The 144,179-nt window shown below is 35.1% G+C and overlaps 1 protein-coding gene across 2 annotated transcripts; it reads left to right on the forward strand.

Moving 5' to 3' along the window:
- Positions 1-25,691: 25,691 nt before the first annotated feature.
- LOC149538727 (Regulator of chromosome condensation (RCC1) family protein) lies at positions 25,692-75,212 on the forward strand. Of its 2 annotated transcripts, XM_089800061.1 has the most exons (9): positions 25,795-26,206; positions 41,838-41,882; positions 42,855-43,048; positions 43,236-43,283; positions 71,923-71,995; positions 72,449-72,620; positions 74,091-74,522; positions 74,635-74,826; positions 74,914-75,212. In XM_089800061.1, exons 2-9 carry the CDS (start codon positions 41,876-41,878, stop codon positions 74,996-74,998), a joined length of 1,203 nt encoding a protein of 400 aa, XP_089656187.1. In that variant the 5' UTR covers positions 25,795-26,206; positions 41,838-41,875; the 3' UTR covers positions 74,999-75,212. The 2 variants fall into 2 exon arrangements, with proteins under 2 accessions (XP_089656186.1, XP_089656187.1); XM_089800060.1 differs by lacking the exon at positions 41,838-41,882 and having other exon boundaries at positions 25,692-26,206.
- Positions 75,213-144,179: the final 68,967 nt, after the last annotated feature.

The following is a 144,179-nucleotide window of genomic DNA, read 5'->3' on the forward strand; positions in this document are numbered from 1 at the left end:
TAACCAACTAGATATAAAATTGTTGCTTTGTTCCTCTAAGTCTTTCCTTCTTCACACTAAAATTTTGCTATAATCTTCCCATACACTATTCTCTTCCACATATGGAATGGGTATTCGCCCTCCTTATAAAGAATGCGAAGACTTAGGGTTAGGTATGGATCTACGATCCATATTGAATCTCAAATTCCTGCTCATACCTTGCATTTTTCTCATTGGTTGCATGCCTTCTCCATTTTTCTAATTGGTTGCATGCAGATTGCATAGGGAATGTAAATGATTCATCCTTATCCTTTTTCTCCTTCAAAATTTCTCTAGGTTGGCTCCAAAAATGGTTTACATCTTAGTTTGTGAAAGCACAAACTCTTATGATGATCCTGTGTTACTCGGCACTCATTACATTATTAATGCTCGGCATGAACTAATTCCTAGATTGCTCGGCATCTATTACTTTCCTGGTTTTCTCAGCACCTATTAAACGCTGTATTGCTCAGCATCTGAACATTTCCTGGATCACTCGGCACATGAACATTTTCTGGATCACCCGGCACATACTACGTTCAGATTTGCTCGGCACCTATTGAAATTCTGGCTCGGCATCCATTGTGTACTCGACATATATAGTGAAAATGGTTAAGTGTGTTGACACTCAATTGTCAAGACTATTATTTTGACTTACAATCTTCCCCTTTGACATGAGTGTCAAAAACACTTTAACTAAGCTTTTATGAGCTTAACTTTATTTAGTACACCCTTTATTCACTAGGCATTCGTGCAAAATTTCAAAAATATTGTAAGTAACAATATACCTTATGACTCCCCCTAAGTTGATTATGCCTTGTCCATTCTTGAGACTGAAATTCTGTGCTAATCTACCTGATCCTCTCTGTCCTTTGTCCTATTTCTGCATTCTGAGCCTGTGTGCTATATTTGATCTATACGAAGTTCAAAATTTTGCATCTCCCCCTTTTTGCTTTATTACTTGACATCTCCCTTTTTGGCTATTTACAAACTTTCCACTTTATTCTCAAAATGAAAGAATGTAATAAAAAATAATTCAAAATTTGCTTATACATATCTCCCCCTTTTTTGACATTGATGTCAAAGGGTTCTATGGAGTAATACCAAGCTTAGCCAAAAATGTGCTATTTACCTCCAGGAGTATCTTCAGAGCTGCATCCCAATTTGCTAGTGCAATGTCTAATGACTTATGTTGGATGGCAACCTTTGTTGCTAGATGTACAAGTCCATTCGAGGTAGAAAGATTTGAATCTTTCTTGAGGACTATTTCTGTATACATTTGCTCCTTATGAAGTACCTCCAAGTGAGGGGTTATAGAGGACTGAATTTGCATCAACTTAGCTTTTATATTTGCCTCCTCTGCTGTTAATACAACTAATTCTCTTTGAGTGTGAAGCATTTGAGTAAAATGCTTCTCAGTTTGAGCTGGATTGGTTGGGAGTTGCATAGTAGAAATCTTTAGATTTCTCTCCAAGCTCATTATTTTATGGCTAGTCTCCTATGTGAAGTTGAAAAAATCACACAACTTGTTGTACAGGGAGAATATATTCCCAAGTGCAGTTTTGACTTTATCTAATTTCTTAGCCAGCTCAACTTGTGATAGTGCTATATCACCAGATATTTTCTCATTTACCTTTCCTTGGAACTTCCTTTCTAACCATTCCATTAATTTTGCATTTGTATCTTGGTCTTCATTAGTCACTTGGTCAACTATATCAGATAGTTGCTCTACTATTGGCATTGACTCATTAGGTGTCTACAAGTTGAAGGCATCCATAAAGATGTCCTTGATCTCATTCAGTGCTTGCCTATATTTATATTCATTTCTCAATACCTCGTGTCTCCTCCTTCCATCCAGTGCATTCTGTATTTCATTAATTTTCTCCTCAGTGAGAGTGTTGGATTCATAGTAAGGTATTGTGATTTCCTCATCAAGCTCAAGAATTCCATACTAAAGTTTCCTGGCTACTTTTGTTGAGCTCAAGCTTGGTGTTCTAACTTGCAATGCTAGCATTTTAGAGCTCGGCTTCTAAAGAGTTTGAGTGGGAGTACCTATTTTTGGTAATTCAACCAAAGTTTTTATTGCAAATTGCTCATCATCTCTTGTCTCTTCCTTCTCTTTAGCTTGTTTCTCCTTTTCACTGTCAATGGCTGGGGGTGTGCTTGCTGGCTGTTCTATTTTCTCTTTGTCTTCCCCTGCTACTGCACTTGGCACTTGAAGTGCATCTGCTATTGTTCTTGATGGAGACAGTGGAGGAAGGAATAGGATTCCAGTAGTTTGAGTGGTCAAAGGTGGTTCTTGTGTTTGCACCTTGACTTCCTTTGATTTTACTACTACTTTTTGCAACTCATCAACTCTGACCAGTATCGGGCTTGAACATAATCTAGCTACTTGTGTTGATTGGTCAAGGATCTTTGCTAGATCCTCTAGAGTTAATGGATTGATGTTTTGACCAAAAGTGTCAATAAAATCCTTTATTTTAATAATCTCTATAGGTGTGATGGTGGCATGAGGAGGGCTAGGAGGTCGCAGTTGTGTGACTTGCACACTTTGCTCTTGTTGCTCATCTGTACCCTTTTCTTCATCTTTCTCCTCTTTACTCTCCTCTTCATCTTTCTCTTCCTCCTCTTCATCTTTCTTTTCTTCTTCAACCTTCTTCTCCTCTTCCTTCTTATCTTCCTCCTTCCATGTTTCTTTCATTTTCTTTTTCTTGGCACTTGCTTTGGCCTTGTATTCTTCATCAAACACATCATCAATTTTCTTGTATATTATTTTCCACAATCTTGTGGATTTGTTGACTACATCTTCATTTTTATTTTGCAAAATAAAAAATGCTCTATACTTAGGAGTAAATCTACTATTGTGCCTTTTGACTGCATCAGTTATTTGACCCTTAGTCAAATCAGGCAACAATCTGGCTAAAGTAGATTCCCTTATTTCCTTTTCTATTTGCAAGAAAAAATACCATTTGTCTTCTACTATTTTATACAATTCCTTAGGCATTGAGCCATCTAGCTCTAGAGGTGTGTGCTTGTATTTGGTCATCATAGCATACACAAATTCCTCTATTTTATTTTGCTCTTCCTTTGTGAGCTTATTAAAATCTAAATTCTTCAAATCTTTTAAGTCGTCATTTATAATCTTTGTACACAATTTATCAATTGAAGACTTTGGTGGGTGACTTACCACTTTGAACTGACTGTTATCATCTGTTTCTATCTTTTCTTCATCTGAGTCAGGTTGAGCTACATATTTTCTTCTCTTTCTTGGTTCCTCCTCAGTCTTCTTGGTGGTTTGCTTCTTCTTTTCTGCCTCTTCTTTAGCCTTTTATGTTGTAGCTCTGGTGGTGGCTCTAGTAGTAGGCTTCTTTGGTGTAGGTTTTTCCATTTTCTTTTCTTTGGGTTGAGGAGCAGGTGGAGTTTTAGCCTTCCTCTTGGTGACTTTAGTTCTGATAGGTGCTTCCTCAACTTCTTTTTCCTCAGCACCTTCCTCCTTGTCCTCACCTAGACCTTGTGTCAGCTATAGAGGCTCATCTTCTTCATTTTCATTGTCATCCTCTCCTTCATCTACTTCCTCTTCCGCTATTGTGCCTGCTTCTTCAACTCCAAATTTCTTTTTGATCTTCTTCATCAATTTGTCCTTCTTTTTCACTGTTGTGGCTATCTTGAGATCTATCACCACCCTTGATTTGACTATGTCATAGGTTCCAAAATGTTTTGCAGTCTTGTCAATTTCCTTTGCAAGTAGAGTTGTTACTGCTGTTGAGGCTTGATCAACATCAAGTTCATAACCTAGTGGCCTAAGCCATCTTACTCTAAGTATGACTACTTGTATATACATGTAATCAATGTCCACAAGAAAGAAAATGTCCTTTTCATGCTGCTTAACCACTGAAACAGGTATCCTCATTCTCTATTTCATAGACTTGTTGAAGTCCTCAAAGTAGCTAGTCATTTAGGCATCTGCTCAATGAATCCATTGATTTGCTCAACAATGGTCTTATTTCGATCCCATTTCACCTTGCCTATTGAAGGGAATTCTTTCATGATATAGAAAAACATACAAACCAAAACTGAGCCAATTTTGCATTAAGCTCCCTTAGACTTCCTTATAGCTCCCACATTCTCATTGATCTACTGTAATATGAGATCTGTAAGATAATATGCATGATCTTTCTTCACCAATTTATAGGCAACATCCACTGCTATACATGCTACACTATTTAGTCTGCTTGACTGGTAGAATTTGTGGGATATGACTCTCACAGAAAAATCTAGTAGTGGGTCTGTGATGGTGTCTATTGTCATTCCCCTATTATTCCATTTTGCACCAGTGTTCTCTATAGCTTCCTTTTTGTCACTTCTTAGGGTCTTTGGCCGATCTAGGGTTGGAATACCAGTAACCCTATGGACAATTTTCTTTGTAAACTTTACTGGCCCTATCTCTAACCAAAAGGCTCCATCATGGATTTTGCTCAACACTATGCGTATCCATTATGTTTTGAAAACAATAGGGAAAACTAAGGCTTTGGTTAGACCCTTCTTCTCAACTATAGAGAATTCATCTTTAAGTTTTCCATTTTCACACAGTTTATCAAATGCATTAAAAATCTCTAAATCTCCTATGGCTCCAACTTTACAATTATAACACTTTCGAACATCTTGAACCATGACAACTTTATCAGGAATTATGGATAGGGCACCAGCGAGATCATTCGTAAAAGTGACTTTAGGGATGGGTCTAAACTCTGGCTATTTGACTTCATTACTGACTAGTTGAATTTCATGACTATCCTTTTCCTTAGTGGTTTTTGACCTAGATGCCATCATTTACCAAACTAGGGTTTAAAATTGAATAAGCTTTCAAACTCTGCATAGCTCAGCACTTGAATGAAATACCTGTGTTTCGATGAAATTATGTTGAATCGTTGTTGGAATCTCTGCAAATCATTGTTTGATCATTGTAGAATCGCCTTTTCACTCTACTCAACTTTGCTTAGTGTTTGAATGATTCAAAAATGAACAATTTTCAACTTTATTAGGTTCAAAAACCTAGCATTTATTGCATTTGTGATGATAGTTGTACACTTCAGCTTCCAAAGATTTTATCAACTTGGCTTCCTCTAAAGTTTATTTACTCGACAACAACTGAAATTGTCAATTGCTTGGTAGCCACTAACATCTCTTACTCTGCATCTACTAATCTGTTCAACTCGGCATATACTAGAGTTTCACTTGGCAACCAAAGATAGCTCAGCATCATCTTCTAACTTTCAACTTGGCATCTTTCCTCATGCATATTTCTTCTTTGCAATACTTCTATGTTTCCTTGGGCTGATGTATGATACATCTTTATATGTATTAGCCTCATGTATCTATCTTGTGATTAATTGGATGAGGTGTGATCACTTGACCTTTTGGGTAAAGTGATCTCTCCATTTGATGTGTTGCATTCTCCTTTCTTCTTCCATGTCTTGCTCATTTTTCCTCTTATTTGTTCAACATCAATCTTCTCTTTTCCTTTGTTGACTTCAGTCTTTGGTGCTATTGACTTTGTAGGGCAGTTTCTGCTGATATGACTAGTCTTCAAGCAACTAAAACATGTAGTTTGGTTTAGCCATCTACTGTAACTTCCTTTGAAATGTGTCCTTATGCAATTTTCAGGAATGTGCCCATACTCTTGACAATAGTGACAACTATACCTGGTATTGTAATCCCAATTGTAGTGATGTGGATGATTGATTCCTCTCACACATTAATTAGGTGTCCACATAGGCTTTGATTTGCATTCAAATGCTCTATGTCCATACTTTTTGCAGTTGTAGCAATGACCCTCAAATCTTGGTGTCCTCGTGATCTTGGTTCTACAGTCTTGTGTTGAATGTCCTTGCTTTTTGCATTTGTGACAAAAGTTTGCATTTGTAGGCTTATCATGATGATGACTATTCTTGCTTTTGCACACATTAGAGGTATGTCCCTTTTTACCACAGAAATAACAAGTACGTTTAATATTCTTACCTTTGTTGCTTCTTTCTTCTGCAGCCTTGGATGATTCTCCTTGTTCAGTGCTGATGTAGCCAAGTCCTAAAGTATCATTACTAGCCCTTGGTGATTTTAGCAATTGCTCAAAGTACTTGATGGCCTCATTGGGTTTGTTGTAGGTTTCTGCTATTTCCTTTTCTCTCTTCAATTCATTTTGCAATTATTCATTCTACATCTTCAAGGTGGAGATCTCAATGTCTTTCATGTTTAGCTCATGATGAACATTCATCATCTGGCTCAAGGTGTCCAGCTAAATGTTTGAAATCTTTTTAAATTCAATCATCTTCTCTTCTAGCCTATTGATGAGATTTCTCTTGTCATCTTCTATCATGGCCTTGTCTTCAATAGCTCTTTTCTTTTGTTCAATCACTTCACAAAGCATTATGGCTTGTGATTCTTGTTCAAGCTTGAGCAATCTGATTTCTTCAGCTTGTGCTCTATTTTTCTCCATTAGTTATGCTATTGCTACATCAAATTCCTTGGAATCTCCATTGGAAAACACTTGTGAGGTGTCAATCTCCTTGTAGTGTATGTCATTTTCAGCTATGGCTATCTTCTTCCTTCTTTTCAAGGATTTTCTCAGTTCCTCCCTGGCTTCCTCCACTTTGTGTAGAGCTAGTTGCACATCAATCACCTGATTGTCAATGATCTTCCCAAGTTTGAAGACTTCCATCTTTTGACCTTTTTCTCCAAGCTGTTAGGCTTCTCCTTGTGAGAACCAGCACTTTGATACCAATTGTTAGAATGTTCAAATGGGAAGAGTACTTTTGAGAGGAGGGGGTGAATCAGAAGTAACCAATTTTTATCCTTTCAAACCCTTATTATCACATAACTAAAAGCAATGTACATGCATGTAAACATATAAGCAAACATGAAATGAAAGCATGCATCAACACATAACACAAAGATTTGGTAACCCATAAACCCTCTAGGAATAAGAAGGTAAAACTGGGGTGGGGATGACACTCACAAAAATCACTGCAATAATCAATGTTCAACCACTTATGATGGTCTGCCCTATTAAAGGCTTTACATTGTGTCAATAGTGACTTGTTTAAAGGATTTACAAACACTTACATGAAGTGTCACCTTGTTAAAGGATTTACAATAGGTTGTTAAACCCACCTAATACATAGGATTTTTAGTCACCTTCTCCAAAGGTTCTTCTACCTGACTGTTGAGCTAACCTATCAACATAGGATTTCAACCTCTAATACAATTGTGAGAGAGTATTAGAACATTTGACCTGATTGAATGCAATCTCAAATTGTTGGGTTTAGGTACTAGATCTACTCTTCTTGTTCTGAACCTTGCTTGATCTGATCTCTATATGTGTTCCTTGTCCCTTGTGCTATGTTGACCAACTAGATATGAATTTATTGCTCTATTCCTCTAAGTCTTTCCTTCTTCACACTGAAATTTTGCTATAATCTTCCAATACATTGTTCTCTTCCACATATGGAATGGGTATTCGACCTCCTTATAAAGAATGCAAAGACTTAGGGTTAGGTATGGATCTACGATCCATATTGAATCTCAAATTCTTGCTCATACCTTACATTTTTCTCATTGGTTGCATGCCTTCTCCATTTTTCTAATTGGTTGCATGCAAATTGCATAGGGAATGTAAATGATTCGTCCTTATCCTTTTTCTCCTTCAAAATTTCTCTAGATCGGCTCCAAAAATGGTTTACATATTAGTTTTTGAAAGCACAAACTCTTACGTTCATCTTGTGTTACTCAGCACTCATTACATTACTGATGCTCAGCATGAACTGATTCCTGGATTGCTCAACATCTATTACTTTCTTGGTTTGCTCAGCACTTGTTAAACTCTGTATTGCTCGACATCTAAACATTTTTTGGATCACTCGACACATGAACATTTTCTAGATCACTTGGCACATACTACGTTCAGACTTGCTCGACACCAACTATGGCTTGGCACCTATTGAAATTCTGGCTCGACATACATTGTGTACTCGACATATATAGTGAAAATGGTTAAGTGTGTTGACACTCAATTTTCAAGACTATTCTTTTGACCAACAAATTCTTCATTATAGATGTTGAGTTTTCATGCTATTGAATTGTTGTAGGATTAAATACTCACTTTCATAGCATTATATGTGCTTTTGCTTAATATCTTAGTATCATTTAGATTAAACAATGCATACATGTAGTTTAATTTCTTTAATTACTTCTTAGATTAATGCTTGCATAACATATAGATTAATTTGCATAATCATATAATTGCATTTAAATCCTTCATTCTAGAAAGCTCTAGTTGCCTACATCTCAACTCTGAGAGCGTAAATAGGTAAAATCCTTCTAGTTAGAAGGCAATGCGTTGCATTGTTGGACCTCTTGGATGAACTATCCCATGTTCATTCCAGGATGAATTCATAGTTAAGGACCACGTTGAAGTGTGTGTGAGGTTCAAAAGCCCACAAATTCACACATACATTTCTGGTGCCCACTGTGGGGCCCGAGAAATAATTTTTTGGCTTCATTTGCATTAATTTCTATCATTTTGTATCACTTTGTCTGTACTATTTCATACATTTTTCTAAATTCTCACACGAAATTTTTTATTCTCGCACGACGATTTGAAGGGTCTTGCCCGAATCTATACACTTTCTCACTCGAAAAAGTGCCTTATTGTCTAAATCTTCACGTAGTATATCATTTTCTCGTGCGGGTTGGTGAAAGATCTCGCGTGGTCCTATGCAAGATTTCATGCAAAATTCTGAAACAGTGAGATTCATTTTGTTATTTTCAGCATGTTGTTCATTATTTTTTACTGATGTGTTTTCCTTTGAAGCACTATTGTTCTATTTTCCTAGTTTCCTGCAACTTAACGGTTGTCTACAGGACGTTTGACAAAGACTCCTTTACAAAACCAATCAAACATGAATTGACTATTTGTTGCAGGACGATTGTCGAAGATATGTTTGTTAAAGATCAAATCTTAAAACCCACAAAAAAATCTATTTTATTTCTTACTTTCTAAACATATTCTAATTAGGGCTTATGAACTTAGGGTGCAAGACAGAAGAATAGGGGATTATGCTCTTCACCACTTGAAGGTCATGACCAAGGGTGAATCAAAAACCTAGATGCTTCTGAGAGATGGCATTCCGAGGGAGGCAAGCAACTTAGTGGTTCTCTAGTGCTAATATTTTTCTATGATGAGATGATGATTTCCTTTTAGGGAATCAAAATCTTGAGAAAGGACAAGTCTAGATTGATTAAGCTAAGTCGGTAATTAACACGTGTTGCATGTTTCGGTGAGGTGATAAGGTAGAGGATTATGCTCTTTCCCCTCAAGGGAAATTAGAAACTCAAACCCTTGGATCTAGACCACCAGTCTAAGTCAATCCTTTAGAGGGCCTGTCAAACTGATCCAACCTCCGAGAATGACCCAAGTGAGCACACTCCTTTCACCAAAAATTCCAACTCACTATAATCAAGATGCTTTGTAGATTGAAAGACTCCAAAGCCGGATTAATTTCTTTCCCTTGATTCTTGATATCACTTATCAAGGGGAAGCTCTGTTTGTTGTATTGGCTAACGTCGACCCTAGTCTTGCTAAGCAAGTGTGTGCACTCTCAAATGTTGGTGTGGGCTGCTGGTCTCAACTCTACTTGTGAAGCCACTAGGGATTAATATGAATGGAAGCCAAGTAAAAACCTTTAGTTAGAAGCTACCCGGTTCACCTCCAAAAGGAGGCATAATCTTTGTGCAAGGAGGGGGAAGAATCTCTCCTGTAGAACTCACCATAGGCATGCTACTAGACATTTGAAGGTGGTATATGCACTTGTCCCCTACTACAAGGGCACTCATTTAGCATATACTATTGAGTCCTTTGAATACACCAAAAATATGGGCACCCTCTAGGGGGTGACATGACTGTGTGAGGTGCACGCATGTGCATAAGTTGTGGGACAAAGGTTTTGCCTTCTCTACCATTTTCTCTTTCTAGGGATAAAGCATGTATGTTATTGAGTCCTAAACATGTCCAAACTTGCTTAGACAAACTGAAAGTCAAGACTCCCCTATCCCTCTGAGTTGCTTTGCCCTCATTTGGATTTTGTTGTCAACTTTGCACTTTTTCGTGTGGCTTGGAGCACATCCTCGCACAAAATTCTTATGTTGTCCTGAGTCTTTACATGACCCTGTGTACTTTCTCACATGGCTCTCAAAGGATCTTCGTGCGAGATCTTGAGTCTGAACTGTCAAGTTAGTTTGTTAGAGCTATCTGCACTCTGTACCAAGTTTGTTTCCTGCATCAGTTTACTGCTTCTCTATCTGAAGACAGTCCCAAACATCGGCATTTTTCTTAGCTGAAGATTCATGACCCATACTTTGACTAGTCTCATCTTTTAATTGTCTTGATTCTCATTCTTTAGTGCTTGTCATACTTTGTGTTACGATAGTCATAATCTTTGGTTGTTCTAGCCTTCAAATCAAACTATTTGTGCCTTAGTATACAACACTCTTATCTTGCTTTTTTAAGACTACATTCTAGTGTGGTCCTTGTCTAAGCTTTTGCTTTTCATCATTGTCTATGACTATGGCAACTTGAATTATGTTCTAAAACTTGGCTGTCACTACTTGAAACATAATACATGAAAATGACTAACAACAAATACGCTAAATCCAATATTCCTAGTGAGGAAGAAAAGCTACTTATTGTAAACATGAAGCAACAAATCCAATTAATGAGTGCTCAACTTCAAAGACTAAAGGAGGAAGATGCAACATCATCGAACAAATTCTCCTTGAGAGAAAATTTCCCTTCCTCCTATGACAACCAAAAATCAAATTCTTGTGATCTTGAATCCAAGATATCTGAGAACACTTCACAAACACCCAAGAAATCTAGAAATACCTTTGAAGAAAAACCTTGGGAACCTAAACCAAAGTGTGATTTCACCCCTTTGGGAAGATCTTATGAATCAACTTAGGAAGAACTTCTTCAAAAGAAACTCATTGTGTTACCTAAGGTCACTCTGGTGGGAGTTTCCTTTATGAGTAACTATTGTGCTTATCATAGACATAATTTACATAAAACTTCACATTGTAAGGAGCTAAAAAATGAGATCCAAGATCTCTTTGACAATGACATAATTTGAAAATCTAAGCTCTCATCTACTATAGATTATACTCTCAAGAAGGATCAACCTCATGAAACCATGTCTAGTAATGGTTCAAACGTAACTTCTACTTCCTCCAACATACAACCACCTTCTAAAGTGTCCAATCTTTCCAACACATATTCACCAAACAAAGAACTCGCAACTCCCCTTGTTGACTATGTCTACCCTCAAGGACTGCCTTTGAAAGAAACTCAAGCCAATAGATTATAGACTGCAAGTCTTTTCACTACCTTCATAGATCATACTTCTTCATGCCTTGTTATGCCTATGAGGTCCACTACAAGTAATTTTCCTTCTAAACTTCAAGAGCCTATTATGTAGACTCCAAAAAAAGATTCAAATATAGATTCATATACTCCCTCATCCTCGGAATTGGTTTCATGTCAAGAGGACTACTTAAATGATGAAGAAACAAGTGTTGATCAAGACCAAGATTCCTTCATCCCCTTTCAAATCTTCCAAGATCTCATGCCTCCATCTCAAGAGCCACATAATCCTCCATCTCCCATGTCATGCACCTCTACTAAGCAAGATCAAGATATTCCTTCCACCACCCTTAAGGAGATTATTAAAGACCAAGGGAAGGATACTTTTCCTATGTTTGAAGAGAAAAGTGTTCCCTCATCCTCTTGTTCTACCTTGCTACATTCACTTCAAAACTATTCTCAAGCTTTACATACTCCTGTCAAAGGTATTGCTCCTATAATAGTTACTCATAAATCTATTGATGGCTTTGGTCATATTGCTCACTTTAAAGATGTTGATATCCATACTCATGGTCCATTCACATTTTCTAAGTCTATCCTTGGTCCCTACCCATCTAAGCTAAAACCTTCAAGTCTTCCATCTATATTGGGACCTTATGTTCCTCTATCTCCTACTTCCACTCTTATCTCATTACACATTCCTCCTACCTTACCCCAAGATCAACAAAGATACACATACTTGAACTCTTCGCATTCACCTTTTCATCTAAACCAGTCATATTCGCCTCATTCATCCACAAGTTCCAAGTCCTTTGGAAGCAATTTGGATGATCAACTCAAACACAATTGCATGAATCCATCCTCAGAAGTTTACTATGTCTCCTCTAATCGACATGTGAATGTCAAGAAGGAAAATACGCAAAAGAGACCACAAAGGTCCACTATTCAAAGAGCTCAACCAAAGAAAGTATGGGTTCTTAAATATGTTATTGAAGAAATGTGTTCCAAAGCATCTAATGAAAAATCAAAAGCTATATGGATTCCCAAGTCTCTTCTAAAGGACTTGAATATTGAAAACAAATCAAAATTGACATTTAAGCTTCCAAAGGCTTCCACTCCATCTTCTTCCCAACATCTTCCTAAAAAGGTTTCAAAACCTTATACTCCACCTTCCTCCAAAATTATTCTACCACCTCATACATCTAAACCTCATACTATTTCATCCATATTTCCTCCATCATTCCACTACCCTTCAAGGTGTGTGTCAATGTTGATCTTGCCCACTTTTTCTTCTACCCTTGCACATCCCTTTCAATACCCCATCAACTACACCTTTTATCCTCCACCTTTTATCCTTCCATCACATTTATCTCATCCATAGCCTAAAACCTTATCCTCCATATATCTTTTCTACTATCTCCCCTCCATTAGCTTATCAACATCTTTGAGTGTACCTTGCTATGGCCTTGGCTTATCATTACTTATCTTTCTTATAGGCATGCTATATAACTTGAGAAAGGCTTGAATTCTTTCCAAAAACTCTAAAAATCCAAAAAAAGAAAAAAAGAAAAAAAGTGCCTTGGTGAAAACCTGGAAATAGGCGCCTTGGTAGCAAAAGTAAAGAAAAATAAATCCATCCTATAGTGAAAACCACTTCTCGTGGCACCTTGGAAAAGTACCATGATGAAAATTTGGTAAATAGGCGTCATGCGTAATTCTTCCATCCATGACATCCTATCATGATCTTGCTTATCCTTTAGATGTCCTCATTCCCAAAGTCATTCACTCATAACCTCCATAACAAACTTTGTTATCCTATTCAGTAAACCCTTTGGTCTTGATCAATAAAAGAAAAAGAAAACCCAGTCCTTAGTAATCTCTTGACATGGTCATTTTTCTTGGATTACTTATGTGACACCCTTCATTACACCATGAGCTTATATTGTTATATCTTTTTCCCTAGCTTGGGTAATCTTGTGAAGACTTTCCTTGAGGGTAACATTCACCACTTGATACTCTGTGCCTATCCATCTCCACTTATCCACCAGCTTGCTACTACATCTCATCTTGCACCTTGCTAGGCACTGAAGCAAAATCAAGGAAATCCTTCTTGAGAGCTAGTAATCTCTAAAAAAGTTCTAAAATTTTGGAAATATCCTGAAAAAATCATAAAAATCAGAAAAAGTCCTGAAAAAAATTGTTACCCAGGTGAAAAACTAGTAATAAGCGCCTTGGTAACACCATTTTTTTTTGAAAATTTCCAAAAAAGAAGAAGAAGGAAAAATACAAAAAAATTGAAAAATAAGAAAAATTCCATTGGTGAAAACCTAGAAATAGGCAACATGGTAGCAAAAAAATGAAAGTTTTACTAAGAAGTTGAAAACCTGGTAAACAAGCGCCTCTTGTTCCCAATGCTTCATCTTGCAATGCATCTTCTGGCTATTTGTACAGTTGCCTTACTACTTTAGTTTGCCACTTTTGCTCATGTATCCATGGATTGAGTCTCATTGCAACTTGGGGGCTTTTCCCTTCCATGTTATAAGAATCTCTTGCGCAACAGTCACAAGTGATCCTCACTCTGTCTGCCTATTTTTGCTAGTGTCACTCTTTTTGAGATTCTCCTCATAGAATCTCTTTCACAATAGTCACTAGTTGTTTTAGCTATGTCTACCTATTGTTGCTCGAGTCATGTTTTGAGGTTCCTTTATGAAAGATCTCTCTTGTGTCAGTCACCAATTGTTCTAACTATGTCTGACTATTGTTGCTTACTTTTCTCTTGAGATTCCTCTTATGAAAGATCTCTCTCGCGACATTCACCAGTCATTCTGGCTATGTCTACCTACTATCGCTAGTGTCACTCCTTGTCGAGATTCTCCTCATAGAATCTCTTTTGCAATAGCCACTAGTTGTTTCAACTGTGTCTGCCTATTATTGCTTGGGTCATGTTTCTAGATTCCTTTATGGAAGATCTCTCTTGCATCAGTCACCAGTCATCCTGGCTGTGTCTGTCTATTGTCACTCAGTCCTCTTAGGTTCTTCACCTCAAAGATTTCTCCTTGACCTTAGTCACTAGTCATTCTAACTGCATCTGCCTACTGTTATCACTCTACTGAAGAGATTTCTTTCATCCATGTTTTGGGCATTGACACTTGACCATGACAAACATTGAACTCAAAAAGACATACTTGTTTGGATATGTTGAGCATTTTCTTTGTTTGCTTTGTTTTCGCTTTATCATGTCTCCTCGAGCAACTCAATGATGTCATTTCTAACTAGAGAAGTAATGACTGGGGGTATGATCTTTTATTTGCTTTTTGTTTGTGGTTTAGTTCCAATTAGTTGACATATTCCTATAAGAGAGGTGTCTGCTATAAGAGCCTCCATCTCGTATTGGATGGCCGGGTGTACCTTGACTCTTTTTATACAGATACGTCAATAACATTGGTGTTTCTCCCTAACTGTTGCAATGAACTCTTCATGCTATAGTATATACTGATACTTGTCCTATTAAGTGATTGTATGGGTCACTGTGAGTATACCTAGCACATTTCTATCTCAAGTTACGAACACAAGGGTCGTTGCGGACATAATACTTACTGAATACTTAGCATAAGATGGATCTCTTATGTGTTTGGTGTGTCTGCCATGCAAGAACCATTATGGTCATCCTAACATTTATGTTTTGATGCTTATGTTAACTTGCTACAATAAAAGGGACAAATGTTTTGGTCATTCTTGCTTCTTTTGCCTCGAATGCTTACATTTAATCCCGACAAACCTATAACATATGTCCTATTCATATTCCCATGATTGCACAATCAGTGGGAATTGTAGGACATATAGGGTTTTTCTATATGCTTAGTGATGATAATTGTCGAAGCTTGGTAACCAGACCTAGGGTTGCATCTAGCATAGGGTTGCATTGCATACTTCACTTGCATAAGCACATGGTTCGATTGCAGATCTACTTGCATCTTTTGTGATGAGGAATTGTCGACTTCTTCAAAGCATAATGTTCTTCACGACTGCACAAATGATCGATTAATCACCCTCTCGGCTACTTTGGCTACTCTGAATCCATTTTTCAGGATTGATTTGAAATCTAACAAACTTTAATAGCTCAAAAATGTGTTTTAAATTTTTGGGATTGACGCGATCAAACACTTGTGTAGTCCACATTTTTTTGATATTTTGTGATTCTTGGAATCTTCTCAATTCAAAATTCTTAATGTTTTCAAGATTTATTTTGGAAAAAGTCAATTGTGGTCAATTTTGGTCAACTTGGTCTTCTGGACCCTGAAATCATGCTGAATTGACTCCAATTTTTCTTCTCATCGTTATGATCTCTTCTACATTTTGTTGAATCTCCTATTTCTTCTATATCTCTCAATATACTACTTTACATCATATTTCTAGTGTGTCATCTTTCGATTTCGCTCTCGAGGGGGCAAGATGATTACATCATTGAATTGGAATTCCAAATCAATCTGAATCTTTATTGCTCAGAGGCATCTTGTTCCCATCTTATGTCCTCATCACTTGGGGCATCTCATCACTTGAGGCATCGTATTCCCCTCTTTTCTAGAATCTTTGCCATCTTTCACATCTTATAAAGAGTTATATGGACAGGTACTAGGACAATCTAAACCTCGACTATTGAAGATCAAGCCTCGTTCTAGGGATGATTCTATGACTCATAATTTGATCTTGCTATCTTTTATCAATCTCGAGTATCTAGATGTTCTATCTAGATCCTTAAAGATTAAGCTACATTCTAGAGATAATCTTTTAAATGCTATCAATTTTAGGTATCTAGGTGTTCTATCTGGATCCTTAAAGATTAAGCTTTGTTCTAGTGATATTCTTTTAAATGCTATCAATCTCGAGTATCTAGATGCTCTATTTAGATCATTAAAGGTTAAACTTCGTTATGAAGAAAACCTTTTAAATGCTTATCGATTCAGGTATCTAGGTGTTCTACTTGGATTCGTTAGGATTAAGATCCATTCTGGAGATGGTCCTTAAAAGATCATCAATTGGTCTCCGTAACATCAACTTCAAAAATTCAATTAATAATCCAATGCTTTCTGAAAATCCTAAACTTCAAATTGATAACCCAAGATTGACCATCTCTTGGAGTTCCCTCCCTAATGGTTGGATTAAAGGAAAATTTGATGGTGATGCTAAGGGAAACTCGGGAAGTGCGAGTTGTGGAGGTGTGTTGAGAGATCATATGGGAAATGTTAAAGATGCTATAGCAATCCCTATAGGCAGGACTAATAGTCACATTGCTGAAGCAATGGCTGCCCTTTATACAATAAAAATTGCCGTGGATTTGGGATGTCCGAATTTATGGTTGGAAGGTGACTCTTTAAATGTTGTTAATATCCTAAATAATAAAAGTTCTATCTCATGGTCGATAGAGGCCACAATCAAGGAGATCAAATACCTTATTCAAAAATTTGAAAAAGTTGTCATATCCCATACCTTTCGGGAGGCCAACGGTGTTGCTGATTGGATTGCCAACTATGCTGTCCTAACGGGGCAAATGGTGAGGTGGACCGATGAATTAACTAACCATGTTGATCTCAAAGCAATTATTCATTATGAAGCCATCCATGCGCAAGTGGGAAATATTTGTAAAGATTAGAAAGTTAATGATTTCGTGGAGTGATCATACTATTGTCAAATTTTATTCCTTAAGGAAGTACACTCAAATGAATGCGATGTGGCTTTTGCACGTATCTCCGAAAAAAGGAGTCTCTTTTGATGGGACAAAAAATAGTTTTCATTTTAACCCTTTCATTCTCTGCGTCTGGTTACTCTGGTTTGAGTGTGTTCTCTATTCTCTGCAGATGGGGGGCGAACCGCGCAAGCAGGAACCAAAAAATGTGATGCCTGGAAGGCCCGTGAGGATGTATGGAAAATTTTGCAGAAAGGAAATGTGACTTGTTATCTGGAGCGACTCAAAGGTTTTAAGCCACACATCACTACAGCTTTCTTTAAGAATTGGTCCAACGACAAAGTCACTCTCCATGGTGTTATTATGAAACTTACGGAGGATTTTATTGCATAGATCACGGGGCTCTCCACGACGGGCATAAAATTCACCAAGCAAACCAGTATTTCAAATGCAGCCTACAAAAAGTTTCCAAAAACAGAAGATGAGGAGAAGCAATTGGAAAAGAGTGGTGATTTCTTCGACGTGCATTAGATAAAGGAGATCTAGAGGGATGTTATTTGCTGTATCCGTGAGTATTTCATACTTGATGGAAGAAGTAAAAGAGTTCATAAATGCCACTTTGTTTTTTTAAATCACTTTAGACACAAAGATATAATATCTTTCCCCTTCTATTTGCGATTTTCTTTACTTCATAGTTTAGAAGCCCATAAGAAGGAGTCCAGACCCATTTTACATGAAGGGGTGATTCTTCTTATTGAGGGGTATTGTAAAAATAAACACATTTCCTCTACTCCCTCTAAGGACAAGAAGAAGGACTCCATTAAGAGCAAGAAGGGTGACTCTGTTAAAGGTAAAGATAAAGCCCTGAATTTGAAACCCTCGGCTTCTCAAAAACATGAGGATGAGGAGTCTGAGACCGAGAATTCAGAAAGTCGTGAGAATATTAACCCTGAGGATGAGGATGATACTGATGTCAAAGATTTAAGCTCTAATTTGGACGGGTACTCGAAGACTGAAGGTAATAATGAAAAAGGGAAAGAGGAAGCCAATAATGAAGATAATTCTGAACAGAGTAAATCTGTTAATGAGGGTAACCAGGCTATATCTAGTGGGGGTGATAAAGTGGAAGATAACATTGTCAGGAACCCTGTTGAGAAGAGTAAGGAGGACCATATGGCTAAGACTGCTTCTCCTGTCAAGGGGATAGATGAAGAAAGAAGGAAGGACTCTGCTCACTTTAAGGACTCTGTCGGGGCTCGAAAGGAGGATCAAATGGAAATGGAGGATAAAAATTACAATGTTTGCTCACCCCCACACGAGACTGCTGAAGATGATAGCGATTCAACACAGAGGGATACCATGCTCACCTTCCTGCATTCTGCAAAGGTTAAAGCCGACACCATGCTCAAAGTTGATTCCTGGATCTATAATGAAATGATGGGTTTAAAGAAAAAGGTGGAAATTCTGCAACAAAACCAGGACACTATCTATGCCAAACTTAGCCAATTGGAAGGGCAGATGGGAGACATCCCTAACATACTTAACAACTATGAGCAGAACTTCAGAATGTTAATCAAGGAGACTGGCACTAAGATGGAGCAGGTCACCTTGAGTATATGTGCGGTCGTTGCAAGCCTGGGCAAAAGGGCTAATGAAGAAATCACTTCAGCTGAGGGTCCGAGCAAAAGAACAAGGTAGAGCTCGAGGAAGAGTGCAATGAAAGTTGTTGTTGCTTCGACTGCTGATACCATTCAAGAGACTATAGTAATTGTTAAGGAAGCTACTAAAATGATCTTAGAGCTGCAATAGTGGCTCTGGGTCAGGTTCTCTAGTTTTGCTCCTGTCTGGTGCTGGTTTCTGGTTGGGGTCTCTAGTCTTGGTTTTTGGTTTTTCTCGTTTAGACTGTTAGTGGTTCTAGGTCCCTGTAAAACCTGGTTTAGTTTGTTTTTGGACTTTTCTAGTGGTTTCAGGTCGCTGTAAAACCTGATTTTGAAACTGTTCTACAGTTTGTTGCAGGTTTCTTTTTCCTATTGGGCTGTAATGCTTTATCTTTCTGCTTTTTGTTAAAGGGTTTCGGGGTCCCTTCAAAACCTGCTTTTACCATAATCTAAAACATCAACTTCAAAACCAATCTTATTTTCTAATATGTGCATTACACTTTCTGATTTTCTTTGAATTGAACGTGTTGCTCACACATTCATTCAAAGAGGGGCAAAATGTAATACCCTAAAATTGGCTCATCGCCATGATCACCAATTCTGGTCTATTTTCAATCAATCCTAAGTCCTATGTCATTAGGCAATTCTTATTGTGCTACTCGCTACTTGACTTAATTGTCAAATGCAAAAAAACCCTAAGACTACATTAATCATACTATTCATTTAATTCCTAAAAGTATTGACTCAGATTAGTCACATTGGACCTATCTGATTAATATTTGATTTGATATTGAAGTGTTTACACTTTAATTAAATTAAATCATATCCTAAGGCTAATGTACTAGGGAATTAAAATATTTAATTTAATATTATGCCCACTTTAATTAATTGAATTAGATTATTCAGTTAACTAAAAAAGGTATTTGTGAGGTCATATCTCACCTATTAAATTAAATAATATCTTCAAAATCCTCTCTTCAGTTCTAAAATGGAAATTCTGAGTGAACTACTTCTTGAAAATGGAATTAATCTAGTTATCTTGTTCTCACACTTATGACAAGTTCAGTTAACTACTCATCACACCCAGATTTGAAATAGTTCACTTCACTTGCATAAGGAAGTTTCCATCTTAATTGAATCTTCTATCTAATCCTGATCGTCGATCTGAGTTGATCCTGACCGTTGATCTATTCCAGGAATTCTATTTAAGAGACTCATAATTCTTCATTACAGAGGTTGAATTTTCATGCTATTGAATTGTTGTTGGATTGAATACCCACTTTCATAGCATTATATGTGCTTTTGCTTAATATCTTAGTGTCATTTAGATTAAACAATGCATACATGTAGCTTAATTTCTTTTATTACTTCTTAGATTAATGCTTGCATAACATATAGATTAATTTGCATAATCATATAATTGCATTTAAATCCTTCATTCTAGAAAGGTCTGGTTGCCTACATCTTAACTCTGAGAGCATAAACAGGCAAAATCCTTCTAGTTAGAAGGCAACGGGTTGCATTGTCAGACCTCTTGGATGAACTATCGCATGTTCATTCTAGGATGAATCCATAGGTAAGGACCATGTTGAATTGTGTGTGAGGTTCAGAGGCCCACAAATTCACGCATACACATTCTACACCCCCATAAAAGTTATTTTCTTAATTATATAAAAGGGGATCTTAGCCTAGTTTATTTGTGGGATAATAAACCCTATTAGATTGTTGGAAAGGAAAGAGTTAAGATTAAGTTGCAGAATGAGAATTATTGGCTACTACAAGAGGTAAGACACATTCCAAGGCTGAGTAGGAATTAACTTTAGCAGAGCAACTGGGTGACGAGGGTCACTTATTTACTTTTAATTATATAATTTGGAAGGTTTCAAAAGGTTCCTTAGTAGTAGAAAAAGGTTTGAAAGTAGGCACCTTAAATCTTTATATAGGTCATATTTTTCCTTCTACTTTAATTATTTTAGAGAAAAATGTATGTTCATAAATAATTGTTGAAGTTAAGTAGGTTGAACAACAAACAATTGTTGTAGATTATGAAAGAACAGTGGAGCACTACAAACTTGGGCACATGAGTGAAAAATGTATGAAATTACTTCATTCAAATAAAGTTTTATAGGGTCTAAAATGTGTCGATATGAATTTCTGTGAAAGTTGTGTTTATCGAAAATAAAAGGGAGTTAGTTTTGTCAAGAGTGGGAAGGAAACAAAATATAATAAATTAGGGCCTATGCTTGTAGATGCATGGGGACCAACTAGGTATCTTCCCTTGGTGGCTCTTTGTATTATATTCCATTCATTGATGATGCAATTAGGAAAGTATGGATTTATTTTCTTAGATAAAAATCTGATGTATTTCAAACATTTCAGAAATAGAAAAATTTGGTTGAGAATGAGACTGGTAAAAGACTAAAATATCTCAAATTTGATAATGGTGGCGAGTATTGCAGCAAGGAGTTTGAAGATTATTATAACTTCAAAACAATTTGTGCACAAAATAATGTTCCCAAAGACTCCACAAGAAAATAGAGTGGTTGAACACGTGAATAGGACAATAGTTGAGCATGCACAGAGTATGAGGTTGCATGTTGGGCTACCCTTAAACATGTGGGTAGAGGTTGTTAATACTTTTATATATTAAACAACAAAGGTCCCTCTACTCCTCTGGGTTATGGTATTCTAGAGGAAGCATGAAATGGTAAGAAGGTGAGTTATTATTTTCTCATAACTTTAAGATGTGAAGCATTTGCACATATAGATGCTAAAAATAGAACCAAGATGGAAGCTAAATCTAAGAAATGTGTATTTGTTGGATATGTCATTGACGAATTTGGACATAGACTTTGGGATCTTGAAAATCATAAAATTGTAAGAAGCGGAGATGTCATATTCAATGAGAAAGTGTTGTACAAAGATTTATTGCAGTAGTATGAGAATAAAGAAAATCATTATGTAGTGTCGGTGATACTCAAAAGGATGATGTTCCAATAGTTTCTCATGCTCAACAACAACAACAACAACAATGATTACCACAAACTCCAGTAAATGTTAGACAATTAACAAGGCTAAGTAGACCTCCAAAAATATTGTCTTCCTTTGTGTACTCTATTTTATTAACATATGCCACTAAACTAGAATATATAATAAAGCTATGCATGTAGATACAAAGATTGAACAGGAGTCTACAATGCAAGAAGAAATGGGCTCGTTGCTAGTAAGTTATCTACAGTTAAATAGGCCTTACAAAATAAATAGGTTTACAGGCTAAAAGAAGAGGATGGATATACGAAAATATTTAAAGCTATGTTAGTTGTAAAATGATTTGCATAGAAAAAAGGTATTATCTTGATGAGATATTTTCTCCAGTTGTCCAAATAACTTCTATTTGTATTGTTTTAAGTATTGTGGCAACTAAAGATTTGCATTCAGGACAACTTGATGTTAAAACAACTTTTCTTCATGGTGATTTGGATGAAAAAAATGGAACAATCCCAAGGATTTGAGGTCAAAGGTAAGGAGAATTTAGTGTGCAGATTGAAGAAAAGTTTATATAGCTTGAAGTAAGCACCTTGCCAATGGTATCTCAAATATGACAATTTTATGAATGAGCACGATTAAACTTAGTGACATTTAGACCATTGTGTTTATTTTAAGAGGCTGGATGATGACAAATACATTATTTTATATTTATATGTTGATTACATGCTTGTAGTTGGGCCTAACGTTGATCACATTAGGGAATTGAAATAATAATTAGCACAATTATTTGCTATCAAGAATTTGGGGGCTGAAAAACAAATACTTGGTATAAAAATTTATAGCAATAAGAAAAACAAAAAATTGACAATTTCTTAGGCTGATTATATAGAGAAGGGTTGTAGCATTTTTGTATGGAGAATGCCAAATTTGTCAGCACACCTTTGCTTGGCCATTCAAAATTGACTAAGGAGATGTGTCGAAAGACACAAGAAGAGGAGGATAAAATATCCAAGGTACCTTATGCTTCAACTGTGGTATGTACTGGACTATATATTGTTCATGTTGGTATGCTATGGTATGTACTAGACCAGATACTGTGCATGTTGTGGGAGTTATTAGCAAGTATACGAGTCATTATGGGATTGAGCATTAGAATGCAATCAAATGGATTCTCAAATATTTGAGAGATACATCTAGTAAGTGTTTACATTTTGGGGGATCTACTATTGATTTACAAGACTATGTCAACTTATACTTGATAGGGGATCTAGATACTAGGTAGAGTACTACATGATATACATTTACTATCGGTGGGATAATTGAGTTGGATTTCTCGATTACATAAGGTGAATGCTTTACCCACTACAAAGGTAGAGTGTGTTGTTGCTATGTAAGAGACCAAGGAGATGATATGGCTTCAATTTTTCATGAAAGAGTTGGGGCACCCATAGATAGACAATTATTTATTTACATATAGAAAGAGTGTCATTCATCTTACAAAGAATTATGCTCTACATTCAAAGACAAAACACATACACTTGTGGTACCATTTCATTTAGTTAGTTTTGGATGAGGACAATTAAAGATGGAAAAGATACATACAAAAGACAACCCCACCAATATGTTTACAAAGGTGGTGACAAGAGAGAAGTTGAACTCCTCTTCAAATTTGGTTGGTCTTCTAGACTGAACAAAATAGAAGATCATTAGATTCTAGGGTGGTTTTACATTCCCATGGTAGCTATAGGTTTATTAGTGTTATGATCAATCTCCATGTGGGAGGTTATTGTTGTGGAGTTTGATCAGTCTCCAAGTGGGAGATTGTTGTTATGTGGAATCTAATCAGACTGAGAGGTTAATTTTCCCCACTTCATTTGGTGTAATATCCCCTTAAGTTTTTCTACATGGGTTAGGGGGCAACGCCCCCATGCTAGGGGTCAAGGGGAAAAACCCCTTAAGAGGTAATGCCCCTTGTGGGGTCCTAGGGTTTGTAGGCCTACACACACTCCCTATTGTGACATAAGGAAGGGTTGAGGGAGAGTGCCTCCAAAGCCAAAAATGAATTTGCTATTGTAAAAGGCACTGAGAGTTGATTTTTTGGATTAGATTATATATTCTAGCCCTAATTTTGTAAGTGGCACAAGTCTTGGATAAAATGGCTCAGGGTTAGGGATTTAATAATGTATGATGATTTAGTCTAGCTTCTTGCAGTGTTATTGAGTTGCAAGGGCTTGTCGATTTTAAAAAGGTTAAAATCACTAGATAATAATATTGGATTTTTTAGGCGAACGTAACCTAGGGATTGGGTGAGCCTTGTTAAATCTTTGTGTCTTCTGTTCTCTTCTGTGTGCATTAATCTTTTTTTGATATTGGTTATATTTGCATTTTTATCTCTCTAATCCTAACACATTAGTCATATTTGCATTTTTCTTGCACTTCCCTCCCAATGGCTTCCATAAATCCTTATGATAAAGATAGTCCTCCATTTGAATTTTTCATAGTTGAAAGTTCTGCCCATTAAACTTCTCAACCTTTAGCTTACCCTTGTCTGCCATTGCTCCCATCAATAGTGGAATTCTCACTAAACTATGAGACCTTCTTGTAAAGGAAAATTGAAACAACCTCACTCTAATACCACTTTTTAGGATTAGAGTTACAAAAATAACAATTACATACAAATATAACCAATATATAAAAAGAATAAAGCACAAAAAGAGAACACACGACACAAAGATTTAACATGGTTCACCCAATCACTTGGCTACATCCACCAAATAATGAGTCCAATATTCTTATTATCTAGTAACTTCAACCTATTACAATCTTTAATCTCCCTTACAACTCAATACTACTTCAAGAGGCACTATATTCACTTAAAAAAACCCTAATCCTAAGCCAATATTAACATAACTTATGTCATCTTAACAAGTTAACCCTAAACATACTTGACTAGTTAACCTTGGGAAACAGTTTATGAGTCAACTCAAAAATCCTTAATCAGTTAACCAATTTTTTTCGTGTTGATGTCCTGAATCCACGAGTTATGAAAAGTGTGTGGTAATTTCATGATCCATTACTTTCTTGTTCAGTTACCACGAATCAACATAATCTTCATTATCAACCAAAATGGAGACCATTCTAGAGTGCTCAAATCCAAAGCAAACATTTTTTGCTCATGACTCCACTTCTTGTTGCTTGGGTATCCAAAATTTACTTTTAATGGACTGATATTCGACTTTGGGACTTGTGTAAGGTGTAGCAAAATTCCATCTATTCCTTGTATCCTTTATTTTCCTCAAGCCCGATCTTGATTTGGGTAGCTATTGATACGAGGGCCTTCCTCCCTAAAAACCCTAGAAGGTTTTATGGAACCTTTGCTTCCACCCTATCTCTAGTAGCTTTCGTAGGATCGATCTGGGGATTGCCATGCATTAAAAGCCCTATTCCCAGGCCATCTACCCTACTCCTAACTCACCCTTGACCAACCATTGGAAAACCTTGCCAAAAAATCTTTCAAATGACTCCTTAGGAGTCCTCGCTCCATCCTCCTCCATCTAGATAGCTATCCTTCAATGAAAGAGAGAAACAACAATAGAAATTTATACTAAATCCTATAAGAAATAAGATACATATGTCAAATTTTATATAACTTTATAACTTAAATCAATTATTAATACTTGAACTAAATTTACCTAATAATAATAATAAAATAATTTAAAAGAAAGAATTCAAATTCAATTTTCATTAACCTAACCTCTTCCCACTTCCCAGCAAATGTAGATCCAATTATAAAAGCTCCTCCTTTCCTTTTTCTCCAATTATGTAAATCGAGTTATAAGCCTCCATGGCATCCTTTTTTTTAAAATACCTTTTTCATATGTATGTGAAAAAAGTAAGAGTGTTTGTTAGTCCCTCTCTCAAAAATATATGTTTTGAAGATTTTTAAGGTGAAAAATAGAGCAAAGTCTCGCTGCGTCCTTTGCATTTAAAAAAACAAAAAACAAAAACAAAAACAAAAACATAGATATATTCTTCTGAAAATAAAAACGGTACAGACTCTCGGCTTCCAGAATGTACTCTTTTGACTTGATATATTAATGGACAACATGAAAAGCGGACCATGGAAGAAGGTTGACCACACTCTTCGCCATTACGCCTGGGCTTATAATTACTGCATTAGCTCTTCCTTGGAAACAGGTGTATAAGTGTTTTGGGGCGTTTGAGGTGATTGAGTGTGCAGGAAAATGAGGTTGGAGGAGGCAAACCCACCGGCAAAGAGTGCACTTTATGTATGGGGATACAACGATTCTGGGCAGACAGCTCGGAGGGCGAGTCGGTGCTACACCAGGATTCCAAAGACCCTTCTTGAAGATTTGTTGTGGGTGGACATTGCTTGCGGCCGCCAGCACACAGCAGCCGTGGCCTCCGATGGCTCATTATTTACTTGGGGTTTGTTTGCTCTTCAATTGCGACTGTTTCTTTCTTTTCTATTTCTTATATAACATGTTGAGCATGACGGGCTATGTTTTCCAATGCCGGCCCTACACTTATTAGGACATTCGAACTTAATTACCCACTCTCTAAAAATTTTTCCGCTAGCGTTACCAGATCCAGGTGATTACAATCACCATAGAATTACACATAATTTCAGAAGGCATCACCTGACCCCGCAAATGGTTGAGGGCGCTGAAAACTCAAACTTTGAGCTTGCCGGGACAAGAGGGTTTCTGTCATCGTTAATAAATTTTCAAGTTTGTGGTCAAACTGAAAGACTCCTTGTGGCGAGTGCCTAGAATAGATAAAGTGGATCGACTCTTAGAGCCCTTTTTAGAAATTTTGAGTCTCAGCGTACGGTCAAGATTACCAAAATAAAAATAAAAATAAAAATGGAGATGATAACTTTCATTTGTATTACAAAAATCTCAATTGTAGTACTGGAAGTCTTTCGACGAAGCTATTTTGTTGAGTCAGGCTCGGCTTCGGTATCGATTGCCAACTCAAATGCAAGGGCAGTATGGTCTTGTCGTGAGCAGAGATGATAGAACTTTGTTATGGAATGTTCTTCGTACAGCGATATCTGCATCAGCCATGGGATATTTTCAAAATTGGCAATTATCACCTTGATTAAGAAGGCGAGGTTGGACAAACTTTAAACTCATTGAATGAAATTGAGTATAGAAGATCAGATTTAAAAGAAGGTTACAATCTGTATGAGACTCTGGCGCACTGTTTTTGGGGCCAGTATGCGCTCCTTGGATCTCACAGGTTGCTATAGTCATATAGATGTTATTAAAACTTTCATTCATTATTTTGACGGATCCAATTATGTATTTTTTTCAAAAACAATTGTGATTTGATGGGTTAATTGAAAAATATACTACTTAATTAATTCACAAAATTTGACAAGAATTTGGAGAACTGCTAAAACTCGACAGAACTGTTGCTCAGATGACAGTGATTGAGTTTCTCAGCCATCTTTGTGAATCACATGTACTTGTGGCTTTATCTGTGGTTTCGTCCAGTTTAAAGACTTTGGCTTTATGAGCACCAAGACTCGACAAAACTCAGCTCAGATGATAGTGATTGAGTTTCTCAGCACCCAGATCATGCAATAAAACAAGGTATGCAGAAACCGCTTCCCAAGAATAGCATGTCTTAAAAAAAAACTCCACCTGAAAGTAAATTCAATTCTCACAAAACAAGGAATTGACATATTAGATAATAATGTTTTCCTGGAGAAGTGTTCCCAACTTGAATCTAATAATGAGTTAACAGTGTTTGTGAAGGCTTGCAAGGTGCAGAAAATACACCTCACGTAACAAAATACTTTCGATTTCCGATTCTATCTTCTTAGGTATGCATCACTAGCTCAATTTCCTCTATGTTTCAACCAGTTGGCACAGATTTTTGATTTGATTTCCAGTTCCATTTGACCTTGATATGCTGAACATGGGCCTAGGAAAATGATTTTGAAATTCTTGAGTCATCAAGAAACCAACGTATAAGTTTGATACGCTCTAGAAAGTGGATGTTATAGACGGTTGCCCTTTAGTTGACAATTGATATACAAAAGGGTCTATAGATGTCATTGAACCATCATACAATTCATTATTATATTGATAATTTTGTTTTAGGTTTACCCATAACCAACAGTCTATGACAGATGATCCTTGGATTGTCTTGAACCAAGATATAAGCTTGTCAATTTGTGAACTTGAGACCTATAGCATAAATTAACTTGGAGCCAATAGGATATGATAAATGAATCTTGAATTATTTGTGGAACAATTCAAAAGTGGTCTAATGGATGTTTGTTTTAATATTTTAAGCAATTGTGGTTTTGATTATAGCTAAGTTGCCGATTCAGGTTCGAGGACAGATTCAGGTTCGGGTTCGTGGGTTCGGGCAATTTTTTTTTCCCATCTGGGTTTGTGGGTGGGTATATGCAAAAAAAAGAAGAGAAACATGCATAGTTGTAAAACTTACTAAGTCATTTCATAGTATGAATATATCAATGTTACTTGATCATTGATCAATGCCAAATGTCAAAGATAAACATTAAATACTTGCTCACTAATCTATGTTAATGATTGTAAAGTAAATCATACATTGAACTACTAAATTGCAAAATGAAATTTCAAAACATAGACTAGTTCATTAGATTGATAGATAATAAAGTTTGAAACATAATGATATGTTTAATAGTTTATCAATGATCATAGACTCATAGTATGAAAGATGCAAATGCCCTTCAAGGGTCAAATGGGACATCAAAAAATGACGGATCAATGGCTTAATCTCCAACTATATCTACATCCTCATCATTGGAATCCAAATTGGTTCCACTAGCCCCAGATGCAGTCACATCCTCCTCATCCTCCTCAACATCTAGCAGGGCAATTCTAGATAGATCTTGGACGGTCATATCCAAGTCAACACTCTCGTTTAATACATCCCACAACTTCTCCAGCCCCTTTTTATATCTTGGATGCTTGCGTGACAGGAGGCATCAACTGTTGTGTATAAACACCAAGTTCTCTGCTTTCTTGGAACCCAACTGGTTACGCTTCATTGAGTGGATAAAGGAGTATGTACTTCAATTTTGCTCAACAAGAGAAGAGCTCGCAACCTAGAGAGACAACCATCACAATTTAAGAAAATTAGAATTTGTAAATCACAATACAATAGGAAAATAAGAGTGCTAATTCCACAAGCTAAGTGGCCATAAGAAAAGGAAAAACCTTAAATACCTACTTGTGATAGGATCTTAATGACGAGGTTGGAGGTACATGTAATCTTGCCCATGTAAGTACCACCATCCAATGACATCCATTCTACTTTGGTCATTTCAAGGTTTGCATTTTTGCCTGAGACAAAATTTGCAAACTCTCTCCTAACATTCGATGCCACATCAGGATCACTAAAGAGCCTGATAAGTACCCTCTTATACCCACTTGCAACCTCAGGATCTTTGTATGGTGCTACTCTACCAGGAATATAAAGTATCTCACCGTTATAATACCCAGGAGAAAGTGCATATGCCACGAGGTTTAAAGGTGTAGTCTTCTTGTTCCAGCGATGTAGAACAATTTTCTTCACTTGATTGTACAAGGTTTCCTCAGGATCCTACTCTCTCCTTTGAATGACTTGGAATGCCAAATGATGTTCATGTAAGTTATCTTGATGTAGTGTTAATTAAAATAAAAAATCAAAATCTCTCAATAAACAAGGATAAAGTATTTTATGAAATTTTAAACTTACCGATTTCACTCTTTCTAGCATGGAGTCCATGGCATCAGATATGTCCCCCAGACAAGGCTCATCAGTTTCGGCAAACTAAAGCATAGATATGATGGGATTGGTGAATTCTATTCCACCTTATTCCAAAAATCATTGCTCAAAATTATATCCTTTACATTTTTAGCCCTTGTTGTATCGGCTTGCTTCCATCCACCCCACTAGTTGCTAATAACTATTTGGGACAATGCTTCTATCACCCTCACAAGTCGCCTAAGGACGATTGTGTGAAGCAAACCTTGTTTCAGCAACCTATTACCATGTTATTTAAAATTGTAAGTTAATATAATAACACATTTCAAATATCAAATATGTAAACAACACAAAAAAGCTAAATTTTTTTTTATTCAATTATGTAAATTATGACACAAAATGATAAATGAAACTATATAAAGTTTAAAATTTACCTTCAATAATTCCAAGTGGTAGAAAGTTCTGAAAATTGCTTGTGACATATGGTGGTTTGTCACAAACATTTGGATCTCCTCACCCTCATACAAGTTTTTCACCCATTCAAATTGGGTGCCAATTACTTTCATCACCAAGTTCAAGGAGCGGACAGTGCATGGTGTCCAAAAGATATGATAATATAATGTGCTTCTACCAAAGCACGTGCAACCCTACAAACTTTAGCATTGTTCGTTATTACTTGGACAACGTTGTCAACTCCCACAAACTATGGATTCAATGAGAAGTTGGGCAATAAAATTTGCATCCTTTACTTGCCCTTCACAATCAACCACCCTCAAAAACATTGCCCCATTGGGGGTGACGACAATTACATTTATTAATGGATGGTTTTTGCAATCTTTCCATCCATCAGAGACAATACTCAACCTTGTTTGGATCCAGGAATCTCTTATTGGTTTGAGGAGGGTTTCTAAATTCTATCTCAATATGCAATATGACAGTTCTCAACTTTTCATATCCAGGGGCTCAGTAACCATGAGGTGCATCATTTATTGCTTGCACCATCTCTCTCCAATAAGGTGATCTCACTAGATTGAATGGAACACCATTCGTAAGAGGCAATGTCCAACCTTTATGTCAGCAATTTCTCTCAATTCATTTTGAAATGTCTTATCTAATGGCCCTTTCTTGCAGGATGGAGCTTTTTTTATTTGATCTCTATCCGTAGATGTGGTTGGTAGGAAGGGATGTTGTCTAGTGGTTGTTTGAGAGGGTGGTGTTGGTGGTTTTTTCTTTGATCTATCTTTTTTGCCCCTTGACACTAAACTATTAGCCTCTTGTTTGATTAAGTAAAAACAGGTTTTAAAGGACCCAAAACTTTTTACATAGGAACATGATAAAAAAAGTTGAAAAACCCAGAAGAACTGTGCATCAGCACCAAAGAACAAAATTAGCTAAAACAAGTAGCCAAAAAGCCTAGTAGGAAAAGATAGCAAAAAGAAAGCAAAAAGACATCACAAAACCAACTACAGGTCTTTAGTAAATCCGCTGCCTGGTCTGCAAGGATATTCATGTTTTCTGTAGAGGCCTTCAGATCATCCATTTCTTTGGCTTCGACAACCTTTATCTTTTTTGAGTTGGCCTTGGTGCACTTGCTAGGTCCCTGGTTACCTTTCACTTCCTTGGAGCCTTGACCTTTCCCTTGTTCGAATTTATTTAGGAGAGTATTAATGTTGTCTGCCACAATCTTTAGAATAGAACAATTTTGATCAGCCAGTTTCTTAACCGTGTTCTCCATATTACCCACTCTGTTATCCAGAGCATCCAACTTTTTCTAGAATCTTTAATTAGCTGATCCAAAGCTTTGTTCTTGGCTTCCAGGGGTGGAACACGCTTCATAAGATTCTTAACCCCTTCAGTGTTACCAATCACCTCAGAAAGTCAATCAATATACTGTCCCAAAGTTCTCTCCCCTCTAGTAGTTTTTCTGAGCTGGTCAAATTCTCTCAAAATGTCTTGCATCTGCTGCTACAAACTACTGACATCCTTCTTCATAAGTCCCTGATTACCAAAGATCCCTTTCAGAAACTCGTGGTCATCATTGACCTTGTTATGAGTAAGATCCTCATCCTCCCTACATTGTCTCTTTCATAATCAATCTCCCCAAGCCCTTTAACATCCACCTTCCCTTGAGAAAGCACATATTTCCCTTTTCGCTCCATCCTCTTAATTAGAGGTTCATCATCAGAAGTTATGCTTGAAACCCTATCCATATTCTTCCCCTTGTTTCTAGAAGTCCTACCAACAATGCCACTTTTCCCATTACCCTCTTTTTGTTCCTCTTTCGAATCCGTATCCATTTTAGAATCGGCCTCCTTAATCTTCCTTTTCTTCCTAGATGAGCTTCCAGGATTAGGCTTTTTCCTCTTCTTAACCTCTATCTCCGCAACCTCATCCTCTATATCCTCATCAAAGCCCTCATCCTGTTCGCTCCCCTCAGCCTCACACTCTAGAGTTTTCTTACTGTAATGGGGTCTATCCACTTTTTTTGATTTGAGGAGGTTCATAACCAACACCATTAAACCCTCATGACAAGCATGGTCACCCTCAAGATCATTCTGAATAGCTAATATTGTATTACCCAACGATTCCCAAAGGTAGAAGGGAAGATTAAGCCTAACCCTATGCCTTAAATGGTTTACCAGCATAAAATGGTACCCAAATAACTGAGTAAAGCGGCCATCCAAAGTTAAGTATTCAATAACAACAAACATGACAAACCTCCAAGGGCGAGATATAGAGCCAAGGCTAAAGTAGGAATTACCAATTTTACCCAATCTGTTATGCTCTTTAGTTGTGTCCGCAAATTCTTCTACTACCCGATTTGAAAGCTTCCTATCTCTATAAACATTGATTCCCTTTGTTTCAAGGCTCGTAGCTTCCGCAATGATGTCCTCAGTAACCTCCATTCTCTAATTACCCACCAAAATGCTCCCATCCTTCTAGGGCTTAATGAATTGGCGGGTAATAGAAGGGTTGCTATCTTTAAGCTTCTCCATAAAATTCATAAACTTCCCCTGTTCCAAAATTTCCCAAATCTCCGTCTTGTTCTTTCAGTCTTACAGCTAGCTGGTTCGATTGCTTTCTCCTTCCACTCATCTTCTTCAATCTGTTGCAGATTCTCACAATCCCAGAATAAACATTCAGAAAGAAAAGCTCGATGTCGATATCAAAGCAAAGGAAATTGATAAATAAACGTGGCCACCATCCGTGTGGCAATGAATGAAAATTCTTTGCCAGTCTAATCATAATCCCCACACCCTAAATCTGCCCAAATCATAATTAATCCTTATTGCCTTATTCATCATTAATAATTTTTTTTGGCTCACTTCTCACTTTGTCATACTCAATCAAGGATGACCCCTCAATAGGGATATTATCATCTTGATTCCAAATCAACTTTTCCTCACTTTTGCATGCCACGTTCGCAGCCCAATCAGCAACATGGTTAGTTTCTCTATAGTTATGAGTGAAAGCACAAGTCTCAAACAAATTAATTAAACAAATGGCCTTACAAATAATATTATAAATTGTTCAAGAAGGGTTGTTAATTTTATTAAGACAATTAATAATATTCAGGGAGTCCCCCCTCTAGCCAAATCTTGTTCAAATTCATACTCTTGGCATAGCTAAGACCATAGAGAGCAGCACTAGCTTCCGCCACATGATTCGTTTGTTCCCCAATAGGGATGGCCATCACACCCAAACTGTCCCCGTTCATATTTTTGATGATGACACCACAACTCGCCATCCTTGGGTTGCCCTTCGAGGCCCCATCAAAATTAATCTTACACTAGCCTTGAGGAGGGCAGTCCCACCTAGTCGAATTCCTAGGGTTATTCCCATTTTGAAAAACACTTAACCCTTCCAAGTTCCATTTCTGAATCACTTTTTCTTCCCATTCATTTTGAGGTTGATGCCCTTTCCCAACAGTCCTAATATTCTCTATCACCAGATGCTTAATCTTATAGGACAACTGGACAGAATTAGTTTTCTTACCCCTGAACACACTATCATTTCTTTCCTTCCACACACCCTAGCAAAGAAAAGGGAGGATGAAATCCCATAGCTTCATAATCAACGTATTATGAGAGGGAGACTTCCATCCTTTAAAGAACTCTTGAATAGTAAGGGGGGAGACCCAAGCCAAATCCAACAAACCGCAAATCCTTTCCCATAAAACTTTGGGGGAAAAGTCCAATCCTATACCCCAGGCCAGCGGAGCGGGTACTTGGCACGAAAGTCTCGTAAGGGAAATTGACTTACAACTTTTCTCCACTGTGAAGGGGAGTCGAACTTGTGACCTCAAGGAAGTAAACCTCAAGGCACAAACCAACTCACCGACTATTGGCGGCTAACTATCAGCTTCTTGTTGTTCTTTTAACATGCGTGCTTTTTGAAAAGCCGACAACCCTTTTTTTACCTCCATTTGGAGGCCCCTCACACATGCTAATCCCTTGACCTAGTGGGCCTATGAAATGATTTATAACTCGGTAATATGAGCTTCTATATTTGGTTTGGCAAAAATTGCATTTCCATATATACCCTCCTCCAACACATTGCTCAATTCTTGTTGTATACTTCCACAAAGGAGAACTTAATCAATTTTTAATCTTTGGGATCCCTCCCCACCCACTGAACTTTGACTACTCATTTTGTGTCTCTTGCAATCTATAACAAAAATAAAATAAGAATATTTCAGAACTTATACAAAGCTTGATAAAAATTTAGAACAATTAAAAAACTAAAAACAAACTATCAAAGAAGTAAAAGGAAGGATCAAATGCATACTTGGAACACTAAGCACTGATTATTGGAAGGCTTTGAGACTCCATAAACAATCTCTACAACCTTCTCTTCAAACTTGCAAAATGGCCAACCAAAATGAGAGAGCAAATGAGAGAGTAGATGAATGAAAAGTATCTTATTTGCCTTTTTTAAGGGTTAGTAACAAAAAAAATTAAAAAAATGATATTTTAATGTTGTTTGGACCACTTTCATGGCCCCATGAGCTGCGGGTCCACCCGGATTCAGACGGGTCTGCAGTGGATCCGGGTAAGGTCCTTGATTGAGATTGTTGGTCTACCTTGGTGGACCCACAGTCCCAATCAGGGACCCTGTCCAGGCCCGTAGTGGACCTGGGTTTGAATCTGGACCCGGACGAATCTGGATCCAGACCCGAGCTCCAGGGTCCGAACCCAGTAATGTAGGATTATATAGAAGTCTTTCCAACTAGCTTGGCATATCCAGTTTCAAATGTGAGTTTTTCAGTTTTTAATGTCGCCAAGTATTGTTGGCTTTTGACTCTAGTTCTTAAAGCAATGGAGAATATGTCTGGGTAAAAATTATATAAAAAATTCAAATATGTGGCCTATTGAAGTTGGTATTTATATGTTTGGATGAGTAAAGAACTTGATCACTTTTCGTATGCAAAGCACAGGTGGAGGTTAGTTGATTTGTGATTGACATGGATAGTCCATTGTAGTGCTTTTCAACATAGATTGAGAAATTCCCTGTGTGCTTATCTAGTCCAAATTGCTACTGAAATCAACATACATAATAGTGGAACTTGATTTTTGTTATATTTTTAGGCTGCTATCTGTAAAATTTATTCAATTTAGGTTGTGCACATGCTTAAACACATTTCTACAATGCTATAAATCTGATTTCACACCCTTAGATGCTTTAAATGTGATTTTACCTAGCTACAATTTCAATGACATAACCAAAGAAATATGCTAATGTTTAACTTGTAGGTGACTGATTTTTATAGTCACTTTTGATGGAGATTTAATTTTATTCTCCATTTTTACTGTGAATTGAGATGAAGATAAAATAAATATATGACAATGAATATTTTTCAGTTTGTCTATATTATCAGTTTTTTCAACTTAAAAAATATGATGAAGACTCTAGAGCAAATAGAATCAAGGTCAAACAGTTATTACATCAACTCAAGCATAGAACTATCAGTTGTAGACATTTAAAAAAAATTGTTCTAGCCATTGTCAAACTGAAAATGACACTGAAATGTAGGTGCTAGGCTTGCAAAAATATATGAAGCCACTGAAAATGACAATCACTAAAACTATGGCATGCTAGGCTTGCAAAAATATATGAAGCCACTGAAAATGACAATCACTAAAACTATGGCATGCAACTGAAGACCAGAACAAGCAATACCAACCAATAGACTGGAATAACTTAAAATGGAGCAATTTTCAAAGGAGAGCAGGATGTAGCAGCTAACTTACGGAAGATTATAGTCAGCAATATTCTGAAAATCTCATTTTTAAATGTATTTTTGAACTGCTCAATGGTGCTGGTCAGATCATAAGATCATTCCTCGACACATGTTGCTTCTTGGAGACTCGAAACTGAAGCATGCTACACAAGTCCTCCTTGATTCTGGAACTAATTACAAAATGGCCTCCACCAGAAGGATCAGAAATGTCAGTCGCTGAAGTATATCATCAGCTAGACCCAAAAATGATGACACACAGCCTAGTGAGGAGCTCCACGTCACAGAAAATTCACTGCAGCAATTTGTTTACTAAATATTATAAGGGTGATTTGCCTGGATAAGTCCAATACTCCAAATGAAACTTTCTAACTTCTGGAACACTTCAATTTGACATAAAAAATGTTAGAGAAAACTATCAGTCAAGAGTTACAACACTTAGTATGGATTGAACGTAGTATTTCATTTCCAGTAATATGGATTGATGTACTAAGATATTTTCAGAGCTCCGTTTCTTATTACTACTGGAGACAATAATGAACAGGTATAACAAAGTATGAGAAGCAGTTCATGCATCTTTGGAATTCTTTTGTGATGAAACATAACAGGTGTAAGCGTAGATATTATGAAGTCTGCAAGTTTAAGAACAAGAAGCTGCTTATACAACAATTCAAATTGCAAATACTGTAGGAGAGACTTGTGTTTGGAGTAGATTCTTTGTCACAAGGAAGTAAACAAATTGATGAGGAGGAAATTGTCAGGAAATGGATGGATAAATTGTTTAAGATGATCCTTATCAAGACCCAGTGAATCCAGTGATGACTACACAGGACGAGAGTCTCATCAATAGATACATGTGATGCCTTTATGAAGGGTGCCGAAATTGGATCCCTCTCAGAAGTGCCATTAAGGTCGGACCAAGTTTCTCAGAATAACAGTTCTGTTGGTATATTTCTTTGACCTCCAATTACAGCAGTGAGAATCATCCTCAAGCAATGATATTTCCCAAGCCAATGATGATGCAACAATAACCTGCCAGAATCGAAGACAGGAAGCCTCATGTGACAGAGAAAGACCCGCATGAAGAAAAGCTCCGCTGTCATGATTCAGAGAGTCATTTATGGCATTAAAAACTCACAAGCGGATTTCCCATGTTGAGCAGATAAAGCATTACAAAAGTTTCATACCCGATAATTTAAAAGGAAGACAGCGGAAGAGATTAGTATAAATGAAATTAAGAAATATACATGTGAATGGGTTATGGTTTATGAGGATTAAAAGGACCGATAGTTATACTAAAGTGCTAATAATAGTAACATGAGTAATTTGAAGAGGTGCAATTAAAATTACAAAGTAGTATTATTGAAGGGACGTGAACTTAGGGATGTATCCTTTCCCTAGGTGCAATTAAAATTACAAATTAGTATTATTGAAGGGACGTGAACTTAGGGATGTATCCTTTCCCTAGAGACATAATCTTCAGTATGAAATAAAAGATACAAATGTGAGATGCTTATGGAACAAGACACATTCGAAAGAGATATTTGACAAAGAAGTATTTATAAGAAGAAGAGTAATTGTAAGGAGGAATAAGGAGCAAAATCATGGCTTTGTAATATGAATTCAAATATTTTAGTTTAATAATTAAACAAAAGATAATTCGTTTATTTATATTAAAGGCATGAAGATTTAAATCGCAATTGATTCGTCCTTTATAATCATTTAAAATTTTTTTTGTAAACAATTAATGTCAGATAAATGGACGAGGCCACCTATGGCATTTTAAACATGATCATCGTAGATATTGTGAAATATTTAATTGTTTCCACATCTGTGTCTAGTCTGTCTCCCCGACCTTAGGAGTTAAAGCACAATTTGGACTAGTTTAGATTTGTGTATATATATTTTGATCCGTAGCGTCTTGATTATTAAATTGTTTCTTGTCCATGTGTATAGAACATTATAAAGTTGTACGTTATAATCTTCATTGTAATTGACTCTACCTAAATAAGCTAAAGCACTGGTCTTTTTATCATTGAAGTATTGTATTTATATTTGAAAGTCAGAAAATCTATAATTTCTTTCTTACAAACCTCAAGTCCATTATTAAAAACCTCATACAAAAACAATTATTTCAAATTATCTCATAACTCCATATTAATTGAGTTCAAAGACCTTGCCAGCTGGAGAACTCTGTTGGATCCCAAAACCACAGATTGGAATCCTACAAGTCTTGCAACTCGATGCTGGGATATCTAACCAGTTACGGCCAACTAAACAACATCAACTAGTTTGATCTTCTGTGCTTTTGGCTCAGCAAGGCCAAGGCGGGTGCACTTGATCTTGAATCACTTGAATCCAAGATTATATAAAGCAGATAGATTAAATGCAACGATAGTCTCCCGAAAATGGCAAGAGGATTAGGATACTTCTAGATTACTCAAACAAGTGTAATCTTGAGTCATAACTTCGACATGTGATTACTTTAAACTTTTAATAGCTGGAAAAGGAATAAAAATTAACTAAGTAAAGAAAATATGAGATTGTTGTAAATGAAATGATGTAATGGAGAAGACAAGTGAATATTAACTCTCAACTGATAGGTATGGAATGTTTGCCAGCATATGAATCAGGAGTTTATAAGCAACTTAATGACCATTGCCGGAATTTTTAAAGAAGGGAGTAATAGAGTCAATATCGTAGATTTCAATGCACAACTTTATGAAATTTTACTTAGTAAATTACAAATAACTTAATTATCAGGATGCGACTAATCAATTATATCTACGCACATTCAAACTAGTCTATATTGTTTTAACTCACACAGAGATAAAATAGACACAAATATGGAAACAGAAGTTTAAGAGGCTATAATTGATTTCAGTCTACTTATCCTAATATTGAATTATTCATAGAAAATAAAACAATCACAAAGGACAGAATTATATAATATTTAACTTCTAAAACCTTGCACAAAAATAAAATAAAAATCTCCTATTGAAATGTCTGAAATTGAATGCAATGAAGACACTGGAATATGATGCTCTATCTGTTGCAATTCAGTTCCAAATATCACATAAAAATATTTGCCAATAGCTCTAAATCACCAGCTTGGTTCAATCACCCGATTTTTGCCAATAAAGTAATGCATCACAAGAATAGTATAATGCTTAGTATGCAGAGAGCCTTTTGAAATATTGTATATGGAAAATGTGTCTTGTTTTGATTTTGTATCTCCTATTTATAAATGGCTAAAAGGTGTCAGTTGCATTTTCAAGCACCACACCCTTCCATAACAAATAACTAAATGTTGTGATCCTCTAATGTAACTTATAATATAATTCGGCTTAAAGGAAATGAAACCATTTGTTTGAGCATATAAACACGGGCTTGACCAATAACATTCAACATATTGCCATTGCATCTCTCTCAATATACACATACTTTATCTCCTAGCGTGTATTTTGTCTTTAGGAAACGTTATTGTTATGGTTGCAATCTTCACATTCTGAATCCGTATGGGCTCTTGGTATGCATCTTTCGCTCAATCCTATACTTTGCCATGGTTGATTGCTTATATCCTCCTGTCACCAGTGCACTTCTCTATAGACTCGTTACATCCTGGTGAGAATCTTCTGCTCCCGTAACCTTCCTAAACTCATCTGTTTAAGCACTTGATGCAGGAATATGACCCCAGATATATGCCGATGTATGATTCCAGTGAGAGCCTCTGAACAATTTCAACCCTGGGAATCCATGAATTGCTGTAAACATCTATCGCCAACATGGGTATCTTCCCGAGATGATGAAATCTTCAGAACTGGAGACGACTAGAATATATTCTTATCACCGTTCTTAAGCATTCCAATTCCTCTCCATTTTATACTCCATATACCTGCGCCCAGAACAAAGAATAATTAAATACGAATTAATAAGGAATAAACTTCGAGTTCATGCAGCTATGGAAAGACAAGGAATCCTTCATTGGGCACAATAATAAATTTCTCAGAACCGCTCAGTAGGTTGCCGTATCATAGGTATTGCCTTTATACTGATTTCTTTTGGATGCAATTCATATTGATAATTAAAAATCTATGCTTATAATGGATATTGCTCAGACAATTTGACTCCAATTCCAACTCTGATTCTTGAAGCCCAATCTGATATGTGCAAAGGATAGGGATTCACTGCATCACCATGTATATAACATTGAAGTAATTCCTCCGTGGCTTTGCCAATGATGTCTTCATTATGCAATCACCAGTCATAAGTCTGGAAAATCTCCTCAATGCATAGGTCACTATTGGTCTGATACTTTCTTGCTATCATAATACTTTAGATCCCACATTATCTCGTTCCTGTGTATGAGTCTTCTTTTTCCATACAGGCTTCTGTTCAATTGTTAGACATATACATTATTGTGCACATATTAATTGGTGTGAATTAGCATTGTATTTGTCTATATATATGTCTTCCAGAATCCTTGATGACTCTTTAGAAAAGTCTTTGTACATAGGCATACTTGTGTTTCTGTATCTGAACTTCAGGCCATATCTGAATATATTCTCTGTCTTCTGCCTAAGAAGTCTGTATAATACTTCAGAACCTTGACCCTGTGCTGCATAAATAAATGCCCACCTTTGATATTGATGATGGCAAAATATGAATTTTTTTGATATAATTAACAATATTTGCATAATAGTATCCTTGTCATGCATTGCTTCATAAATGGGAGTCCCAAATTTTTTGAGGTTCGATCAAACTCCAAATCTTAAATTCGCTATATAAAAGCCTTGAGCCAAGCAGTCAGCGTTTAAGGTGAAGGTCTACTTGCGTGGGTGTAGTGGAGCCTAAAGTGCAGGGGAATCAAGGCGATTCTCGGTTGTTGGCCAGAACTGATTGTGGAATCCTTTCAGAGAAGTGGCAAGCTCTTAGATTTCCAATCTGCAGTTTTGGAAACCAACAACTTGCTGTTGTAAACAAGTAACATATAATTGTAATGTTTGCTAGACACAAAAAAGTGACACGAAACAACTCCATACGCTAACAGGGACACAAGGTAGCTAGGGAAAACCCAGTAGGAGAAAACTCAAAAAACTTTGGGTCTTTTCCTCATGACTTAATTTGATTCAATGAGACACTAAAAAATATGTGGGTTGCTGCTGCACATTGTCTCTGCAATGCTTCCTCCTGCTTGTTGTGCTTCGAAAGATACTTCATCTCATCTTCCTTGCTTGATAGGAATGCATACAGCATTTATTTATTACATTTGATTCCACTCTAGCTGAAAGTGATGCCATTGGGAGTTATGCACAATTCTGGTGAACCAATGAGTTTGTTCAGCACAACAATTGAAGGAATAATCAATCAATCTTCATAATGTTCTCACCATTGGTGTATTTGACGAATACAATGGCATCATATGTGCTGGACATGAGCTTGAGACAATGTGTCAGTTTGTATCTTGTAAATAGGTAACATATATCTTGATCCAAATTTCTTGCAATTCCTATTTCTTTGGAATGGTAGGACTGAATGCTTTGTACATGCCCGCAGCAATCTGTTCTCATGTTCTTATAGAGTCTTCTTCATTTGTAATGTGAGTGCACTAGAGGTTGGTTGGTTGTCTTTATGGTTATAAAAACCATGACATAAACTACAAATGAATTCTGTTATTTCAGCTGATCCATTTTTGGTCAGTAGTGATTGTTAAATTATTTTTTAGCATGCATTGTTTTCTTTCACTCATCTAATAGTCTCTTGTTTCTAGATATTTGTACTATCCGGTCTTCTGTTTGAACATTTTATTTTAGTACAAGAAGGCAACAGTAATGCATTCTTTTTGTTAGACAGTGAGCATGATTGTACCTGATGTTGAAGGTGAAGGTTTCTTTGATTTGGAAGTACCTTTTGGAATACTATATTGTTCTTGTATTCTTAGTTTAATCTCACAAGATTTCTATAGCAACATCATATTAGCTCTTGCAAAGATGAAGGAATTTGTATCTGGTGGTTTATGGGCCTCTGTACAAAATGTATAAACTGATATTAATCTTTATCTTTTCTTTTCAGTTGACTTCCCTTAGCACACTCAAGATGCAGATGCCCACATGAATGGTAATGGTAGATTTTGGACCATTGTTCAAACTTAAATAAGTATAAGATGAACCATTATAATTAGTATGTATTCCAAATAATTCACTATTATTACGTTGCTTCTCCAGTATGTCCAGGGCTAAGAGAGGTCTCATGTTCAAAGGTCTTGAAGTTCTTATCAAGAGAGAGAGCTTACATATGGTCCTAGATGGTAGCCCATGGAGACACATTATTTAATCCTGATCTAGTAGTTCAGTGCCAATCTAATGTCTGGAATCACAGTTTCTAGGCTATTTACATCAAATCATTACATAGCACAATGTTTGTGCTTACAGTGCAGATTTGCGTGAGGGTTTTTGCCTTTTGGGATTAAAACAGGATTTTTTATTTCCAAAATTTGGAGCCTCATTAATTAGTTCATTATCAGGGAAGGTGCTGGTGGCCTTTGGAGCCTCACTAATGGGCTTATCATCAGGAAATATGCTCTTTAGCGAGGCTATGAATGCCACTGGTATTTTCTCTCATGATACATTTATGAGGTTTTAAAGGTTGGAAGCAGAAAGTCCTATGCAGTTGAATCCAGAAATCCATCTTGCAATCTTTCATTGGCATTCTAAAATATGCAAGTAGGTTTGCATGATGTAGGTTGCAATTGTCAAGACCAAAGCCTATGATACAAGGTCCAAACAGTTGATGTGAGGGCATTAGTTTTATCTTTACATGTAGAGCGGATGTTTGCAAGGATGTCAAGTCATTTCTTACAAGGAAGTTTTCAAGAAGTTTAATATGGTTATAAGTTACTACACAGTGATTTTAATAATATTCCAAGCAACAAGATATGGAGTAGCATAAATAAACATGCTAGCTAGACTAAATGCCTGGAGGATTCATTGCTTTAGACAACTGTTTATTATGTAACATACTCACAGATTGATTTTCTGAACACATTTGTACTGTTTTAACACAAATATGTTTTTCTACCCTTAATTGCAGGTTCTAATGGGTATGGTCAATTAGGGGATGGAATTGAGGAAGACAGCAAAACTCCTAAAAAGGTGGATGCCTTACAAACAGAATTTGTGAAGTCAGTCGCTTGTGGTGCCCATTGCACTGCTGCCATTGCAGAACCTCGCAATAAAAATAACGAGACTTATGCTAGTAGACTTTGGGTGTGGGGAGAGAATCAGGTATTTATGAATTTGTTCTTAATTTTTCTAGTTTCATTAACCTTTTCAGCCATCTGTGTGCATCATAGCCAGTTTAATTTTGTTTTGTTGATGACCCATTCTTGATTAGCTGTATTTCTTATTTCAGTCTCAGTTGTAAACTGTATCTTCTGGTTGTAACTAAAGAAAACTATTTCTCATCATGCAGGGATCAAACTACCCACGTCTATTCTGTGGAGCATTTTCTCCAAATACAGTATGTTCTAGTGACTTTTGAAAAGCAAATTGTATACATTGCTTGAGATCCATATTAATGGGAAGTACACTTTAGATAATTGTAAAGCTAATTAAACTGAACTATATATGCATATTTCTAATGTTTTCTTTGGACATTGAGATTGTTTGATCTTTGCTATATTCATGTTAATCCTGCTGCTGAAGCGTTTAACATGAACACAGTTCAATTGCACCAAGGAATTATTTTGATGCTATATGGAAATAAAAGGAGAATAATGAAATTTCATTTTGTAATTCCATTTTCATGGTAAGGTGATAAATTATAGCGTAGTTATTACAATTTTATAGTATTGTAATCACATAAACATGATTATAATTGGGTGGCTGGAGTTGCACTTGCACAAACCAAATTCTTTTAAGTGGAATTTGTTATTTGAAAATTGGAGTAGAATGTGTGTCTACTTATTTTAGAAAGTACCAAAGGATGATCAAGACCACAATAATATCAAAGTTAGAAGTCTTACATCATTTGTTAGCTTCTATGAGGACTTAAATGCCGATGATGACGAATAACCAGAATAATTGCTAAACAACATGATGCAACTTGCTCCTTATGTAACATCTAGCCATTCATGGGCATCCACTTTTCCGAATTTTTATTGTTATTATAAAAGCACAACTTATCAGACAATTAGAACACCAATTATATGTAAGATGGTTGCCAGCTGCCCTGCTTATGCTATGAAGCTTAACTAAGCCTGTTGACGGGGCCTCAAAATGGCCAACTTTCTCTACATATTTATGCGTTGCCATCCCTATTTTGTACCTGAAACTATCTCCATAATCATCAAAAGTACTTAATGTACTTATATACTTGATATAAATATAATTGATTTAAGAACTACTGTTGTGTTTTTGGTTGAATTTTATAGCTTTATAAGATGAAATGGTAGAATTATAGTCTTTGTTTGTACTGAGTTTTCTTATGGTGTCAACAGTGTATCCAAATCATCAATGCTCGAGTACAACATATTATTTTACACCTAAGGGGTGTCTTAATGTTTTCTGGTACATTTTCGGATTTTCCAACAGTAAAGTGGACATTCAGGAAGGTTGACTTGTGCAAAATATATACTATTTTGTTTCAATCATAAGTCCAATAAGGAGTAAGATATGTCAGAACTCTGTATAATTTTGTAACTTGAATTAACTATAAATATTAAACTAAATTAACCTAATAATAGAAAAATTATATATTTGAAAGAAAAATTTCAAGTTCAAATTTCATTCACTTAGCCTCCTCCCACCATATTTAGATCCAATTATAAAAGCTCCTCTTTCCTTTTTACCCCCAAGCTTCCATGACATAGCTCTCTTTTTTAAAAAAAGAAATGTATTTTAGTTTTCTTGGAAAAAAATACAACAGAACAGATAAGATAACATAAGATAATAATATTAATGTCCAACAAAAAACTACAAGGGTTTATGGGACTGGGCATACAAACAAAAGAGCCGGCCAAAGCAGGGTCACCAAATGGTGACTGAGAAGAAACAAAACAAGAAATGACACAAGGAAAACCAAGGTAAGGACTAAGGATCCTTCCCTGGTACAAAGAAATAGGTCACAAAAGGATATAACCGTGGACGATTCAGAATCTTAGATCGTTGCCAAGAACCGCTGGAGGAGTGTTGTTGCCTGGAAAGATTGGTACAATGTCTGACTGATTTGGAGGGAGTGATATTGGATGGCCTTTTCACACCCCGTGGAGAAGACAAGGGGGAGAAAAAGACTGTGATGAGCTGATTAGAGGTATGTCCTTGAGGTGTGACTGACTGCAGGGTATGCTCACGAAGCTGGGAGGCCTCACTTTGATAAAGTGCAAGACACTGCTGGTCAATATAGCTGAAGAATGCTGAAAGAGAAAAAGCAATCTCTGAATAAATAGTAAAATCTCCCTTTGATCTCATAGTAGATAAGACAATGAAATATCAAGTGGGTCTCAGTCTCAACCTCCACTAAAGTACACAATCTATAGATCCAATCATCCCTATCCATATGGTGGTCGGTCCAGGCCCGAAGACGGTGAGAGCCAACTCTGAAGGAGCCCAAAGCAAATTGCAAGGCGTGACACCAGCGTCGATATGTATTTGCTGCATCCCTCTCAAAAAGATATGTATTTCAATTTTTTAGGTAAAAAAATAGAGCAAAATCTTGCTGCGTCCTTTGCATTCTTTTATATATATATATATTCTTCTCAAAGAAAAATAGGAAAAGTCTTGGCTGCATCAAGACTGTGCTTTTGACCTTGTTTTTAGTTATTGATATATTATTGGACACTATGAAAAGTACACCATGGAAAAAGGTTTACAATCTTCCCATTATGCTTGGGCCTATAATTATGGCATAAGCTCTTCCTTAGTAACAAGTGAAATTGTGTTTTGGGCCGTTTGAGGTGAATGACTGTGCAGGAAAATGAGGTTGGAGGAAGAAATCCCACCAGCAAAGAGTGCACTTTATCTATGGGAATACAATGGTTCTGGGCAGATATTTGTCATGGACTGATATGAAATTTTGGGTTTTGCTACGACTTACTTGATATAAACAGATTTGATTTAAGAACTGTTGTTTTGTGTTTATGGTTGAATTTTATGGCTTAATAAGACGAAATGGGTAGAATTATAGTCTTTGTTGGAATGAGTTTTTGAAATATCCCTAGCAGACCGATTCACTGATCTGCTGTAATTTTATTTAAATAAATAGAATTCTCTTGCAATTTTTAAGTGTTCTTACAGAGTAGACAAAAATGTAGAAGTTTGGTGTTTGATTTTTGATATTTCCTCTTCAAAATAGATGTGTTACAATATCTACTAGTAACAACAATATTTAAACAGCATAGTAATAATCCAAAACCACAGCACTTGAAAGCTGGGAATACCCAAACAAACCCAATAATAACTGTTACAAAAAATAAAAGCAACCCAGTACCTTAGCTACAGTCAACGCCAGATATGGATAGGTGGCCAGCTACAGGTCTGCAGCAGATCTGTTCTTATTCTAATGCCCAGGTGTGTAGAAAAGGCGGCCCAATGCTGAAGATCAGATCTGAGATGGCTGCTGCTGCTGAAGATCAGATAAGAAGGGTTGCTGTTGCTGAAACTGCTTGCTTTTTGCCTGAAAATAGTATTGAAGACTTGCTGAATCACAGCTGCTTGAGGGTTACGTCCTAAACAATTTACTCTCTCAACCTAGGGTTGGCGTCCTAGTTGGAGGAATGCTCTACCAGAGCCAAGCACCCAAAATGATGGATGAATAATGTAAAAGATAATCTTTCCTTCCTTTGCTTCTCCTTATAACTCCCTACTAGGCATTTGAACCCTAAAAATGACCTAATATGACTTAAGTGGAAACTTTGGGTTATAATGTTTATTTTCATTATTGGCGTCCAACATAGAGGAAAAAACATTATTTCAATCATGGTAAAAGTATCAAGCGTCACTGAAGCTCCTGTAGCTGAAAATCAAATGGTAGAGGTCTGGCACTTTCCAACGGACTATCACACCCCAACACAACTGTCCAACTGGAGCCAAAAATCTCCTTATTTCAACCTAGTGGCTAATAAATTAGCCTTATTTAAATATTTAATTACTAACTTAGGGAAATATTTAAATATATTTAAATATTTCCCCAAGAGCCAACTAATAGCCAGATCACCATCAGAAGGTGAAACTGAACTTGCCACCACCTGTGACTGATGCCGGATATCAAGAAATAATCGATAGTCTCATCCCTCAAATCTAGTGATAACCCTAAAAAGTAAGAAGACCACCGAATCTCCCGAAATTGAAACCAGGGGACGGTCTCCTATAACCTCAATGTTGGATGATACCTCCACCTCCTAGAAAGTAGGGGTCTCCTCCTATAGTTAAGGAACTCCTCTGAATCGTGCCCTCACTGTCAGAAACCTCAAATCCGAACACTGTAACCCTGATTGAGCCTCTAAACACTCTTGCCAGCCTACGAGACTCCTTGATAGGCTAACTCACATATCACTGCCAGAAGGAGCTAAAGAGGGGACATGACAGTTTTCTTATGGTGTCAAGAGTGTATCCAAATCATCAACCCTTGAGTACAAAATATATTATTTTACACCTAAGGGTTGTCTAAATGTTTTCTAGTACCATTTCCAACAGTAAAGAGGAAATTCAGGAAGGTACCGTTTTTTAAAATAATAGATATCCGGGACAAATTTACAAGTGCTATCCAAAGAGAATTCAAATTCTCTGTCCACATGTGTAGACCACCACATTTGTGTTGGAACAAAAATTGCCATCACTCTTCCCCTAGAGCTTACTATAAGATTTTTGAGTTTTTTTGCTCTCAATTTCATTGTATCTTATTTTTATTATTATAGTGTAGTCAAGAAGTTGTGATCATTAGCGTACAAGATTTAATAAGTTCAGATGTTTTTGCAGCAGTTGCAGCATGCATTTAAACAAGCAAATCTGTATTCTGAGAATCTGTGGTGGGTTGTTTCAGTTATGAATCAAGCAGGTACCTATGTTTTACTATGTTTCTGGGATATGGATGGCAGGAAAGGAGGGTATGCAGGGAATCAAAGGTCTTTCTGGGGGGATGGTATGATGGTATGGGACAGCAAATTTTAAGAAAGGAAAATTTATGAATTTAAATCATTCAATGACATTCATCATGTTTTTATTGAAACGTATCACATAAGATTAGAGTTGAATTGAGTATTTGAATGAGATTCAACACACACATATCCTTATTAAAGGAGGGGCTTCAATAATGAACGATAATAGTGCTGGGCTCAATTTCCTATGTAACACGCCAACAATAGTATACCTATGCACTGTCCCCTTCCTTTAGAATATTGCAACCGTGCACCCCCCTTAAGACTATTGCAGGGCCGCTACCATAGAATTTGAGGGGCCCTCTATTCCGCCTTGGGCCCCCGGCCCCCCCCCTTCATTGTTTCTGTTGCCAAAGTGTACATATAACAAGTACAACTAAAGGCCCATCAGAAGCAACTTCAATTTTCAATCAAGAGATGGATGTAGTATGCTCTCTTTCATGACACACTTGCTGATATCATTTAGAATATTTTAATTGTATTTTTATTGATCATCTTAGTTAGTCTTTAGTTTCTTAGATTGTTTCTTGTTTTGTCTTTCGTTCACAATTGTTTATTTTAAAAGCATCATCAATGTAAATCTATATAAGGAGCTTTCATCTCTTCTGTTTAAAACATCACTGATTTACTGAAACATGGTACTAGAGCAGGTTGATGGGATTTCACTAAATTTGACAATTTTTAAAGACAAATTCAAGCCTCCTCTGATCTTGAACTTTTTTGTAGAAATTTGTTTTTTGATTTTTTAAAAATGAAAAACGTTGGAGTTATTTTACAAAAGATTTGTGGTTTGTGTATGAAGATTTTTTTGCTGAGAATTGTGAGCTTTGTTGAGGGTTTTCATTGCACAATTTCTTGGTTTGAGCAAAAGTTTCTGATTTTTAAAGTTTGCATGTACTTGCATACAAGTCATATGTTCTTCCATGTGTATTTTGTGAGTTGCATGTTGCTTGCATATGCTGTTTTCCATGCAAAGTCTCTTGTTTTGCCGCATGAAGGTTTCTCTGATGCGTTTTCATAATTTTTTTCCTTTTAAGATTTTTTGATTGGTGTTCATAATATCTTCCCTTAAAAATTTTTTTGATGGGTTTTCATAATTTTTTTATCCCTTAGAATTTTTTTTGATTTTGTAAATGGCAAATCCAAAAAAAGCAGTCATTTATACTCTTGGGTTTGATAAGTAGGAAATGCTTTCCACAACAAGTCAAATTGTGATATTGCTGTTAGTTTTTAACTATATAGTTTTTGAGTCAAACTCATTCACTCATGTTTCATGAGTAGTGGTTCACACAAACCCATCGCTCATGAGAATGAATGGAACATTTAACTCTCATTGGATTAGGTGATGCTCACAGTGGTGAATTATTGGGACTTCATGTGAGGTCACCCATCCTAGTATTACTCCAGCTCAAGCGTGCTTAACTACGAAATTTCCTCCATGGTTAAACCCACTTTGCTTGCGACCCCATTTGCAAAGCCTTCACCAAGCGTTGTGCCTTATTAAGCATTCATTAGAAAGCCCCCTTAAGCTCATCAATTGATAAGTAAGATGGGGTTGCAAGCAGAGTGGGTTTAACCATGGAGGAAACTCTATTACTTAATTGCACTCCAGCTGGAGTAGCATTGGGATGGGTGACCTCATGGGAATTCCCAATGCTTCACCTCTGTGAGCATCTCCTAGATCCAATGAGTGCTTAGTGTTCTATTCATTGACATGAGAGATGGGTGGGTGTGAACCAATACTCATGAAATGTGAGTCAATGAGTTTGACTCAAAAACTTCACGGTTGAATCCTGATAGCAATATCAGTGTCTTGGGTTTGGTGATATTTTCCAAAAACGTCAGGACTTTTTGTAGTTTGTTTTGGGGCGTTGTGTTCTTCAAAAAATTGGAGCATTTGCTGATTCTCTCTCAACATCGTAGCAACCATTCTCAATGTCTATAGCTATAGGGAGGGACAACTTTGTTGTACATCATCTCAGGTTGGATGTTTTGTGATGATTACTAAGTATAAGTCTTGCAGACTCTAAGAAGGTTTTGTGCTAGACTCATCTCAGTGGCAGAGTCAATGACAAACTCAGAGCATTCTGAAGGAGGCAGCCTTCTCTATTTTTTCTAGACAGATTTTGGCTAGTCTTCGTTTTTGACATTCTGCAGATCCTGGGAGGGTCTCAAGAGCAGTAGCATGTTCAGAAGAATTTATGACCACAAGACATGTACTGTCTACTGCAAGGTAGTTAGGCAATGATCATTAAGGGAGGATATTTGAATATTATAATGTTTCTTAAATGGTCATCATAGCTAGTCTTTAGTTTATTAGATGGTTTCTATTTTCGTCTTTAGTTCATGACTGTTTCTTTTAGGAACATTGTCTTTACAAATCTATATGAGGAGCTTTCATCTCCTATGTTTAAAATATTGATTTACCATAACAGTATCCACTATTGTTAACAGTTTGTAAATTACAGACGTCAAGTAGAAAACAGTGAAGGTTTTGCTATACTTCCCTAAAATTGATCCAAAGACATCAAATTTAGCAGCATTTTTCGTTTGCATAACAGACACATCAAATTGGTATTCTTTTGACTAACAACGAATTGCAGGCTCCAGTTTAAATAGCTGGATCAGAGAGCTTTGAGATTAATTAATTAACATGAATACAGATAAATTTGTTTTGTTAATTGCAAAAGCAGATAATCAAAATAGATTTTGACCCAAACAAACTTCTTATTAATAAAAACAGGGGTTGAAGATAGGAAGATTAAGCCTTAACCAAATTAAAAGAAAATATATTAAACACACAGAGACAACAGAGCTTACACGACTCTTCAAATTGGTTACATCTATGGGAGTGCAGGCTTCTCCTTGTATTAGTTAATTTGAGCAATACAAGATAGATAATAGTAAATACAGTTCAAGATATCTACAGGATACTCATTCTTCATATATTTTACTAAGCATCCACCAATGCATATTTATGCAAGACGTTTTTTAAGGAATATAAAATAATCACATCTCTTTCCTCTTCTCCTCCGTGGGAGATCCAAAAAATCTCCCACTTGAATTCTGATCCATGCTTCAAGTAACCTTTGCCTGGAGTGTCACCTACTTTCCAAAGCTTATTGTCATATTTTCTTCAGACCAAACGAAGATCTGCAGATCTCTAGCTTCTCTGTTGAAACAACTTTAGTAAATGCATTGCAAGATCTAGACTGATATGTGTCTTTGTTAACTATAGTTCACCTGTTTCAAGAGTACTTAAAATAAAATGATCTCAAAGGTCTATGTGCCTCATCTGTGAATGAAAGGCTGGTTTTTCTTGCCAAGTGAATTGCACTTTTTCTGTCTCTGTACAAAATTATTTCTAGTTGTCTACTACCAAATTCAGCTAATAAGCGTTGCAACCACAACATTTCCTTTAGCTCCTTCACTGATTGAAATATAATTTACTTCCGTAATAGGCATACCTAATTTTTTATTGTCTTCCTGAAGTAGATGTGTGACATACAATACTTTGCCAATATTAATGAATTACAAACAATAATCTGATCTGATTTATTTCATCCATTCAAACGCATCATCAGACTTGCGAAACAACATTTATGATTTCTAAATTGGGAATAACAATTTCATTCTTCATTGCTTAATAGTTTTCAGTCATTACAATAATTAAGCTCCTCACTATTGCAGATAGATCAGTCTTCTCACGTCTGATGTAATAAGCAGATTTTGAACAGTCAGTAACCTTCGCTTAGCAAGGTCTTCAGTGACACAATTTTTGAGGTGGCTGCTATCAAGTCAAAATCACCTCCAAACTTGCCAAAGAGTTCATAGTGATAGGACTAGTCAGAAATATATGAACAGCAAGTAGATTCTTGTCTTGATGGATTAGCACTCAAAGAAATCCTTCAGTTATACTGCTGCAGCTAATTTGCTGCACTTGTTCATGGAAGGCTCGCCTGAAAGAACCTCCAACCTCTCCATAAACACCACCAAATACATCCAAACTCCTGTAACGTCTTCACCCACACTAAACACCTCAAGCTAAGATGATTCCAAGACCCCAATATGCAGAATTGACTGTCCAAAACACCACACAAGCCAACTTAAGGATGGATATTGCCTCCTAGAGGGGTGATCTCTTCAATAAAATCATTTCTTTACCCAAATATGCATACAACACCTGGAAATGGCCCAAGAAGATGCAAGAAATTCGATGGTTGAACACCAAAAATAAGCCAAGACTTGACTTGGAAGATATGGATTGAAAGATGTGGTTTGAATAGCTGGAATGGTACACCCAGCACTGGAAAAAGTCAAAGTTGCCGATTCGGATGTGAGAATCAGATGCACAATTTTTTTTTGATTTTGGATGCCCTTATACACACACACACACACCTATAAGGCTATATATTATATATGCAAAGAATTGCCAGAAATATGCAAAATTAAATCATTTGATAATATGATGCGTTTTGACAAAGTTACCAAAATGTTTCAAATCATGCAAATTACTTGAACTATAATGCTCAGCCACTTCACCTATTTTCGGTTACATGTATTTAAAATTACATGTAATTTTGAATGTTCAGGTTAGGAAATTGATGCTAGCTATCCTACTGGTTTGGTATTACTGAAACAAAATGCAAAATATTTAGAGGATCTCATGAAGATGATGTTGCATTTTGACATTAATCACTTAAGAAGTCCCAAATGTGTGTCTCTATTGATTTACCTTTGAAATCCTCAAGTTGAGAAAACTCAAAAGCATTATTGTTGTGATATGGTAGATGTTCATAGGTTGGTACCTTTAAACAATTGCAAGTTCATCTACTGCTGGTGGCTATATTTATTTCCACGTAAATAGGTTTAAATACCTAATAGTAAGTTTCTCAGAAAAATTGCATCTCAGGAGTACTTATTTCCTAGTGGTTACAAATTTATAAGTTGTTTTTTTGTCCAAAAAAAGTTAGACTAGGCTGTTTTTGTGCGGAGGTGTCCAGATGCTCCTGGACATCCTTTGGATGCACACAGGAAGCACATTCGGGGCTTCTGGATGTGCTTCCTGTGCGCATCCATAGGGCATCTTGATGTGCTTCTGCACCAGAACACATCTGCCTCCGGCTCCGAGGCAGGATGCTATGTATCGATGACTGAGGAAAAAATCTCCAAACCCCTTGAAACTTTAGCAAGGCTCCAAAATGGCATTGAATACATAAAAAGTGAATACCCTAATCAAAATATTTCATAAATTTTCATTCTATTCAACAAGCAGCTGTAAGCAACGACCAGCTAAGGTGGATCTTTCACCACCAAAATGGTGCAATTGTGGAAGGTTTTTTTCCTGAAAAATCTTCAGAATAATTCTCCACGTTCATTTGATCACCATCATTGTGTGGACATAGGCAAAATCATTGATGGACTACTGGCAGAGTACTCTCTGAGTTGCAAAAACTGGCCGAGTTTTCTGGCTTGGTGAGTTTTTATGACTTTTACTGGCACCAAAAACTTGCAGAATTTTTGGCAAGAACTTGTCAAGTACTTGCTAAGTTTTTGTTAAAAACTTGGGCATAGTTTTACAACAAAAGTTTTAGGCAAATAAGGGCACAAATCAGTTTCATTTCTCATTTTTTCACTTGTATCTTTCTGAGAAGGGATAAATCTTCCAAACACTTGCAAACTGATCTTGATTGATTTGAAGTGGACTTGAGGCAGGTTTGAAGCACATTTGCAGTGGGTTTGGAGAGAGTTTTTGAAGAGGATGACATCAATGATTGATGAGGCAGGCTATAAAGGAGGGGTTGGATTTGGTTTCATGCTGGATGACATTGAGTTAAATGAGTAGTCACTGCTAGTGTTAGGAGAAGCTAGAGGTAGAGCTATATCTAGGATTGAGTACAAGTCACAAACTAAGTTAGACATACTGAGCAAGAAGGCAATCATGGACAATGCTAACTTTAAGAGTAGACCCTCTAGTTCTACCTCTCGGTTAGTTTTTATTAGAATTGAGAAGAGGAAGATGTAATTGGAATGATGTATTTACTTTTACTTTTAGTTTTACATAAATTATTTACTATGTTGCTTCCAGCGATGAGTTTTCCTCAATAGAATGCGATTTTCGTACCCACTTTGTGTTTGGTCTAATGGTGAAGTTGAATGGCTCGCAAAGAGCCCACCAAGGATCAAGTCTTGCTGAGTGCAAGGCTCTGACACTATAAAGGATGAGGCTGGGATCGTGCCTGGGTGATTTTGACAGCGTGGATGCCCCTTAGTCCTTGGCTCTAAGACGAAGAGGTTTTAGGCACGTGTGGGCCCGTATCAGGTTCCTAAAACTGTTTCATGGTGGCCTTCACTGGCTGGTAGCTCACAAGCTTCGTGCCTTGCTAGGTTGCCTCGCAAGTCTGAACCCTCCATCAAAAAATAAAATAAAAAATATATCTAGACTAAGCTTGTTTGTTTTGTGTTCTCATTTATTGAGTCATTAGATGTATCTTCTCATTAATTTTTGCAAAAAATTGCATTTCTAATTAAATTCAAGAAAATTTTCAGATTGCTGAATTTTTGTTGAAAACTAGCTATGTTTTCCCCAACTTTATGTGTCAGACTTTGGCGAGTTTTCCAACTATGGGCAAAATGATAGAATGAGAGCCAAAACTCTAATTTATAGAGTTGGATGGAAAGATTATGGCAACACAAATTTAAAATATGATATCTTAACTTAGTCTTTGAACACAACATTTAAAACCACCATCTCCACCTTTGCTTTGGAGACCCCCTTATAAACTTTTATCGATAAGTTATAAAAAGTCACTTTTTGGTCAATTTGAGTGAAAATTATAAAATCATCACCTTGGAAACATTGCGAAGGTGCTAAAATGAAGAAGATATGACACAACAAAAGAGGAAACTGACATTGAGTATATATAAGGGCAACCAACCTTGCCTGCTTTAATGGAGGAAAAGAGTTCAATCCAGAAGTAGTTAGGTCCCTCGGTCTAGCTCAAGACCAAGTGCCTAGAAAGCACTTATTAAATTAGCATCTATAAAAAAATAGAAATACTGTCAAAATGCACTAAAACTGCAGGCCCAATCTCTCTAGGGAACTTTGAGTCCCCTAACCATCTGTGAAAAGCCTAAGGGACCTTGGGAATAGGCTGATGGGAAACACAATTGACTAGGAGCAAAATGTTGACATTGCGGTTCTCTCTCTCCCTATGATTGGTTGTCCTCAGGCAATGTCAGGTCATAAACTAATTGATCCCAAATGAACTCAATGAGACTTCAAGATCCCAAATAAGTCGAGGAGATCTATAGCTATATCTGCTTAGAACATTGTACTATTGGGCTCATGCACCAATGATCTTTTGAATGTAATGCTCTGCTCGGAGATCCTTGGAATAAGGAAAGCCAAGATATATATTTTTAAAACAAGTATGAATGCACATGACAACATCATACAGGGATCACAAAGGTTGTAATGAAAGACACAACAAACATCCAATCACCAAGGGATCTCCAAATGCTACTACTGACCCAAAATGACAAACTGCGGAAGAACGCAAATGATTTTGAATCCGAAACATTTGAATTCAAAATCCAAAATCAAGGGATTCAAGAACACCGTAGAGGGTAGTCAAATCACCTTTTGAAAACTTCCAGACAAACCGAAAAGTGTCCGCTGTCTGCCCGAATAGGTTTTCCTAAAGACCCAGGCGACACTTTCATACAACACTGTGATACTTTCCAGTATCGTACGACATTCCTTCAATTGACGTACGATACTTTCAGGGTCTGGGCGACACTTCTAAGGTCGTGCGATACTTAATAAGTATCGTACGATGGTTCTTCAAAGGGTGTGTGATACTTTCCAGTATCGCACAATACTTCTTCTATGGGCATGCATTACTTAATAAATATCGCCTAGTGCTAGAACACTGTCGCCTAGGAAATGCAAGAACGCTTCAATGAACATTCATAAAAGTACAAAGAGAGTTAGAACCTCCACACCGAGGAGTACTAGATCCACAATCAAGGCATAGACACTCAAATCATAAGAAATGCACAACACCATTCAATAGGGAGAAGAATAAAACTATCCATCTAATACAGAACACCATATGAAGGAACATGCAGAAAGCAACATCACAATGTACAAACATGGTTCATAAACCAAACATCTAAGAAAGAAAACATAAACAATAAAGCACCAACACAACCAAAACTGTGTGCGGTTCCTCCCAACCATAATAGCATCATGAGACCTTGAAGGTCCTAGCCATCCCCTGTGCGTAACTTCCCAAACTGCCATCTAGATAGTCAGAGTTGTTTTATGAGGACATCACTACTAAAGTGTAATAACATCATAAGAACAAGGAAATCTAACATGCTACTAGTAAGCAATAGATACTCCAGCTAAACAAATAACATCATCTAATCATATGCTAAACATCATAATAAGGGAATGCATCAAATAAACTAACATCATCTAAACATGATATCAAAGCATTCCAATGAAAGCATAAGTCACAAGAAAGCATACTCTGGAACCCAAAGTACCAAGTGAAAACATCAAGCAATGGTCGCACTAGAACAATAGACCATCTCTGTACATTGGTCCCCAGCAGTGGTGAAGGTAGCTATGCCTCCCAACCACGTGAAACCCATAGGTCCACTCCTGCCATGCTGATAGAGATAATGATCCAACCACAAACACACATAAAGCAAACGTCCATGGCTAACACTCGCACCAGACAGTAAGATGACTGAAACCAAGATCATGAGACAATTCAAGTACAACAGGTCTTGGTTAGACACTCAATGGGTTACTATGTAGGGACTCGCCTAGAGGGGAAATAACATGGCATCAAGTAGCCCAAGCTAGCGGGGTGCTGATCTCTCTTCCCAACGGAAGGCTCATGCATTGTGTCCTCGAACTTAATCGGGTGCTTACACATTTTAATTATCTTTAGTTTTATTACCACCCAATATTTTTGTTTAGTTATCACTTAATTAAGCCTTCTATTTGTCAACCTGGGCATGGTCACTAGGGATGCGATAAAAACCCCTCCATGAAGCTACCCTACCCTACCCATACTCATCCAACGATGAGCACCCACAGGCATGCATATTCCTAACCCAACCCCAAAGATATAAGTAAACCGCATTACCACCAGTTCGGGCCTCGAAAGTCACCTTATATTTTTATTTAATTATCACTTAATTAAGCCTTCTATCTGTCAACCTAGGCATGGTCACCAGGGATGCGATAGATGCCCCTCCATGAAGCTATCCTACCCTACCCATACTCATCCAACGATGAGCGCCCGTAGGCATGCATATTCCCATCCCAACCCCAAAGATATAACTCAAACGCATTACCACTAGTGTGGGCCTCGTAAGTCACCTTATATTTTTATTTAATTATCACTTAATTAAGCCTTCTATCTGTCAACCTCGACATGGTCACCAGGGATGCGATAAAAGCCCCTCCATGAAGCTACCCTACCCTACCCTACCCATACTCATCCAACGATGAGCGCCCGTAGGCATGCATATTCCCAACCCAACCCCAAAGATATAACTCAACCGCATTACCACTAGGAGTTTGGGCCTCGTAAGTCACCCAATAGACGCACTCGCATGTGCTCGTGAGTGGGTGCACCACCATCACGAATATTAAAACACAAGGGCTGGATGAGAACACAAGAAAAATAACACTCAACCGAATACAAACTCGGGAGGATAGATTCTACACGAATCTTAATGAACAATAAAACCATACATCATGAACTCACTCAATCGGCCTCAATCCGGGAGTATGGATTCTACACGAATCCCAGTGATGTAACGAGATCAAACATCATGAACTCACTCAATCGGCCTCAATCTGGGGGTATGGATTCTACACGAATCCTCGTGTCCACAAAAATCACAAGGGTCTAGAAGAAATAATATTACCAGGTATAAAATCATTCAACCGAACACGTCGGGAGTACGGATGTGGCATGCATCCCAATGCAAATATAAAGATGCAACAATGGTCTAATTGACATCCTACAGATGATCTAGGTCCACGACCAACATCATGCCAAGAAAACTTGAGAAAACAGGGCGACACAAAAATCGAGGTAAAAATCCCAAAATTTGAAAACCTTAAAAATAAAACCCATTTGGTCTTAGGGCACAAAAGCCACAAATATCAAATAAAATCTAGGTTTGAAGTTCGTATGCAAAAACGACCAGCATAATGGTGCAAAACCCCAAACCCTCATCCCAAAAAATAGGGGAATGCTCATACCTGCCCAACCGGGTAGAGCTAGCATACAGAAACGAAGGGGAACACTAGTTCTTAGCCTCCTAACAAACGGCTACCAAAAATAGAAGTAGAAACGGAGCTGAAATAATAAAACGGGAGAGCCCTACCTTGCAGCCAAAGGGGCAAAATGGGAATTTGAACAATAAAATAAAAATCTTGCCAAAGTAGCCAAAAATCATGGCAATCCAAGGTCTCCCCAAGCTGGATCCAACGAGACCGATCTTGCAATGATATGACGCCCGTAGCTCCCACAATGAACAAAACAGCAATTCCTCATGAAGAGGATTTTGGGTTTTACTCTTAAACTTTCTAATTCAAAAGTGAGAAGTGAGGAATTAAATTCCTCTTTTGATACTTATTCACTTTTCGAGTAAATAATGGATTAGGGTGAATAACCAGTTAAACTAGATAGACCCCGAATCAACCCAAACGAGAACAAGCTATTCCAAGTAATTGGAATTCATCTATGGCAAAGCTGTCAGAAATTAAAATTAATTGAAATAAAGCCCGAAAACCCAAAAAACCAAAATCACGAAATCCTTAACAATTTTGTGACAATGTGAATCTTCAAATGCACAGAACGTTCATAGGTCTAGTCACATAATGCAAATGAGTTCGGATTTATCAAATCACCGGAAGGTTTAATTTAAACATTTAAGTAAGATATGTAGACCATTCAGGGATGACATTGGTAAATATGAATAGTTGAATCACTAACTCCATATGCCACTGCGAAGGACATAAATCCTGCACACTAAAATACACGATCGAGTGCAATTGCATATAAAAACATAGCTGAAGCAATAAATGCATTAAATATCCAATTTAACCATTTTAAAAATTATACCGAAATAATCTATTTACATCACTCACTTTAGCATAAAGCATAACAAAGCAAGAATGAAGTAAATAACCATAGCATTAAATCCATCACATAACATAATCAGAGATATGTCCAAATACCGGATAACCAGATATCATCATAAAACATACTGTCATCTCAGAATGGCATCATCGTGCAAATATGATCAACTGAACAAACATAGTAGTCTAACATCTGTGATACTGAAATAAAAATATAACATCTGACTCTCAGGTCATCTCAAATGTAATACATAGCATGAGTAACAAGTATCTCTAGGATCAAAATATAACAAGGTAAATATCCACAACACATAACCAATGAATCCAACATGGACAAGCCATTTCTAATTATTTAAGTATTTAATAATGGTTGTTTAAACAACATGAAAAGACACTTAAAACACAGAAGCGAACATAGTCATAAACATGACTAACCATTGCTACAGGAACCTAGTCCAGTGTAGCAGGATAATAATACACAATGCAATCTCTGCACACATCTCAGGTGTAATCACGGAACAACATCATGATACCACATTGATCCTGGTAACCACTGGCACAAACCTCAGTGAACCATCTAACACATCATAATTTCATAAATCAGCCATAAGCATAATCAAAGCAACTGAGACAGTAACATAAATCCAATCACCTCAAGGGTGTAGACCACTCATGGTCCCAATCATGATCACTCACCAAGCTAGATCATCAAGGTTGCATCCATCAGGATGACTTATAGAAATCAAATGGGAGAGGCACTATAAGTTAGGTCCCTCAGTCCAGCTCAAGACCAAGTGCCTAGAAAGCACTTATTAAAATTAGCATCTGCAAAAAAATAGAAATACTGTCAAAAAGCACTAAAACTGCAGGCCCAATCTCTCTAGGGAACTTTGAGTCCCCTAACTATCTTCAAAAAGTCTAAGGGACCTTGGGAATAGGCTGATGGGAAACACAACTGTCTAGGAGCAAAAAGTTGACATAGCGGTTCTCTCTCCCCATGATTGGTTGTCCTCAGGCAATTTCAGGTCATAAACTGATTGATCCCAAATGAACTCAATGAGACTCCAAGATCCCAAATAAGTTGAGGAGATCTGTAGCTATAAAATTGTGCTACTGGGCTCATGCACCAATGATCTTTTGAAGTCTTTTTGTAACAAGAGCACCCAAATGCCACAAAATTACTTCCAACTCTTCTAAAAAATGCTTTACATAATTGTAAATCTGAGGCATCATAGGAACAACTCAATAAAGTAAATGTTAGCTCTCTCACTCTCAATTGTTAATGTTTAGCGTCAGAAGAAGCAAAACATGAGTTAATTGATATTCTGGAAATACTGCTGATTCCATAATCACAGAGATATAAGCATACATATATGCACATATATATAAATGTACGTATACACATATATATGCTTGCATCCCTGTAATAGTTCATGGATTAAACAAGCAGTACTGAGATCATGTTGTTGATTTAATTGGCAGACTTCATAATGATCAGGCACTTATATTTATCATGCCTTGTATCGGGTCTCAATACATATCGTGCCCTGTTACTTTATCAGGTGCTAATCTTATCGTGCCTTGATTTGTTATCGGGCACTAACTGATGCAAAGATTGGTTGTTAATTAAACTAATATGCCTCCGAAGAGGCATATCTCTTTGTGGTGAATCCATATTTTCATCCATAATGACATTTGGATCCCATTTATTTTCACCCATCATAGGAAGAAAACTATCATTAGGATCCTGTTCTTCTAAACCATCATCATGAATCTCCAAACGAACATTATGAATGCAATCTCCACATCCATATAAAAAAGGGGGCTATCCAAAATCTGAAAATCATCATTACCATCTTGTTGTGACTTGTTGATAGGCACATGATCGGGTACTCTTGCTCATTAGAAATAGAAGCCACTGCATACCAGGAACAACCTTAGTGCTTCCTGTGCTCACCAGTTAAAAATCAGCATTGACTTTGTAATGGTTCAAAAGGAAACTCAGTTGAAGAATCTTCCTCATGTGAGACATGGTGTTTCTGTTTTCTATGATTGATTCTAAAGCCACTAGACTTTGTAGTTTTTAGCTCTCTATGCTACTATGTCCTCATAATGAAGTTATGTGTGTCGCCAGTGCAACAAAAGTAAGCTGGCCCATAATACACATAACTTTGAATAATCCTTTATAAGTTTAGTGAATCTTGCAAAATATTCCTTCACTTCCCTTTTCTTCTCCAGACTTTTCTGCTGACATTTCTTCCTTACCATCCTTTATTTCAGTTTGCTGGTCAGAAATTTCTGATTCTGATTTACCAGCTAAATATGCCTTTAGTTGATAGTTTTCCCCTTTTTCACACACTTAAGGCTTGGGGCACAGAGATTTTCTTTCTCAAGTCTTTTAAGAATTCGTGTCCATCATTTTTGAGGACTCTTTTGGTTAAATGTTTCTTTGTTATCATGTTTTTTAACTGTTTCATTTTGGAGGATTTGAGGTTTTAATCCGTCCTGTAATATGTTCCATTAGTCCTTTACTGGAAATGACTACCAACCTTCTCCCTGTAATATCTGGAAGTTTGGAACCATAATTGATAATCTCTGTAACTCTAAAATGTAGACACCCATAGTACCATGTTGCTTCAGCTGTGCTAGCTTTGTGAAATGCAATTGTGAGTTCATTTTATCAAACACCTCAACGAGCTTATAATTTAACTCATCATATGATGTGATGGATCTGTGACTCAAAGGGATAAGGCCATGTTACCACCACTCATGGGTGATACCTTCCAAGTGTAGAGTGGCAAACTTAATTGCCTCATTGTTAACCATAGGCTATGCATACTCTAGCTATGCATATGTGATGTCCCTCTTTTTATGAGTACCCAAAATTTGCCCTAGATTACAATAATTTAAAACTTGTAGGATTTTGGAGATGCCTTCTTGCTTTTATTCAGATCCTGCAAGCAAGTTACAAATCATTTATAAACTTAAGTTATAATTAGACATTCTTAAGTTAGAAATAAACATATATTAGGAATGCAGATTACATAAACAGATTGCTTGAATCAGATTTAAGATGTCTTAATCAAAGGACTAATAAGGTAGGTTGACTAGATGAGGTGCCCTACTGACTCCCTACCCTAGGCCCAAGAGTGGATACATTATCCCTATTGGCCTCATGTGGCCCATGCCATCCATATGAAGTGGAATAACTAGTGTAGTGCCCTATTGCCATTGCCCTCAATCTTGTTACTTTTGCCTTACCTACAATGATTGAGCATCTCCATGCATTTATTCACCAAGATAGAGACTACGAGCAATATTCACAACGAGATGTCCTAGAGTCCTCCTTCCTAAGCCCAAAGACAGTCCCTTTGTCCCTCTTTGGCCCCATGTAACTCCTCAGTTACATATTACAGGGTGGCATGCTTAGAAGGTGACCTCCAGTCTGTAATCCCCCCAATTTCCTATCATGGCTGATTACAACAGTCAGAAAGAATGTACAGTATGAAGCAAATATTATAACAAAATATTCTCAGATTGCAATGCATTATAGATTCAATCATAATTATACATATGTCTTTCTATGTATCAGTGAATGAACAATCACACAATATCATGATTCAGAACTGCATATACAATTTGATAAGGATACTCACAAATAGATTTTAAATGTACTATGGGTGTCATATAATCTTCATACCCAGATTGCAGGGCCGAGTTTTATATTCTACTCTTTCCTTATTGTTGTCTTAGCCTTTCCTTTGGATGTTGATTGGGAAATGCATTTGCCCATCCTTTTATATGTTTTACCTGATGGGAAATGGTGGCATTCAAGAAGCTTGTCTACTCAGATTACGTCTCTTCATCAAGCTGACTGCATTAATTAAAATGCAAATCACACTTCTTTATTTGATTGGTTTTAACTAATTGATGTCCCCCACTTGGTCAATATTTTTTTATCATTAACTATGGTTCATTATTTAATCATATGATTAGTATGAGTGCTGGTTTATGTCTTTACGAACTCCCTCTAATAATGCTTACTGCTGCTGCTGTATAGTGTGATTGGGGCAGGATGCATGATTATTGAAATTGTGAAGGCAAATTTTGTTATTTCAGAAAATGTTAAGTCTCACTATTGTGAGACAATTTTTATCATAATCTGCTCTGAGTCGTGATATTCAATTAATGAGAGATAATTGGGGCAGGATGCAAGATTATTGAAATTGTGAATGCATATTTTGTTATGTCAGAAATTGTGAAGCCTCACTATTGTGAGACAATTTTTATCATAATCTGGTTGGGGTCTTGACATTTAATATATGCGAGATATTATAGTGATAACATATTCCAATTTGATTATTGATTGATTGAATGAATGAGCTCCTTTGATTTGATGATTTGAGGTATTGTTGAGTGATCATTAGTTGATTGTTGATTTAATGATTTGATGCTTGATAGTTGATTGTTAAATTGTTTACTTCTTTGATCCCAAGGTGAACTGATGATTGATATGGATTTGATGATTGGTTGCTTGATCTTGCTGATTGATTGATACAATGAGGGATTAATGATTGCTGAATGAATGAAGGATTTGTCCCAATGAATTCATGAGTGATGATTGATAGGTGATCTTTCAATGCCTGGAATGAATTCTCCTTTGTAGTTTCTTGGTGAAAAGGTCACCACCTTCATAAGATTTGAGTCATCACTAACTGTTGCTTTTGAGAGTAATAAATATTTTTTCCAAATTCATCTCTCTTGGATGCCCTCCTCAATTGAGTATTCCCACCTTTTATATCTTCCAATGAGAGGGAGGGTCAAACCGTCTTATCACACCTACCTGTTGACAATTGGCTAATGAAGATATGTAATTGTTGTCATTTATGGCAACACATGGTGTACATGCTTACAGGAAATCTTGGAAGTAAAGATACTTAGCTTTTGGTGCTCAGAAAATTGTCTAGTATGAATTTGGTATATAACAGTGTGTTGTTTTGTTTGTAATTTGTTGCTTATGTCATATTATGACTAGTGAAGTTAGATGGAGACAGTATACATGTTGATAATGATGTGTATAACTTCGGAAGTTAGTACGAATTGTACGGAAACGAGATATTCGTGTTTAAGCAGTGAAACAGGACAGCGGAATTAAAGGAAAAGAATTAGTTTGTTTATAAAATAATTACTTGTCCAATTAGGGTCGACATCCTAGATGTTTACTCTAAGTTGGAAAAGTGTATTGTGGTCTTAGTGGACCTAGCAATTTGTGTAAAGGCATGGTATTTATGCAAAGGACATCTTGCGAATTCAAGTGTGGTATCTTGGAGAAATTGCGTTGAGCGATTGTATGCGAACTTTTGTGAAAGTAATATATATGCGAAGTTTTGTAAAGATATTTTTTGATCCAAGATCGAGCTGAAGATCAAAGATCAGTCAAGGAAGAGGTTATAGTACCTACATTCCAGAAGTCTGATTAGTTGTTTGGGCAGTGAGCTCTTCTTGTAATTGGAAGTGCATGTTTGGGCAATGGGCTCATCTTACATGTACTGTACTACAACTCTTAATAGTGTTGACACAGCTCCTAACAGGGTTGGAATCTCCTAACAAGGATTCAAAGTCTCCTCACAAGGACTCTCTATACTGAATTTTCTCATTGAATTTTAACAGGGTCCATCCTCTAACAAGGAACTTGTATATCAGTATATTATTTAGTGGGTATCATCCCACCGGGGTTTTCTCTTGGCCAGGGTTTCCCTAGTTAACAAAATATGGTGTTATGTGTTATCTTTGTGCATGGTTATTGTTACTGTTCAACATTATTTTATTACTTTGTTATGTATGGTTTAAAGTAATAAATAATATCTAGTTGGCGACTAAAGTTTGTAGATTACTAATTCACCACCCTTCGGTGTTTCCTATTTCTAACAATTGGTATCAAAGCACAATTACTCTGAAGAGGTTTAACGGCTTGAGTAAGATCTCTATGGATATGGAACAATTGATGAAGAACCTTGAAGAGACACTTGAGCAAATTGATCTTCTTACTAAAGAAAGAGAGAAGCTGAAGGATAGATATGAAGACTCCAAACTATACATTAGACAACTGAAGGAAAAGATTGAACATCTCAAATCCAAGCCTGAATCTACTAAATCTGAAACTAGTGATAATGATTATTCAAAGTCGAAGACAAAGTACAAGATCTTGAAGCATGAATTGAAGATTACGAATCTGAAATTAACTTTGAGGAATGATCCTAGCAAAATTGAAACTGATTTGAAGATTGAGAATGCAGGTCTTAGAGCAAGTCTGGCAAAGAAAACATCTGAATTTGAAACATTGAAAGAAGATCATGAAGAACTTCATAAGTACAATACTATTGTGAAAGGTGAATTAACTCAGTGCAAGAAACAACTTGAAAAGCTTTATTCTAGCAGAGAAAAGCTTGATGATTCAATGTCAATACAGAGACCTACTTATGATAAGACTGGTCTTGGTTATCTATTTAACATGTCTGCAAAGAAACTTGAGATTAGATCATATCCAAAACAAAAAGATAAATTTGATGATAAGATTGAATCTAGTCAATCTTCTGATCAACCTAAAGAAGACAAGGAAGTTGAAATATTGGATAAACCAAAGCAAGTGGAATCTCCTAAGGAAACTAGGTATGAATTTAGAGCTAATCGTTTTTCATGTAGTGAAATGAGTCATATGAAAAGAGATTGTACAAAAAAGTCATTTAATCATGTTAAGGATTTTTATTGTCATAATTGTCATGGTATGGGTTCTAAAGCAATTGATTGTAGGAAACCAAAACATGATAATGATAGAAGGAATAGTAGAATGTCTATAAATACTAACCCTGTAGATAGAAGAAGATCTAATGAAAGGACATTGAGAGAAGGAAGATCTTATGAAGACATAAGACATATTGTGTGTTATAAGTGTAACAACTTTGGACATAGCTCAGAATTGTCATGCACCTAATGATCAATAGAATCCTAGAAGCAGAACACTAGTATTTTAGTTATGTAACAACTTTGGACATACAACAAAGTATTGCAGAATGGACATAAACTTCAGAGATAGAGGGAACAATGAAAGAAACTTTGGAAACAAAAGGAATGGTGGAAAAACGTTGGAAACGACAGAAGGAACCATGAAAGGAACTTCGGAACTAACAATGACAATGAGGAACAAAGAAATGTAGTCAGTGAACTTTGAGAAGAACTCAATGAGGCATTAATAAAAGGATTAGACATCTCAAAAGAGAAGCTAGAAGATGATGAGACATGAAGATCGAAGTTTGATATCGAGTTTGATTCAATTAAGTTGAATTAAGCTTGCTCACAACACTCGAATTTGAAAATCTCATCTAGAGATCGAACTAGAGGTAGTGAAGTTGGGAAAAGGTGTATCAAGATAAGTTTAGATGGTATTTATGCTCGCTTGTAATTTCAAGCTTATATAAACTAGTTATGAAGGAATTAAGAGTTACTATTATTACAGAGAAAGTTAATTTTGTGGCAGAAGATGAAAACCATGTTCTTATAGGAAATTTCGTGGAGCGAAGTTTTGTGGAACACTGTCATGATGGGAGGAAGCTATAGCAAATCTCGGGTAGTATTTGAAGATCAGATAGAAAATCTTGAGTAGTTATTTGATTTCAGAATGTGATTGATAGCTTTTTCATGTTTGCAAAGTACACAATTAATGCAAGTTCAAGTTGAAGGAATAAATGGTGTACAGACTTGATTATTGTTTCATTGTGAATACATCAGAAGCATAGAGCACACAAAAGCGACTTAACAAGGCGATTTTGAAGCAAATCTTCTTTTCGAAAAATGTATTTTATCGTTTTTTCGTAGAATTTATTCGATAAAAGTTCATATTTGATAGATTCATGGACATGTTAGTAGTTCACAATGTTGAGAATGAGGAGAGATCGAAATTGAAGATTATTTCCGTGAAATCCGTAGAAGGAAACCCTAACTCAGCATTATCCTTTACTTTGAACAATGTAGTATATTTGGAAGATGTAGGAAGTTATCCTACTAGTAAGTTTGAATCTATTGGAAGTGAGTATATGAACAAGTATATGGAATTAGTCTTTAATCATGATATGACTGTGAAACTCGGATTTGAAAACTTGAAGGAACTAGACCTATTCAAATATCATTTTTACCGAGAATTAGACACAGATAAGTGGACACAGATCATACTAAGCAGAATACGTGATGGGAAACTATGGATGCAAGATAGTGTAGTTGATATCTCAGCCGACCTTGTTCATGATGTAATTGGTCTTTGTAAACAAGGCAGTGTACCTATAGGTGAGATAATGGTTAAGAAGAAAGTTGAGAGCTACACAAAGGCAGAATATAATGGAAAGGCCATGGTGATCAACACCATCAAACAAGATGATGTATGATTCCTGAGTAGAATCATTGTCTACTCTATATGTGCAAGTTCAAAGATTGATGAATTGTCAGCTGAATTCATCTGTGCAGCATATAAGGTATGTGTTGAGAAGGAACAAGTTAATCCTAGTGAAATTCTAAGAATGCAACTTCTTGAGAACCTAGAAAAGATCAAGATGACTAAGAATGGTCTGTTTAGATTTCAGGCACTGATTAATCACATATTCTTTCATGTGCTTAAAAGATTTCCATATTTGTCAGTCACAGATTATGAGTAGTGAGAGATGTACAATGGAGAAAATCACAGAAGTATGTAGAAGATATCCAACAGATAAGATATTGGATAGTGGAAACTTAATAATGAAGACATTTCATAAAGAAATGAGGCAAAGATTCAGAATTGTACTTGCAATTGTAGACAGATTTAAGGAAGATATTTGTGTTATGGTTGATACATAGTTTACTTATATTTAAGCAGTAGAACCTCGGGAAACATTTCTTGATCCCTTAGGTTATGAATTGAATATGATGAAACAACAATTGGATATATTGATTTATTGTTGGAATTAGAGAAGGACAAAGCTGAATATAGATTTGGAACTTATGATGAGATTACCCAATCAACTCATTAGGCATCCTTGGAGAAGGCATCTCACAAGAAGATAGAAACTATAATAAAGAAAGCTTTATCAGAGGCTGGTATGACTGAGAGTGAGTCACAAGCAATCAGACAAACTATGAAGGAAGATATATTGGATGTGCAACCTTTGCTAGTATCTATTGCAGAGACATCTTCGGAACAAAGCATTCCTTATGCAATAGTACCAGATATTCAGACAAGTGAACCAAAGAGAAAATCTGAGAGATTAGTAGAAGCTGTGACCACAACGACTAAAAGGGTCAAACAACAAGCCATTGGACCAGGAGAGAGACAAAAGACATTGTTGACAATTGTTGAGTCTAGGGAAGAAGAAGAAGAACAAGAGGTTAAACAGACAGAGAGGGTAACAACTTCAAAGCAGTCAACAAGAAAAGCTTGGCAACCTTGGAAGCTAAAGATAGAGAAGATAAACTTAGTGATTGCTAATGAAGGCAACTTTGTTCAGATGAACAAATTTTATGATTTATATAACAACTTTGAGAAAGATCAGATTGATATCTCTATTGTGAGATACGTTATAGCCAACACTCTAAAACTGAAGGATATTGAAGGAATGATAAACTAGAAAGTCTATGATAGACTTATTGAAAATAAGGCACCAACTAGAGAAGAGGACATAGAACTTCGAAAGTCTACGTTAAGAACAATATGCAAGATTGAGGATGAGGAAGAAATTAAGAGATTATTGAACAATCTAGCACCTTACTTGTGGAACAAGGTAAGACAATTTTTGTTTATGGTGGGTGAGAAAGATAAGATAAGAAGTGAAATTGCAGCAGCAATAAGTTAGATGATGACAGAGTCTAAGGCAACATCTTCACCAGCACCCAGAACCTCGGAAGTGTTAGTGAGCGGTGACACAATGCAGATAGATCAGACCAATGTTACCATTAAAACTGATGATACAAATCCATTTAAAGGTTCCGAACAGAATGAACCTCATACTGAGGATATTGAAGAACAATTGAGACAAATTGAAGAGGAGAAAAGGATACTAGAAGAAGACAAAAAGAAAACAAAAGAAGATGAGAAGAAGAGATTAGAAGAGGAAGAGAAGAAAGAAAAAGAAAGAAAGGAAAGAGAAAAGAAAGAGGAAGAAGAAAGAAGAGTCAAAGAGGCAACTATAAAGAAGCAAAGGGAGGATGATAACCTTTGTCATTGATGTCAAAGGGGGAGAAGATACAATAGAAAATTGTAAGTAAATCAGGTAATGAGGAGAAAATAATATTGCGAAGTACAGCATGTGTAAAATAGACAAATTATAAAAGATGTAATGTTAATGTGTTATTTATTTTTGAGTTTTTGATACTTAGCCAATTTTTCCTATTTTGTTGGCATCAATGCCAAAGGGGGAGATTGTCGACAATTGGCTAATGAAGATATGTAATTGTTGTCATTTATGGCAACACAGGATGTACATGCTTACAGGAAACCTTGGAAATAAAGATACTTAGCTTTTGGTACTCAGAAAATTGTCTAAGTATGAATTTGGTATACAATAGTGTATTGTTTTGTTTGTAACTTGTTGCTGATGTCATATTATGACTAGCGAAGTTAGATGGAGACAATATACATGTTGATGATGATGTCTATAACCTCGGAAGTTAGTACAGAGTACAGACTATACAGAAAAGAGATATTTGTGTTTTAGCAGTGAAATAGGACAGCAGAATTAAAGGAAAGGAATTATTTTGTTTATAAAATAATTACTTGTCCAATTAGGGTCGACATCCTAGATGTTTACTCTTAAGTTGGAAAAGTGTATTATGGTCTTAGCCAACCTAGCAACAATTTGTGTAAAGGCATGGTATTTATGCAAAGGACATCTTGCGAATTCAAGTGTGGTATCTTGGAGAAATTGTGTATGCGAACTTTTGTGAAAGTGATATATATGCAAAGTTTTGTAAAGATATTTTGTGATCCGAGATCGAGCTGAAGATTAGAGATCAGTTGAGGAAGAAGTTACAGTACCTACATTCTAGAAGTCTGATTAGTTGTTTGGGTAGTGAACTCTTCTTGTAATTGGAAGTGCATGTTTGGGTAGTGTGCTCATCTTGCATCGACAGGGTTGGCACAACTCCTAATAGGTTTGGAATCTCCTAACAAGGACTCTCTATATTGAATTTGCTCATTGATTCCTAATAGGATCCATCCTCTAACAAGGAACTTATATATTAGTATATTATCTAGTGGGTATCATCCCCACCAGGGTTTTCCCTTAACAAAATATGGTGTTATGAGTTATCTTTGTGCATGGTTACTGTTACTGTTCAGCATTACTTTATTACTTTGTTATGTATGGTTTAAAGTAACAAATAATATCTAGTTGGTGACTAAAGTTTGTAGATTACTGATTTATCCCCCCTCTTAGTAATTCCTATTTCTAACACTTCCTTTTGCAATGGTCACACCATTTCACAATCACTACCTTCTGAAAGAGACACAGTCCTCCATCAGTTCTCGTTCCAATCGCCTTCCATTAAACATTCCTTGGTTCCAATGCTTCCTTTTTTCTTCCTTTTCCTGCCTCCCTTTTCATGCACTTTCCCTTTTATATCTTATGTTGAGGGAGTCACAACTCTTCATTATGTATCCCTCACCTTTCATTTACTTAATTTACTTGTATTTATATTATATTTTATTATTATTTATCTATCTATTTGTTTTTAATATTCTAATTTTACTATAAAATCTTGTGTTAGTGGACTTTACACCCCTTACTTTTTTTTTGGATGCATGGAGGGCCTGGCAGCTCTGGAAATGGCAGGATGTTTTGAAGGCATTGCTGTGACCCTGAAATGTTGGGGATGTGGATGCATTGCTATATAAGACAAGCAATTACAGCTTACTCTCTGCTTCCTTTTATCAAATTCCATGGAAGATCATCAGAAAATTGAACTTACACATTACACATAAGTTGCAACATTGGGATTGCTTTCTTGCATGAGAAAAAGCCTTTTTCCTGTTTAAGCTTTTACCTTTTTTCTGTTTAAGCTTCTACTATTGATTATCAATATACATATTTTATTGTATGAATGTTATTTTACATATTTCTCTGCAATAGCTTCGACTGTAATCTAGAACCTACAAATTACTTATGTATAGTTGGAACATTGGGATTACTTGGCATGTAAAGCGACATGTAGATCTTTAAAATAATACCTGGTTATGCAGTAATAAGTTTTTGCATTGGTCACAATGGTTAAACTACTATTATTAATGAAATATTTTATTATCACAAATATCAAATAATGTGAAGTGACCACCAGATGGAGAAATTCAAACTACTACTTAGTATACTTTTTTTGTTGTAGGACAATTTGCTGTTTCTGTATGCTCAATCCTTTTGTCTTTTGGTGTTTACTCATTGCGTGAAATTAAAGCTCCTATGTTTTTTATTCATGTGTTCACCTAACATTCCCTGGAGAAATTCAAGATACCTGGTTACAGATCCCTTCCTACCACACATCTATGTCCTGGAAGCATTATTTAATTTTTCTTATGTCTTTAAAAGACAAAAATTTCTTAAAGAATTTTTCTTGTAAAGTTCTGAAAGCCTAAGAAGAAAGTGAATCTGCATTTACCATGTATGCAACTCTTCATCTATTATCAGCCGTACCAGCATTTTTGATATTTTTCTTTTTAACTGTAAATAATTTATACATTCAAAAGTAATCTTTAAACTTATCTTATATTTCGTTGGGATTAAGAAGTGTGATAATGTTTTGATATGTACTTGCAGATAATCACCCAAGTTGCTTGTGGTGCAGCACATGCGGCAGCTAAATCACAGGAGGGTGCACTGCAGACCTGGGGTGAATCTTTGAGAGCCTTGGTTTCTTATATTATTTTTATACTTTGATCCTTGATGGTCATTTATGTTTTTCTTCTAATTTGGCTTATTTGATATATCTTTGTTTGTTGGAAAATTTTCAATATTCTTAAACATTCTTGAACTGTCAAAGATATTTGTGGAAGGATATATATGACTTAGGGAAAATTGTAAAGTCCTAATTGCTTTGGAAATTTGAATTGTGGGACGGATCGCTGAGTTTTTGGTTGTTTCTATGTTTAGTATCAATATGCCAATTGAATTGTGGAACGAATCATCCAGCTTGTTTAATTATACTACTAATCTAGTAAGCGAGGTTCTAACAATAATATTTGAAAAACTGATGTAGTCGGGCGATTCACTTAAAAGAAGTGAAAAGAATGAATAAGTGCACTTCTTGATAATGTCAATATACATGTTTGTTCCTACAAATCAGGCTACAATGAATATGGTCAACTCGGCAGAGGTTTTTCTTGTGAGGGACTACAACGTGCTCGAATTGTAAATACTTTTTTGAAGTTCCTTGATGAAGCCCCTGACAATGTGAAGGTTTCCCAAGTTGCTTGTGGGGAGTATCACACGGCAGTCATTGCAGACAATGGTGATGTGTAAGTGCAAATTTCAGTATATTTTTAAACCTCATGCCCTCTTGAAAGTTTCAGTAGGAGAGATGGCTGCTTGGTGCATGAATAAGCAACGGAAATCAGGAAATTGTCATAGTTTCTCTTTTTAATTCGGTTTTCCAAAGATTCTTGCAAGAATTGGCTTATTCCCGGTTGCTTCCTGTAAACCAGGAAATGATGCAACTGTTTTGTGTGGTCAGTGGACTGTTATACCCCGGGAACAAATTTTCTATTGTTTTTGATGGTTGAAAATAGAGGTCTTCAGTGGAATCTAGAGTTTTATGGTTTGCAATATGCCCTACTTGATATTCAGTTTACATAGCATTACCTAATTTCTGTTCATATCAAATTGCATATCAGGGAAGTATTGTGTTAGATTTTAGGCATGTCTTTAGTACATATGGATGCAGCTTATACAGAAGGCATAATCATGAAAAAAATGGCTCTTGCAAAAATGAAGTTTGAGGTTCTGTTAAGTGTGCTTTTTAGAAACCAAATAACAGAGACCAAATTTTATAGTATCTTTTCTCCAAAGACAATGCTTTTCTTACATTAACACCCAGACTGCAGTTTGGTTGGGAGGTAGATTCCTTTTCTATCAAAATTTTCATGGTGTGAGGAAAAGTCATTGTATCCTCATTAGTTTGCCCTATTGATGACTTGGGTGTCATTGTTTTTGAAGACAATGGTTTGACAATTTAATTATAATATTAAGCAAACCATGGCTTGTACGAAATTGAGCTTTTGACACTTGATGTTTAAAATATGGGTTGGGCATGAACTCTCAAATATGACTTCACAGATTGTTAAAACTTAAAATGAAATTGTGTTGTTTAGATATAGTGGATGTGATTGTTAAAAAAAATGTGAAATGGGTTTTGAGCAGCCCGGTAAGTCTGTTTCCTGTATATTAGGTGTTCCATTTTGTTTGTATTGACAGGTGATATGTAAGTGGACTTACTCAAAATTAATTCTTAAATTCTTTTGGTATCGCAACATGAATGTGTGCAATTTTGTATTTGTGTGCCTGCAGTAAGTCTACATGCACACATGGGTGTAGGTAGGTATATTTTTATGAGTGCATTTCTCTTGGTGCAAATTTTCAAGGCCTGTCCTGAAATGAATGGATGCTCTTTTTTTGGTGCTTACAATCCCAATTCCAACTGTGAAGTGATGATTCAGAAATGTTCAAAACCAATGAAGCTATTTGTCTCAATTCATCTGCTTTTATTCATTTAACCTCACAAACTAATATACTCCATGCGTGATCAATGGCTCAGTTTACTCCACTTCCAATTCAGAGACAACATTTATTCAGTTCAACGAACTTTCTAAATCAATCTCTCTATTCTTTTTGTTTGTTTCTTCAGTCGAAGTAAATCAATGCTTACACTGTTTCATAAATGGCATTCGTTGCTTTCTTCCTGGACTCTAATTTGTCCTTGTGGGCGACAGTTATACATGGGGACTGGGACACATGGGTCAATTAGGGCATCGCTCTCTTCAGTCTGGAAACAAAGAATTATTGCCTCGGCGGGTTGTTAGCTTGGAGGGCATAGCAGTCAAGGATATTGCTTGTGGTGGTATCCACACATGTGCTGTCACTGTCAAAGGAGCTTTATATGCTTGGGGTGGTGGGCAGGCAGGTCAACTGGGGTTGGGTCCTCAAAATGGTTTCCTTTCATGCTTGGCTAATGAATCGGAAATGTTTTTACGCAATATCCCAATGTTGGTGCTACCTATAGGAGTCCAACTTGTCACGTGTGGTCATTCACATACATTGGTCTCTATGAAAGATGGAACAATTCTTGGATGGGGTTATAACAGTTACGGACAGGCAGCCACTGATAAGACTACATATGCATGGTATCCATCTCCTGTTGATTGGTAAGTTGGTATGATGACTGGAATTGTAGTCCATTGTTCATTATATAATAAAGTTTTTACATATTTGGAGGGGCCCGTTGTTCAATTAGACCTCTCCTCTTGTTTATCACAGGTGCATTGGAGAAGTGCACAGGTTGGCTGCTGGAGGAGGTCATTCAGCTGTGTTGACACATGCATATTCTTTAAAGGAGCTATGTGAATTCAAACTTGCAGACAGCGTCACCTTATCAAGTGCACCAGAGATTAAAGAGATTGCGTCAAGGAATGGATCCAATGCATTGGCCCGACTTTGTGAAAGATTCAGGTAGTCTTGTAGCTTGTCTTCCTATTTATAAAATAACATAGAGATGATAGAAGTTTTTTCAGAATTGAATGTGCTGAAATTGTGTAGGGAGCAACAACTCAGTGGAGGTGATAATGCATGTGATGATGAAGATGATGGGCATGAGAGATCTCCCAAGAAGCCGGACTGTTGACTTTGTAAATAATTTTATGCTGAGATGAGCACTGTTTTATATCCCATATATTTGAGGCTGAAAGTTGGGAGGCTTGCCTACAATTGCCATGAACTTACTGGAATTATATGCTCTTCATTATGTACTTTTAAGGCATTCTATTGCAAAATGATATTTAAGTATTTACTCATTTATTAATTTAATATAAAAACTGGAGAGGTCTTGCGTGCCAAAATGTGCTTCAAATATCTCACTAGAATCTCGAAAGTTGGTGACTTGTTGAGTTTTGCACGGAAAAACTCAGTTTGTATGACATGCTATATTTTTCCATTTTTTCTCAATTTATTCATCTTTATATTGTTTTTTTCTGATCATACATTCTGTAGATTCAGTTTGTAAGTCTTTCAGCAGTATTATTATGGACATCTAAATAATTCTTATATTTCCTTAGTTTTTTGGCTGGGTTCTAAGACGAAAGAAAAACTAGCTAGCAAATTTAGGTTTTGATATTTCTACTTGTGGACTAAAGACGATTCTAAAGAAACTAAGCAATTTTTGGACTTACACTTTGTCATGTTATGAAAAATGATAAAAGAGTTTAAATGGACTATTTCAGTGAATTTCAATTTTGAGTTGAATATGATCAAAGGATTGTTTTTGACTTCATCGTACTTTGATTTCTTTTTTTTTGAAGTTGTTTGCGATACAAATGGAAGTGTGATTGAATAAAAAATTACCAACTTTTTGTACATTTTAGTGAGAAAATTAATGATGCTAAGAGTAAATATTCTATCTGTGATAAAACTAGCACTTGCACTAGGAGGAGGTGCAAGGTGTTCGCCGATAGGTTATTGACATGAAATAATAATTATAGGAAAAAAAGAAAGTAAATATTGTATGAATAAGTTTTAAATATATTAAAATGCTTCATGTACATGGTACTATCTTTGAAAAGGAATTTAAATTGTGTGATGAAATACAATATTAATTCAATAAATTGTTTGTGATGTAAGAAAAGTAAACAAAATAATTTTTTATCTATGTCGTAAGGCTATAACATGTTGTTGGGTTAATTGAGAAGAAAGTGTAGTTAAGAAGACATTGAAAATCAATTCGACATCCATTGGAATAAACATTGAAAAGGTAGATTAAGTAGGAGATAATTTCCACATCATATCAAATTGTGATGTTGGAGGATTTGCGCAGTTAAACCCTGATAGCGATATCAAAATTGAAAAGGTAACTTGACATACCTAATTTTTTTTTGAGAAACAATATTTGTGAGTGCACCTTAATTGTACTTAAATAAGCATCAACCTCTAGAAGTGAACCATGTACACAATAGTAACCTTTGAGAAGGATTTGAAAATGTATCGTGAAATATTGTACTTTAAGGTACATGCAATATTATTTCAATAGATTGTTAGTAATGTACAAAAAGGTGAATAAACTAATTGTTCATGTAATTGACAAGGTTGCAACAAGACGTAAAAAAAAAAAAAAAAGGGTTAATTGATAGGAGAATGTAGAAATGAAAGAAGCAACGAAAAGTCACTTGACGTGCATTGAAAAGGTAATTTTCAAGCACCAATATTTCTTTGTGTACCTTCATTGCACTTAACATTTGTCAACCTATAGAAAAGAGTAATACATTAATAATGAAGGCCGAAAAGAATATAAAAAAATGAACAAAGGAAGTGATTGCAAATGTTAAACATTACCATTTTGGGTAGTAGTAGCTTCGTAGACTTAATTTGTATGCGAGAACAACTGTAGATGAGCTTCTTCTTTCCTTCTTATCATATTGTATGGATTTTTTGTCATTTTGCAAAAGCAATCAAAAGAGAAGAAAGGATCTATATGGAGTGCTTTGAGGGATTTGACTCTAGAGAGTGCACTAAAGGTGAGGCCTTGTTTGTTAGTTTTACCTATATCAATTGTCGCTCTTTCTGGGGCCAGCCCTTGCTATTTGTGTATATTAATAGCCCAAGCTATAGTTAATGGTATTTGTGTACGATTGCTTTGTGTTATGGGTTGTATTGGAATGGGTTGTATGGGGAGTCATATGTTTTGAGGTGCCAATGTGTCCAACATCGTTGCATGTCATTGATGGACTAATAACATGCTGGTCTGCAGGTCTCTTTGGTTCTTTCTACAAGAAGGTAGGAGCACCAATGATACCATGTTCTGTGTAGAGAACCTCTAAGTCAGAGATCACAATCCACATAAATAATGACATAAATTAATAGTATTAGTAGTGTTCAACGTAATTGCATAATAAATCAAGAAGGGTTGAATTGAATATAATCCTAGTAGATGTTGGCTTATCTTTCTTTGCAAAATGGTGGGAATACTATAGTGGGTGACATGTATTAAATATAATCCTTTTGAATTTTCTTTGAAAGTTATAAGATCATTAAACTTCCTTGGCAAGGTCTTTTTTTGTAAGTGGAGGCCTTCAAAGAGCTCTTATTTGTATCTAGTTGTTGCTCCAGTTACTTGACCAAACCTTGTGATGCCAAACACTTGGAGATGTGGGTGGACATCTAAGTTGCCATTGTTGATAAGTTTGTTTGCATTGTTAATAAGAGTTTTTGAGACATTTCTTAAAGATAATGAAATTGTCCTATAAATTTAGACAAGTGATTAGCATTATATGACATGAAAGTACACATACACTATGCTTATGTTAATTGACCACTATGCTTACCTCCATGCTAAATCAATATAAGTGTTAATACAATCTAATCATAATTAGTTTTGCAGAAAATATGATACCATAGTTGTACTTTATGCACTATACCTATTGGCTCCTTAGAATTATAGAACTTATATTTTAGTTATATAGGCTTGCATGGATGAGAGATTTCATTTTGTTTAATTGAACCGAGTAAAAAGACAATAGTGTACCACCATTAATTAAATTTAGCCACAAAAAGAGTTACTATTAACAAGGCTTTCGTGTAGAATGGTGTATTAATATGCCTTCTTAACTAATGACAGTGGAAAAACATTTTGAGTGTATCTTTAAAATGCAAATTTTAGAGTGCTAATGTTTAACTACAATGCCAAATGAGAATAAGTATTTAATTATTTATTGTAACTTTTTAAATTATAAAAAATATTATAATTACATTATAAAATGATATATAATAGAATGATATGCTATGATATGTTATTTATAAATTATGATTTTTAAAAGATAATGTACTATATGAAATTGAATTTAAATTGAAGAGATAAACTCAAGTACTATGAAACTTTTGATATTTTGTGTAATGCTTTCATTCAATTGTTTTACTTTTAGTAATTTATGATATAATATTTTTACTTTTAATAATTTATAATATATTAAGAATATAACACTATAATTATAATACAATATTATGTATAAATGAAATGAAACAACAATATTTGAATATATAATTTTATGATTTTATTTAAGAATATTTATAATAAAATGCTAAATAATAAAAACAATATAATTGATTCACGTGTACACTAATGTGTTACATTCTTTTTAATTCATATTTATTTAATTTACCATAATAATTTGTGATAAAATATGGTAGGTGTAATTAGATGGGGATTAAGTGGATATGTGACCATGCAAGAAAAAACACATAAGGAAAGCATAAGAATATATGTATATAGACAATATATGGTATAATATAAAAGCGTATATATAGGTGTAGGTCAATAAGGTTATGGAAGAGGGTGCAGGGTGAAGTAAAAGGAGTACATGTACAAATTAATGGAAGTGCGTTTAGTCATTTGTTCTGAAATTGAAGGAGTGTTTGCGATTTGCATTTAACCTTTTGAAACCTACTCCAAAAAGAACCTTTGAAAAAATCCTGGGATGTCTAAAATTTATTAGAGTAGGAGGCTGGAACGAAATGTAGCATTAGCAAGACAGAAATCTAACTATTCTATTTGCCATAATTGTCTGTAAACTCAACCTTGGCACAACAAATCTCTGACAATTCATATAAGCAGAGCATCCAAGATGTCATTCCTGACAAGTGCTTCTGAGGCTCCTCTCCTGCCATAGCATTAATCTTCTATTTAACATTTGTGCTGATTTCCTACAGTCCTATGCATTCAAATGTATTAGGAAGAACTTAAGTCTTTTAATTTATACATTAGCATGAATATTTCTAGATTTCAAAGCCAATAGATAATGTTGCCAAATATTTTCAGGTTTGATCAAACTGAGATTTATTATAACTTACAATATCTAATGCCATTAGAGGAAAAGACCTTTAGAAAACTTGAAGAAATGAGTAGAGGCTGATTATCAACCACATGTGCGTCTTCTTTTCCATGTGAATGAGAGATGATTTTGTGGATCTCTTGGAGACGGAACAAGTGTTACATGTAAACACACAGTTATATGGCATCGGCATCGAGATCGGCCATGGAGACTGCCAGCCATCTCAACAGATAGGTCAAGTGTTAAAAGTTTCAAATGATGCCAAGGGAACTCACACGCTACAGGTGTAGTATCGTTATGCATGAATACCCTTAATCCTTAATCCTAATCAGTAAATTGCTTCTATAACCTATATAAGAGGCGCTCATATCAGCTAGATAATGATTTGGGTGGCTGAGGTTTTATGGGACATCTCGTTTATAAAAATTATGATTGCAGCTTGCATTGCATAAGGAGAAAATACAAGAAAATAGAAAAGAAAATGGCAAAAATTACGGAGGGTGAACCCAGCAAGTGAAATGAGTTTAGAAAGGTGCATTGGATGCCCAGTGAGCTAAATGAGTTTAGAAAACAAATAAAAATCACACTGTAGGTGGATAGATGCTTCCGGACATGCCTTGTTGAACAGAGATGTCCAAAGCCACTACAGATGTAAAAATCTCCACCGCCTTATCGAGGGGAAACGCCATGGGGGAGATCCCTCACGAGTTTCTCACGAACAACTAAATAGGGGACACGCCATGGCAGAGAATCCTTAGTATTTGCTAACAACAAATAAAACCTAGTGTTTATAAAGTTGCTTATGAGACGGTGTCACAAAAATCTCCCAAGAACCAGTAAAATCCTCACACAAATCTACGTTAAAGATACAAAGGTTTATTTTCCACTATTCAGTGTCTTCTGAAAACACTCTCAAACCAAAATTAGAATGAAAATAAATGGAAACAAAGCCATTTATTGTTGCATAAACAGAACATTGTAGGGGTGATGATAGAAATTTTATGTGTAAGACAAGTTGGTAATTGCCAATTGCCACAATCTCATCATCGTCACCATCTGTAGACATGATTTCTCTAGATTCTCCATCATGAGTCTAGATACTGGCTTCGTTTAAAGCACTATGATCGCAATTCATGATAGCAGAATCTGATACAAAATCTGCTATTTTTTCACAGCCTGAAACAATTTCCCGGTGTGTGTTTTTCTTGCATGAATCAAATTCCGGTTGCTTGCACGAAGAAGATACAAGTCACTACCAAAGAAACTACAACAAGCCATTCCTTTTAAATCAAAGCCAAAAAGAAATCTTCCAAAACGAAAAACCCCTTTACTTGAAAATCGTCGTGCTGTGGTTATGAATGAGAAATGTCAGAGGTGTTCAGTACACACAATGACAAATGCAGGAAAGAACAAACCATTTACTAGCGATCTGTCGAGAGGTGCTCGGTACATGCAACTACAAATGTGTGAAACAAGAAAACTTTATTGACAAACCATTTACTGGCGATCTCAAACCATTAACCGGCAACAACTTTCGGGGGAGTGAACTCAAGGAAAGCCTATCGGCTGTGAGCATGGTATTAGTGGGTGCTCTATTTTTGGTTTGAAAGAGTTGTTATACATTGATAATTAATTATGTCATCCCAAGGTAATTTGAGTCAAAGATATTCAAATGTGGGTTAAATTTATATAATTATTCGTTTGTGGTCAATCAGTCTAATAGAGTAGTGTATCCATTTATTGGATTGGATTTTTTGGGATGAAAATGAGGGTAGTTGATTATGATGTGGGATTTGTGTTGATTTTCTTAACACATAAGAAATATGTATGGTGTGGATAAGTTCATATTATTTAATCTATTATATGCTGTTAAAAGGTTAAAATTTGTAGGACAAGAGTCTACAACACAAGTCTTGGATTCAAGTAAACTTGAATTGAATATATAATAATAATTAATTTCAACAAATAATAATTAATCCAGGTTTCAGCCTATGACCTGTTAACCCAAAAAAGGGTTAAATTTGTGTGTTCATGAATAAAAATAAGTAAAAAATAACAAGAGAAATTTATTGATTTTGATTGGTTGGTCAATTTGATATCAATAAAATGTTTATTTTAAGGAGTGGAAACCATAAGTGCCCTAAGTGCCCTAGATAAAAAGAGGTGGATGCCACAAAATTTGTGTAAAATTGTAGAGTTTGATATCAAGGGTAAATTTGTCAGGATATGTGCCTATTCTAGATAATGGATCTCATATTTGATTTGTGTATTCAATAAGATTTTGGTTCAATGTAGTACTCGATGGATTTTTCAAAATGACCTTTTAAAAAATATGAAACTATACGGATTGTTCAAGATTATTATGTAGGTGATAGAATTTTTAAAATGACACATTTCATTGTTGGTAAGAAAGCTGATGTAGATGTAATTGATTTGTTAAAAACATTAATAAATTACATGAATTTCTTAAGAGTATCATGTTAGGTATGTCAAATTTATTGGTAGCTTTTTGAGGAATATTGTGAGAAAAGATGAACAATGATTTTAGTTTGTCATTCATAAATTGGACATATTGAAGTTGTGAGTAGAAGGCTTGAAAATTTATAAAGGTATGTCAAATAAAAGAATGTGGCAAGGCTTGAAGTTATTACAAGCTAATTTTGTTTACAATGATTTGGTGGACAAAAGTACAAAAAAGATGTTATTTAATATTGTGTATGGTTAAAGTCTAAAAAGTATTTTGAAATTGAGAAAATTTATTGGAGCGAAAGAGAGTGCACTAGATGAAGATTATGTAGAACAAAAAAAAAACTTCAAAATGATCATTATAGGTGAATACAAATGCAAGGTATATAAAATATGCAGATTATAAAATAAGGTGCAAGCTGTGTTAAATTAGAGGTTCACTCAATTTATTTAAGAAAAGACAAGATTACGCAAGGAACAAAACAAGAACAACAAAATGATTGGATAATGCACGATGATCATTAGAGCTTCTAATAACTTATTAGATTGAATTATAATCTTTAGAGCTTCTAAGTCCCTATTAGATTGAATTTCACAAAGCATTGGGGTAAAAACATTTCAAAATTTGATTTTGTATGGTTATCATGAAGAGTCTAGAAATAAATAATATAGTAGCTGCTTTGATGTTGAATATACGTGAAAAAGTTGAATATTTGACTATGTAGAAAGTTATACTAACTAAAGATTAAATATACATGTTCATAATTGGGGTAGATTGTTATGTTCTCTTAGTTGAAGGCATTGCATGCAAGAGAGGGGCTTATGCTTTAGCTAGTTGGAATGCATGATGCAAGTGTCAATATTAAATACAATCTTGTATCAACATTTTTTAAATTTTTATCAGCACAACTTAATATTTTTTATATGTTGTATTTTGATTGTAAGAGAGTTTCATAGTTTAGTTATATGGAACACATATTGTGTATGCAAATTAAAAATGTAATTTTGTATTGAACAAAAATATTTTGATTGCTATATGTTGTAATTTGCAAGTATTTTTAAAATGTTGTTATGTTGACTTCTGCAAAGCCTTCAACTCTATTCGTCGGGTGTCTCTCTTTCAGTGTCTTAAGGATATCGGGATCTCAGAGATTCTTCTTACAATTATTATAAGGTTATACGAGCACATTGAGGGCAAATTCAAGACTCCACAAGGCTTCTCTGATCCTACCCAGAGCACTATTAGGATGAAACAAGGTTGTCCTCTCTCGCCCACTATTTTTGGCATCTACATTGATGAGCTTGAGGCATTTCTCCATGATTGCTTGCTCCCTGGCGATGGTTGTTATTTACATCAAGTATTGATCTCTATTCTCTTATTTGCTGACGATGTGATTCTCCTAGCATCTTCTCCCAATAGTCTTTAGCGGCTCCTTGATGGCTTGGCCTCTTTCTGTGACTCACTTGAGCTAGTTGTAAATCTAGGCAAGACTCAGGTTATGGTCTTCAATAGTTTGAGGACATCTCATCTCCATTTTTACTTCCAAGGTACCAAGATTGAGATTGCATCTTCATATACTTAAGGGTTAAATTTTTTGGACCTTGATTCAACCTAAGACCAATTATGCAGCCTAGAGTTAACAAGGGGCTCGACTCCCTCACTATTCTTGAGCAATAGTGCTTTCGATACCATTTCCAGGACACCACGACTAATATGTCTCTTCTTGACTCCCTGGTCAAGCTGACTGTCCTCTATGGCTCTAAGATCCGAGAGAGATTCTACTATTTGTTCAGAGAATGTTGATCTCTTCCCTCATTCTTTAGATATATTGACCAACACTGTCTTGCACTCTACCTTCAGGAGACCATGTAGCTTCGCGAGCACACTATATAACTCTAGCTTTGCTCGACATTGACCCATATGTAGCTTTTCACTTCTTTCTTCAATCCTACAGTTCTTGCCCAAGGATCAAAGTGACCTCGTTGCACTATCTCAGTTCACACCAAATCTGTGAGACCTGACAGAGATTACACTTGGCAATGCCCCTCTAGTAGACCTCAGAGGCGACCTTCTAGAGTATCTGATTGCCGTAATGTCCACCTTTCCATTTTGGACTACTTCTTGCCTGTGAGAAGTTCTTAGCTGTTGTTATTTCTTCTCTTGGTTCTTTTGTTATTTTTCTTTCACATTCTTTTTGCGGACATCGTTTGGTGCTCCCCCTGCTGGCATTTTCTCTTTGTACTATTTCCTGTCCCTTAGACCCTCCTTGGTCTCTTGTTGGACATTAATAAACTTATCATTTTGCATTATATTCAAGGCCTAATCACCATATTTGTAGCCAATTTGAACATAACATCTTAAGATCTTGCTGACCATGCCTACTATTTTGTAGGTTGCAATATGTTATGATTGTAATGATTACTTAATTGAACCATAGGCTAAAGTGTTTTAAACTTAAGCCAAAGCAAAAGGTTACCTAGCAAATTATTAATCTTAAAGATTTGTTTATGAACAAACTCATATAATGCAATATGACCTAGTGTACATTAAATCTAACTACATGCATCATAGATATTTTCTCGATTCCAAGGATGACTCAAGGCTCAAACTATTTGTAATGTCCCTTATCAGGACTTTAGTTAATTTAACTTAGTTTTCTTGATTAGGGATTGGATTGTAATCTCCCTGATATGTTTAATCATTCATCTCATTACATTTATCTTTAGCACTAGTATCCAATCTTAAAACTATTTCAACTTAATGAAGGAAGGGGTAGGTGTTATCCAAGTTGCCTAGAAATCAGCTTCGCAATAGATTCCCTCAAAGTTTACAAGTTGAAGTCTGTATCATGAAGGCTTAGAAACATTAACCTATACCCTATCTTGGGACAAAGACCATCCCTTGGATTTTTACAAGCCCCTCCTTGATAACATTACTACCTTTCGTGCTTAAGTCAAATAGTAAAAAGAATTGAGTATATAATTATATTTTCATATTTAGGAGTTCATATTTACTAATTATGAGTTTATAATTCTAGTTCATAAATTTATATTATAATTTAAATTATAAGCTTATGATTATATATATATATATATATATATATATATATATATATATATATATATATATATATATATATATATATATATATATGACAATATGATGACCTTTTATCCTAAATATCACATATATAAATAAAATTTTATACTTTTATATCTTATTCAAATTCCTTATCATCTATCATATTATGCAACCTTGTATGTTTACTCAAGAGCGTTCTCCATATTTTATAGTAATCATTCATTCTTATTTCTTTCTATTGGATATTAATAATAATTTATTATAATCATGTGTCCAACACTAAATATAAATGGATAATGAGGATTCAATGAATAGTAGGGATGTGCTATATTTTATATTATGATGATACTTTATTGCCATCTCTATGATTGTTGTTAAGCTAAGAGGCTTTCTACAATAAAATCGTACTTGGTTGTAAACTTTTCATCATTTAAAAATAATTGATGTCTATTATTAAGAAATTGAAAGAATTGAAATGGGGTTGCAAGTAGAGTGGGTTTAGCCATGGAGGAAACTCCATTGTTAAGCATGCTCAAGCTCGAGTAGTGCTGGGATGGGTGACCTCCCAAGAAGTCTCTTCACCTTTGTATCACTAGATCCAATGCGTGCTAAGTGTTCCATTTATTCTTGTAAAGATGGATTCATGTGAATCACTACTCATGAAGCATGGGTTAACGAATTTACTTGAGCTTTAGAAAATGCTGCTCACATCCATTTTTCTGCCAATCCCACATTTGCGTTTGTGGCCTTGCCTGCATCTGGGCCTGCTCTTGCTTCGGCTCCCTTTGCAAAAGCCTTTACTGTACAGGTTGGGGTCGGTGTTGCTGCTAGATTCGACTTGGTTTCTCCTGTGACTACCTTTGACTCTAACTTTCACGACTCTACCCTAGTAGGGGTCTATTCTGCCCTCCCTCACTCGTCCACTAGGGTTGGGTTTCGGCTAGTTGGAGGCCTCTTTATGGTGTTTCCTGTTGGAGTGGCTTCTCCACCTCATGGTGCTGATGATAGATCCACAATATCTTACGCTGATGTTGCTACTTATGAGGTCTGCATTGGAGGGTAGCCTATGCATTCGGGGCTCTGGGATGCTATGCTAGTTGCAATTAGTAACCCGATAATGAATGATTTAGAGCTTGATATTGTTGATGAAGTCTCTGTTTATGTGGATGATCTCTCCTCCAATGCTCCTATCTTTCATTTTAAGGGTTTTTGACCCTCTTTGTCGGAGCTGCACACCTGGATAACTCGTGTTTGGAAGCCCTTTATTTCAGGTGCAACTTAGATATACCCTATGACAAGGGATTTTTCATTGTGAAATTTCAAACTATTGAAGATAGAAATGCCATCCTGCACCATGGTTTCTCATTGGGGGAGAAGTTTTCCTTGATGGCTAAACCTTGGCATAAGGAGTTTGACCCATCGACTTAATCTTTTAATAAGATTCCTCTATGGGTCAGGTTGCTGAATCTCCCCCTTCACCTTTGGGTGGATTCTATCTTGGAGGCGATGGGGGATGCCCTCAGGGACTTCTTGATGGTAGATACTGCATCTTCCAATGTGTTTAGGACAATGTATGCCTGTATCTTGGTTGAGATCAATGTCTCCAAGGGACTCCTTGAAATGATTAAGGTGAATTCTCCACATTGCCCTTGGATCCAACTTCTTGATTATGAGGGCATCCCCTTCTGATGCAGGATATGTCACAAGACCAACCACCTTGTTGCTCGGTGCTCCTCTAAAAAATCTAGACCGAAGAAGTGTCCTTCTTGGTGGAAGAGGGTTTTTTAGATGATCACTACACGATTCAGAAAGCTTCCTCTCTTGGGAATGGTGACTCTTCTCAAGACACTTTGGTGCGGACTCAACTACTGTTTCTGATGGTATGACTATCCCTACGGTAGTGACCTCTTTTGATCACCCTCTTTCGAATTTTGGCTTTGGCGATTCGATTGTTGCCGCTCCTGTGGCTTCATCTCTAGATATTGTAGCCTCATCTTCGGATGTTGTTAATATTCTTCTACTACGGTTCGTTCCTCGACGAGGTTTTAGGGGATGGTTGTGGTGTTGCTAACTTTGCTTAGTTGAAGGTAGTTGGTTTGGTGGAGGATGGATGTACCACAATAAAAGGTAAAAGGTCAAGCCCTCCACTTCTTTTGATATGGAATTATGTACTCAAAAGTTGGGACCAAAACGGAAAGCTTGAGTTGCGGTTGTCCCTTTCTTTGGTTTTCCTGGCTCTTTTGGCCAGTTGTTCTTTGTTGTCTGACATGGTAAGGGACTTATTGTCTATTCCTCTTTTTTACCATAGGGTTTCAAGTGCCTTTTCAAACCTGTTTGTGTGGTGGATGAGTACTGTGTTATCTGTGATGCCACCCTGGTCACTGTGTCTTATTGGGTGACCTGTTTCACCTTTGGACTGTAGTTTTGTTTGGTTTGGGCTTCATTGAAAATTTTATGATTTGTAAAGGGTTTCAACCTCCCTTCAAAACCTGTTTTCCTTAATAAAAAAATAGATTAATGAATTTGACTCAAAAACTACACAATTAAATTCTGGTAGTAATATTGATGTGGAAATATCTCCTACAAAACATGATCTGTTTCTGTAAATGACATAATCTGCCATAAATTTCCAGGCACCATCCGCCGCCCCTCTTCCAATCGTTGATCTCATAATTGAAACACGTATACATAAATCTCTGTTACTCTTACTCTGTGTGATTTGAATCATGCGAGGTGGATTCTCAAGTAACAGATGATGAAAATGGAATATGAAGTGCACTGAGACATTAATTGAATTTAGAATCACATGCATGGAATTAGCTTGGCTGAAAAACAAAGGAATAGAACAGGCTCGCTATCCTCAAGTCTGCGTGTGGACAAAGGTGCCACAGAGGGGAACATCCATTTCTAGGCATAAATACAAACTTATTTGTTTTCATTTTTCCTTTAATTTTAAAATTTTGGTTGGGGAAAACAAACAAATTTGTGACTTTACCTTTAGAATTTATTTATCTATTTATTGTGATTTTCGGTCAAATGACGGCTGAGCGTAACAGGAGAATCAGTTTGAAACAACATTTTCAACTCTTTACTCTCTTCTGCCTTAAAAAGACAAGGTATTTTCAAGAATTCATTTTTCCTGAATATCCTCATTTTCAACATCTCTTTCCTTTTCAGCCATTTCAAAAATCCGTTTGCAGATCTACGCAGAGATTAAGTTGACTATCATTATCTAAATTTTGTGTTTTTAAATAAATCACGCTTCTTGCTCTTTAATTAATCGTAAATATAGGCCAAATTATAACTTTAAATGAATTGAGATTAATGAATTACTTAAAGATGAAGAATCTTCATTTTTTTAACAATTGATTCAACATTTATAAAGTTAAAGTTTTTTTAATTTGATATATTATTAAAGTGTCATCTAAAATTAATATTTAAAATTAAGATTGCATGAAGACGGGTGCTACAAATTGTATTATTGACTAAATTTCAAAAAAAAGAAAACACAATAATTTTTTAATGAAGATTAACGAGTGCCAATCTTGAATTAATTGGATAAGAAAGAGGGTAGTTGAGTACTATTAATCACTATTATATGGGTATGTGTATTAGGGGAGCTTATGGATTTACATAGTGAAAGGGATATACAAATGGACATTGTGAAATAATAATTGATTATCATTTGTTTAGAAAATGTTAAATATTTCAAATGGTAAATATTATATGGGGTCCACTTCACATTATAATTGGTTTATTGTTTTTAGAGATGCAATGGCCTAAACAACCAACATGTGATTATTATTTTTATGGAAGTTGACGAGGCATTAAATAAAATTTCAATCTTTCTCACCTTGTAGCTTTGATTTTATATTGGCATAAAGGTTCTGATTTTTCTTCACAAAAATCCTTCTCTTTGATCAAGTTCTTTTTAAAATTATAGGCAGGCTTTCATTGTGTGTTCTTAATTATTGTATCATTAATCTTCAATCTTTATTTGCTCATTTTTAAAGTATAATTTATGTTGTGAATCCTCTTAATTTATTTGTGTTGGCTGTATATGTGAAGCCCAACAATCATTCTTTTATTATGCACATTTTATTATTGTTTCCCTCTAATTTTTTCGTCTCTTCATTTTCTTTGAGACTATAAATATGTATTGGAGGTTCATTATTATGTATTGTATTCAAAAAGTTGAAGCTACAACTGTGATGTAAAGTTTAGACATTTACATTAATAGAGATTTTCCTTGTAGTGTGGACGTAGCCACAATTTGTGGTGAACCACGATAAAATCGTGTGTTTGTGTTTTTATTTCTCTTTTTGTTCTGTTCTTTTCTTCTGTGCACTTTCAACGAACTTCACAATTGGTATCAGAGCGTGGTGTAGACACTGGAATCAATTTCAGTGTTTGAAAATCTAGCGTCATAGAAGATTTTCGAGTGCAGGAATTCTCAAGACAAAATTTCAGTTTGTGAAAAGTTCAGATGCATTCATTGCTAGTCAAGCAAGACTTGACAGTAGCAATTGATGGAAAAGCAAAGAAACCGATTGCAATGAAGGATGAAGACTGGGATAAAACTAATGAGAAAGCAAAGGCAACAATATTTCTTTCTTTATCACAGAATCTTTTATTCAATGTTCACAACAAATCTTCGACCAAGAAGTTTGGGATAAACTTCAAAGTATGTATGAAACGACCTTAGCTGCAAATAAAATATTTATTATGAAGAAGCTCTACAAGCTGAAAATGAAGGATGGGACTGCAATGTCAAATCACATAAATGATTTGAACACTTTACTATGTCAAGCGACCTCAGTTGGCATGACACAAGATGATGAATCTAAAGCTATCATCTTGTTGTGTTCATTACCTAAAAACTGGGATCCCGTTGTTACAACAGTTAGTACTTCTAACTCCTTAAAGAGCAAGCTGATCTATGATGAAGTTATGGCAACTCTACTTAGTGAGGATATGTGAAGAAGCAACAAGGAATCCTCATCCAGTGAAGCCTTGATGACAGTCATCATCGAAAATAGAGGAAGAAGCCAAAATAGAGGAAGAAACAATCATCATAGAAGAGCAAAATTAGCTAGGTGCTCGAAGTCAAGGGAAAGGAAAGTAAAGGAAAGGAAAGGAAAGGAAAGGAAAAAGTGGTCACGTGAAAAAGGATTGTAGAGGTTACAAGAGAGCACAAGAATGAGTGCGGGAAAGTCAAGCCAACACCAGCTATGACAAAGATGATAGTGTGCTGATTTTATCTACAACCGAGACTACTTCAGCCTCATGGGTTTTGGATTCTGACGCATCATTTCACGCCACTTCATGTACATAATACTTCTCAAATTATTAAGAAGGTAAGTTTGGTGAAGTATACTTGGGTGATAACAAAGCATATGAAATAGTAGGAAAATGAGATATTTAATTATCTTTGAAAGGAGGTGTTAAATGACTATTAAAAGATGTGCGTCATGTTCCAAAACTAAAGAGAAATTTGATTTTCATAAGTCAGCTGTATGCACAAGGTTTTTTCATCAATCAGCATAAAAAATAGAGGAAGAAACAATCATCATAGAAGATCAAAATCAGCTACGTGCTCAGAGTCAAGGGAAAGGAAAGGAAAGACAAAAGTGGTCATGTGAAAAAGGATTGTAAAGGTTACAAGAGAGCACAAGACGAGTGCAGGAAAGTCAAGCCAACACCGTCTATGAAAAAGATGATAGTGTGCTGGTTTTATCTACAACTGAGACTACTTCAGCCTCATGGGTTTTGGATTTCGGTGCATCATTTCACGCCACTTCATGTACATAATACTTCTCAAATTATCAAGAAGGTAAGTTTGGTGAAGTATACTTGGGTGATAATAAAGCATGTGAAATAGTAGGAAAAGGAGATATTTTATTATCTTTGAAAGGAGGTGTTAAATGGCTATTAAAAGATGTATGTCATGTTCCAAAACTAAAGAAAAATTTTATTTTTGTAAGTCAGCTATATGCACAAGGTTTTGTCACTTCTCTAACCGATTCATGGAAAGTCACAAAAGGATCCATGTTAGTTGCAAAAGGAGACAAGATTGGGAGTTTGTATATTGTAGAAAATATCGGCGAAGTGGGGGCTACCATGTTAGTTGAAGATAGTAATTCAGAATTGTGGCATCAAAGGCTCGGTCACATGAGCAAAAAGGGCCTTGTTGTTATGCATAAAAGGGAGCAATTACCAGGGCTGAAATTAGTTGACTTACAATTTTGTGAACATTGTCTCTATGGAAAACAGAAGCAGGTTAGCTTCTTGAAGATCAGACATGAAAAGAAAGGTACTCCTTTGGCTCTTGTTTATTTCGATGTGTTCGGAACCACCGAGGAAAGCTCTATTGGAGGAGAAATTTTTTTCGTCACCTTCCTTGATGATTACACAAGAAAGGTATGGATTTACATATTGCATAAGAAATATGATGTTTTCAGCAAGTTTAAAATCTTTAAGGCTTTAGTTGAGAATCATACTAGCCACAAAATAAAGTGCTTGCAAACGGATAATGGTAGAGAGTTTTTCTCATTGGAGTTTGATTCATTTTGTGTGGACAATAGCATCCATAGAATTAAGATTGTTCCATTCACCTAGAAGAAAATGGAGCAGTGGAGAGGATGAATAGAACAATCCTTGAGAAATCTCACTGTATACTTTCTAATGCTGACTTAGGCAAGGAGTTTTGGGTAGAAGCATGTAGTACAATGGTATACTTAATCAACCAAAGTCCCTCTTCCTAGTTGGACTTTGGCATACTAGAGGAAGAGTGAATGGGAAAGAAAATCTCATATTCACACATTCGGGTGTTTGGATGTGAAGCTTATGTACATGTTCTGAAGGAGAAAAGAAAGAAGCTTGATCTAAAATCACAAAAAGGCATTTTTGTGGGGTATGGTGAAGACCAGTTCGGTTTCACAGTATGGGATCTAGTTGGGAAGAAAATCATTAGAAGTAGAGCTGTCATCAACAATGAGAAGGTATTTCTATCATTACACAATGATGAAAAAAGGGTATGTGAATATGCCCCTTTCTCCATTTTTGATAATGATAATGCTGGTAGAAATTAGAAACTTGTTTCTCCAAATGAATTATCTCCTACCTTAGTGTTACCCCCTACCCCTCTTTCCTCCGTGTCTACAAGTATGTGGAATCAAGATAATGAACATGGTGCTTATCACAACCAGAGCGATAACACCCCATCATCAAATCCAAATCAAATCAGAAATCACAGTAATATGTTTGAACATACAACACTAAGTGAAAAAGAGCATGGTAAATGATGACTCATAGTTCAAGGTTTCATCACAGCCAATTTGAAACCACTAACAACAATGACACTTGTATACCGCATACTTCATAGGCTCATGACAATTTTGAGGATCTCTGCATAGGAAAAGTTGGCTTTTTTGGTCAATGCACCAAAGATCATGTTAAACACAATAACAGGCTTGGCATAGTGGACTGCAGGCATGGTTCTCTACCACAAGACAAACCATCCACCTCTTCAACAGGTCACGCTGGAGATCTACAAACCGTTGTCAAACAACAATTGAATTTGCCAATAGTTGAAGATACATGACATGAATTGGGTCAACAGATCACCCACGACACAGGCCGACAGGATGCCACTACGACAAAGAGACCATCGAAGCAAAAAATTGTTAATGGCCACACAAGAAGACAAAAAAGTATGGACTCAGTTTGCCAACATGATCAAAGCATTGAACTGCACCTACCTACGGATGGAGACACACAACATCACCATGGAAATAGACTTGAAATCAATCACAATTTTCATGGACAACCTAAATACTTTCAACCACGGGTTCATTAGTCTCCTACACACATAGATGAAGTGTGTTCTCACTCAAATCAAATCCCTCATGCTGAGCCTGGGCACCACTTTCAACTTGGTCTCCACACATCTAAGGGTAAATTCTGTGATCTCTCTGATCAAGGTCTATGTAACACTCAGTTGCAGGTTCCCCATCACCATACAGTTCCAATCTAGCATGAATCAGGTGATACTACTATCTTACCCGCAGGAGAATTGGATGATTCATATTATGGGTTAAGTCCACCCATGAGTTAGCTTGAAGCTAGGGCTCAATTTCCAAGTGAGAAAAGTCACTCTCAAAGAAACAATTCAAATATGGGGATTGTGCATTCAAATTCTAAGAAGAGTTATTACACATCTTCAAAAGGTAGCGAGTTTGAAATCCAAACACAAAACTCTTTGGATAAAGAAAAGGAACATTCTAATCATAATGAGAATGTTCAAGGATGGAGGAAATCTACAAGATAGAGAAGGCTTCTTGCCCAATTCTCTGATTATGAACTCTTGTACTCTGAAGAAGTAGAGCTAGAACTTTTGCTTTTAGACCAAGTGGAACCAACAAGCTTCAAAGAAGTACGTAAAGCATCAGATTCTCACAAATGAGAGGTAGCAATGCAGGAAGAGATGGACTCTTTGTTGCAAAACAAAACTTGGGATTTGGTTCCTTTGCCACCAAATCAGAAAGCTCTCAAAAATTGATGGATTTATCAATTGAAAGATGAAGGCAAAAATCAGAAGTGGTATAAAGCCAAGCTGGTTGTTAAAGGTTTTGATCAATAAAAGGGCATAGATTTCAATGAAATATTTTCACTTGTGGTCAAGATGACTACAATCTGGGCTATTCTTGGTTTAGTTGTTGCTCATGATCTTGAACTTGAGCAGTTGGATGTAAAAACAACTTTTGTTCATGGTGATCTGAAGGAAGAAATCTACATGATGCAGCCCGAGGGATTTATTAAACATGGTAAAGAAAACTTATACTGTAGATTGAGGAAGAGTTGTATGGTCTCAAGCAAGCTCCAAGGCAGTGATACCTCAAGTTTGATCGATTCATGACTAAAAATAACTTCATTCAGTGTGAATCTGATCCATTTGTCTACTACAAGAAGTTACCTAATGGTTTCTATATTCTTTTATTGCTCTATGTTGATGACATGCTTGTCATTGGCTCATCTATGAAGCTGATTTCAGAATTGAAAGAAAAGATGTTAGAAAGGTTTGCCATGAAAGATTTAGGGGCAGTGAAATGGATACTTGGCATGGACATTATCCGTGATAGACACAAGAGGGAAATAAAGCTTTCTCAAGAACACTATGTTCTCAAGGTATTAGAAAGATTTGGCATGGTAGATGCCAAACTGGTCAGCACTCCTCTTGCTGATCATTTCATATTATCTTTAGCCATGTGTCCCAAGACACAAGAAGAAAAAGACCACATGAAGAACATCCCATACTCTTTAGCAGTGGGTAGTCTTATGTATGCAATGGTTTGCACTCGTCCAAATATCGCCCAAGCAGTGGGGGTTGTTAGTAGATTTATGAGTAATCCAGGTAAGCAACATTGGGATGTAGTTAAGTGGATCTTAAGATATCTTAAGGGCACTCTTGATTTTGTATTGTGTTTTGGTGGCAAAGACACTTCATTCAAAGGTTATATTGATTTAGATATGGCTGGAAATTTAGATAACAAAAGATCGACTACTGGTTATGTATTTACCTTTGCTAGAGTAGCGATCAATTGGGCATCAAAGTTGCAAAAGGTGGTCTCACTTTCTACTATCGAGGCTGAATACATTGCTCTCACTAAAGGGGCAAAAGAGTTGATTTGGTTGTAGTTCCTATTTGGTGATTTTGATTGTCCTCAACAAGGATCAGCCTTGTATTGCGATAGTAAAAGTGCCATTGACTTAGCTAAAAATGTAGTGTTTCATAGCAAGACTAACCACATTGAGGTACAATATCATTTCATTCGAAGTAAACTTGACGAGGGAAAACTTCAGGTCTTGAAGATTAACACCAAGGATAATCCAACTGATGCACTTACAAAGGTTGTTCCATGAGAGAAGTTCGAATTCTGCCGAGCTTCTCTCAGTGTTGTAAATAAATAATAGTAGGGGAATTCATGGGAGACTCGTACATTACTACAATTGGACTTCAAGTGGGGGTTTGTTGGGTGTATATGTGAAACTCAACAATCATTCTTTTATTATGCACATTTTATTATTGTTTCCCTCCAATTGTTCATCTCTTCATTTTCTTTGTGACTCTATAAATATGTATTGGAGGTTCATTATTATGTATTGTATTCAAAGAGCTCAAGCTATAGTTGTGATGTAAAGTTTAGACATTTACATTAATATAGATCTTCCTTGTAGTGTGGACGTAGCCACAATTTGTGGTGAACCATGATAAAATCGTGTGTTTGCATTTTCTATTTCTCTTTTTGTTGTGTTCTTTTCTTATGTTCACTTTCAGCAAACTTCACAATTTGAGGATTTGAAAGAGTGATGAAATTGTCCTAAACTATGATTGAAAATATAATAAAAATATATTTTTAATATCAATCACATATTCAAAGTGTATTTTTTTTAAAAAAGTGATCAATTGATGTTTTTAAATTTTGAAAAATAGAAACGATTAGTTTGTAATTTTAAATTTTTGTGTTTTCAAAATATTTAGCATTTAATATATTGAATTTGTAAATTAAAAAAATTGCATGCTTACACACATTTTAAAAATGTGTAAGTTTTAGTTTTCAATTTGTACAAATGGAACATAATTATAACGTTTCAAAATTTAAATCATAAAAATAAAATGCCATATATTATATATTTTTAAGTATATAAAAAATTATCTAGCGTCTTTACAATAACAAATGTGATAGTTGTTTATAATTATTTCTAAATGTAAAATAATATGTAGCTTCTTTACCAAAATAAATGTGATAGTTATTTCTAATTGTTTTAAATGTAAATACTAGAAATTACTTTATAACTAAAAAATTTTTTTTCTTAAAAATTTTAGTAAGAAAAATCTTTTAAATTTAAAGAAAGTATTACTAAATTTGAGGAGAGTATACACTTTTTAACATTTATAAAATATTTATTATTAGAAGTGATTTTTTAAAATTATCATATATTTTCTTTATCATATATCATTTCATTAAACTTTTAGTTTGAAAGAAATACGCTTTTTAAAAAATAAAAAATAAAAAATTGTAATATAGTAATTGTAAATGTATTTATTTCATAAAAGTATCGAAAGAAGAGGGAAAATATCATATAAATTTCATATCAATTTAAAGTAATATATTTTAAATTTTAATTATCTTACTTTTATTGTGTGTACATTCAAGACATTATTGGACTTTAAACTATAAATTTATTATACAAATATTACATTAGGTCATCAAGAGTATAAATGCGATTAGTATATTTAGATTGAAGAATATTCGTCTTTTCAATTTTTGGAAATAAAAAATGTAATGTTATTTTAGTTCTTATTCTTGAACAATGGACAACCAACTATTTTTAATTGTATTCCCAATTCCAATTAAATATTTAACCAAATTAAGTATTTAAGGTAATTATAAACAAAAATCTACCATAAACCTAGCACTAAACTAAATTAGAAACTACAACCTTAAGTCTAATCAAACCATAAATTAAATTTAACACTACCCCTAACATTAATGAGATCAATTGACTCTGTTAGAAATATTAATCTTTTGTTGGGTGTATTTAATTTGAGATATTCCAAAGATCCCTACATTTAGTTTGTCCTCTTGTACACATGTGGAGGACATGTTATTTACTTGTCCTCTAGTCCACATGTGAGGAAAACTCATTTTATAATTCCTTTTGTAAAGGAAATTAGTTTATTCTCCTTAAGAGGATCTTGACACTTTGCACACTTTGCAACTCCTTTCTCATCTCCATAAAAGAGATGCTTCTTTCTCGTTCTTCTTTACACATCACATTGATGTTATTGTAATGAGCTATTTTTCTCCAACTCTCCATCTCTCTCCTCTCTAGGTTTTTTCCTTCATTCATAATACTCACAAGGGGCTTTCTTGCTTTCCCCTTTCAAAACTTTTGTCTCCTTGTTGCTCTACTTTGGTGTATGCTCTTGGAAGTTGTTTATTTCATGGTAACATTTCTTCTCACTCAACTCTCTTGGATTAATTTCATTTTCCATGCTCTCATTTACTTTCCTTTCATGGTATCAAAGCTTGGTTACTAATCTTTGTTTTGAGTTTTAGTGTTGACGGTTGCCATGCATTGGAGCTCACCTTATTTGGAGATGTTTTGTTGAGAGGAGAAGTTTTTTTGGTGGCTCTAGCTCATCCTAACACTTTTTATATGTAGCTTTCATGTTTTATCTTGTGATTTGCATCTAACCCCCTTTGGAAGGCTTGCTGCCAGAGGGTTATTTTCTTGCAATTTTTTTCTCTTGTTTTGGAAGGCTTGCTGCCAAAACAAGAGACGTTTAACACTAATATTATTATATTATTTCCTTTATTATCAAAAGTTTGCGATATTTTATATGATATTGTCATTTTTCCTTGCACTTCTATTGCATGATTAATATTCTAATACTTTTTTTCTAGCTTTCTTTGAATAATCTATTTTCTCATGTGTTTGTTTATTAGCATTTCTATTATATTTAACATAATCCTTTTCATATAATTGTTTCATTGAACTTACAATTCTTTAATACTACAACTTAACATCAATCATGTTAAGCTTAATTAATAATATCTTTTATTATACTCTCTCATTGTTTATCTTTTCGTGTTTGTCTTATGATCCCACATTGTCTTGGTTCTGTTGAGAATTGTGTCTCAACCTTGCAAGCTCTTTTTTCGAAAAACTCTAGAATTTTTAAAAAAAATTCTAGAATTTTTTTGTGGTAGTTTTCCACATGTTTATGAGTTGGAAAAGGTGTACGAGTTGTTAAAAATGTGTCCTGTCTCTAGAACAATGTAGAAGGGCTATTTTTAGAGTATAAACAACTCATTATATGAATTTTATGTGGGTCTAAAGTAGAGGACAAAATTTTGGACGAAAATGGTGTTCTTAGAGTTACAAATGACAAGAGGGTAACATGTGGCATGGTTGTTTTGCCCATGGTCTTGGCCCATGGTTTTGTAAGACCACAAAGGGTTGATGTTTGAATCATCGAGTTCAATTTTCAAGACTAGTGCTAGAAGGAGTTTCTCTAAGTCTGAGTCTGAGTTTGAGTTGTGGTGATACGCTTTTGTAAGAACTTGCATTGCAAGTGTATTGTAATCTTCTAGATTTGAGAATACATTGTATGGGTTTTAGAGGGTGGGGTTTTTTTCTCCCGGAAGGGTTTTCCCACAATAATCATTGTGTTATGAGTTCATTATTATGCATTTCTTGAGATCTTTGCAAAAGTTAGTTGAATCTGCATAATCATCCTCTCAAAGATTAGTGTAGGAAGTGATTTGATGCACCTTAGCTTCCTTACAATTGGTATAAGAGCCTAGCTAGTTTTGGTTCTATTTGTTGGGTATAGGGTTTTTTGAGCTAATCAAGGTTTGAGTGGGAGCTTGTGCATAGGTTTTTATTTCTGTGTTGCAAGATTGCAAAGATGGCAAGCACATCAGGGAGGATTGATGTAGAGAAGCTTTATGGCACAAACTTTGAGATGTAGAAGCTGAAGATTGAAGATCTATTGATTGATTGGGATCTATGGGATACGATTGATGAGAAGAAGCTGAGGCCCACAAATCCAACTTTAGCCGCAAAGTATGATGTGAGAGACAAACAAGATAAAAGTCTCATCAGATTGTGTCTTACAAACTCTATATTGATTAATGTCCATGAAGAACCTACCACAAAGAAGCTTTGGAAGAAGCTAAGTGAGATCTATCAAGAAAAATCACTTGTGAACAAGATTTTCTTGAGGAAGAAGTTGTATTCCTTGAGAATGGAAGGTGGATAGATTTCTGAGCATCTTGGAAGTTTTAATATGTTGGTGACTCAGTTGACCTTAGTTGGGGTGTAGATGGATGAAGAAGAAAGGTGCCAAATCTTGCTATGTTCATTGCTAGACCCATGGGATAACCTTGTCATGGCCATAGGGAGCACTTTAGTTGTCTTGAAGATGAAGGACATTGTTGGTTCTCTACTTTCTAAAGAGATGAGAAGGAAGGTCTCTCTAAATTCTAAAGAGGCTTTGAGTGTTTGAGGAAGACCAAAGGAAAGAGGCAAGAATGAAAAGTAGCATGGCCGTTCTAAGTCCAAGAATAAGGGGAGATCAAAATCTCATTGTAAGTCTAAGGTGATATGCTAGAATTGTGGCAAACCTGGACACTTTCAAAAGGATTGCAAAGAGGAAAAGAAAAAGACGAAGAAGCAATATTTTGATTCTGAGTTTGAGAAGGAAGATGGATATGCTTTCATCACAGCCTTGGCAACTCATGTAGGTGAAAATGTATGGTTGATAGACTTAGGTGCATCTTTTCACATGACTCCTAATAGAAATTGGTTTAGTAAATATGAAAAGTTTGATGGTGGTAAGGTGTATTTGGGTGATAACTCAGTTCTTGATATTGTTCGTCGTGGAAGTATTCATGTGAAATTTTTTGACAAAAGAATTAGAAGATTTGATGGTATCTTGCATATCTTAGGACTAGCGAGGAATTTTTTATCTATTAGTAAACTAATAGATGCAGGTGTGCATGTATAGATTTTTGAAGCAGGTGTGAAAATTGTGAGAGGTGCTATGGTAATAGCAAGAGGAAGCAGATTGGGTAGATTGTACTAGCTTGATACATGTATAATTGAGTGCAATAGTACTTTTGATAAGATTATGAAGAGGACTACTTTGTTGGAGAAGGAGAGGGTTTCTCTTTCAACAGATGGTTGTGGTTTTTGGGTACTCAAGGGTACTCTATCTATTGAATCAAAGTTACTTGCAAAGAAGACTATGTTATGGCATCAAAGACTTGAACACATAGGTGAGAAGGGTCTACGAACCGTAAAAAATAAAAACCTTGTTGATGGGTTGAATGACTAAAATATTGATTTTGATTTTTGTGAGCATTGTATCTATGGTAAAAAAAAACCACATTCAATTTTACTCAAGTTCTCATAAGTCCTTGTGTATTTTGGATCTAATCCATTCATATGTATTTGGTCTAGTTGATGTTCCTTCTACTAGTAGATCAGTTTATTATGTTTCTTTCATTGATGATTTCAATAGAAGAACATGGGTTTATTTTCTTAGAAGTAAAGCTGAAGTTTTTAGTTGTTCCAAAGAATTTAAAGCAATGGTTGAGTTACAAACTGGAAAGAAGATAAAGCATTTGAGAATTAATAATAGCAATGAATATTTCTCCAATAATTTTGACACATTTTGTAAAGATTGTGGTATTAAAAGAGAGAAGTCAACTTTGTATTCTCTGCAATAGAATGGAGTTGTAGAAAGAATGAACAAGACCTTGATGTAGAAGGCTAGGATCATCTTGAGTGGAATTGGACTGGAACAAAAGTTTTGGGCTAAAGCTGTAGCCACTACCTACTACTTGATAAATAGGTCTCCTACATTAGCTCTTGTTGATAAGATTCCAATGGAAGTGTGGTCGGGCCCCAAGCCTTCACTTAGACATCTGAGAGTTTTTGGTTTTGAGGCATATGCTCATGTGCCAAAGGAGAAGTAGACAAAATTGGACAACAAAGCTGTCAAATGTATCTTCATCGGATATAGTTATGGTGTGAAAGGATACATGCTTTGGGACCCTATTGCACAAAAGGTATTTTACTCCAGAAGTGTTATTTTTAGAGTAACTAAGTCTTCTTCTATTATAGTGCAACTAGAATAGATAAAAATAAAAGAAAGATGTGATTCAACTTCTTGCTACACCTGAGAAAGTTGAATCAAAGCCCTTAGAAAGAAAAGATGTTGAAGAGAGCTCTTCTAGTTCTAAATCATCAGAGGAAGAGGGAGAACATGAACATAAACTTGAACCAAATCTTGTTCGAAGTTCTAGTAGACAAATGAAAACACCAGAAAAGTATGGATATTATCCTGACGATTGGAGGTGTATATTTGCTTTGAATGTTAATATTGATGAACCAAAATCTGTAGAAGAGGCTCTTGGTATGAATGATTCTGAGTCCTGGAAGATAGCCATGGAAGAAGAGATGGCAGCTCTTAAGAGGGATGACACATGAGACCTTGTACCATTGCCTGATGGATGGAAACATGTTGGTTGTAAATGGGTGTTCAAAAGGAAGATGGGTTCAAAGGGAAGCATTGAGAAGTATAAAGCATGTTTGGTTGCAAAAGGTTATTCCTAGGTTGCAGGAATTGATTATGGTGAAATTTTTTCTCCTGTAGCAAAAATGACATCCATTTAATTTTTACTTTCTATTGCATTAGCTTATGATCTAGAAGTTGAGCAGATGGATGTGAAGACAACTTTCCTTATGGAGATTTGGAGGAAGAAATTTATATGACATAGCCAGAGCACTTTGTGGTAAAAGGTAAAAGTTATTTGGTCTGTAAATTGAAGAAATCCTTGTATGGGTTAAAACAAAGTCGTAGGATGTGGTACCAAAAATTTGATACATATGTATTGAGTTTGGGATTTGTGCGATCCAAATTTGATCATTGTATATACTACAAGTTTGATGGTGATTATTTCCTAGTTATTGCCTTATATGTTGATGACATGTTGTTTATTGGCAAATGAAAAGGTTTGATTGCATAATTAAAATTTTTGCTCTCAGCAAAGTTTGAAATGAAAGAGCTTGGTGTAGCAAGGTGCATTCTAGGAATGAAGATTATAAGAGATAGCCAAAATAGAAAGCTTCGGATAGGCTAGAGTAAGTATGTTGGTATTATTATGAGAAGATTCAATATGCATGATTCTAGACCATTGAGTGTTCTTGTTACTATGGGAACAAAGCTTTCTAGCTCACAGTGTCCTTCATCCCCATTGGAGATGGAAGAGATGAGTCGAGTACGATATCAGAGTGCTGCTAGAAATTTTGATGTATGTTATGGTTTGTACAAGACTAGACATTGCCCAAGCAGTGGGAGTACTTTCTCGTTATATGTCTAATCTAGGAAGAGCACACTGGGATATAGTAAAAAGAGTTTTCAGATACTTGCAAGGTATCTTAGAGTACTCTATATATTTTCATGGAACAAGAAATAAACATTCCCTGGATATTTGAGGCTATTTGGATTCAGACTAGATTGACGATGTTGGTAGTAGATCCACTAGTGCATATGTGTTTACATTATTTAGTGGTGCAATCAATTGGATGAGCAAGCGATAAGCTATGGTTGCTTTGTCTACTATAGAGGCAGAGTATATGGTAGCTACTCATGCCTATAAAGAAACCATCTAGCTTAAGAGACTATGTTTAGATATAGAGTTCAAACAAGGTCTAGTGACAATTTATAGTGATAGTTAGAGTGCAATCTACCTAGCGAAGAACTCGACATTTCATGCTAGGACCAAAAACATTGATGTACAATATCATTTTGTGAGAGATATGGTCAAGGATGACAACGTGAAGCTAGAAAAAGTGGAGACTTTGGTGAATATTGTTGATGCTTTAACTAAGCCCGTGAGCACAGAGAAGTTTAGATGGTGTTTGGAGTCTATGGGCCTCTTGGCCCCTAGAAATTAAGTCCATGAAACTATGGATCCCCTGACTCTTGCAAGGTGTTCAACAAGTGGGAGAATGTTGAGAATTGTACCTCAAACTTGCAAACTCTTTTTCTAGAAAACTCTAGATTTTTTTAGAAAATTCTAGAATTTGTTTGTGGTAGTTTTTCACATGTTTATGAGTTGGAAAAGGTGTACAAGTTGTTAAATATGTGTCTAGTCTCTAGAACAATGTAGAAGGGCTATTTTTAGAGGATAAACAACTCATTATATGACTTTTATGAGGGTCTAAACTAGAGGACAAAATTATGGACGAAAATGGCATTCTTGGAGTTACAAATGAAAAGTGGGTAACATGTGGCATGGTTGTTTTGCCCATGGTTTTGGCCCATGGTTTTGTAAGACCACAAATGGTTTCCAAGTAGAAAATCACTATAAAAGGAGGGCTTGGGGAGGTGTTTGAATTATCGAGTTTAGTTTGCAAGACTGGTGCTAGAAGGAGTCTCTTTGATTCCGAGTTCGAGTTTGTGTTGTGGTGATACACTCCTGTAACAACTTGCATTGCAAGTGTATTGTAATTTTCCAAATTTGAGAATACATTGTGTACGTTTTAGAGGGTGGGGTTTTTCTTCCATAAGGGTTTCCCCATGGTAATAATTGTGTTATGAGTTCATTATTATTTTTATTATATTATTATCCATTTCTTGAGATTGCTGCAATAGTTAGTTGAATTTGCATATGTAAGGAAGCAAAGGTTTGCAAAATCGCTTCCTACACTAATATTTGAGAGGACGATATTGCAAATTCAACTAAATATTGTAGAGATCTCAAGAAATGCATAATAACATAATCAAAATAGCAATGAACTCATAACACAATAATTACTGTAGGGAAAACCTTTTGAGAGAAAAACTCCACCCTCCAAAATTTGCACAATATATTCTCAAATCTAGAAGATTACAATACACTCACAATGTAAGTTCTTATAGGAGTGCATCACCACAACTTGAACTCGTACTCAGACTCAGACTCAGAGATACTCCTTCTAGCACCAGTCTTGCAAACTGAACTTGATGATTCAAACAACTCCCCAAGCCCTTCTTTTATAGTGATTTGCTACTTGGAAACCATTTGTGGTCTTACAAAACTATGGGAAAAACAACCATGCCTCATGTTACCCATTTGAAATTTGTAACTCCAAGAATACCATTTTCGTCCATAATTGTATCCTCTAGTTTAGACCCCCATAGAAGTCATATAATGAGTTGTTTACACTCTAAAAATAACCCTTCTACATTGTTCTAGAGACTAGACACATTTTTAACAACTCATACACCTTTTTCTGACTCATAAACATGTGGAAAACTACCAGAAACAAATTGTAGAATTTTCTAAAAAATTTCTAGATTTTCTAGAGTTTTCTAAGAAAAGAGCTTGCAAGGTTGAGGCACAATTCTCAACATTCTCCCACTTGTTGAACACCTTGCAAGAGTCAGGGGATCCAAAGTGTCATGGACTTAATTGCTAGGGGCCGAGAGGCCCATAGACTCTGAACACAATATGAACTTCTCAGTGCTCATAGGCTTAGTTAAAGCATCAACAACATTCACCAAAGTCTCCACATTTTCCAACTTCACCTTACCATCCTTAACCATATCTCTCACAAAATGATATTGTACATCAATGTGCTTGGTCTTGGCATGAAATGTTAGGTTCTTTGCTAGACAGATTGCACTCTGACTATCACTACAAATTGTCACTGCACCTTGTTTGAATTCTATGTCTAAACACAGTCTCTTTTGCTAGATAGCTTCTTTGTAGGCATGAGTAACTACCATATACTCCACCTCTATAGTGGAAAAAGTGACCACAACTTTTTGCTTGCTCATCCAACTGATTGCACCATCGAATAATGTAAACACATATGCATTGATGGATCTTCTACTATCAACATCGCCAACCCAATCTGAATCTAGATAACCTCAAATATCCAAGGAATGCTTATTTCCTATTCCATGAAAATGTATAGAGTACTTTGAGGTACCTTACAAGTATCTAAAAACTCTTTTTACTGCATCCCAATGTGCTCTTCCTAGATTAGACATATAACGAGAAAGTACTCCCACTACTCAAGCAATGTTTGATCTTGTACAAACTATAACATACATCAAACTTCCAATAGTACTCCGATATGGTACTCAATTCATCTCTTCCATCTCCAATGGGGATGAAGTACAATATGAGCTAGAAAGCTTTATTCCTATAGTAACATGAACACTCAATGGTCTGGAATCCTGCATGTTGAATCTTCTCATAATAGTACCAACATACTTACTATGGCCTAGCTAAAACTTTCTATTTTGTCCATCTCTTATAATCTCCATTCCCAGAATGTACCTTGCTGCACCATGATCTTTCATTTCAAACTTTACTGAGACTTGAGATTTTAATTCTGCAATCAAACCTTTTCTTTTGCCAATAAACAACATTTCATCAACATATAAGACAATAACTAGGAAATAATCACCATCAAACTTGTCATATATACAATGATCAGATTTGGATTGCACAAATCTCAATCTCAATACATATGTATCAAACTTATGGTACCACATCCTAGGACTTTTTTTTAAACCATACAAGGATTTCTTCAATTTACAGACCAAATGAATTTTATCTTTCACCACAAAGTGCTCTGGCTATGTCATATAAATTTCTTCCTCCAAATCTCCATGAAGGAAAGATGTCTTCACATCCATCTGCTCAACTTCTAGATCATAAGCTGCTGCAATAGAAAGTAAAAATTGAATGGATGTCATTTTTGCTATAGGAGAAAAAATTTCACCATAATCAATTCCTACAACCTAGGAGTAACCTTTTGCAACCAAACATGCTTTATACTTCTCAATGCTTCCATCTGAACCTATCTTCCTTTTGAACACCCATTTACAACCAACAACTTCCATTCTTTATGCAATGGTACAAGGTCCCATGTGTCATTCCTCTTAAGAGGTGCCATCTCTTCTTCCATGGCTATCTTCCAGGACTCTAAATCCTTCATACCAAGAGCCTCTTCTACAGATTTTGGTTCATCAATATTAGCATTCAAAGAAAATATACACTTCCAATCATCAGGAGAATATCCACACCTTTCTGGTGGTTTCCTCTATCTACTAGACCTCCGAACAAGATCAGGTTTAGGTTTAGGTTCATGATCAAGATCTCCCTCTTCCTCTGATGATTCAAAACTTGTAGTGTTCTCTTCAACAACTTGTCTTTCTACGGGCCTCGATTCAACTTTCTCAGGTGTAGTAGGAAGTTGAATCACATCTTTCTTTTCTTTTATCTATTTTGGCTACACTCTAATAGAAGAAGACTTAGTTTCTCTAAAAATAAAACTTTTGGAATAAAATACCTTTTGTGCAACAAGATCCTAAAGCTTGTATCCTCTCACACCATAACTATATTCTATGAAGATACATTTGAAAACTTTGTTGTCCAATTTTGTTCACTTCTCCTTTGGCACATGAGTATATGCCTCACAAGCAAAAACTCTCAAATGTCTAAGTGAAGGCTTGTGGCCTGACCATGATTCCATTGGTGTCTTATCAAAAAGAGCTAATGTAGGAGACCTATTTATCAAGTAGTAGGCGATGGCTACAACTTCAACCCAAAAATTTAGTTCCAATCCAAATCCACTCAGCATACTCTTAGCCTTCCCCATCAAGGTCCTATTCGTTCTTTCTGCAACTCCATTTTGCTATGGAGAATATGAAGTTGTTTTCTTTCTTTTAATACCAAAATCTTTACAAAATGTGTCAAAATCATGAAGCAATATTCATCACCATTATCTGTTCTCAAATTATTTATCTTCTTTCCAGTTTGCAACTCAACCATTACTTTACATTCTTTGAAATGATTGAAAACTTCAGCTTTACTTCTAAGAAAATAAACCCATTTTCTTTTATTAAAACCATCAATGAAAGAAACATAATAAAATGGTCTACCAATAGAAGGAACATCAACTAGACCAAATACATCCAAATGGATTAGATCCAAAATACATGAGGACTTATGAGAACTTGAGTAAAACTGAACACAGTTTTGTTTACCATAGATACAATGCTCATAAAAATCAAAATCAAGATTGTACTCATTCAATCCATCAACAAGGTTTTTATTCTTTAAGGTTTGTAGACCTTTCTCACCTATGTGGTCGAGTCTCTAGTGCCATAATATAGTCTTCTCTATAGGTAACTTTGATTCAGTAGATAGAGTACCCTTGGGTACCCAGAAATCATGACCATCTATTGATAGAGAAATCCTCTCCTTCTCCAACAAAGTAGTCCTCTTCATAATCTTATCAAAAGTACTATTGTAGTCAGTCATGCATGCATCAAGCTAGTAAAATGCACTCAATCTGCTTCCTCTTGCTATCACCATAGCACCTCTCACCATTTTCACACCTACTTTGGAAAACTATACATGCACACCCACATCTATTAGTTCACTAACAGATAAAAAATTCCTTGCTAGTCTCGTGATATGTATGACACCATCAAATCTTCTAATTCTACCATCAAAAAATTTCACATGAATACTTCCATGACCAACAATATCAATAACTGAGTTATCACCCAAGTACACCTTACCACTATCAAAATTTTCATACTTACTAAACCAATTTCTATTAGGAGTCATGTGGAAAGATGCACTTGAGTCTATCAACCATGCATTGTCACATGCATGAGTGGCCAAGGCTGTGATGAAAGCATCTCCATCTTCCTTCTTGGACTCAGAATTAGAATCTTCCTTCTTCTTTTTCTTTTTCTCCTCTTTGTAGTCGTTTCAAAAGTGTCCAGGTTTGCCACAATTCCAATAGATCACAAGTCTTGGACTTACCACGAGATTTTGATCTCCCCTTATTCTTAGACTTAGAATGACCACGTTGCTTCTCATTCTTGCCTCTTTTTTTTGGTCTTCCTCGAACACTCAAAGCCTCTTTGGCATTCAAAGAGACTTTCCTTCTCATATCTTCAAAAAGTAGAGAACCAACAATGTCCTCCATCTTCAAGATGACTAAAGTGCTCCCTATGGCCATGACAAGGTTATCCCATGAGTCTGGCAATGAACATAGAAATATTTGGCACCTTTCTTCTTCATCCATCGACACTCCAATTGAGGTCAACTAAGTCACCAACATATTAAAACTTTCAAGATGCTCAAAAATTTGTCCACCTTCTTCCATTCTCAAGGAATAAAACTTCTTCCTCAAGAAAATCTTGTTCACAAGTGATTTCGTTTGATAGATCTCACTTAGCTTCTTCCAAACCTTCTTCATGGTAGGTTCTTCATGGACATTAATAAGTATAGAGTCTGCAAGACACAATCTAATGATGCTTTTATCTTTTCTATCTCTCACATTATACTGTGTGGCTAAAGTTGGATCTGTGGGCCTCAATTTCTTTTCATCAACTACATCCCATAGATCTTGATCAATCAATAGATCTTCCATCTTCAACTTCCACATTTCAAAGTTTGTGCTAGAAAACTTCTCTACATCAATCCTCCTTGATGTGCTTTCCATCTTTACAATCCTGCAACACAGAAATAAAAACCTTTGCACAAGCTCCCACTCAAACCTTGATTAGCTCAAAAAATTCTATACCCAACAAACAAAACCAAAATTGGCTAGGCTTTGATACCACTTGTTAAGAAGAAAAGGTGCACAAAATTTCTTCCTACAGTAATCTTTGAAAGGACAATTATGCAAATTCAACTAACTATTGCATAGATCTCAAGAAATGCATAATAACATAATCAAAATAACAATGAACTCATAACAAAATGATTACCATGGGGAAACCCTTATGGGAGAGAAATCCACCCTCCAAAACTTGCACAATGTATTCTCAAATCTAGAAGATTACAATACACTTGCAATGTAAGTTCTTATAGGAGTGCATCACCACAATTCAAACTCAGACTCAGACTCAGAGATACTCCTTCTAGCACCAGTCTTGCAACTTGAACTCAATGATTCAAACACCTCCCTAAGCCCTCATTTTATATTGATTTGCCACTTGGAAACCATTTGTGGTCTTACAAAACCATGGGCAAAACAACTATGCCACATGTTATCCATTTGTAATTTGTAACTCCAAGAATAAAATTTTCGTCCATAATTTTGTCCTCTAGTTTAGACCCCCATAAAAGTCATATAATGAGTTGTTCACACTCTAAAAATAGCCCTTCTACATTGTTCTAGAGACTAGATACATTTTTAACAACTCATGCACCTTTTTTTGACTAATAAACATGTGGAAAACTATCACAAATAAATTCTATAATTTTCTAAAAAATTTCTAGAGTTTTTCGGCTAAAATTTTCTAGAGTTTTCTGTAAAAAGAGCTTGCAAGGTTGAGACACAATTCTCAACAACATAATCACCCTCTCAAATATTAGTGTAGGAAGTGATTCCACACACCTTAGCTTCCTTACAGGTTCGACTATGCATTATCTTTAAGTGTTTTTTTCCTTGATTCGAGCATGTCTTGACTCTTCATGCTACCTTGTGAATCCACTCTCTAGTTGTGCCTTCATCATTTTCCTAACTTGACTGCACCCAACATCTCTCCTAGCCATCATCAAATCTCTCCTCAGATATAACTGTGATTTATGTTTTCCATTTGGAACAACGATAGAAATTTGAATGCCATTTTCATCTAAGTGGTCTAGTTTTTCTAACCATTGCTTTGCTGATTTGATGATTACACTAATTTTGATTAGAGAGCTTTATCTTCTGCAGTTTGGTTGGTGAACATTTTTGCCTTCATAATAGGCATTTTTTTCTCTCTTTTACTGACTTATGTCAATGACCCTTCTTCTCTAGTTTGTTGGTATCAGAGGCGCGCTCACCTTTTTTGCTTTCTTTCCAACCTTGGTCACTTGCCACCTTCTGCATATGCCTTCCTTGTTTCTAGGAGGCATCACTCTTTTTATACTAGTTTCTTGCATTTATTTTGCTAGCTTCTCCTCATCATTTTTTTTGTGAGTTTTTGTTTTTCCTTGCATGCACATCCAGTGTTTCCCTTGCTCTAGTTTTTAACAGGATAGATTCCTTGCAGTCTTGTCTTCTACCTTTTTCAGAGGCATTTTCTCTGCGACATCTTTGGCTTTGCTGTATCTTCCTTTACCTTTTGAGAGCTTAAAATATTTATTTGTGAAAAGGTTTTTTGTTATTATATATATATATATATATATAAATAAGTTTTCTTACAAAAGAAAAAAAACTTTTTTTAAAAGTTTATAAGTATTTTATTTTGAAATAAAGTTGTAGTTTGGTTTCAGTTTTAGATAATTTGTATTTTAAGATTCATATATATATAACAAAGTTTTTTTTTTTAATCAAGCATTTTTTTAACATGTCCACTTTAATTCTAGAAATTAAACTTAACTGTTTAAACTATCATTCATGGAAAACTCACATTTCATTTATCTTTCGTTTTAAACATATTTTTGATGTTGCAACTGATGCTTCCATTGAGCCTACTACAAATGCCACCCAAGATGAAAAAGATGCTTGGAAAACTAAAAATGATGAAGCTTTATGATTAATTGACATTTCTATTATTCCTGATTTATATATTTTAATTGCTAGTTTCTCTAAAGCTCATGAAGCTTGGTCAATTTTGTAAATTACTTATGATAGTGCAGATGAATCCTGCAAAATTCAATTACAAGATCAACTTGAAGATCTTAGGTATACTGACTTCAAAAAAATGGATGAGTTTCTTTTAAAATTTGATGCTCTGAAAAGTCACTTGATTGGGTTAGGTGTTCAATTACCCTCTATTCATTTGATTCATATTATTCTTAAAAAGTGTCTTCCAAGACAATTTCAACTATAACTAATATTATGCTCAACTTGCTATTCCTAGTTTATCTACTCAATTAACATATGGTATTTTTCAATTTGGTACTCTTAAGTCAAGTGAACATGTTTTTAATTCTAGGAATTCAAATAACAACTTTAGATCAAACAATAATAATCATAATCATAACCATAACAACTCTAATCATTCAAATAATAAATCTAATATCAAACATAATAATAAAAATAATAACAATAATAACAATAATAATCATAATAATTCTAACTATAATAATAATAATCAAAGGAATCATTCAAATTCAAAATCTCATTGTACTTACTGTGATAAAGATGGTCATGCTAACAATTTTTTCAAAAAGCAAAATGATAAAAAACCCATGAACAACAATAAGTACCATAAAAAAAAAATCATAAAAATGTAATCCTAATGGTTCTAATTCTTGTCATGCTTTTACTTGTATTTATGATATCTCTAGACCATTAGAATGGATTGTGGATAGTGGTTCTTCTCAACATATTACTTCTCATAAGGAAGTTTTTGATTCTTTGCAACTTTAGCTAACAATCCAATTCAACTAGTTAATAATCATACTTGTAAAGTTGAAGGTGTAGGTGATGTAAGTGTTCCAAATGGTAAATTCAATGATGTGCTTTATGTTCCTGATTTAAAAAATAATCTTCTTTCTGTTTCAAAGCTATGCTAGGACTATAAAGTTGAATTCTATGAGGATATGTGCTATGTGATTGATCCTAAAACTAATCAAGTTGTGGCTAATCCTAAATTGGATCATGGTAACTTATTTAAATTTCATGAATTTGCTAGTTCAAGGTATTCTTGACATACCTCTATTGATTTCAATATATAGCATGAAAGACTTGGCCATTAAATTCTGATTATATTACTTTGATGCAAAAAGGAAATATGGAACGATTGATTGCCTCAAATTATTCCTTCCAAAATTGTTTGCACTAGTTGTATGAGTGATAAGATGCATAGGGAGCCCTTCCCAAATGGTAAATCATGGAGGAAAATTGATAAGTTGATCCTAGTCCATGGAGAATAACTCCATCCAAGGTTCTCGGTATGCACTTACTTTTGTTGATGATTTATCAACAATAACTTGGATCTATTTTTTTCATAGCAAGGATGAAGTTCTTGATATTTTTATTGAATTTCATATATATGTTGAAAGGCTATCTAGTTTTAAACTTAAGATTCTTAGAACTGATAATGGGAAGGAATACGCAAACAATGATTTTCATTCTTATTTAAAATCATGTAGAATTAAACATGAGCTTACTATTCCTTATACACCACAAAAAAATGGTGTGGCAGAAAGAAAGCACAAGACCATTGTTGAAATGGCTAGATGTATGTTATATGCTAAGAATATGTATTATAAGTTTTGGGCTAAAGCTATGTCTTGTGTTGCTTATCTTATTAATAGGACTCCTACTGAAGCTCTCAAAGATATTACTCCCAAAGAAGCTTGGTCTAGTAGGAAGCTCGATTTACATCATTTAAGGATTTTTGGATCTATTGCTTATGTTCATAATCCTAAACAAAATGGTTATAAATTAGATGCTAAGTTTTCTCCTTATATTTTTGTTGGGTATGATGAAAATACTAAGTGTTATAGAGTCTATGATTATACTACTAACAAAGTGCAAGTTGAAAGGGATGTTTATATTGTAGAAAATAGAGTTCATGATTTCTCTAATGCACACGATGTAGAATTTAGTGACACTGAAATAATGCTAGTGGAAGGCCAACCTCCTTCTCTAAAACCTACTCCTACTCTTAACCCTCCTCCTCAAGCACCAATTGTTATTCTCCCTCCTTCTTCTCATGCTAGTAATGATAATCATGTTGCTACTAATGATGCATTTATAGATAATTATTCTTTTTCTATTAATGATTCTATTACTACTAAGAGAAAACCTAAATGGGCTAAAGGCTTAATTAATGAAAGTGATGATTATATTACTAGATTTGATGGACTTAAACGTTGGAGGATTAATTATTACAATTATGCTTTGATGACTTCTATTATGAATTCTAATGACCCTAAGTCTTTCGATCAAACTAGTTCTCAACCTCATTAGTAAAAGGCCATGCAAGAAGAATATAATTCGTTAGTTGCTCATCAAACTTGGGATTTAGTTACTTTACCTCATGGTAAGAATTTAGTTTCATGCAAATGGTTATATAAAACAAATTTGAGTTCCAATAAAGAAATTACTAAATTTAAAGCTAGATTAGTTGCTAGAGGCTTTTCTCAAATTAAAGGATTAGATTAAAATGAAACTTTTGCCCCCGTTGCTAAAATGTCTACTATCAAACTTGTTCTTGATTTAGCTTCTAAAATGAATTGGTCTATTCATCAAATGGATGTTAAAAGAGCTTCCTTAAATGATGATTTACATGAAGAGATTTATATGGCTCAACCCTCTAGTTTTGTTAAAAAAGGTAGTGAAAGTTTGGTTTGCAAATTGAAAAAATCTATATATGGTCTCATACGATCACCTAGAGAATGGTATTCTAAGATAGATTCTTCTTTATTTCTCAAGAATTTTCTAGAAGTAAGAATGATCCTAACTTATACATTATACATATTCAAGATGATATTATCATTGTTATTCTTTATGTAGATGATTTGATTCTGACTTCAAGTTTAAATGCTTTAATTTTTGATATTAAGTTTCAACTTAAACAAAAATTTCAAATGACTGATTAGGTATTTTAAACATTACTTCTTAGGTATGCAAATTTGGAAAATTCCTACGGGTATTTTTATTTCTCAAAGCAAGTATGCTCATGATCTTTTGGAATATTTTAAGATGAACGATTCTAACCATGTTTCCATTCCATGTGAACTAAGAACTAAGTTAATGGATGATATGAATACTCCTTTTGTTCATGAAACTTTGTATAGGCAACTAGTAGGAAGTTTGAATTATTTAACTCTTACTAGACTTGATATTGCTTATAGTGTTGATTTAGTTTCAGTATTTATGTCTAAACCTCAACAAACACATTTCAAAGTTGCTAAAAGAATATTAAGATATATCAAAGGAACCATTAATATGAGATTATTTTATGATGCCAATTTTGATTTTATTTTACAAGGCTATATTAATTCTGATCTAGGTGGAGATCTCAATGATGAGAAATCTACTTATGGGTATTGTTTCTTTGTTGGTTCAGGTGCCATTTTTTGGAAAAGTAAAAAAGAAAACTCTGTTTTTCTTTGCTCAACTGAAGTTGAATAAAAATTTTGCACTAATGCATCTAAGGAGGCTTCATGGCTTAGAAGGATTCTTGAAGTTTTGGGTCTACCTCAACAAGAACCTACTCCTTTACATTGTGATAATCAAAGTGCCATTGCCTTAGCCAAAAATCCAATTTTTCATGCAAGGACAAAACATATTTCTCTTCAACATCACTTCATTAGAGAATAAGTTGAAGACAAGAAAATTACTCTTTATTGAAAAGGTGAAGATCAAGTGGCTGATATTTTGATAAAGACACTTTCTAAAGAGAAATTTTAATTTCATTGTAAAAATTTGGGTTTACAACCCCTTGATGTAAATATTGAAAATATAGATGGAGTAATTGAGAGGGTGGGGGGGTGAATCAATTACCACAAAAAATAATCCATAGATCCCTTAGATGTCTGATAAAACTAGTTACTACTATCACTCAGTAAACATATAGAAAAATGGTATAACTCGCTAGATGCAGTGTATGTTATCTTTAAATAGATCTTAAACATTCACAATGAATAACATGCATGCATAAAGGAAATAACATGAACACATGAGACACCAAATTTGACGTGGAAACCTAATATGGGATAAACCACCAAGTAACTAGCTACTGATTTTCACTCTTCTGAAGTGAGCCCTGTAAGGAGCCAACCTGGTTAAAGGTTACAAAACACACTATTAGGTGTGACCTTGTTAGAGGATTTAATCACCCTGTTAGGAGTGGCCTTGCAAAAGGTCTTTGGAACAATTCAATAGAACTGCCACCTTGTTAGAGGATTTACAAATGGCTGTTAAACCAACTCTATTAAGAGATTTAGGAATCAATGCTACAATGGTGAGAACGTAATAATGAATTGACTTGAATGAGATGCAACTGAATTGTTGATATAGATTTCTGTTCTGCTTTACTAGATCCTTCCTGATCAAATAAATCTTTGCTACTCCTTAAGGATATCTGACCATCCTTCATAGATTTCTCACACTTTCCTCTTCACACAATCAATACACTTGCATGCTCGCTCATTACACTTTAGAATTCTCAACTTGACCTTTTATTTATACCTTACAAATTGTCAAGTCAGCTCATTTACAACTTACAACTACCAATAATCATTACCCTAGTCTGCTAAAAACATTACATAAGATAATCAAACTTTATTCCCCAAAAGAATGAAATCCTTCATTGGACGACCCTAGTCAGTAAACACTGTTCTAGAATTGATTTCCAGTGTGAACCAATTGAATCTCTATTAATACAACGAACCCTACAAAATCCTTTGGAGATTGAGTGAATTTGGTAAACACTGACTTTCCTTTGTTAACCTTGTGAGCTCAGTTACCATTGACTTCTGCCACAAAATCCTTTGACACCCAAGTGAGCTTGATAGACACTATTTTCATAGAGTAATTTCCAGGAATGCTTGGTAGACTCTAAAATTTTCTTTGCTGACCAATTGGGCTCGGTAGATACTATTTGCCAACTGATATGACATTTATGTAACATCAAAGACAACACACAATTAAACAATTGTATCCAACAATCTCCCTCTTTGGCATTGATGGAAACACAACATGTCATAGCACTATGAAATTTGAAAACAAGTCTTTTACTGAATTTTTTTTTCTCCCGCTTAGATTTTATGCCATAAACTTCTCTAATGCAGTAATCTTCCTCTATGAAGGAATTACATAGTTTCTTTTCAAACAACAAACTCTTCCTCAAACAAATTCAAATTTCAAAAAGATATGATAGTAAACTCTCCCTCTTTGACAACATATGCCAAAGACAACACATACCAAATAAGTAACAATTTACCTTGAGCACTGATTCATATGCAATGTTCCCATGACTATGCTGCATCAACTGATAGAGTTTCAACTTGGTTCCTATTGATGCATCACTAAAACTTTATTTTAGTGAGCTTTAGATAAGGGAATGACCCCTAACTTACCTCTTAGATACAAGAATGCATCCTTAGGTAATGGCTTAGTGAATATGTTAGCAATTTGTTCTTTTGTATGGACATATTCCAATATGATTTCCTTTTCTTACACCAATTCTCTAACAAAGTGATATTTTATTGCAATGTGCTTGGTTTATCACTAGATTCTTTGATATGTTAATTGTAGTTGTATTATCACAAAACATAACAACTGGTTCTTTGATCTCAACCTTCATACCTTCAACAACTGTTTGAACCAAACAATATTAGAATAGTTCACTGCTGTTGTAACATATTATGCTTCTGTTGTAGATTTGGATGTGCAATTTTTCTTTTTACTTGTCCAAGAGACCAATCTTTTTCCAAGAAAGAATGCTCCACCATGTGTACTCTTTCTATCATCAATTTTCCTCCAATTAGCATCAATAAACACTTTCAAGTCCAAATTTCCTCCAAATTTATACCATAATCCATAATCTTCAGTGCCTTTCAAGTATCTGAAGATCCTCTTGATTGCCATCATGTGATTTTCTCTGAGTTTTGCTGAAAATCTTGCCACTATACCAACTGCAAGAGCAATATCAGGCCTTGTATGAACTACATACTATAATTTTCCAATCATTAATCTTTATAAGTTTTGATCTACCTCTTTTGAATCATCATCCTTGGTAAGCTTTAGTCGAGTACACATGGGAGTTCCAACTAGTTTTTAATCTTCCATATTGAACTTCTTGAATATCTCCTTGATGTATTTAGACTGAGTGATGTAGATACCATTCTTGCTCTATTGAATCTAAAGACCAACAAAGAATTTAATCTCACCAAACATAGACATCTCAAATTCCTTGTTCATTTTTTCTAAAAATTCTTTGCATAGATCATCATTCCTTGTAAACTTTTCTACTCTGGCCAAATACCATTTGAACTTCTAAAATGCTTTTGACTTCTCTCTCAGATACATGACAGTCATCATTCTAGAGTAGTCATCAATCAAAAGAATGAAGAACTTTTCTCCAGTATAGCTCTCAATTCCAATAGGTCCACACATATTAGTATGCACAATTTCCAAAGCTAGTCTTTCCCATCTTACCAATCTGACAATTCTTGCATAGACCAACATTAGGTTTCTTTATACTAAGAATACCAACTTTCTTCAAATTGAGAAATAAAACATGAGCACTCACCAAGTTCAAGATAAAATAAGTTACCTTTTGTTTGTATGCCTGATGTAATCAACTTTCCTTTGTCATCTAGCAGTCTTGCCTTTCCATGCATGAATTCCATCTTGAATCCAATATTAATTAGCTGTGCCACGATTATGTTTTAGTCCTTCAACCCAATAGGCATTATCAATCACAAGCTCTTTGGTTAATGAGATTCTTCCTCTTCCTTTTATGCAACAAGGTTCATTATTACCAAGCCTTACACTACCACCATCATAGTCTTCAAAATGTTCAAACTTTGTTTTGTCACCAGTCATATGATGAGAACAACCACTATCTATGATCCATGTATCATTTTTTCTTACATAAGAGATAAGTACCATCTTATCTTCCTCATCATTATCAGATTCATCTTTCACAACAATGTAAACAATTTCATCTTCACTATTGTCAGAATCCTTAGAGTGTTTAGCCATGAAACATGTTTTCTTACTTTTGTCCTTGAATGATTTGAAATCTTTCTTGCCATTGCACTTATGACCTTTCTTCTCATCCTTGTTTTTCTTGATTCGGCACCTAGCAGTTGTAATCACCTAAAAATGGTCATCTAGACTATTAGCTCCCTTTTCAACATTTTGGCTAAATTAATTTAATCATTTACCTAGACCAAATTGCTAATAATCAATTTATTTGATTATAACCTATAGTTTGACTATGCTATCCTAAGTTCATTATTTGATTAAAAGAACATGTCCCCTTTTCATTAAATAAAAGACCCCATTCTTCTAACCCACTTAAAGTGCACACATAAAGTCCTTTTTCTATTTTGCAATTAAAAGAAAAGGCTTTGTGACTTTTGTCTTATATGAAAAGTCAACTTATATTCTATTGGTTGACTTGTGTGTGCACATGGATCACTCTTCTTTTTGAATTCCACCATTGATCATCCACCATCTTCATCTTGATCTCCGCCGTCCATACATCTTTAAAAGGGAGAGAGCTTTTCCCCTCAATCAATCCTCATTTTGAATATTGTTATGCTGCAGGTTTTCTAACAGGTTTCTTTGGAGCTTTGTGGAGAACTTCTATTTCTTGTCTACATTCTCTCATCCATGGCATCATGGCATTCTAGCTTAGCTTAGCTTTCATTTTTACATGTAGCTTAATCTCACATAGGTTAATAATGGTATTGTAACACTCTCATACATGTTTTAGCATAGCTTCACTTTGCATCTCATTCTAGTTTAATCTTCATTTGCATTGCATTCTTGAGGAACTCCTTGGGACATTTGCATTCTTGCATCTTGTCTTTGGAACCTCCCATTGCATGGTTTACTAGCAAGAAGAGTATCTCTAAGGCTATTTGAGAGCTTTCTTACTCTTGAAATACACTCTTTTGCACTCCATGGATAAGGAGCTCTAAGCCGGCATCCAAGCATTCCGAACTCATGGAATCGTTTGGATAGAAGAGTTTAGAGTGAGACACTTTCGAGTGTACATTTTTGGCGCCCACCGTGGGGCTTGAATCAATTTTCTAGCTCCATTTGCTTTTATTTTTTATCTCTGGTTTTTTATAGCAGCATATTGGATCTAATCAAATACTTTTGTAGAATTATCACTTTGGTTTTAAGGCCAACCTATAAGTAGATTGGTTTGAAGGCAAAAAACTTAGTTGGTTTAAAGATTTGATCATATCTTTTAAACCGCTTAGATTTTGGTTCTGAATTTTTTTTTGCAAGTTGGGTATGTGCTCCAAATGTCTCAGTCCAATTTTCAGAGCATTTTGATATGATTTTCGAGAGTTATGATTTTTTATTTTTTATTTTTATAAAAAGCCATTTTTGATCGTAAATAAATGAATTTTTTAAAAAAACTTACATTTTCAAAAAGGGTTTTCAATTCTAATGGGGGTTCTTTCTTTGTGTTTTGAATTTTGAGGTCATATTAAGGATCAAAAACTCGATTTGATAAATTTGGCCTGTTTTGAAAAAATTGACCTCTAGAGTGCAAATGAAGAGATTTTTTTAAATTTCTTACATTTTTGGAAAGCTCTCTAATTTTTAATAGGGGTCTCTTCTTTCTATTTTTATTTTTGGATACGAAATCATAGCAAACAAGTCCAATCTTGTTGACTAGGTCAAAATCAAAGAGTAAAAATGAGAGCATTTGTGATTAACTTGCACTTTCTTTGCATGCACTTGGTTGGAAGATAAATTGGATTTTTGAGGCAACTTACCAATTTTTATTGCAGATTTTTATGTTATTTCACACTAACTTTTGGTGCTAACAAGTTGTGATTACAGGTTGCCATCCTTATGAAATTTTTTTTTTTGAAACATTGCATAAAAAGAACGCATGTCAAAGCTTCAAATGCGCAAAGGCTACTAACATTGTTTGCAGGGCTGCCCAAAGCATAAAAACTCAAAATTTCTTGCTTTTTTGTTTTCATGTGTGGCATTGACTAATTGTTCATTTTCTATAGGCACATAAAATTTGTGATTGGAGTCTTTTGGTAATAGGAGAGTATGCTCTTCACCCTTGTGGTGAATCAGAAATCTTGACTTGCTATTTGATTTCAAAAGCAATGGGTAACTAAATCTTCTTGGCGTGTTTGGGAGAAAACAATTGGAATAGGAGAGTATGCTCTTCACTCTTGTGGTGAATCAGAAATCTTGACTTCCAAAAGTTGATCCACTCTTTGTGTAATTTAGAATCCTTTAGAGGGCCTGCTCTCAGACAACCTGAGAGGAACGACCCAAGTGGGGACAAGCAGATTAATTGGCTCTTCCAACCCACTATAAAATCAAGGCTATCAAGGACACAAAACCTTGGTAGACATAGTGTTTGTCTTTGCCTAGTGTGATTGCTTATGGAATTTTGATCATAAGGAAATCACTAGGCAAGAATGCTTAAGGTACTCTTGTGATCGCGAGATCGGTTACTCATCGCAAGGTGAGGTGTCCCATAATTGGGAGCAAGAGGAACACTATGAACAAAAGCCCTATCTAAACACCTTAAGTTAGTAACTACCTTTTTTAGCCGCTCAACTTCTTGGTGCAAGGATCAATCCTAGTGGACTACCCGGATCACCCCAAAATTTACACTCACCATATGTGTTCCCTTAGTTGTGCTTATGGCACTTCTATGACAAAGACAATATCTCTTGTGGGAAACCACTTGGTGTGAGGTGAAGGAGCATCAAGTGTGGGCCAATTTGTTGAGTAATGAACCATGTCCTTTAGGTAGATATTGCTTGATGTGTTCTCAAATGTGGTATACCAGTGAAAATCTTTTGAACATACACATGACGATAATTCTAGGAATTTTTTTTGAGACCTCACATATGCTTGTATCATGCAAGGTTGCTTTGTCCCTTGCTTGATTGTTTGAAGACTACTCCATGTGTCACTATCTTGCTTAGAACGAAATTGATTTTGAACATCAAACTTGCTATGCTATCAACTATTGTCAAACTTTGTCAACCAAGTCAAAATGTCAAGTGCAAACATTTTCTTGTGTTACTTACTAAGGGGGGGTTTCATCATTTGGCTATGATTTGTTATGTCTCTAGTGCTTAAACATGCTTAAAGTGGCTCTTTGGTCTTAGTGCTCTTGGTCTTTTTGTCTTCATGGTCTATGCATGCTTGCTAGTTATCCTTTTGCTAAAATGGTTACCTTGATTTCTTGAAAACACTCTTGGGTTGGGAAAGATGTTCACTTGTCACCCCGCTTGCTCTATCTATTTGGCTATTTGGGCATCTTTCCTTGCTATTGACTTGAGTCATTCATGTCGTAAGTTTCTTGGAAATATTGTTTGACAAGACATTTTAATCTCTCTCTACTATCTTGACAAGTGAACACTCTATGTCCTATAGTTTCAACATCAAGTTATCTTCTAGGCTCTTTTATGCTTGGCTTTGCATCTAAAACTATGGGATCTAAACTTTGTGCTACCAAACTTCAACTGAATCTAGATGATCATGATATCCTCCATGTCACTAAAGAGTTTCAAGATCTATATGTGCAATACAAAGAACTAGAAGAGACAAATGATCTTTCTTACCTTCATCTATCTAAGTGCATGACAGAAATGAAGTCTAAACTTGAGAAAAGGTTAGAGGAGAAGATTGCATCATTACATGAATCTTCCTTAAGGTCTTCACATGCATGTGAGACACCTTCTTTGAGGTCATCCTCTTCTTCTAGGTCTACATGCTCTACTTCAAGACATCAAATGTCTTCATCTTCTAGATCTAAAGACCTCTTTAGAGAACAAGCAAGTGATACCTCCTTTGAGTCTATGCCAAAATTTCATGATGGACCTATCTTTGACCAAGATAATAATGAAGACATGGATGCATTCTATTCACTTGAGAAACAACCAAAGGACTGTAGACATACTTTTGATAGAACTTTTGCTCCCTTGGAAGATTCTTATGATGACACTTTGCAAAAACTTCTTAGCAATAAGATCATCATGTTACCAAAGTCTAGCTCATATGGAAACCCATTCTTGGATATCTATTGTGCTTATCATCAAGATAATGAGCATAGTACTTCAGATTGCATTGAACTAAAACATAAAATCCAAGATCTTATTGATAATGGAATTATTGATACCTCTAATGATTCATGTGATGAGGATACTTTTCTTGAGCAAGATTACATTAATGAACATATGTCTGGTAGCAACTCTATTACATCTTCCACTTCTTCCAACACTCATGCATCTCCCAACACTTCAAATCTTTCCAACATGCCTCTATCAAATAAAGAACCTAATGCTTTCCACATTGACTACATGTATCCTCAAGGGCTACCTCTAAAAGAAACTCAAGCTAACCTTCACTTGGCTGCAAACCTTTTCCATGCTACTAATCCTAAACATCCTCAACCTTCATGCACTACTATGCCTAATCCAAGCACTACTCCATTCACTCTTCATTCTCCCTTGTCCTTAGAAGTGGCTCCATGTCAAGAGGAATCTCAAAAAGAAAAAAATATAAATGCCAAGAAAGATCAAGATCAAGTACCCTTTAATCTCTTTCAAGATTTTTCCCCTCCATATCCTATGTATTTTCCATCGCCAAAGTATGATGAAGATACCACTTCCATTATCTCCCTTAAGCTTACTAAAAATTATGAGAAAAGTTCTCTTCCTATGCTATCCAAAGCTACTTGTCAAGATCAAAGCATTGCCTTATGTTCTACTTCTCCACATCCACTTCAAAATTGTGCTCAAGCTTCAAGTGCCCCTATTAAAAATGTTGTTCCTATAAAAGATACTCATGAGTCAATTTATGGCTTTGACCATGTTGCTCATTCTAAAGATGTTGATATCCCTTCCCACTATCCCTTTGCATCTTCCAAATCTATCCTTGGTCCTTATCCATCTAAGCTAAAGCATTCAAACCTTCCATCCATATTGGGGCCTTATGTTCCTCCATCTCCTACATTCACTCCTAGCTCATTCCCTAGCTCTCCTATAATACCTCAAGATCAACAAAGACACTCATCCTTGATGACTTTTCACCAATCTATACATCTAAACCAGTCATATCAGCCTTATTCATCCACAAATACCAAGTCCTTTGGAAGTGAGAATAAACATAAAAATCCATTGAAAAAGAAAGATCACTATGTCCCATCTAATCGACATGTGAATGCTAAGAAGGAGAATGCACAAAAGAGACTGCAAAGGTCGACTACTCAAAGAGCTAAACCAAAGAAAATATGGGTTCCTAAATCCATCATTATACAAAGGCACTCTCAAGCACCCAAAGAACGAGGAAAATCTAAAGCTATGTGGATTCCCAAGTCTCTTTTAAAAGACTTGAATATTGAAAATATTTCAAAGTTGACATTCAAGCTTCCAAAGGCTTCTATTCCATCTTCTTCCAAAAATCTTCCTAAAAATATTCCAAAGCCTTCCACTTCACTTTTTTCTAAATCTCTTCTACCACCTCATACATCTAAACCTCAAGCTACTTCATCCATGATTCATCATTCCAATACCCTTCAAGGTGTGTGTCAATGTTGATCTTGTACAATATTTTAGCTACCCACATGAAATCCTCTAAAGCTTACACCTCCTTTCTATACATGAACTCTTATCCTCCATATATTCTTCCTACTACCATTTCCCTTTCATCACCCTATCAACATCTTTGAGCATACCTTTCTATGGTCTTGGCTTATCATGGCTTATGTTTCCTATAGGAGCACTATCTAAATTCAAAAAGCTTGAGCTCTTTCTAAAAATTCAAAAAATTCAAAAAAAATAAAAAATAGAAAAAATAAAAAAAATGAAAATGTGCCTTGGTGAAAACCACTTCTTGCGGCACCTTGGTAGCAAAAGTAAAGAGAAATAAATTTATCCTATGGTGAAAACTACTTCTTGTGGCACCTTAGATAAGTACCATGATGAAAACCTAGCAAATAGGCATCATGCGTAATTCTTCTATCATCCATCTATCCCTTCTTCTCTCTTTGATCTTGACAATGTTGAGCTATCTTTGCATATTGGCTATCTTATCCACCAGATTTTCTATTATGCTCTCCCATTCACTCATAGCCTCTATCTTGAGCTTTATTCTTATTTCTCTATCCCATTGCTATACTATCTAGTTGACCCCTTGGTCTTGATCACGATAAATGAAACATGGTTCTCATAGGTCTCTTGACATGGCTACTCTTTTGGACTACATGCTTTCATGCTATCTTACTCATTAACTTTCATCGCTTATCTTATATGCTATCGCACTTGTCGGCTTCACCACTTATCCTACATGATATCTTTCTCATTACTTCCATTGCTTATCCAAAACATGCTTCATATGACTATTTCACCGCTTTCCCTAGCTTGGGTACTCTTGAGGAGTTAGTTCTTGAGGATCACTTTCACTTGCTTCACATTCCTTTCTTATGCATTATTGCTTATCCATTGGCTTGTTTCTCCATCATGTCCTATACCTTGCTAGACATTAGGAGAAAATGATGTGATCTTGCTCGAGAACTAGTAATCTCTAAAACCTTCTAAAAAAAATCCAAAAAAAATCATATATGATGCTGAAAAAATCCTAAAAATCATAAAATGTCTTGAAAAAAGATCATCTTAGTGAAAACCTAGCAATAGGAACTTTGATGTATCATCAAAAATACAAAAAATTGAAAAAAGTTCTGAAAAAATCTGTCAAGTGGTGAAAATCTGGAAACAGGCGCTACTTGAAACCCTCGCACCTATGTCTATCAGTCTCAATCATCCACTCCACTACACATTTTCTAGCTTGGAATTGTTTCTTATCCTCGTCTTGGGGGCACAACTGCTTAGCCTATTGAGGTATTCTTGTGCATTAGGGTTTTTTGGACAACTCACAAAATAGTGTTTCTCAACACTACCCCTACCCACTTTGACATCAAGTGTTTTTCAACACTTTACAGATAGTTTACCTACGGTCTCCGATGTCGCGATATTTCTCACTATCAGAATCAAGTCTTGAAGAAATGGCCAAGTGACTTACACACACACACACTTTAACACTTAAACAACTAAGCTATGCTGATCTTTATCTACTTTATGTGCTGTCTATGATGATTTATTTGCCATGTGTTCCCTCCCTAATAGTCTTTCGAGGATGTCATTGACTAGAAGACTGGGGGCATGGGACATAATTTCTTGATTTCTGCTTGTGGGTATACTTTTGCTTGTCTATAGTGTTGTAAGCATTTATGCTAGTCCTATTCAACACGTTGACTTACAAATGTATTATCCTTGACTGTATTCGCAAGACCACACTTGGGGTTTATCCTGGCGCTTATGCCTTGTTACAGGTGTAATCTTGCTAAATTAAACTTAGGGATTCTAATCGCGTAGTTATCTTGACTTACATGTCTCTGATGCTTAGATTGGATTTCCACATACCTATTTGATATCAATCATATTCATATCCTCATAGTTATACTAGTGATGGTTGTATGATCTCATGATGTCCCTAATAAATGCTCAATGATGAAATTAAGAGTCTAAATGTTATGCACTTCTTGTTGGTAAACCACTTTGCATATTAGCTTGCATTTTAGGTTCATTTTCTAGCTTAGTCTTGCATTCTTGCATATGGGGAAAGCTCTCTCTTCATCTTTTCGCAGACATATTGGCTAACTCCTTTTATATTTTTCTTTATTTTCTTCTTGTTCATGTCTTTTCACTTCATCTCTTTTCTATCTTATCATCACATTATATAAAGTTTTGACCTCTTAAATAATTTCAATTTCCTAGATTCATTTTCGAGATTGAAATCCAAATTCGAGTTCATCTTGATGGTCAAAATTGTCTTTTAAAATTCTACTTTCTTTTGAGTAGTTAGCTGACCTTTTGAGGTCTAATATTTGAATCATCACTAGGGCATCTTCATTTCTTCATGTCTTCATCATTTCCATACTTCATATCTAATTCAATTCACTGTTTCATGTCTAAAATCCTCTTTCTACTCAATTTGACCTAATTGTTATGATTTATCTTTCGCGGTCAACTTTGGTCAAAATGGGGCATTTTATCAGTTTCTTATAGTCATTCTTGGGTTCTAATCATCTATCTCTCATCTTGGACATTGCTCTATTCTAATTTTCCCATGTCTAGCTACTTTCTACTTCCTCTTTCCTCTTTTCGATTTCGATCCCAAGGGGGCAGAAATACTCTATTGCTGATTGTTACAACTATCTATTTCTTAGGAGCATTTGTTTAACCTTATCACTTGCTCTCGATCTATTTGAGAATTCTTTTCGGATCCTAACATCATCTTCTTAATGTTCAATACTACCGCTATCAGGCTGTGCATTCAGGACTTGCTATCTATTTCTGCATTTCATTCTTTGGAATCAGATATCTATATCTATCATCGCCTACTTGGCTTCGATTTTCTTTGACATAATGTGTTCCTAGATCGATCACGCATTAGTCAAAGAGGGGCAAATGTAATCACCTAAAAATGGTCATCTAGACTATTAGCCCCCTTTTCAACATTTTGGCTAAATTAATTTAATCATTTACCTAGACCAAATTGCTAATAATCAATTTATTTGATTATAACCTATAGTTTGACTATGCTATCCTAAGTTCATTATTTGATTAAAAGAACATGTCCCCTTTTAATTAAATAAAAGACCCCATTCTTCTAACCCACTTAAAGTGCACACATAAAGTCCTTTTTCTATTTTGCAATTAAAAGAAAAGGCTTTGTGACTTTTGTCTTATATGACAAGTCAACTTATATTCTATTGGTTGACTTGTGTGTGCACATGGATCACTCTTCTTTTTGAATTCCACCGTTGATCATCCACCATCTTCATCTTGATCTCCACCGTCCATCCATCTTTAAAAGGGAGAGAGTTTTCCCCCTCAATCAATTCTCATTTTGAATATTGTTATGCTGCAAGTTTTCTTAGAGGTTTCTTTGGAGCTTTGTGGAGAACTTCTATTTCTTGTCTACATTCTCTCATCCATGGCATCATGGCATTCTAGCTTAGCTTAGCTTTCATTTTTACATGTAGCTTAATCTCACCTAGGTTAATAATGGTATTGTAACACTCTCATACATGTTTTAGCATAGCTTCACTTTGCATCTCATTCTAGTTTAATCTTCATTTGCATTGCATTCTTGAGGAACTCCTTGGGACATTTTCATTCTTGCATCTTCTTTGGAACCTCCCATTGCATGGTTTACTAGCAAGAAGAGTATCTCTAAGGCTATCTGAGAGCTTTCTTACTCTTGAAATACACTCTCTTGTACTCCATGGATAGGGAGCTCTAAGCCGGCATCCAAGCATTCTGAACTCATGGAATCGTTTGGATAGAAGGGTTTAGAGTGAGACACTTTCGAGTGTACAACAGCAATATGACCAATTTCCTCACATGAAAAATAGATTAGATGAACTTTACCTTTGTATTTTCCTTTGCCTCTAGAATATTTCCTGGCAAGTAGGGCTTCAACTACTTCAAGATCACTGTTAGAACTCTTCTCTGATTCTTTTTCACTTTTTGACTAACTGTCCTTTATCTTCTTGCCCTTTTCTTTGAGTGAAAGCTTGGCTTCAAATGCTAATTCAATGTTCTTGGAGGATGGAACATAGTTGTCATAGTTATCTAGCTCAAATGCAGTCAATCTTCCTACTATAGCATCCAAATTTATCTTATGATTTTCTTCACATCTTCTTTCTTGAATTGTAGATACTCTAATTGCATAAATGGCAAACAATGTTCTAAGAAGATTACTTACAATTGTTTTCTCTTTGATATCTCCTCCAGAAGCTTTGATTGTATTGACACTTGCTTTGACTCTTTCAACATATTTGGTAATGTTTTCATCCTCTCTCATTCTCATTTGATCAAATTGTCCTCTTAGACTTTCTACTTTGGCTCTCCTTACATTTTCATCATCTCCATAGATATCCTTCAACTTGTTCCACATGGAAAAGGTAGTTTTGTAGTCCTTGATATCATCAAATTCTTCATAGCTTAGAGCAGATGCAATGTCTATCATCATGGTGTTGTGAGTCTTCTTCTCAGCAATGTCATTAACATATAATGTACCAGCAGGAGTTGTATATTCTTCATCAAAATATTTCAATCTTGTATCTCCAATGGAAGCCAGATAGAGTCTCATGAGACCTTTCCATGTTGAAAAGTTATCCCTATTAAGCCTTGGAATTTCCCTCTTGTAAGACATCTTGATCTTTAGCTTAGATCCTTGAAATCCTTCCCGCAAGCACCAAAAGCTTTGATACCAATTTTTGGAAATATAGCTAGAGTAACTAGAAAGGGGAGGGGGGGGGGGGGGGGGGGGGTGAATTAGTTACCACAAAAATAAATCCATAGATCTCTTAGATGTCTGATGAAACTAGTTACTGTTGTCACTCAGTAAACATACAAAAAAATGCTGTAACTCGATAAATGCAGTGTATGTTATCTTTAAATAGATCTTAAACATTCACAATGATTAACATGCATGCATAAAAGAAATAATATGAACACATGAGACACCAAATTAATGTGGAAACCCAATATGAGTAAAACCACCAAGTAACTAGCTACTAATTTTCACTCTTTTTAACTAAGCCCTGTTAGGAGCCAACCTGGTTAAAGATTACAAAACACACTATTATGTGTGATATTGTTAGAGGATTTAATCACTTGTTAGGGGTGGCCTTGCAAAAGGTCTTTGGAATAATTCAATAGAACTGTCACCTTGTTAGAGGATTTACAAATGGCTATTAAACCAACTCTGTTAAGAGATTTAGGAATCAATACTACAATGGTGAGAAAGCAATAATGAATTGACCTAAATGAGATGCAATTGAATTGCTGATATAGATCTCTATTCTTTTGCAATAGATCCTTCCTGATCAAATAAATCTTTACTGCTCCTCAAGGATATCTAACCATCCTTCAAAGTTCACTCACACTTTCCTCTTCACACAATCAATACACTTGTATGCTCGTTCATTACACTTTAGAATTCTCAACTTGACCTTTTACTTATACCTTAAAAATTGTCAAGTTGGCTCATTTACAACTTATAATTACCAATAATCATTACCCCAGTCAGCTACAAACATTACATAAACTAATCAAACTTTATTTCCCAAAATAATGAATCCTTCATTGGCTGACCCTGCTCGATAAACACTGTTCCTTAATTGATTACGTGTGTTAACCAATTGAAGCTTGGTTAACACAACAAACCTTGCAAAATCCTTTAGAGACTAAGTGAACTTAGTAAACACTGACTTTCTTTTGTTAACCTTGTGAGCTTAGTTACCACTGACTTCTGCCACAAAATCCTTCGATGCCCGAGTGAGCTTAGTAGACATTGTTTCCACAGAGTAATTTTTAGGAATGCTTGGTAGACTCTAAAATTTTCTTTGTTGACCAATTGATCTTGGTAGATACTGTCTGCCAAGTGATATGACATTTGTGTAACGTCAAAGACAACACACAATTAAACAATTGTTTCCACAGAGTAATTTTTAGGAATGCTTGGTAGACTCTAAAATTTTCTTTGCTGACCAATTGAGCTTGGTAGATACTGTCTTCCAAGTGATATGACATTTGTGTAACGTCAAATACAACACACAATTAAACAATTGTATCCAATAGTAAACTCCACAAGTAGAGATTAAGGGGGGTATTATAAATATAATTCTTTCATTGGATGTATTTAATTTGGGATATTCCAAAGATCCCTACATGTAGTTTGTCCTCTTGTACACATGTGGAGGACATGCCATTTACTTTTCCTCTAGTCCACATGTGAGCACAACTCATTTTATAAAGAAAATTAGTTTATCCTTCTTAAGAGGATCTTGACACTTTGCACACACTTATTATGAATGTGACATTCATATAAATGAGAGTTACACATGTGACCACATGAAAATCCTTTCTCATCTCCATAAAAGAGATTCTTCTTTACACATCACATTGATGTTATTGTAATGAGCTATTTTTCTCCAAATCTCTCTCTCTCTCTCTCTCTCTCTCTCTCTCTCTCTCTCTCTCTCTCTCTCTCTCTCTCTCTCTCTCTGTAGGCTTTTTCCTTCCTTAATAATAATCAGAAGGGGTTTCTTTGCTTTCCCGTTTCAAAACATTGTCTCCTTGTTGCTCTACTTTGGTGTATGCTTTTGGAAGTTGTTTATTTCATGGTAACATTTCATCTCACTCAACTTTCTTGGATAGATTTCATTTTCGTTGCTCTCATATACCTTTTTTTGAGAATCTAACATTAAACCATTTAAAAATTTACTATTACACTAAATTGAACCTAAACTTAATACTCAAAAAATTTAGACCCTTAAATAGAACCCTAATCTCAAACTTAACATATGAAAAATAGACTCTAAAGACATAATAAAATTAAACCTATTAAATGCAAAACTTATTGCTAACCCTAATTGATGTTCTAATCCTATATGTTAAGCCTTAATCCTTATACAAACCTTGATATAATCCTAAAATAAAGCCACTTTAAAATTCAGCTCTATACTAAATTGAACCTTCACCCCAACAATAAAAATAAAATAAAAATAATACAAAAAATTAATACAAACGTTAAATAAAATCAAACCTCCAAAATGTTAAACATTGTTAGTAACCCTTATTGACACCCTAATCCTAAATTTGTTAAACCCTAATCCTAGTGCCAACCATAAATCATGACCATAATATAAACCCATAACCCTAACATTAACATATAATTCTAATCCTAATTAAATCATTATCCTAATAATAAATATTAAACCCTAAATTTAAATGGTGAAACATAATCCTAACTTTGATTGCTAAAGCATATTCATAATGTTAGAATCTACCACTAAATTCTAAATCCCTAAACCTTAAATTCTAATTTAAATCATAATCTTTATGTTAAACCCTAATCCTTAATGGTCCACCCTAAATTCTACACTCTAATTCAAGTAGACTCTATCCATAATTGATAAACCATGATCATAAATGTAAAATCATAAACCCTAATTTAAACTATAATCCTAAATTCTAAATCCTAATCTTGAATGTTAAACCCTAAATCCTAATCTAAACGCTATTATATATCCTAATCCTACTTATTAAACCTTAATCCTAAATAATAAAACCTAATCTTAATCCTAATCCTAATCCCAATCCTAAACATGATATAAGTCGTAATTCATCCTAACCCTAACCCTAACCTTAATTCTTTATATATCTTTTCTAATTTAATCTCAAAAAATATTTCAAAAACTATGATTTTAATACTAAACCCTAATTCTAAATGGTGAAACATAATATGAACCTTGATTGCTAAATCATATTCTAATGTTGAATTTTAGTACTAAATTCTAAACCCCAACCCCTAAATCCTAAGTTAAAGCATAATCATAATGTTAAACACTTATCTTAAATGACACACATTAAATTTCAAATATTAATCCTAACCTAAATTTGTAGACTTAACCAATAAATGATAAAACCTAATCCAAAATGTAAAACCCTAAACCCTAAGTTATGCTATAATTGTAAACTCTAAATTGATCTTAAATGTTAAATTCTAAATCCTAATCTAAACCCTATGTTAAACCCTAATCCTAAATGATAAGCCATAATTCTAAATATGAAACCCTAATCCTAATCATTTAACCTATTTTTAAATAATAATGCATAATCATAATTTTATTATTGAGTTTTAACCCCAATCTTAATCCTCACCAAATATGATATTAGTCCTAGCTCAAACCATAATCCTCATCCTAACTATAACCCTAAACACACTCTTACTTCTTTATATAACTTTTCTAATTTTGTCATAAAATATCATAAACCATGATATTTGTGCTAAATTCTTAATAGTGAAACTTAATCCTAATTTCTAAACCATATTCCTAATGCTAAACACCAATAGTAAATTCTAAACCCCAAATCTTAAATCCAATGTTAAATCATTATCCTAATGCTAAACTTTAATCCTAAAAAGTACACCCTAAATTCTAAGTCCTCATCCAAACCCTAATTTTTATATTCTAATGATGAACCCTAATCCTAAATATACAATGCTAAGCTCTAATTTAAACTATAATCCTAAATCCTAAATCCTAAATTATAAACCCTGATCTTGAATGTTAAGCCTTAAATCCTAATCTAAACCCTCTATCAAACCCTAATTCTAAACATCAATACCTAATTTTAAATATTAAACTTAATCATGATTCTAATTATTGAACCTTAATCCTAATACTAATCCTAATCCTAACCATATCCATATCTCGTACCTAACCTTGATCCTTATCTAACCCTAATCCTAATACTAATACTAAACATGATATTAGTCCTAGCTCAAAACCTAATTCTTAACCTATCCTCAACCCTTAATTCTAACCCTAACCCTAATCATAAAATTAATTTTAATTTTGAACCCTAGCACCAATATTAACATAGTATTATAAAAAATAATCTATATTTGGGCATATGCACCAAGATGGTATGCAAAAAAGTGGACACCATGAAAGAGAATTCAATAGTATGCATAACGAGATCACGTTATGTGTAATTTTAATCAAATTTAAAAATAGACCTTGGCTCATTACTGAGCCAAGAAAAAAATATTAATTTTTTTGAAATTTTAAATAACATAATCACGTTATGATTAGCCAAACACTATCGTGTTATTAAGAAATAGAAGCATTGTTTCTAGTCCTTCATAACCCCATCGGGTTATGATGAACTAGAGGGATTTATTACTTCTTGGGTCACAATCATTATCATCATATAACATAGGCTCACATGCATATCTTACTTCTTTCCTTTGCTTCTTTCCCCTTTCTAGCTCTTCAGATCCTCATCTATAACTTCTATCATGGGTCCAAGAAACTCTTCCCACTCTATTCCATTAACTAGGTGGGCTTTGTCTCTTAATCCTGAGAAATTGGTTAATAGTTTCATTCTTAACATAATTCATAACCACATTCTCCATATCTAGTTTTCTTCTTGATCCCTGCAATATTTTCTCCTCAATTGAACATTTTGTAATCAGTTGATATACAACCATAGCTTTCTCTTGGTCAATCCTTTAGGCATGTGATTGAGCTCGTAGGTCCATAGAAGAGTTTAAATATAGATCTAGTAGAAGAATAGTATTAGATCTATCAAGTGTTCCCTAAGGGGATATAAGATCCCTTAAGGAACACTTGATAGTTGTAATGTGTCCCAAGGGGTCATAAGAGGTGAGCTAATGTCCCTTTTGAGAAGTTCTAGGACCCCTTATGACCCCTTTTGACACATTATAGCCATCATGTGTGCCCTAAGTGGATCTAATACTATTCTTCTACCATATCTAGATTTTAACCCTTTTGTGGATCCATAGAATCAATTACATACCTAAATTATTGGCTAAGAGAAAATTGTGATTGTATAGAATTGACTGCAAAATGTTTAGTTGAGGAGAAAATATTGCAATGATCAAGAAGAAAACTGGCTATGGAGAATCTGGTTATGAATTATGTTAAGGAAGGGGAAAGTAGTGTTGAGCTATCATTTTTCATGATGCTTAACGACATGAATTCTTTCAAACTCCTCTCTTGAAAAGCTAATCTAGGATCAACTCCAAGGTTTTGGGCAATCTTGTGACCTGCTAGAATTTGCTTAGTTGAAGATAAATGTGAGTGTTCACAAGAAGGCCTTTGCTGGTTCTCTAAACAATTCAGATAAGATTTTGAATTTGATTTCTATCTCATAATAACAACCACACAAAAAAGAAATATATTTTTGTATTTTTCTATTTTTTAATGAATGCAATCTAACAATGCAACTATATGAATTCCTAATTTAACCAAGGTGTTAGTAAAGCAAATAAAAAATATAGGGTAAGAAGAGATTTAAGCAAATAATATGAAAAGTAAAATCTTAATGGACATAAGCCACAAAAACAACACATCTATGAGTTAACCCTTTAAAAAGATCATTAGGTAACCAATGAAAATAGGAGCAACGCTTCCTTAATTCCATTGATGCAATCATCGATGGGAATTTAGTAACCATAAGGTGTTTCACTTTTCATCAAATCACAAGGCCATAGAAAGTGTGCTCATGCAAGACAAAGGATATGTAGGAACAATATAGATGATCACTTCTCAAACTAAGTACATCAGTAGAATTTGTAAAATTGTAGCAAACACCAGAATTAAAAATCACACAACCAAAACAATGCAATAAAACTATTGGCTTAATTACATTCCATGAACATACATTCATAAAATATAACACACTTAGGCAAAAATAACTACACTCCAAATGCAAGCACCAATAGCATATATTATTGCATCAAAATAATGGTGGCCAGGAATACATTTTACATTCCTGAATTTATAAGAAATCTTCTCCTCAATTTGTGTTGAGAGTGAGAGATATCTTTATGCAAATATATTCTTCTAAACTAATAAAAACAAATCTAATTATGTACAAACTAACTATCTAACTGGTGCTAAGTAGGACTCCATCCATATTTATATCATTAAATGGATGCATAAGCCTTCACATGTCTTAAAACAAAGGAAGCATGAGAAAATAAGAAAAAGAAAGCCTTTAGATGATGTAGGAGTGTCTGGAAGTGCCAAAAATAGAAACTCCATCTTCACTAGGTGTTCGTAGGAATTAAACTACTGTCAGAATGCATTTCTAATGCATGGAAAAATCTAAATTTATAATTGACAGTTAATTGTTGGTGCACCTCTAACTTTCTCAAAAAATTCCAGCACACCTTTGAAAAAGCACACCTCCACACCTAGCGCACCTGCGTACCTTGGAAGTAGGTTCAAAAAATGCAAAATTTCACCAAGTGTCAAAACTAAAATTCTAGCTTGTGGGTTTTGTTCCCCTTCATACCAGAGCCATGTCTGGATATTTTCTCTTGAATTTCTCAATAATCTTAGTGACTTGAGCTACATATGGAAAATCTAAGACTTCATATTTTCCCTTCACTTTCTACCTATAGTTGCCCACTTCGATGCGAGTCTCTGCAAAATCTCCTAGTTTCACCTCTAAATCTACTATTGCTTCTTCAGTCCTAAATTCTTGTCTAATATCATCATCATTAGAATCTTCTTCAAAAGTCTTCTGAAACTATTCAACAACTACTTCCACAGACATCAATTTGTCCCTTGAATCATCCTAAAAAAATCTAAACATGCATCACTATAATGTTTCTTTGCTTCCAAAATTTTCTCTTGGGTTTGATCCTTGAGCTTATGAATTTTCATATGTAATGTCTCCATTAATTTATTACCATTTGCAATCTTCTCTATCCAATCATCAATTTTATCTAACTCTTCTGTTGTATATACCTCCATTAACATTTGATACCTTTGGCCTTTGATCGACTATAGTGTTTGTAGGTCCTTGCCCCAGTATGTACTTTGTCCATCAAACCCAAATCCTGATTCAAAATGGCTATAAAATTTTCTACATTATTCTACAAATGGTGTAGTAGCTTAAGATTTCCTTGTATAATCTGTACACCTTTTTCTTCAAAAATCTCTCGCCATTGCTGACAAGCTTTCAAAAATGGATCAAGTTGTATTGTCTCCTTATCGCTTTTCTCCAATGCTACATTCAAAGTATCCTCGAGAATTTCAGGATCTAAGGGACCAACCACTTTATTTAGATATATTTTTAGGATCTCATTCTATTTTTTAAGTGTTATCAATTCTGTATCATCTTGTTCTAAGTGTCTAGACACTTCTTTAATTCTAGTTGTCACCATTTACTTGGAAGTGTCCAACGTGGGTTTCCCAAGCACAACCTCCCTAATTTGATAATCCTTTAGACTCAATTCTTCAACATCTACATGCAAAGGAGGGATGGCAACATGAGCAAATAAATCTTGATTCTGATCACTCATGATGAAGGCAAATGTCCATGCATCTTTTGGTGGTAACTTAGGTTTCCTGAGAACTTCAATCAATTCTCTCATATCCTCTTCCTCAATGGAGTGTTGCTGCCTTTTATTTCTAATTACCTCCTTTCTCAACCATCTTGGAATATGCTCCATTAGAGATTTTCCTTTTGATGATGAACGAGTTTTCTCTTCTATGCTCTTCCCCTTATCACTTCTCTCTAGAATCTTCTCCTTTTGTGAGAGATTGACATCGAGAGTCTCTATATCCATTGAGTCCATAGTTATCACCTCTGTGTCTTGGGAAGTTTGTTGAGGTTGTTCACATATTTACCCTTCCTTTGACACTTCATCGGTGGATATTTGTTGTGGCTCTTCCTCCTATTCTTCTTGAACCTATTCTTCTTCATGGCTCAGAGGAAGAGGAGTAATCAAACCTTTATCCATGCAAAATGTAACTAGATTTGGTGATGGTGGAGCTACTTTGGGTCCTTGTGGCTGTGATGGCAACTAACTCCAATCCTCTTGTTGAGGTTAATTAGTTGGAGTATCCCTTATTTTATCTCCCACCAATTCAGTATCAATTGACATACAATCAAAATTTGACATCTGAAAGACATCAGTGCCTTCGCCTTCTTGCTCATCAATCCATTGCTACAACTCATCTTTTGATGTAGTAGACTAAACAGGATGCTAAAGAATGGATGGTGGTGTAATTGTGGAGCTTTTTCTCTGTTCTAACTTTGTGGCTCTGGCAAGATGAGTCCTTTGATTCAAAGGAAGGTTATCTTCTTTGTCCTCATCATCCTCTTCTTCCCATTCTTCTTGGATAACCTCTAGGACAGATGGGAAAGGAATAACTCTCCTAATCACCTTTTTTCTCCTCTTGACTAGAGTCTTGATTTTTCTTCTCTTAGGAGAAGATGGGGAGGCTTGTACCTCTTGTTGAGGTGAAAACACTTGTACTTCTATTTTAGCTACTCCTTGCCTTTGTTTAGTTGGTGGCACTTGAGGATTGTCCTAGGTATGTGTAGCTTCAATATTCTTTGACCCTTGTACATTTTCTGCCCCAGGCTGTGGCGGTACTTAAGTTGGTTCCTCTTCTAGCTTAGCTTGTTGGGAGAAGTTCTCTTCCTCTTTCCCTTACCTTTTTGATCCCTATAATATCCAACTTCTCTATCAAGTTGGTGTACTATTTCATGCCTCACTGGAGACTGAGTTGTAAAAGTGGGCACTATTACCTTAGCTCCTCTACCTTTTGCTAGGCAGGTTGAAGTGTGGAAGACTACCACTTGAGGAATTGGATCCAATTTGTAAGGTCTCTTAATCCAATCCTTAGTCAGTTTGATGACATGCCTAGCCTTGTGATTAATATCTAAGTTTTATTTCTTATCAACCTCAACATTCATAATGGGTTGATCACCAATCTTGTCCATATTGAACAATGGATCAAGGACATCCTTAGTATCCTATTGCATAACCTTCAAAGGAACCCTTATCTTTAAGGCACTTCACACTAGATAGAGAGTCAACCTACAATAATTCCTTATCATAGTCATTTACTATGTTCATCTAGTGGTCCTCAATTGCATCTTCATGTTGGAATGTCTTGCTAGCCAAATACTGCACTCTTCCAATGTTATCAAAATAAGGGCAAGAAGAGTTATATTCATCCAAGGGTTATAAATCCCACTCAGGCTCAAAAGATGGAATATCCTATCTCCAAACCACACTAAAATGTCCTATAGTAATAGGCCACACCTAGGTTATTTTGTGTTGCTTCCTTACTATGTTGTATGTAGATAAGAGTTGTCGAGCGATCTCCAACAATATAAGTATGTCTCTTGCATATCTAGGGAGCATCTTGGGATTGATAGTGGTACCCACTACCCTCAAATAAGTGAATTTTCAAAATTGGATATAATAGGCTCTAACTTCCCATAATATCTGCCACTACCTCCTCTGACATCCACTTCGCATAATCTCCTTCAATAAATTGGATAATTATGAATATAAATGTGTCATTCACTATCTTATATTCCTTGCTATGGTTTGGAAACTTTTTCTTCACCAACTAGGGATATACTAAATAGGGCCATTTGTTTGCATCTTGCATGCTACCCTTTTTGAAGAGTCCATCGCCCTTGTAGATAGCAGGTATACCAAATATGATGTCATGTAAAACTTATGATTATTCTTAACCATCACTAGCTGTTCATCCAAGTTCTCACTAAGAATAGAAGCCCAATCAATTGGCATCTTTTCTATCTTGATAGTATCAATAAAATGCACCATCCATATATTCATGTGTCTTGATGCTGGAAACCCCATGACTCTACTCAAGAGTATTATAGAATACCCGATATCTTCTTTCATGTAACCTCTCGTCATGTCCACTTTTCCTACTTTACACCTTAGAGAAATCTTCTCAATGAGGTATGAAGACTGTATGATTTCAAATGCTTCCTCTACATGTTCTTTGTACCATCTTTGTGCCTGGTGATAGGTTAATCTGATGAATTGATCTGCTCTTGGAAGATGGATCACCTTCTCTATATTATTAGGTTGGAGATCTAGTATGATCTCTTTAGTTATACTCTTCACGACCATTTCTTCAGAGACGTAGTTTTTTGCTAGTGTCATGATTAGCTCTAAGGACTGTACCGATACTAGATGTGATGCAATATTGACTAGTCCTGATCGGATAACAATGGATATCAATGGGGACCTCTCTATAGGCTTGTTACATAATACCAAGAATGCGTTCTAGTTTGTATGACCAAGTTCAGTGTCCTGGATCTTTGAATAATTATCTTGGAAGTGTGAATTTGATAGAACACCTTGGAACTTGAAGAACACTAGTTTTGGGACCATCTTTGTAGCAAGGAAGGACAATGATGAAACCATTAAATCTGCACAAAAATGTCTATTAGTCTTGAGTTGAAGAAAAATCAATTAATACAAACCATAATGACCACATGAAAAACCCAAAAAACCCTAATTGCTGAAAACAGCTAAAAACTCAAATTTTAACCCTATAAGGCAAAAAAGGGCACACTTGGCGCACCTCAGAGGTGTGCTAGGTGTGCCTACCTTTGACAAATTAGGGTGTGCATTTGGTACACCTTGGTTGAGGTTAACTTTATAAAAAGGGTGTGCAACAATGTACCTAGATAGGTGTGTTTCTACAAATCTATACTTAGATGTAAGTTATTTAAAGTTTTAAAGATTTATTGCAAAGAAAAAAGGTGCACAGCTGCACACCTTTTAGGTGTTTAATGTGTTTGTACTATTTTTGTGTACATGTGGAGTGGAGGAGACCCAACACAACAACACACCTGGATAGCTGTGTAGGTGTGGGTTAGGGATGCAGAGGAGAGAAAAGTGAAGAAGGGGTGAGGGTGTCCTAGGTTTTATAGACTTGGGACCCAGCGCACCTCTTTGAGGTGCACAATGTAGTAGTGCTGCTACGCTAGTGCATTGCTACGATACTACACTACTGCACACTTCAAAGAGGAAGTACTTTCCTTGAATATTTGGTGCACTAGCACACCTAGAGAGGTGTACTAGGTGTGCCATTTTGCTTGCAAAATATGATTTAGTTCCTCAGAATTTAGGTTTTCAAAATTTGGTTTTTCAAGCTGGGAGCCAGATTTGACCAAAGATACTAGGAAAAACCCTAGAAAAGACTTAGACCCTAGACTAGGGATCCAAAAAGATGGAAAATAAAGTAGAGGGTCCCCATTTGTAACGCCCCACCAAGGGATCCAAAATAATTAACCTAAAGTTTTACTAAGTTTGCCAAACATTTTTTTTTTAAAAGAAAGAAACATAAATCATACACATCAAACACATAGTAGTGGAAGCAATAACATATAATCATCTATAAGCATGCATAACAGGTTACATTCCATAAGGATTCCAAGACGTTGAGTCACATTTAAATTTAATTAATTCTAAGTCTAACCACTACCACATCCACATGAAAGAATAATCAGAAAGTCCAATGTCCATAATATACATTTGTTCCAAATGCCTCTTGAAAAATTAATTTGAAATGCTCAATCATCCACTGTACATGTCATAGGGTATGAAAGGCTTAAAAGAATATACATATGTAGAAATAAAGATACTTCATCCTCCACAAATCCATGATACAATGTATAGTAAAATAAATAAAACCATCTACCATACATGATACATCCATCCATCATAAAACACATCTAACTAAGTACACAATTCCTCCCAACCGTTAATAGCATCATAAGACCATCGTGGGTCCTAGCCATCCCCCGCATGTAACATCCTAAGTCACTGATAAGATTGTCGGTACTATAGTAATAGAGATGTCACTACTAAAACATGCTACAACATATGCATAAATAAATCTAACATGATAATCATCAATATAAGGAAATGCATCAGTAATAACATCACCTAAACATGATAAACAAGCATCCCAAGAAGCTCCATCCATGGCGACTATGGACGGATCTCAATGGTAAGAGTAAAAGCACTACCACCTGACTGCGTGGAACCTAAATGACCCACTCCCACTGCGCTAAGGAGATAGTCTCAAGTCCTAAACAAGATATCAAATCACATAACACAAAAACTCTCTAAGTTCAAAAAATCCTAAAAGTATACTAACTCAAAGGTTCCAACACATAGATCGGCATCTAGACCTAGAGGCACCACAAAGACACGTAGGAATCTACTATATAAGCGAGCAAGTGTCATCGCACAAATCACGTTCAGAGTTACCTGAGCAATCCCTTAGGAATCCCGAGTCCCTAGTGATCACTATGGGCACTAGTATCCTCTCATACTAATGAGGCATACAACAGAATGCAAGATCATAACCAAGCATTCTCTCTACTCCCATCCTAATTTGTACTAGCACTTGAGGCATGGGCAAGAACATACAATTAATCTTATTAGGTTCATTTTACTCTCATTTAGTGTAAATGTTATCACTTATTAAAAACAACTTACAATGAGTTACCCTAGCAGCCACTTAGGGCCTTAGCCCCCATTGCAAGCCACTTCTCGACACTACATATAGATTACCTACCCTAAGCTCATGAATCACAAATCAAAGAATCATAGTAAAATCACCTCAATCATATACACAAGTGATTGGAAAGCATCATAAAGATAATCATAATAATCACATCAATTCTCCACGAGCAACTGAAAAGCATCAAATGATAATCATAATAATCACAACAGTTCTCTATCAACAACTGAAGGCATCAATGATAAATCACAATATGTTCTCCAATGAGCAACCGAAAAATATCCCAAAATATATCACAACATTGATTGAAGACTCCAAAATGGTCAAGTCAAAACATGTCACAACATGACACCATCAAGAACAAATCACTTAAAACACATCAGTCCTCTCAAAGTGACTAGAAAGCAACCCAAGTATAACTGATCGAGAATAAAAAATGGTTAAGTTAGGTATGTCATAAACATACACCTCAGCTTCACACAAGAAGGCTGGAAAACAATAACAACAGTAAATACAGACATGTCATAGAGCATAGCATCACATTACCAAGGTTAGGTATAAAAGATCAAGACCAACATCAAGATGACATCACAAACATATAACCCCCGAGCCTTTGGTAACAACCTAAACTAGTCAACATCTAATCAACTCCAAAACCCCAAACATAAACATCACACAGAAGACAAGGTGTAAGTTCATAATTTGGCTTATTTTAAATCACATGGTTGGGTTAAAGATAAAGGTTTCAGTTTTCTCATTTCAGTGTATATTTCAAGTGTATAAGATTCTCAGTTAACCCTAACCATTAGCCCATTTTATTTTTAAATAATTTGCATGATTATCCCAATTCGATTAAATCAATTTCTAAAGTACTCCATGAATTTTTTAAATTTTTTTTATTTAAATTATTTATTGAAAATTAATTTACAATTATTTTTTTAAATATTTTTTTTAAAAACTCAATATTATCGATAGCAATGATTAAATAATTTCAAAACTTCACTTTATATCAATATTTATTAATTAACCTTAATTAAACTAAATTTAATTAAGTTAATTATTAATTTTTAATACAAAACTATCTGAATATTCCAATAATTATCCGTCATTAATATTTAATTAAGTTAACCATAACTTCATTAATTAAAAATTAACTAAACTTAATTATGTTAATGCTTATATTATAAAACAATAATAAAATGTATTACTAATTATTATTAAATAATAATAAGTAATGTTAAAATCTTATTGTAATATTATTAATAATAATTAATAATAATATTAAAAATGATTAATATATATTATTAATTATAATAATTTAATGTCAATAACCAAAAACTATTAATAAATTGTTATTAATTTTAAAATAATAATAAACTTTTCTTTTAAAATCTTAACACACTAAACATAGACCATAACCTATGTTAATGGGCCTACGTATTTAAAAAAAAAAACACATTGGGCGCTATTTTAAAACAGTCGCCACCTTATTAATATAGGACCGTGCGGCCCCACTTTCTCGCCCATCGCAGGTCCATGTGGAAAGTATGCCGCCGTCAGAGGGGTATGGGGTAAGTTTTTAATTATATATATTTTTTAATAATTTTTTTTAAATTAAAAACTTTACAACACTTTTTCCTAGGTAATTTATGTATTATATATATATTTTAATATATAAATTTTATTATAATTTATTTATTTATTTTTTTAAATTTCAAAAGCAACATCTTAACAATAAATAAATAAATAAATAAATATATATATATATATATATATATATATATATATATATATATATATATATATATATATGAGAAATATATTTTATATGATTTTTTTTTTTAAAACAAACTTCTTTCTCCAAATTAAGAATTTTAATAAATATTATTTATTATTTTTTTAATATAAATTTTATCAAAAGCAACATATTAACAATAAATAAATATATATATATTTTTAAAAGAAATATATTTTATAAGATTTTAAAAAAAACAAACAAACTTCTTTCTCCAAATTAAGAATTTTAATAAATATTATTTATTATTTTTTAAATATAAATTTTATCAACACCTTCTCATATATATATATAACCTTTGCAATTTAAGTCTGATAGGAAAATTATAATTAACCAATCGAATTTTCAATTTCCAATTTTCTTTTTTATTTCAAACCGTTCTCGAATCAAATTCTAATTTATTTAATCTACAAAACAGGGTTTTCCGATTACTTTACTAATCACCACATGTGCAGAAGGTGATGTCATGTTTTTCAATAATTTACAACATTGAAATATTCATAATTCATCACAGAGAAATTTAGATTTACAATCCACAGTCGCGAAGAAGATAGAATTATTTAAATAACATAATTAACTGTGCAATTCAAAAAAATAAGAACCTGCCTAGTTTTGATGCTAGAATCACAACACCCAGAAGATTTGCAGGAGAATTTGCTTCTATCCAAGAACTTCTTTCTAAAAATCTTCCCCAAAACTTCCCTTCCAAAATTCACTTCCAAATTTGCTTCCAAAATTCGCATCCAAATTCCTCCTCCTTGAAAATGAACCACCAAATTGAGATAAAGAGTTCTCTCCTTAAATCAGGGCACTAATTGTGCGTTCATCCGAGAGAACCCTTTGCTCACCAAACTCAACTCCAAAATAACTTTTCTTAATCTTTACTTTATCTTGCATTAATCTTTTTCATGCACATTAAAAGAATTATTAAATCACTTCATTAAATTTTCACTTGACTTATTTTAATTAATTAATTAAGTTTTAACCTCATGCGCACTTTATGCAATTAAGATATCTTTATTAGATTCACTTATTTTATCTTTTAAATTAATTTCTTATATTTTAATTTCATGCATAAATCATGCGAACTTACAACTTTTTAATAATTAATATCTTTTCACTTTTTAATTTATTTTACAAACTTAATTGATAAACTATTTATTAACTTAAATAATAATAATATTTAGCATTTTTTTAAAAATGAACTCTAAATATATTATTATTAAATAAAATAAATATTATCATGTTCTAAAATTTAAACTTATAACTTTTATCCCAAATTTAATTCTTTTTATTTAATTAATTTCTCAATTAATTAAATATAATTAGATATTAAAATATCATATTAATTTTTCATTAAATTAAATCATTAATTAAATCTTTAATTAGACTTAATTAATAGAAAATACACCAAAGACTCATAAAAAAACATACGGAAACCGATCATAGCAAAACACATACAAATTCAAACTAAAGAGTTATAATAACGAATTAATGTCATCCGATGCATTCAGAGGGTACTCAACTCAGATACTTGTCCTAATTATCATTTTAGGACAAATGGCTTAAGGGTTTAGGATTTGGACATAAGAATTTATCTCCTCTCTCTTACCATTGAGATAATGCGATAGGGTATGCTCATCCTGGCAATTCAGAGAAGTTGATACCTAGTACCTACAACCTACATAAAATCCACGCATGTACAAACACAATATTCTAAGCTAAACAAGCAATGGTAGGAAGTAGTGCATCGTGTAGATCCTGACTAGTAGGTGACTACGACTCTCTTCCTTAACCACATCAGAAACACCATACATAAAGAAAACAAACACACACACCATACACATGCAAGTATGAGGTAAGTATCCATAAGAAAACACATAGGATAATAAACCATCTAACTAATCATCATCATTTAATCAAATGAATGCAAAACAATATTTGATAATCTCTAATCAGTGCTACTAATCATCAAACATGAAATTGGCTTAAAAGGGTTTGACAATGATAGCAAAATGTAACTTAGGGGCAGGCACTACACCATTTCTAGGAAAAATGGGGTGTGCATTATGGAACTTGTCGAGGCTAATTATTGCCTCTATTTTATGATAATTTTAATACTATGTTTTAGTACCACCAGGACACTTGTGAACTTATGTTTACCTGAATTGATGATTAAAATCTAGAATAGAACCATTAACCCATGGGTAGATAGTATGTCATATTTTTCCAATATTATATATATAATGCAGTATTTCATATAACCATTAGAATGTGTGTTCTAATGTTTGGATTTAATTTGATTATGCTTATTTACAAATATCTCTGCATTATAACTAACCTGTTAGCAAAGCTAGTTGAAGATGGTTAGAAGCATTTAAGGGAGAACGTTGAAGATGGCTAACGACATTCAAGGAGAAAACATTAAGG

The sequence above is a fragment of the Cupressus sempervirens genome, chromosome 9 (assembly GCF_028749045.1).
Source record: "Cupressus sempervirens isolate cs-2001-9-10 chromosome 9, ASM2874904v1, whole genome shotgun sequence".
Classification (NCBI taxonomy): Eukaryota; Viridiplantae; Streptophyta; class Pinopsida; order Cupressales; family Cupressaceae; genus Cupressus; species Cupressus sempervirens.

Coding starts and splice junctions, on each gene's coding strand:
- LOC149538727 (XM_089800060.1), top strand. CDS start 26,002: ATGAGGTTGGAGGAGGCAAACCCACCGGCAAAGAGTGCACTTTATGTA. Junction 71,996..72,448: donor GGGTGCACTGCAGACCTGGG/GTGAATCTTTGA, acceptor CCTACAAATCAG/GCTACAATGAATATGGTCAA. Junction 74,827..74,913: donor CGACTTTGTGAAAGATTCAG/GTAGTCTTGTAG, acceptor GAAATTGTGTAG/GGAGCAACAACTCAGTGGAG.